The 144,179-nt window shown below is 42.9% G+C and overlaps 2 protein-coding genes across 4 annotated transcripts; one reads left to right on the top strand and one right to left on the bottom strand.

Moving 5' to 3' along the window:
• Window positions 1-55,054: 55,054 nt before the first annotated feature.
• ercc6 (excision repair cross-complementation group 6) lies at window positions 55,055-112,780 on the bottom strand. Of its 3 annotated transcripts, XM_070865745.1 has the most exons (21): window positions 112,671-112,780; window positions 108,882-109,322; window positions 106,150-106,270; window positions 103,521-103,626; window positions 99,698-100,403; window positions 86,392-86,526; window positions 85,303-85,461; window positions 84,380-84,515; window positions 77,913-78,083; window positions 73,885-74,061; window positions 72,394-72,510; window positions 68,041-68,136; window positions 67,367-67,585; window positions 66,677-66,787; window positions 66,385-66,504; window positions 65,512-65,606; window positions 63,817-63,962; window positions 62,039-62,821; window positions 61,347-61,548; window positions 58,615-58,693; window positions 55,055-55,886 (listed from the first exon to the last, which is right to left on the bottom strand). In XM_070865745.1, the coding sequence occupies exons 2-21, from the start codon at window positions 109,310-109,312 to the stop codon at window positions 55,470-55,472; spliced, it is 4,527 nt and encodes a 1,508-aa protein (XP_070721846.1). In that variant the 5' UTR covers window positions 109,313-109,322; window positions 112,671-112,780; the 3' UTR covers window positions 55,055-55,469. The 3 variants fall into 3 exon arrangements, with proteins under 3 accessions (XP_070721846.1, XP_070721847.1, XP_070721845.1); XM_070865746.1 differs by lacking the exon at window positions 66,385-66,504; XM_070865744.1 differs by lacking the exon at window positions 112,671-112,780 and having other exon boundaries at window positions 108,882-109,339.
• Window positions 112,781-124,780: 12,000 nt separating this feature from the next.
• Window positions 124,781-125,627, top strand: LOC139235184 (general transcription factor II-I repeat domain-containing protein 2B-like). Its single transcript, XM_070866404.1, is given in 2 exon segments — window positions 124,781-124,977; window positions 125,069-125,627. Coding segments are annotated over 2 exon segments (678 nt in total). The 3' UTR covers window positions 125,550-125,627.
• Window positions 125,628-144,179: the final 18,552 nt, after the last annotated feature.

Below are 144,179 nucleotides of genomic sequence, written 5' to 3'. Positions count from 1 at the left end.
TTGGGATTGACAGTGCTCGAGAATGGTAGGTCTCTACCCAGTGCCAATGTACGGTCGAGCTCTACAGAATGGGCATAGTTCACATCAGTGACCCTGCGTTTCCTTTCGATTTGCAATATCACTTGTCCTCGGCCGCACAAATCCGGCATGCCATTGTCAACCTCCACTTGCAGCCAAGAGCCTAAGTCGTGGAATTAATGGATGAACTGTGTGAGGGGGTCAACTTTGCACTGCCGTTTCTGTTGCCACTCAAAACCGGTTGGCACCATCCAGTTCCCTCAGATACTGTGGAGATACTTTTATTCCCATTCAGTGGGCTTTAGTTCAAGGCTTGGCTCTCGAAATAAACAATATCCGCCTACTACAATAATTCAGCAAGGCTCATCCTAGACTGGCTAATCAGCTAGATATGGGCTACAGGAATGGTTGCGAAAGTCAATCACGTTTAAATAGTTATGTCAGAAAGACGGTTCCACAAACATTGCTTGCCAGTTCGTCAGCTACTTTGAAAGCATTTACATGCTGTTCCGCCTCAAACTCAGTGCAGATTGTTTCGTAGGACTGCAGCGCTTCAAGAAGGCGGCTCACCGCCACCCTCTCAAGGGGCAATTAGGGATGGGCAATAAATGCTGGTCTTGCCAGTGACACCCGCATCCCATGAATGAATGCAAAAATAGGAAGAGGAGGAGGCCATTCAGCCCCTCGAGCCTGTTCAAGTCATTACATAGAAACATAAACATAGAAACATAGAAAATAGGTGCAGGAGTAGGCCATTCAGCCCTTCTAGCCTGCACCGCCATTCAATGAGTTCATGGCTGAACATGCAACTTCAGTATCCCCTTCCTGCTTTCTCGCCATACCCCTTGATCCCCCTAGTAGTAAGGACTTCATCTAACTCCCTTTTGAATATATTTAGTGAATTGTCCTCAACTACTTTCTGTGGTAGAGAATTCCACAGGTTCACCACTCTCTGGGTGAAGAAGTTTCTCCTCATCTCGGTCCTAAATGGCTTACCCCTTATCCTTAGACTGTGACCCCTGGTTCTGGACTTCCCCAACATTGGGAACATTCTTCCTGCATCTAACCTGTCTAAACCCATCAGAATTTTAAACGTGAAGTCCCCTCTCATTCTTCTGAACTCCAGTGAATACAAGCCCAGTTGATCCAGTCTTTCTTGACAGGTCAGTCCCACCATCCCGGGAATCAGTCTGGTGAATCTTCGCTGCACTCCCTCAATAGCAAGAATGTCCTTCCTCAAGTTAGGAGACCAAAACTGTACACAATACTCCAGGTGTGGCCTCACCAAGGCCCTGTACAACTGTAGCAACACCTCCCTGCCCCTGTACTCAAATCCCCTTGCTATGAAGGCCAACATGCCATTTGCTTTCTTAACCGCCTGCTGTACCTGCAAGCCAACCTTCAATGACTGATGTATCATGACACCCAGGTTTCGTTGCACCTCCCCTTTTCCTAATCTGTCACCATTCAGATAATAGTCTGTCTCTCTGTTTTTACCACCAAAGTGGATAACCTCACATTTATCCACATTATACTTCATCTGCCATGCATTTGCCCACTCACCTAACCTATCCAAGTCACTCTGCAGCCTCATAGCATCCTCCTCGCAGCTCACACTGCCACCCAACTTAGTGTCATCCGCAAATTTGGAGATACTATATTTAATCCCCTCGTCTAAATCATTAATGTACAATGTAAACAGCTGGGGCCCCAGCACAGAACCTTGCGGTACCCCACTAGTCACTGCCTGCCATTCTGAAAAGTACCCATTTACTCCTACTCTTTGCTTCCTGTCTGACAACCATTGAATTAGATTATGGCGGATTTGTAACTTAACTCCACCTAACCGTCATGGTTCCGTAACCCCATTCATACCCTTGCCTAACCAACATTTATCAATCTCAGTTTTGAAATTTAACTTGTTATTAAGTTTTAATATTGACGCTTTATGACGGTGACCACAAGACATAAATAAAGGATACTGGGATGTGTTGATCTGGTAGTTGAATTCTGTTCTATATATATACTCTTGAAAGTCTAAATTCGTGAACTGGTGCTCCCCCGGTTTGAGGAACTCAAAGGCAAGCCTAAAGCCCCTAGTGGTGAAATTCTGTCCAAGTTTGGTATGGGCTTCCACTCACAGAGCTTGCACTGATATACCTACAACAAAATTACTATTCTCCAAGTCTTTTTCCTCATTTGCAAAACTTTCCAATAATTATAATGCCAGAACAGTAAAGTTTTTGAGGTGACCAGGGAAAAGGTTTGTTTGCGGGGGAGGGGATAAGGTTCTGGATGTGTACAGTACCTGCTATTCACTCGGAAAAGCCCGGGCTGAATCAGCACCTTGGCTGCCTGACAGAATGCTAAGTGATTCGCAATGACATCACCTGTCTTTTAAAGATGTCTGGAGAAAATAAGACGGTACAACGTGGCCGATTTGACATTGTTAAAGTAGCTTTAACAATCCATGCAACAAAAATACTTCAAATATTTAAACGGCCGGAGCTATGTATGAAGTTCAGACAGTGCTTCTCGTTTACACTGTAACTAAAGTTCCAGATCACAACACCATTTCAACGAAGAATCGGCTACAGGTACGTTAAACGCGAACCACTTTGGGTTGGTGTGGCTTCGGATTTTATCTGGTGAGTTTGTGCCTATAGTGTCGGTGTTTGAGGTAGATTTGTGTTGGAATAAAGCAATGTTAAACAAAATCACGTGTGTCCAAGAATGGCCATAGGAGCTGAAATCTCAATCTCGGAAAATGCATTCCCTGTAGAAAGAGACTTTGGATCCAGTTATAAATCCCTTCTTTCCCACAAAAGTTCTGTATACACTTCCAGGTTGAACTCATTTCCACCTAAAGTGAAAATGAGTCCATAATTATGGAAAGGCACTTCCAATTGGGATATTTTAAGCAACTTGAAACATGCACCTTATGATACAATCAATGTAATGCAGAATACAATGTTGGATTTCAATAATAATTGTCAAATGTCTATACGACACTCTTCTGGGCAATTGAAGATAGTCAAGTTTATTGAAAGACATTACTGCAGGCTAAATCTTTCATGGATCTGATATCATCAATTTTTTAGTTTAGTGCAGTTGAAATCCATTATTACTATTCATTTTATTTGTTTAAAGTGCTAAGATCCTAACTGGTTTTGTAGACTTCACAAACTTAAAGCACACTGACTGCTCCTGTAATAGTAATGTGAGCTAAATGGAAGCTTTATGTCCAGCATGTCTGATATATTCTTGTGCATTAATGTGTGTTTTCTCGGAGCTGTGTCACTGCACAGAGAACTGCACTTGTGTCTGTGATTTTCATCCACGTTTAGGGTTTCAGTGATGGAATACAGGCTGAATGCACAAGAAAGTTAACATTTCTCTTATGGCGTTGTAGTACAGTGTAGAGACCTTGGTTGAAGATGTCCTGCTCTAAAGTGGAAATAGGACTCTACATTAGTGTATTGAAAGAATGACTTGCATTTATATAGTGCCTATCATGACCTCAGGACGTACCAAAGAAGTACTTTTGAAGTGAAGTCACTTTTGTAATGTAGGAAATGAGGCAGCCAATTTGCATGCAGCAAGCTCCCACAAACAGCAACGTGATAATGGCCAAGTAATCTGTATTTTTTGTTGTGCTGATTGAGGGATAAATATTGGCCTGGACTCCAGGGGAGAACTCCCCTGCTCCTTTTCGAATAATGCCATGGGATTTTTTACGTCCACCTGAGAGAGCAGATGGAATCTTGGTTTAACGTCTCATTCAAAAGATGGCACCTCCGACAGTGCAGCGCTCCCTCAGCACTGCATTGGAGTGTCAGCTTAGATTTGTGTGCTCAAGTCTCTGGAGTGGGACTTGAACTCACAACCTTCTGACTCAGAGGCGAGAGTGCTGGCTACTGACACATTGCCTTATCATATTTCACAAAAATGTCCTAAAGTTCTTCACGGACAACAAACTATTTTGAATGCAGTCAGAGTTGTCGTGTAGCTAAACATGGTAGTTATGTTGTGCACAGCAAGATCCCACAGACAGCATTGAGCTGAGTGACCAGTTAATCTGCTTTTTCTTTTTGACGTGTTGCTCAAGAGGAGGAATGCTGATCAGGAAACTGGGAGATTTCCTTCAATTTAATGTTGGGAGCATTTTTAATGATCCCCTGAACCGGCTTGCTTCAGCATCTTATCCTAAGCATGGCACATCCAATGATGCAGCAGTCCCTTAGATTATGTGCTCAATTCCTGTGGGATTTGAAGGTGAAAATGCTGATACATACTGGAATATGGGGTGCAGTTATACTATAACTTTCATGTCAATACATAACAATTATTGATGCCTATCGATGCCAAAATAGCTGTACAACTCAGGAGTCAGGTCCGAATTTGATTTTGAGTATTAAACCAGGGAGTCCAAGATCCCCTCAATCAGGCCATCTCACATCAATTTGCACCAGGTACAGTATAACTCCAGTCCAGAGAGAAATCACATTTCAAAAGCACTGAAGCAATCCTGTGAATCACCTACGCCCTTTGTAAATTATAAAATGCTTTTTGATGGTTTTACTGTTAATAGAAAGCAAACATTCCTATCTGTGCTGTCCTAACATCTGGGGAATAGGGAGTGGGGCTATGAGCAAATGTCCAATCACATGTGTGCAAAGCTCCTTTGCAACGGGCCTAATGTGATGTATAATTGCATCTTGCATTCCACAGATACTGTGTGACCAATCATAGGCAGTCCCTCGAAATCGAGGAAGACTTGCTTCCACTCTAAAAGTGAGTTCTTAGATGACAGTTCAATACGGGAATTACAGTTTCTGTCACAGGTGGGACAGAGAATCATTGAAGGAGAAGGTGGGTGGGGAGTCTGGTTTGCCGCACGCTCCTTCCGCTGCCTGCGTTTGCTTTCTGCATGCTCTTGGCCACGAGACTCGAGGTGCTCAACGCCCTCCCGGATGCTCTTCCTCCACTTAGGGCGGTCTTTGGCCAGGGGCTCCCAGATGTCCGTGGCTGCACTGTAACTGCAACCTAACAGTTCAAGCAAATCATTTGAACAGTTCTAATTGGGGTTTTGAGCTTAATATATTACATTCAGGGTTCCTTCCAATAGTTTCGTTTTGTGCTCATGGCAAAAAGAAAGCAGCTTCCAAAACAGACAGTTTCCTGTGCTCTGAAATCTGCATCTGTGCAAGTGTTGTGGGAATAGAATGCCATGGAGTTAAAAAATAGTTTATCATCATGGTATTGAACCCTGATGATCACATGGGATGCCTATTATGTGATCTTGTCTTCTTCAAAGGGTGTAAAATCCCACACCATTAGACCAATGTGTACAGGCAAATTTATTTTCAGATAGAGTGATACACAGAAACTCTAAGATACAGCAAGGCAGAGAGAAAATAATAAATATTGGATTAAAATGCTCTTTTTAGAATACGCTTTGTGTATACATCTTGCTAAGTGACAGGATGTTTGGATGAAACAATCTTTCATACAGCTTCACAATTTGTAATGTTGTACATGGTTGAAACTTCCAGTCCCTCATAGAGTTAAAGATCACCAGCAAACCCACATGTGGGAGAGTTTCACTCCTGTTCAGATGCCCCATATTGCCTTTACTTATGTGAGTTACTCTAATGTACATGTTGTGGATGGGTGCAGCAGTGAAGGTAGATCCAACAAGCTTGGGGCTGCGCCCATAAGGACTGCAAGGCCATTCATGGCTGTTATGACATCATGGACCGTCAGCCAAATGTTTGGGTGAAGGGACATGGCCAGAAGTAATCTGAATTTAAGCTACAAGTCATGCTACTGGATTCAAGCTTAGAATGGCATGTTGAACATTTAAATGGTGAGGGGATGAAATGATAATTCATCCATTTCAAGTAATGGAAGAATTCCTCCAACTAACTAACTTATTTACATTGGGAACTGCAGAGAGAAGTGCCTTATTTATACATGTTTATGTGTCAGCGGCAAGTGTAGGACAGGATGAAGCTAAAGGGAAGTGACTACAAATGGAAAAATGTGCAGCAGGTAATTAGCGGCTAATTGCTGAAAATGTTTGCTTTCATAGGCAGGTCTCAGTGCTGCTTAACATTGCAGTGCATCAAACCACACACATTCTTGCAAGGCCCTCAGAAAACTAAGCCAAGTTCACACAGAAGGAGTGTATGTTATCTTGAGCAAAACAAATACATTTTATGTAACTTATTTTCCATTAAGGGGCGCCTCTCAGCTAGGCATGGACGCCACTGATAATCATGGTCAAAACCATCTGTTGCCATGTCATCTTAAAGCAGGTTGACTGGGAGGTTTCACAGATTGAGGTTGGGTGATCTGAGTTATGGGTATTTTTGATGGTAATGTTGTGTTGGATTTACTAACATGCCACGAAATGGAGAGAAGACATTACGTACAGAAAATAATATTAAAATCAACAATAATGCATTGTCAGAGGATATAAATGGGCAGAGAAGGCCTTGGCCTCATTCTTGATCTAACCAAGCTATCTTCAATTTAGTAATATAGCACAATTACTCATCCATTAGTGCTTAATTAATTATGAATATGACTAATCAAATCACTGTCTTTGAAAGATGAATTTATTCATGTCCATCTTTTGTTTTATGATTTAAAGCTTTGTTCCAGTCCTTGGCGACTAAGAACTTAATGTCAATAGAGCCTATCAGAAGTATGTGCTGTATCTATGAAGAGTGAAATGTTTTAAACCATTTGATTCAAAGAAATTAGTCTGTGTTGCGAGTTAGTTGAACCAAATCATGAACGTGGAATGGAGAACTGAGATTCAAAGAAGAGGAGGGAAGAATGTACTTTTGTATGCAGAACTGAATTAAATCTGGCTTCCTTGGCTTACATTCCCAGATTCCAATTTATCACAAAAAGCTAAATCCCAGAAGGACAGATAGACATGAACAAAATTGCAATTAGAAATGACAGATCAAGAAATGGTAAAGATATTCAGGATTTCATCAAAAGGATATTATTGCTCAATAATAAATTTGCATGTGATCTTTAACCGGAATGTGTTAGGTAGAAAATACTTCAAAAGATAATTTATTAATTTAATTAACAGTAAGGCATATTCGACTCGTTTCAACTAAATTGATACTGGGATAATAACTGTATAATGACTGTACATTGTTCTTCACTGAAACTGTAGAAAGAATTTCTCTTAACTAATTTATTAGTCAGTAATATGGACATAGGTTGTAATGCACAGATTTCTGTTGAGGCTTTTCTCATCTTAGTTTCATCATAAAAATTTAATGACAAGGCTGGACTAGTGCACATCTGTAGTGAGATCTCACTCGGTGCCTCCCATTTACTCTTTCTGAAATAGAAGTTACTTTTAAAAAAGATAAAACTGACCTCTTTTTTCTTCTTTTATTTTCTCCTTATTTCTCTCTGGCTGTGCACTTTTTCATTTTATGGCTTTGTTCCAATGATAACTCATATTAGGTCAGTTCATTGATAAAGTCACATCCACATTATCTTCACTGTTGTAACAATACAGCAGCAATGCTGTTTCACATTGTGCTACTACAGTGCACATTCTAGAATGTATATCAGCATAAGTAAGTAGGAATAGAATAGAGAGTTGCTCATTTTGCAATGGTTAATTCATTGTAATGGTTGCTAAAAAGGAAGGTTACTTTGCATAACACAATCAAATCAAGAGCTTCAGCAACGCTTTCTATTTCAGTTAGTCCCTTACAATGGATAAGGGACAGCTGTGGTTCAGTGGATAGCATTCTCTGTCTCTGAGTTAAAAGGTTGTAGGTTTAAGTCCCACTCTCGGGACTTGAGCACATAAATCTAAGCTGACACTCCAGTGCAGTGCTGAGGGAGTGCTGCATTGTTGGAGGTGCTGTCTTTTGCATGAGACATTAAACCGAGGCCCTGTCTGCTCTCTCAGGTGGACGTAAAAGGTCCCATGGCATTATTTCGAAGAAGAGCAGGGAAGTTATCCCTGGTGTTCTGGCCAATATTTATCTCTCAATCAACATCACTAAAAACAGATGATCACATTGCTCTTTGTGGGAGCTTGCTGTGCGCTAATTGGCTGCCGTGTTTCCCAAATTTAAATAGTGACTGCAGTTCAAAAGTACTTCATTGGCTGTAAAGCGCTTTGAGACGTCTGGTGGTCGTGAAAGGCGTTATATAAATGCAAGTCTTTCTTTAATAATTTCCTGCAATACTGCTTCAGTCAGAAGAATTAACATGTCTAGTCTCCTTAAGAACTAGCAAGGTACTGAGTGCTTCCATGGTAACTCATACTCATACTCATGGCTCATCAGTAACTCATACCCATGTACCCTATTGATGCAGTAAAAGTCATTTTACGCAGCTTAAGTTCTAATTTGCAGCATGGATAGGGTCAAAGTTTTCTGGGGGGAGAATTCCCGTGTGGTGAGCTGTTCCATTGTTATGCCACTTAGAAAGGAGTTGTGCCTGCCAGTGGTTGGGAGAGATTCCTTGGACAACTCACTTACATACTCATTGAAGTCGTGATTGGTGTCAATCCAGCATAAAACAAGTTTAAGCTGCTGCAGTGTATGGAAACTGCGGTACAGCCTTGAAATAGACAGTTCAGCCTCCACGCCACAGCTGCAGACTGGGAACTTTAGAGCTTCTCCTCGGTGCAATCTGGGGACAACCAGGTAAGAAAGGAGTGGTGTTAGCCCACTCACTTGACTGTCAGATAACTTCACTACTTGTCTCGTGAATCTTTTTATCATACTTTTCAAGTATGTCTACAGCAAGATAGAACATAATAACATAAGAATATAAGAAATAGGAGCAGGGAAGTGGACCTAAGTCCATGATTGGATCAGCCATGATCGTGTTAAATGGTGGATCAGGCTCAAGCCATACGGCCACTCGAGCCTGCTCCACCATTTAACATGATCATGGCTGATCCAATCATGGACTTAGGTCCACTTCCCTGCCCATTCCCTACAACCCCTTATTCCCTTATCGGTTAAGAAGCTCTTTATCTCTGTCTTAAATTTATTCAATGTCCCAGCTTCCACAGCTTTCTGAGGCAGCGAATTCCACAGAAATTCCTCCTCATCTCAGTTTTAAATGTGCAGCCCCTTATTCTAAGATTATCCCCACTAGTTCTAGTCCCCCATATCAGTGGAAACATCCTCTCTGCATCCACCTTGTCAAGCCCCCTCATAACCATATACGTTTCAATTAGATCACCTCTCATTCTTCTGACGATCACCTCTCATTTTTCTGAATTTCAATGAGTAGAGGCCCAACCTACTCAACCTTTCCTCATAAGTCAACCCCCTCATCTTAACAAGGGAGCAGGGCATGCTACAGAAGAAGACTGTCGCAACTTTCTGTCTCAGACCTCCTTGTGGAAATTGAATTAAAGAAGATCAGAACTCTGGGCATCCATGCCAGCAAATCCGCTCGGAATGTCACTCATGCCACCTGAAGGGAAGTGGCATTAGCGTCCAGTGCCAACTTTCTCCCCTCAGACCTGTCAACCAGTGCCACAGTTCAGTGACCTCATTAGGCAAGGACACACTCCCTTTTCTTCCTTGGCCACCCTGGAGACCAGCACACGCTTCACCCTCTAAAAGGAACACTTGTTAGACAACTAGACCCCAGGTCAGCAGCGCATACCACAGCCCCATCCTTCCTCCTGAGATGACCAAAGCTGTGGTGTCAGCAGGATGCCCGGAAGTAAGCTGCCATCAGAGAAGAGTCACCTCAGTGCCGTGACTCTGTAAGTGGTTTTGACTTGATGGTTTCGAATCACTCCCCTTACAACAGTTCTAGACACCGGAATTATAGTGGTGAACAGAAACACACAATTAAAGCCAGATCTTTCGGTCTCAACCATCACAATGCTTTTATTCAAGTTAAAGCATACACCGGCACCCAATGAAACACACCCTGGTTGTGTAAAACAAACAAACACAATGCAACACACAATCTTGACCCATCTGAACAGGCCCCTAACACAAAATACCCACGTCTAAAACACCCCTGCTCGGATTCAAAAGTTCACCACCGAATCTGTCCAACAGAATTGTGCGTACGCTTATGATCCTTGCAAAAAAACCTCTCCACTAAAACCCCTAAGGCTTGGCTGGGACATACGAGACCCTTTCACACTATGTAGTGGTCTTAACGCTGCGTGGGCTGGGATAAATGCTCACCAATTACCCCTCTGGCTTACTCGCTGCTTCTCCCGATGAGGCGTATCTTCTGGTTCTGTGCCAACCTGTGGTATTCAAGTCCAGTCTCAAGGTCAGCTTCCCAGTCAAAATAGCGAGGCTCTCTTTGCTCGTAGATGGAGTTTCTTCTCTCTGTCCCAGATGGAGTGCTCAGTCCTTGTGCATTGAACGAAGCAAGCAGGTGTGGAAAAGGGGAGAGAGAGTGAGATGGCTGCAAACTGCCATCTCTTATACCTGCAGAATGCTTCTTCTCGCACCAAAAGTTCAACTGTCCTTTTGTCCGAGGCAGTACAACTGAAAAAGCAAAATCAATGTCCTCGGCCTGTTCCTTTGTTACTGGCTGTTTTCTCAATAAGGCTCCGACAAGTCTTGTGTGATCGAATAGCTTCCCTTTGTGTCCTGAGCACCGACCAATCTGCTTGATCTCTCACTGATTGCATGACAAAGGGCCTGTCCATCAACCATTCCTGCCATTTCAGCCATTGATTCATTCCTGTCCACTTGCTATGTATTCCTGTGGAACATGTTTGGACCTGTCCCAGGTCAGGCTGCTCTGCTCCTCTGTAGTAACAGAAAATGTTTCCAAGCAATGTCCAAAACTTAAGTCCAAAAGTATGATTTTGCCGAATTCTTACATCCTAGGTACCAGGAGCCAACCACCCCGTATGATCCTGACCCTCAGGCTGCATCTAGGAGAAGCACTAAAGTAGGCACGTGTAGCATAATGTTAAAAAATAATTGGTTGGCTTGAATTCATTGTATTACTCGAGGGAGTGCATCGAAGGTTCACCAGACTGACTCCTAGGATGGGGGGATTGTGCTACGAGGAGAGATTGAATAGACTAGGACTATAATATCTAGAGTTTAGAAGAATGAGAGGTGATCTCATTGAAACATACAAAATTGTTGCAGGGCTTGACAGGGTAGATGCAGGGAGGATGTTTACCTTGGCTGGGGAGTCTAGAACCAGAGGTCACAGTCTCAGAATAAGGGGGTAGCCATTTTGGACTGAGATGAGGAGAAATATCTTCACTCAGAGGGTGGTGAATCTTTGGAATTCTCTACCCCAGAGGGCTGGGGATGCTCAGTCATTGAGTATATTCAGGACAGAGGTCGATTAATTTTTGAATATTAAAGGAATCAAGGGATATGGGTATAATGCAGGAAAGTGGAGTTGAGGTAGTAGATCAGCCATGATCTTATTGAATGGCGGAGCAGTCTCAAGTGGACAAATGGCCTAATTCTTATATACTTATGTATTGAAAGCACAGGTGCACCGAAAAAGGGTGCACTTCTTTGTTGCTGATTTATTACTCAGGTGATGGTTATTGGCATACGTATTTGGGGCAAAGACGGCTGATATGTTGTCATGTTGTAGGTGGTGGATGGGGCTGACATTAGTGAACCAGTTAGGTTTTTCTGACAACTCGCTAGTTTTATGGTCACCATTACTGATATTAGCTTTTTTAAATTCAAAATTTATTTAATTAACTGAATATACACCGAGAATGCACTGAAAATATCAAGGAAATTCAGACCCTTTGACTCTATGTTAGGTGGTTTTCTTTTTTGCTGACGTACATCCGGGTGAGCGATGTCAGTGCTGACACCAAAGGTAGTAAACATTTCCAACTCAAATTTAACATAGTCTTAATATAGAGTAAAGCTTCTTCTGGTCTGTTCTCAACCTAGGAAGAACAACCAATGCCCCACCAGTCTGAATTTTTCACTTCACAAAACAGCCACTTTCTGTGAGACAGAGACATTTTAGTGTCTCTTTGTGCTGAATTATTAGTTGCTTTGGGCTTTGGACCCATGCCTACCAGGAACTGGGTTCCAAATGCTCAAACCCAATTCATGTACAATCCTTACACTCATGAGAGATACTTATCACATCAAACTGAGCAGAGTTTGACCCCAGGTTCTAGAGATGAAAGAATCGTATGCTAGCCCACAACATGATCCACTTCCATGACTGTTATTTTAGCAATATGTTTGGTACAGCGGGGAATGAGCAAAAGCAAATGTTTATGTTTGAAATCAATTTATCTTAAATAATAGTTTCAAATTCTGTGTGGACTGCAGTGGCATCTTTCCACAATCAGACAGCTAGATCTTGCATCCTTCATTTCTCTTCTGATTATATATCTTTGGTCACAGAGAACATTATTCAACTTCAATGGAAAACAACAAGGAAGAGAGCTAAGAGTCTCCTAGAAATTACATAATGCCTCACCAATTCCAGAATCAAGTCTTCTACAAAGACAACTCTGATGGAAGGATTTGGGGCAAGGAGGCCTCTTTCCTCTAGAAATAAACATAAGAACGTAAGAAATAGAAGCAGGAGTAGGCTATTTGGCACCTCGAGCCAGCTCCGCCATTCAATAAGATCATGACTGATCTGATCTAGGCCTCAACTCCACTTCCCCGTCTGCTCCCCATAATCCTCGACTCCCTTATCGCTCAAAATTCTGGCTATCTCCGCCTTAAATATATTCAATTACTTCAGCCTCCACAGCTCTCCGGGACAAAGGATTTCACAGATTTACAACCCTCTGAGAAGAAATTCCTCCTCATCTCAGTTTTAAATGGGCAACCCCTTATTCTGAAACTATGCCCCTAGTTCTAGATTCCCCCATAAGTTCTCTCTGCATCTACTTGTCGAGCCCCCTCATTATCTTACATGTTTCAATAAGATCACCTCTCATTCTTCTGAACTCCAATGAGTACAGCCCAGCCAGCTCAGCCATTCTTCATCTCAGGTATCAACCTAGTGAGCCATCTCTGAACTCCTCCAATGCAAGTATATCTCTCCTTAAATAAGAAAACCAAAACTGTACACAGTATTCTGGGTGTGGCCTCACCAATACCCTATACAGTTGTAGCAGGACTCCTCTGCTTTTATACTCCATCCCCTTTGCAATAAAGGCTGACATTCCATTTACCTTCCTGATTACCTGCTGTTCCTGCATACTAACTTTTTGTGTTTCATGCACAAGGACCCCCAAGTCTCTCAAATCATGAATCTGACTTGGCAGCACTTGTTGGGAAAAGTGTTTTTAAACTTCCTTACTTGTGATTGAGGGACATGTGTATTACACAAAGATGGATGAACAAATCAGTACAAACACACTAGTCATGATCCCGAATTAGATCCCAATGCTTCCACACATACCAAAACCTCAAAAATACAGATTGTTGTCCAAAGCAAGAAGGAAGGATGGATTTTTACAACCCAGATATTTCTATGAAGAGGAGAAAGGGAAGACTAATAGGCAAACAGACATTCCCATTTCCAATAATTTTTCTAAATAAAATAGCTGGAACATTACACTTTTAGCTCTCAAAGGGCATAGCAGCAAATCTTTCTGAACCTCCTTGAAGGCTCCACAAGGTATGAGTTCCAATACGTTAAATATTGTATGAACTTCTGAAGAAAGCTTTGGAAAACCCAATGTACATTTCAGCTCTCGCTCCCAATCGGCTCTACTAGGTACTTTGGGAGACTTATTTATCTCATCTGTCAGTGCAGATTTATAATGGATGATAAACACATCTTGTAAATGACAACAAAGTTTAAGAAATCAAGTATTAGCCAAGAAAGCATTTATAAGCTGCATCATAAATAACTCAATAGATTGCGACCATTATCTAATTTTCTAAAAAGTACTTGGCTTTCTTTAGTGAGTACGATGTCAAAGCTATGGTTATTCGATACAGGATAGCACAGCACAAGAACTTTGGTAGTACTGCCAGACTTTTGACAAAAGGAAAACTTGCTCTCCACTATGCGTACATTTCTATTTATTCCCAATTGCTTCAAAAGACCCCATCCTCTCCTCATTTTCTTATTTTTGCCCTTCCCCCACCCTTTTAGATTATATTTCCTTTCTGCAGAAGACAGATTTCTCCATAATTATATCCAATATACAGTAATAATTTACATTTACATTTCAGTAATTGTATTTTTAGTTTATTCATTTCTCATGGGATTTACAACAATTAGTGAAGCCACCCTATTGATCAAGAGCTCTTAAAATTTGACTGATTTTTCTGCATATTGTAATCATTGCTTAAAATAAGGGAAGAAGGGAGGTTTTGCTCCTAATATTGATGCAAATTTATGTTAATGTTACAGTCTGGCTCTTTTGGGGCACATAAGTATTTTAGTGCCCTGGAATCCCATAGAGGGATAGTTGCATAGTAATATAAAGTTTGGATAAGAAAACACCATTCAGTCTATCAATCCTGCTCCATCCAGAGACAATGCATGATTGTTCTATTATGGTCTCCCCACACACCACCTGTTCACCCCTTCCTTTAAGCAACACAATGCTTCTTTCATGATCTCTGGAAAAGAAAATGGTGTCTACAGGGGAGAAATTGGAGTCGTTTGCACCTTCCATTAGCGACCCCTGGGGGCACTAATAGGGCACAAACGATTTTTCACCGGGGCGCGGCACTGCTAACGACACCCACTAAATTGCGTGGGAGATTAGCGGCGGCAGTGACCGGTAGCACCCCGCTCCGCTGCACCGCCGATGACAATGTCATCACCGCGCGCAGCGACCTGTTTTCGCCACCGGAGCGAAAATTCTGGAACGCCCCCTAAAGCTGCACTGAACGATGATAGTGACAGCTTCAGGGGGCATGTAAATGGCGGCCCGCCACTCGAGGGGTGCTTGTCAAAGGGGAGATGGCGTGTGCGTATATAAAAAATTGTTTCCTTGAACATGGGGTCCGTGCCACGATCTGGCAGCCCGGCACTCTGCTTGAGTGCCGGGCTGATGGAATGGCACCCCGCTCCCCGGTGTCCAGGTAGGGCCCCGCAGAGCCTGCAGCTTGCCCCCCCTTTAATGAAGGGGAGGGTCCCTTCTATGTTGCAGCACTGTGCTCCCCAGTGCATAGCGCTGCGCCTGCTCCCTCAGCTTTCTTCCCCTTCGTGCCCCAGAGAGCAAGGGGAGTGCGTTTTTTTGCGCAACACTTGCTCTCGGGGGCGGTAACCCCAATGTCACGAGTGGGGTGTGATTTCCGCGCCTGCCACAGAAACTCCCACTCTACGGATGTTGCCGCCTCAAAACGAGGCACTATGCAATTTCTCCCCTATATCTCAATAAATCTATACCCTCATACTGGACAGACAGGAATCCATGTCCCTTTTGGAGATTTCGATTGACCCTGAATAAGTTCCCTTCTCTGGGAGTCTGGTCCATGTGCCCACATTCCTGTGGAGGGAGAAAAGGAATTTTTTCTCATTTATAACCTTGCTCGAGGCTTGTGAAATGTATTCTTGTGTCCTGCAGTCCCATGCTCATTGTAACTATTTAAAAAAACTTGCTAACTTCAACCTTATCCTTCATTATTCATTATTTCATAATTTTAAGCATCTGTATGATATCTGTCATCAGCCTTCTTGTCTCTAATGAAAATATGTTTAGCCTATAAGCCTTTTGTGCATAGGTTTCCCCATTCCCCCAGCCCCCTTGGTTACAATCATTCTGGTCACTCCTCTCTATTTTTTTAAACACATCTATCAACATTAGAGAGGTGCAATGCAGGCAAGCAGGATGGCCATAGCTTGAGGAGTAGCCCAAATATTCCCATTACTCACTCCTATCCCCCAGCCTGATTTAATAAGGAACAACTTGGAAATATATCGCCATTCCTTCATCATTGAAGGGTCAGAATTCTGGAACTCCCTCCCTAACAGCACTTCACCACATGGTAAAGCAGTACCTTCACCACACGGACTGCAGCGGTTCAAGAAGGCGGCTCACCACCACCTTCTCATCGCCAATTAGAGATGGGCAATAAATGCTAGATTTTCCAGTGATGCCCTCATCCCATAAACGATTAAGAAAAAACACAACTAGGCTGCTCACAAAGATTTATATTTATACACTTTTTGTCTTTCTTTATACACATTGCAACAATGGCCCATTATAAGCTCCAACTTTGGAATCCTTGAGGTGTTATGCACTTTCATTGACACTCTCAAAGGTTATTATGGATTAAAACTTCTGCAATAGAATGGAATAAAGCCCAGAGTACTGTGTTATTCAAACAGGAAAATGTTTTATTACTGATTTACTTGAATTAAATGAAAATATTCCAGCAATTCAATCAAAGCCAATGAGCTCGACTCTTGTGGGACCTCAGCAAATTCTTAAGCAGCAGTTAATGAAAACAGCCTTAGTCTCTCTCTTTGTACTCAAATTCTAGGCCCTCAGCCCAGCAGACTGATGTCTGAAATGTGTAACGAATGTCAAGAAAATCCGCTTGACTCCCCAGTCCAAGAGAACTACAGAAATTGCGTTGGATTTCATTGTAGCAGAAACATACTATCAAGGCAAGAAGCTCATAACTAGCCTTGCCCACCTTAGTAGTTGCTATGTACTTGGCAGTAGTCGCATCCCATGAAAGATTGTTGGCTACCTCTATCTCCATACTTTGGTGATTGATCAAGCAAGGCACCCACCAGGAGTATAGTAGGCTACAGGAGCAGTAGTAAAGAATGTTCCCTAAAATTCTTTCATTGGTAAACTAGGACTCTATCCTGGCTAGTTCTCCCTGAAAACCAGGAATGTCGACATGCCTGAAAACAGGATGGCTATCCCTGCAATAGGAAAGGTGTTTGGAGATTAGAAAGCTGTTATATATATACACTCCAAAATCCACTGTCGCTACAAACCAGTCCCAAAAAATTCTTGCAGCAAATTAACCAGCATTTGATGCTCAGTGATAAGGTATGAATAGTCAGATGAATCACTTTACACTGTGGAAAAAGTCAGGCTAAATCAAACCATACTTTAGATGCATCAGTGGTAGCGAGACCATGTCTCTAAGAGTCAATTACTGTCCAATGCTTCACCGTTGCACTAACAATTGATGTGTACCTACATGCATTGAGTGTCTATTGGATATACTGACACATTGGTGTGGTTCCAAGATCAATCCCAATAACACAAAAGTGCTTGGAATGAACTAAGCTAGCATTACATCACTTCCATTAATGCTTGCCATTTCATATGATTGTTATGGTATAAATTTATGCTTCATAAATTTGGACTGAAAATATCATAGCAATCAAATCAATTGTTTCCCATCTACCCTATTCACTTAATCTGAGTTGAAATTCTTGCCCATGAACAATGAGTTATTTATACTTTCAAAGGGACTTTCGGTCTCAGAGATGCAACACATTTGTGTGCCTACCAAACGTCAGATTGTAGCTCAGCCATTGAATGAGTCAGGCTAAATCAAACCTTACTTTAGTTGCATCAATGGTACAGGGACAACGTGCTCCATGGAGTCAATAACTGTCAAATGCATCACTGTTGCATTAACGATTGATGTGTACCTACATGCATTGTGTGTCTATCTGGATATATTGACACAGAAAAATGTTCCAATTACAGAGGGAATGCCACCATTACGGTAGATAAAAAGACTTCAACTGGGGTCTGTATAACATCAAAAGGATCAAAGATGAATGTTGCTCTATGGGCAATGACAGTGTTCTGGATCTTGTTAAAAAGCCAAATGTGGTCTTCCACACATTTAGGCAACATTTTCATTGGACTCTATTGCAATATAAGCACTTCAAGGACATATTATTGGAATGGACTCACTGTTGTCTATGTCCGTTAAAGAATTTGAAAAGGCAAATGTTCTCACAGATCAACTGAAAATTAGACTCTCAAACTGGCTTCTGACAAGTCAGAAGTATAATGCAATTATCTGGTTTTATAAGACAAAATAATGAGTATGTTCAGTCAAACGGTTATGTGGAATATGTCCCAACTGAAATTGGTTGATTGCATCCTGAAATGTAATCAGGTAATAATTAAACAGTCAACAAGCAAGATGAATGGGTGTTCGACAAAAGCAATACAAATCTCATGGGCTACTTTTAAGCATGTTCAGTTTTGGAACATTTGGAAGGTAATATGTGGAGTTGCATTCATATTTTTTAAGGAACTGGAGTGTGACAAGAGAGTCCCACCTTCAGCTAGAACCCCCTTCAAACATCAAGAACTAGTCACGAAGTCCCATTTCCTGAAGAGATACTAAATTGTACATACAGCTCATTGCATTTGCAAGAGATTGAACAAAAGGGTCAGGGAAGATTGTTCATCACAAGTATTAGAATTTGCAATTTTTCCACCACAGGGTTTTTGCCCAACCCTTGCAAATCTTGTAGCTCTATGGAGATGTAGGTTTGCATGTCAGATTCTAATAAAAGTTTCAAAACATGAATTATGATATTCCTTGCATCAGGAGTGCAAGGCTATTTTCAAGCACTTTTTTTCTATTTGCTAATAGAATAGAATCTACCACTCAGAAACAGACTGTTCGGCCGAAGCAGTACATGCCAGAGTTTGTGCTCCACTTTAGTATGCTTAGGGTTAAAAAGATTGGCATTTATGTGGAGAAGGAGAGATAGAAATGACCACGGAGATACCTCAGGATGCCCAAACTCTTTGTGACCAGTAACTTAACTTCTCACATTTGGAGTTAATGCTAGGTGGAATAATTCACTATATATGAGGAAAATCACCAGTTGAAGAATAGTCTTGCTCCTATGGTAAACAGTTATATATTTCAGGTACTATATCACATCAGATTGGGGATTACAATAAAACTGATTTAAAGTTGATCTTTCATGATATCTACCTTTCAAAGCATCCAGTCATACAGGTTGGGCAGTACATGGAACTTGACTTTGATAGAGTAACGATAATGGAAGCATTGGCTGCAATAAAACAAAATTAACGATTATTTCTAGCACTTACTTTATTGAATCTCTTCTCTATAACATTTGCACCATTCATTAAAGTAATTACACCATGTTTTACAATCTATAACAATTACATTTTATTTTAAATTTATTTTATGTTATTTTCTGCTTGTTTCCTATGGTCCTATCCCATCAGAGGCTGCTCGTATCATACTTAACATTCCTAATTATGACCTGGTAGAATCCAAAGATGCCAATTGTGTCCCATTTTGTCATTTGTAAACTGGATTTTGACAGTATCAGCAGCAAAACCAATAAGTCATTTTCTTCTTTGAGTTCTGACCATTTCAAATCATTTAATTAATTTTATGGGCACAGACTAAAAGCTTGGTGCGTGCTTATTCTAAAATTCCTCTGTGGCCTCTCCACTTCTGCAAAGTTATCACAATTTGGACGATCATCCCCAAAAAAGTCAAAAGGATATAGGGCCCAGATTTGTCCAGGAGTTGCTCCGTTTTTTTTGGAGCAACTTGATTTTTTTGGAGTATCTTAAAAATTGCAATTCTGCACATTTAATTTGCACCAGTGTAAGTGAGTTAGTTAGGATTTTTAAAAGTTTTTTTTTTCAAAAGGGGGCGTTACCAGCCACCTACGCCTGTTTTGGCCATTTAAGCTAGTTTGGACAGCTAATAGTTGCTCCAAAGTAACTTAGGCCAGCGTATGTGGTCACTTGTGGCCTGCACAGAAAACCCTTGCGGAGAGTTAAGAAATCAGTGCAGGTAAGTACATTTAAAGCACCAAGCACTAAACAAAGCACAAAAATAAACATTCAATAACAAATAAAAAATACAAGGAAGCTAAGAGGACCTGCACCTAGCACCAAGACTTACAAAGCACTAAACAAAGCACAAAAAGTAATAAGCAATTAATTAACAAATAAAAAATAGAAGGAACCCTGCACCTAAAACACCAAGACCAAAGTAATAAGCAATCAATCAATAACAAATAAAAAATAGAAGTCCTACCAAATCATAGCCTGCTACGTAGATACAATTTGCACTTTCATGGGCAATTTAATCTACAATTGCAATAAAATCTAGCAGATTTGCCCTCAATCATGTACATGCCAGCATGCTGATAAAACAGCTTAATGGCCAACCCTCACGGACTTTGCAATATGTCAACATAATTTCAATTTTACTTACAAATACAGATATTCTGGTAGCTAATCTGTCCGCCGATGAGGGAGCCCATTCGGCCATGGATAGGGGCGGCATGCTTCGGGCCACACAGCCTGCAGAGCACACTCACAGAATCTGGGGGTGAGGAGCTGCTGCGCATGCACGCACACTCTGGTGCGCATGTGCAGAAGTCCCGACACTTTTCAGTGCCGGGACCTGGCTCCATCCCCCAAATCCAGTTGCTACGCTGCGCCACAATCGAGGAGAGGCTGGGGAGTGGCCAAATTGGGCCTGAAGATTTTTGGCACCCTAATCATTCTACAAAAGCCGTGCACCTCTGGTAAGTGCACCAGAAATCTGTACTGACAAATTTGGACCCTTTCAGAGAAACCTACCTCAAAAAGTGTCTGTATAGAGCAAGTTTCTGTCTAAATCATTACAGTACCAAAAAGAAAGAAAAGATTTGCGTTGGAGATTAACTGTATACAAATACCAATCCAACTCAGTAGCAGGAATGTAATGTATTTGCTTCATGGGTTCTTTGCTTAAGAATTGATAGCAACACATTTTTATTAAGTACTAGTTGGTTTATTAGCAAAGGTTTAACATTCACACTACAAATTACCAGTTCATCCACTGGGCTCACAACCACCTGTCTTGTCATGAATCCCCTAAACCCAACTGGCTGGGGTTTTATTGAGTCTTGTGAACATGACGTGACTGGCTAAGCCACTCCCAACTCAACAGCTCTACAACTAATTTTTGTAAAACTTTTAAATCAAGTGCCCCTTTTTTAAGGGCAGCAAAACCCACAAATTAATAATTAAACATTAAGGGAACCTTGTCAAATTTAATTAAATTAAAATGTTGTTCCCTGTTGAAATGATGCATTCCAGTCCTCCAGTTCCCGTGTTACTTTAACCTCCCTGTTTGCAGTCTCATCTGTGTTAGGAACACAATAACTGGTGACGAGTATACGAATCCAATGCAAAGATGCAGCAAACTGTGGGCAACGGAGGGTGAGGACTGGGAAGCTTATGTCAAATGGCTAGACCAGTACGTTGTAGCCAACGAGCTGGACGGAGAAGGAAGCGCTGCAAAAAGGAGAGCGATCCTCCTGACGGTTTGCGGGCCACTGACCTACATCCTCATGAAGAATATTCTGGCTCTGGTGAAACCCACAGATAAGTCATATGAGGAGCTGTGTACACTGGTTCGGGAGCATCTTAACCCGAGGGAGAGTGTGCTGATGACGAGGTATCAGTTCTACACGTGCCAGCGATCTGAAGGTCAGGAAGTGGCGAGCTACGTCACCGAGCTAAGGAGACTTGCAGGACAATGTGAGTTTGATGGCTACCTGGAGAAAATGCTCAGAGACTTTTTTGTACTGGGCATTGGCCACGAGACCATCCTACGAAAACTTTTGACTGTAGAGACATCGACCCTCAGTCAGGCCATTGCGATAGCACAGGCGTTTATGTCCACCAGTGATAACACCAAATAAATCTCTCAGCACACAAGTGCTAGCAATGTTCATAAATTAATTGGAATTGTGTTTGCGAGCAGAAATGTACAGGGCAGAAACCACGAGTCTGCAACTGCCAGCAGGCCTCAGGTGACCCAGATGACTCAGAGTCCGCAACAAAAATAAATTCAAGGCAATTCACACCTTGTTGGCATTGTGGAGGCTTCCATTCAGCCTATTCATGCCGCTTCAAAGGGTATGTTTACAAGAGCTGTGGAACAATGAGGCACCTCCAACGAGATTGCAGATGAGCTGCAAGCTCTGCAAAACCTGCTAACCACCACGTGACAGAGGAAGATCGGTCCATGGTGGATCAAAGCAATTTCGAGCCTCAGAGAGAAAAGACAGATGCTGAAGTACATGGGGTGCACACATTTTCGATGAAATGTCCACCTATAATGCTAAATGTAAAATTGAATAGCTTACCCGTAGCCATGGAACTGGACACTGGCGCTAGCCAATCCATCATGAGTAAAAAGATTTTTGAGAGACTATGGTGCAACAAGGCATTCAGACCAGCCCTGAGCCCCATCCACACAAAACTGAGAACGTACACCAAAGAGCTCATCACTGTCCTGGGCAGCGCCATGGTCAAGGTCACCTACGAGGGCACGGTGCATGAACTGCCACTCTGGATAGTTCCGGGCGATGGCCCCACACTGCTTGGAAGGAGCTGGCTGGGCAAAATCCGCTGGAACTGGGATGACTTCCGAGCGCTATCACATGTCGATGAGGCCTCATGTCTTTTCCGGGGTGAAGGTGCGGAGCCACTTGGACCCCGAGGCACCACCCATTCACCACAAGGCACGAGCAGTACCTCACATGGTGAATCAAGCTGGACAAGCTGCAACGCGAGGGCATCATCTCCCCAGTGGAATTCAACGAGTGGGCCAGCCCGATTGTTCCAGTACTCAAAAGTGATGGCACGGTTAGGATTTTCGGCGATTATAAAGTAACTATTAATCGTTTCTCGCTACAGGACCAATACCCGCTACCTAAGGCAGATGACCTATTTGCGACGCTGGCAGGAGGCAAGATGTTCAACAAGCTCGACCTGACTTCGGCCTACATGACGCAGGAGCTGGAGGAGTCTTCGAAGGGTCTCACCTGCATCAACAAGCACAAGGGACTGTTCATCTACAACAGATGCGCATTTGGAATTCGGTCGGCTGCAGCGATCTTCCAGAGAAACATGGCGAGCCTACTCAAGTCGATACCATGCACAGTGGTTTTTCAGGACGACATATTGGTCACGGGTTGGGACACCGCTGAGTACCTACAAAACCTGGAGGAGGTCCTCCAGCGACTGGATCGCGTAGGGCTGCAGCTGAAGAGGTTGAAATGCGTCTTCATGGCAACAGAAGTGGAGTTTTTGAGGAGAAAGATTGCGGCGGATGTCATTCGGCCCACAGACGCCAAGACAGATGCTATCAGGAATGTGCCCTGGCCACAGAACGTCACGGAGCTACGATCGTTCCTGGGACTCCTTAACTATTTTGGTAACTTCCTACCATGGTTAAGCACCCTCTTAGAGCCCCTACATGTGTTATTGCGCAAAGGTGAGAACTGGGTGTGGGGAAAAAAACAAGTAATTGCTTTTGAGAAAGCCAGAAACATTTCATGCTCCAACAAGCTGCTTGTATTGTATAACCCATGTAAAAAACTTGTGCTAGCATGTGACACGTCGTCGTACGGAGTCGGGTGTGTATTATAACAAGCCATCGTTGCGGGGAAGTTGCAATCTGTCGCCTATGCCTCCAGGAGCTTGTTTAAGGCCAAGAGGGCCTATAGCATGATTGAGAAAGAGGCATTAGCGTGTGTGTTTGGGGTAAAGAAAATGCATCAGTACCTGTTTGGCCTCAAATTTGAGCTGGAAATCAATCACAAGTCCCTCATATCGCTGTTTGCTGAAAACAAGGGGATAAATACTAATGCCTCAGCCTGCATACAAAGGTGGGCACTCGCGTTGTCAACGTATAACTATACAATCCGCCACAGGCACCGAGAACTGTGCGGATTCTCTCAGTCGGCTACCATTGCCCACCATGGGGGTGGAAATGGCGCAGCCTGCAAACTTGTTGATGGTGATGCAGCCCGCAGACTTGTTGATGGTCATGGAAACGTTTGAAAATGATAAATCACCTGTCACGGCCCGCCAGATTAGGACTTGGACTAGCAAGATCCTCTGCTGTCCCTAGTAAAAAAACTGTGTACTGCATGGGAGCTGGGCCAGCATCCCCGTTGAAATGCAAGAGCTAATCAAGCTGTTTCAGCGGCGAAAGGACGAGCTGTCCATTCAAGCAGGCTGCTTGTTGTGGGGTAACCGCGTAGTGCTACCCAAAAAGGGCAGGGAGATGTTCATCTCGGATCTCCACAGCGCACACCCAGGTATAGTAATGATGAAAGCGATAGCTAGATCCCACGTGTGGTGACCCGGTATGGACTCTGACTTAGAGTCCTGTGTATGGCAATGCAGCGTGTGTGCTCAGTTGAACAACATGCCCAGAGAGGCACCACTAAGTTTGTGGTCCTGGCCCTACAGACCATGGTCGAGGATCCATGTCGACTATGCGGGCCTGTTTCTCGGTAAAATTTTTCTGGTGGTGGTGGATGCTTTTTCAAAATGGATTGAATGCGAAATAATGTCGGGAAGCATCGCCACCGCCACTATTGAAAGCCTGAGGGCCATGTTTGCCACCCATGACCTGCCTGACATACTGGTCAGTGACAACGGGCCATGTTTCACCAGTGCCGAATTTAAAGAATTCATAACCCGCAATGGGATCAAATATATCACCTCGGCCCCGTTTAAACCAGCCTCCAATGGGCAGGCAGAGCGGGCAGTACAAACCATCAAACAGAGCCTTAAACGAGTCCAGAAGGCTCACTCCAAACCTGCTTGTCCCGAGTACTGCTCAGCTACCGCACAAGACCCCACTCGCTCACATGGGTGCCCCCAGCTGAGCTACTCATGAAAAGGACATTTAAAACCAGACTCTCGCTGGTTCACCCCAACCTGCATGATCAGGTAGAGAGCAGGCGGCAACAACAAAATGTAAACGATGGTCACGCCACTGTGTCACGGGAAATTGATCTGAATGACCCTATGTATGTGCTAAAGTGGATCACAGGCACGGTGATAGCTAAAGAAGGGATTAGCGTGTTTGTAGTCAAACTAGACAATGGACAAATTTGCAGAAAGCACCTGGACCAAACGAGGCTGCGGTTCACAGACTGCCCTGAACAACCCACAGCAGAAACCACCTTTTTTGAGCCCACAACACACACTCAAAGGATCAACGACACCACCCCAGACCAGGAAATCAAACCCATCACGCCCAGCAAGGTCAAGTTCACCCAGCAGCCCTGCAGGGCCAACAACATGCCAGCCCAGCGAGGGCACAGCCAACATACCAGAACAGACATTTTTACTGAGGCGGTCCACCAGGGAAAGAAAGGCTCCCGACCGCCTCACCTTGTAAATAGTTTTCACTTTGACTTTGGGAGGGAGTGATGTTGTGTATCTGTAAAGCATGCACTCCCATGTTCCGCCACCAGGGAGTGCATCCCTTGAAGTCCCAAGGGATCCCAGCATCCCTTGGGAGCACTGTATATAAGCCGGCCCCTAAGGCCTGTTCCTCACTCTGGAGTGGCTTAATAAAGACTGAGGTCACTGTTACTTTAACCTCCCTGTGTGCAGCCTCATCTGTGTTAGGAATACAACACCCACCTCTCACGGAAGGACACGAGCATACCAGTGGACACCACAACAGCTCTACAAACCTGTGAGCATACTCACATGTGCATACATTACACTATATAATGGAGTAAATGCAACAGTCACACTGGGGAAGGATGATAAGTTCTACGGATAAATTAAAATGAATAGATTTGAATAATATGTAAGATACAGCAAGAGACTAGGTACAATAAAACCAATGAAGATAGAATCAGTTCACAAGCGGTTAAAGTACCTCTTAAGAACATAATTCTTACACAGTTGGACAAGCATCAAGACTTTTGGATGAAACAGTCTTTCTTAGAACTTGACAATGCAATGTTGCACATGGACAGTACAAATTTCTAATCCATGGATTTGGGTCTCTAGCCAAAAGTAATTCTTCTGTCTTTAAAGGCCTCTGAAGTCTGAGTTGTATAGTCGTGCCTGATCAAAGGCATAATTACGTTAACTATTGGATAAGATGCTGATGGGCCAATGTTTCTACTGCATCATCCCAGTCTCACACACCTGCTAATGCTTTGGAAACATATCATTTGATAAGCACCAAGAATAAAACCTCTATATCCTGTCTAATATTCAGAACCAACAACCTGGCCTGAGTTCTCCAGACAATTTGTCTCCAAGCTTCTATTTCAACTCTAAATTTTTTAGAACTGTTTAATAAAATACCGGAATTCCCCACTTTCATCATAGAGTTCAATCATGTGTTTTCTGCTCAACCCTCTCTGTTCCTGCTGGTTTGTTCAACTTACACTGGAGCATTGTCATTCTTTCTGACCTAACTTTTCAGCCTGTGTTTAGACATTGTTCTGTGCCAAATGTAGCTTAGCCTTTTAATACATTATAGTTGTAGTGGCTTATCTTAGAAACATAGAAACATAGAAAAGACGTTTGTCTTCACTAATCTTTTTCTCAGTGTAATAAATGTTTGTTAACTGTTAATCCATAATCCGGAACCGGCAGGAACATAGCCGTTCTGGATTCTGGGCTTTTCCGGACTTTCGATCATCTTTCTGATGTCATGAATCCGGAAACACCCGAGCCCAAGTTCGGATATTTCCAGATTTCGGAAAGTCAGAAAGACGGGGGGCAGGGGTGGCCAGCGAGGAGGTGTTCGGGCCAGCCAGCCCTGTGGAGGAGGTCGTCGGGTGGGCCGGCGAGGAGGCTCCGAAGTGAGGGTAGCAGCGAGGTGAGTGGCGGTGAGGTGAGGCCTGAGGTCTGCAGCGTCGGCGAGTCCAGATTCTAGAACATTTTACAGATTCCAGATGACGCTGCCACCGATCGTCCCAGAGTCCGGATTCCGGAACTCCGGATTTTCGATGCTGCACCTGTAATTCATGTTTCTACTTTATTTATCTTTACGTCATTGCATCAGAAGGATGATAGTTTACATCTAATCATGGAGGTAAAATCTATACAGTCAAAGGATGGAAGCTTCAACCTATTTGTGCAGTCCTTTCCAAAACCAAAGCTGGTTTTGCTTCTGGCAATTGCCAGTGTCACCAGATCACAAGATAGGAAGACCGTTGAGCCCATCTTAGTTCATCCATGTAGAAATATTCTATAGTTTACCATGGCATCCATATGTTGCCTAAATGATTCCAGGTTTATATAAGAACATAACACACAAGAATCAGGAGCAGGAGTAGATCCTACGACCCCTTGAGCCTGCTCCACCATTCTATATGATCATGCCTGATCTTCGACCTCAATCCTACTTTCTCACCCATTCTCCATATCCCTTGATTCCCCTAGAGTCCAAAAATCTATTGATCGCAGCCTTGAATATACTCAACGATTCAGCACCACAGTCCTTTGAGGTAAAGAATTCCCAAGATTCACAACCCTCTGAGAGAAGAAATTCTTCCTCACCTAGTTTGTTGCCTCTACTACTCTACTCAGAAGTCTATTTCATGTGTTGATCACATTTTGTATGAAGATTTTCCTGATATCAATCTTAAATTTGCCTTTTACTAGTTTGAAGCTGTGCCCTCTTGCCTTACTGCCACAGCTTAGCTTGAACTTCTGTTTTGAATTTGCCTATTCGACACCTTTTACTATTTGGTATACCTCTGTAAGGATGTGTTTTGGGCAACAACAACTAGCACTACTATTTCTGCAAAGTTGCCTTTATGGTGCATATTGGTTCAGACAATGAAATACCTCTTGATCCCAGTATGGCAGACAGATCTATTTCTACATTAGTCTAGCTAGTAAAGTTCTAGAAATATTGAAAGAGATACCATAAGAACATATGAGAGAGAAAAGGCAAGTCAGCCCAACTATCTCACCTTATCATCCTGATTCAGGTACAGGACCTGCTCAGTTAATTTTCACTTCTATCTTACCTTAATGCCAAGTTGCTATTCTTTAACTCAGGAATAAGTCCACTTATTATTGAATTCTTCAGCAAAATTCACCCTGTTAGATGAATCCAGGTCGCTGATTGGAGCGTGGGCAAGTACAGCAGGAGTGGCGCGGTTGGGGCGCAGGAGCGGCGAGTGATCATGGAGCGATATGATTGGAGCCCAGGAGAGGCATGAGTTTGGGGCCCAGAAGAGGCGAGGGCCCAGGGGCAGCATGGGCCAGCCCACACTACGATATGTGTGCGCACTAGGTCCATGCAGCAGAGCTGGTCTCCAGTCGTCTTGGGTAATCCTCGCCACTGGACCAAGACCTAGCTCTGTCAAGCCTGTGTGGTGGCTGGTGTACAATGGCCACCACATGTTAAAAAAATCCACGCACAGGCATCTTCCACCCTTCAACATGCAGTTCAGGATATGGAGTATTAGGTCCTTCATTGAAACACCTGTGAACTCATCCCTTTTTGGCATGGAAGCAAGTCATCCTCGATATGAGGGACCACCTATGATGATGATGTTGTTAGGTGGCAGTTGAATCCATAGATTAACAACTATAAGTTTCTTGAGTTATGGTTCGTTCAAAGTTTCCTTAGCTTTCAATTTTGCTCCATAGTTATCTTCTCCTGATTCAACACGTAGACCTTTTCTACATCCTCCCTTGATTCGCTCAATAATTTTATAAGTTTATATCATGTTTACCTGCCCCTCTTTCTGTCCTTTTTTGAAATAAGAATAGATTTACCTCCCTTAGTCTTTTTTTTATAGTTTATTAGTTTAGGACCCAGTGCCACTGTTACCATTCTTTGACTCCATCTGCGTGATCTGATGAGTCTTCTCCATAGTCTGTCTCTTAATGTCTAGCTCCATATCCAACACAATGGGGTTTCAGTTACCGTGCTCACCGTTGTTTATGTGGAAATTGGACAGCAACTTTCGACGATCGCATATGTGCAATTAAACATGAAACATGAAAATGCCCTGCTCTCCAAAAGCTGCACAATAACTGTATCTCACCGAGGGACTCACCATTCGAATAAATTGAATGCCTTGAAGTCACTGTACTTCATATATGCGAAATAAACTCACCAGAAAAAGTTGGGGCTTGTCCATTCCAATGTAAGAACCCGTTTAATTACTGCCAAACATCTTCTCTGGCATTGAAAATTAACAAGTGTCTCATTCCTTCAGATATTTATTATTGTTGGAGTTTTGAAAAAAGAAAAAAGAAAATATATTGTTTTTAACTTTATCTTTCTCTTGACTCCCTTATCCAATTCTGCTTAAAATCGTGAGCAGGGCAAGATGTTGGAAAATGTCCTCATCTTGTTACTGCTGAACTGAATAAGTGGCTTAAACTCCATTCACTTTGGGGAGAGAGGCGCAGTCAACACCACTTGGCTAGTCCCTTCACTATGATTCAATAGAATTACATAGGATTACATAGGATATACAGCACAGAAACAGGCCATTTGGCCCAATCAGTCCATGTCAGCATTTATGCTCCACTCGAGCCTCCTCCCGTCTTTCCTCATCTAAATCTACCCTCTGTTCCTTTCTCCCTCATGTCCTTGTCTAGCCTCCCCTTAAATGCATCTATACTATTCGCATCAACCACTCCCTGTGGTAACGAGTTCCACATTCTCACCACTCTTTGCGTAAAGTAGTTTCTTCTGAATTCCCTGTTGAATTTCTTGGTGACTATCTTATATTGTTGGCCTCTAGTTATGCTCTTCCACACAAATGGAGACATTCTCTCTGTATCCACTCTATCAAAACCTTTCATAATTTTAAAGACTTGTTTATCCTTTCCTGATATGTATACTCTTGCATTACAGCCACCTCCATGTCTGATTGAGACTTGCCTACTGCCTATGATCCATTACTGCCAACTGAAGAAAGGATACTGGGTCATGGCTGCAGTATCACTCCGATCTTTCCCAACACCTATATGAAGGTCACAGTCAATGTGAATAATAATTCTCAGGAGTCAGTTCAAAGTTCTTTGTTCCTTGTTGAGGAATAAAAATATAAAATGATATTTATAAGTTGTCTGTGCTCCTCAAGATACTATCTCGAAGTAAGTCAGGAGAGTAAGAGATAAATAATTTAAATGAATTAGAACAGATATGAAGAACTCCTACACTCAAAGAATACTAAATATTCCAAACAATCTGCCAGGCAAGGTAATAGAGACAAAAACATTAGAGACATTGAAAATGCAGTTGGATGCTATAACGGGAGAGGTAGAGTACCAGAGAGATAAGCTTGGATGAGCCTAATAGTTTCTCTTATCCTTGGCATTTTTTAAGTCCTTTGTGCCTCACAAGAGCCTTCAGATGGGATATATGTCTACCTATAATTAGCGAGCTGGTGACAGCCAGACCATAGACCATCACCAAACTGTCTATACAATTGATATGAGCTAATGAATTCTTTGTGACAAATATTTTTGGTTCACACCCAAAGTTTACTGGGACACTCTAGGGTAGACCTTGAGCAATATGGCCGGTACTGCATCATCTGCCAGTTATATGCCTGCCGGATATTAAACTGAATGGAATTGGATATCTGGCGGGGCGTATAACAGGCTGCCGATGGGAAACTGCCCATTTTGTGATACCGCCCAATACAAATTTCCAAGCCTAATAGTTCTGAGAAATAAAGCATCAGCCGGGTGGTTCAACCATACAGTCTATGTTGAATGTGTTCCCTTTGCCAGAGGGATGATCGGAACTTTATAATTAGCAAGTGTGTCCCTGGGTTATGGGAGAAATATCAGCCGCCATTCCCATTTCTGAATCATGTCTAGAAACCACTGCGGGAAAGTGTATGTGCGGACATCAAGTGAGAACGCAATGGCTTGGATTTTGCGGTCAATGGTGAACATAAGAACATAAGAAATAGGAGCAGAAGTCGGCCATTTGGCACCTAGAGCCTACCCCGCCATTCAATACGATCATGGTTGATCTGATCATGGACTCAGCTCCACTTTCCTGCCCGCTTCCCATAATCCTTGACTCCCTTATCGTTCAAAAATCTGCCTATCTCCACCTGAAATATATTCCATGATCCAGCCTCCACAGCTCTTTGGGGTAGAGAATTCCAAAGATTCATGACCCTCTGAGAGAAGAAATTCCTTCTCATTTCCATTTTAAATGGGCAACCCCTTATTCTGAACCTAGTTCTAGATTCCCCCACAAGGGGAAACATCCTCTCTGCATCTACCCTGTCAAGCCCCTTCAAAATCTTATAGGTTTCAATAAGATCACCTCTCATTCTTCTAAACTCCAATGAGTATAGGCCCAACCTGCTCAACCTTTCTTCATAAGACAGCCCCTTCATCTCAGGAATCAATCTCTTAAACCTTCTCTGAACTGTCTCCAGTGCAAGTATATCCCTCCTTAAATAAGGAGACCAAAATTGTAAGTAGTACTCCAAGTGTGGTCTCACCAACACCCTGTATAGTTGTAGCAAGACTTCCCTACTTTTATACTCTATCTCCCTTGCAAAAAAGGCCAACATTTCATTTGCCTTCCTAATTACTTTCTGTACCTACATACTAACTTTTTGTGTTTCATGTAGAAGGACCCACTGACACCTCTGTATTGCAGCATTTTGTAATCTCTCCCCATTTAAATAATAATTTACTTTTTTATTTTTCTTACCAAAGCGAAGGAATGGCACCCACCATTTATTATTGTTACAGCTGCCCACAGACTTTTAGTGGGATTTTCTGTGGCAAATTATGGTAATTAGAGATCCATTTCAGCATGGTGCTCTCTACAGTGTTCTGGAACCTTTGTGAACAGGGAAAGCAATAGTGTGTCTCTTCAACCAATCAGATTGAGGAATCCTTATTGAGACATGCAAAGTCTGAACCAGGAAGTGTCAGTTAGAATATTTAATTCAATGTAAAATCATGTACAGAAAGTAAAATAAAAAGAGGAAATTAAAGATGGGACTAACGAGAGAGAGATAAAAGAGACAGAAAGAAAAACATTTTAAAAGTTACATTTTTAATTTGTTTTAAATCTTGAGCAATAATTAAACTTTGTGACTATTTGCATTGTGTTTTTTCTGTCCTTCTGTGACTGCATTCTCTGGACTCCTCTGGAAAGATAAATAAAATCTGAAGGAATGAGACTGCACACTTGTAAAAGTAAACTATCAGTGCCAGAGAGTTTCTTCGGCAGTAATTAAAAATTCACTTAGCCTGGAATGGACGAGCTTGAATTTTTTCTGACGTGTTTCATGGGTAACCAGTGGATAAGATCTGCAATTTTATCCCCTTCTTGTGGTTCAATGCTGAATCTCTCGGCCTGATACTAGTGTAGTGAAGCTTATGGAGGAGCAGAGTGACTCAGAGTGCAACTTCCTGATTTCCACATTTAACTGCGCATCTGCGGATTCCGGGAGTTGGTTTGCTCCATATTAATGGTGTCTGCTGATAGTCTCAATGTTATTTCTTCCACAAAATCGGGGTGATTAGATCTCAGCCAACATTCCCTCTAAGCTGTGTGGCCACGCAACTCGCCGCCGGTCCCATGCAGGATTTGCAATGTTAAATTTCACGCCTGCAGAAAACTGTGAATGGGCCACGCAGCCCCTGAAAGGGGCCCTGCACCCAAAACAAAATTAGGTGCAATATTGGTCTCAGCTTTGGTGGTCCTCATGGAATGATAACCTACTACACTCACTCTCCAGACTTATGCATCAAGAATCACCACTCAGTTGAGGTACCAGAGATGACTGGCAGCTATAATACCTCTAGACTTGACTATTCCAATGCACTCCTGGCCGGCCTCTCTAGTTCTACCCATCATAGACTTGAGGTCATCCAAAACTCTGCTGCCCGTGTCCTAACTCGCACCAAGTCCCACTCATCCATCACCCCTGTGCTCGCCGATCTACATTGGCTCCCAGATAAGCAACGCCTCGATTTTAAAATTCTCATCCTTGTTTTCAAATCTCTCCATGGCCTCGCCCCTCCCTATCTCTGTAATCAGCCCTATAATTCCCCCTAGACCTCTGCACTGCACCTATTCTGCCTTTTGAATATCCTTGATAATTAAATCCTATTTAAATGCTCCACCATTGGTGGCCATGCCTTCAACTGCCTAAGTTCGAAGCTCTGGAATCCCCTCCCTAAATCTCTCAGCTTCTCCATTTCTCGCTCCACCTTTAAGACACTCCTTAAAATCTAGCTTTTCAACCAAGCTTTTGGTCATCTCTCCTAACATCTATATAGTTCGGTGTCAATTTTCTTTTTGAGAACACTCTTGTGAAGCGCCTTGGGACATTTCATTACATTAAAGGTGCTATAGAAATATACGTTGTTGTTGCTATTGTATTCCTTTCAGGAGTGGAGGAAGGGAGAAAATTGGTAGAAACCAAAAGAGAGGATGAGCTAGTGTCATGTACGAGAGCATCTGCTACATTGCTTGGGATATTCTGTATCCATTTAGTTTCATGGACAAGGGAGTAAAGGGTTATGGGGACCGGGCAGGGAAGTGAAGCTGTGTCCATGATCACATCAGCCATGATCTTATTAAATGGCGGAGCAGGCTCGAGGGGCCATATAGCCTACTCCTGTTCCTATTTCTTATGTTCTTATGACTACGCATAAGGTTCCCCAAGAACATTTTACTCAATACATGTAGTGAAAAGAAACAATGGTTCAGGGTTCTCCTATTTTGAATGGACACCTGCCAATAATGGACACTGGAATCCATTGTTTCATACTGATATAAAAACAGGAGATTGGAGTTAATGACTGTCCAAATACCATCTCAATCCAACAGACTTGATCCACTACACACTAGCTAATCTCAGTTGCTGCAGCAATGCTACTGGTCTCAGTGCCCCTGGACTGGGGAGAGAAAAATAGCTCCTGTGATCCTAGATGGATAATTGCACATGAGCACTGGACAAGGTTCGACAGTGAGATATCTGCACACCCTGGTAAAGTAGCCTACTGATACACAGCAGCATGAAGATAAGGGTGAGGTGTAAGAAGGCTTCCAGCATGCACAGTAAAAGCCAACGCCTTCAGGTAGAAAGATGAAGAAAGTTGAATTAAATAAAGTCACAATGGATTATTTTCAAAGATTATCCGATTATCGTATACTTTGCCTCTTTGTGCTGATTATGAGGCGATATGATTTAAGAATTAGCTGCACTATATTTTCACAGGAAAAGTGGCACCAAAGTGGCATCATCACACTTTGGCATAGTATCTAGTCATACTATAAAGAGAGATGGATCTTAATAGCAGGCATGAATCCCAAAGGGAATTGTCTCTGAAAGGATGCAGCTCTCATTCCTCACATCATAAACCATGCAGTACTTCAATTTTGTGATTTATCGTTTACCCTTTCACCAGATTTACAGAGTTAAAAGGTTTATATCCGATCAGTTTAAAAAAACAAGGACCAAAGAAGATTTTGATGACCGATTAATTCCCTGTCAAATTATTCATCTATTCTAGTCAAGTCCTAGAGCAATGCTTCACATAAAACATAAAAACATAGAAAATAGGAGCAGTAGTAGGCCATTCATCCCTTTGAGTCTGCACCGCCATTCAATATGATCATGGCTAATCCTCTGTCTCAAGACCATATTCCTGCTTTTCCCCCCCAAGAATCGATTCATAATCTTGTCACCATTGTAGAGTTTAATGTTAGTCCCTCCTTAGTTGCCAGATGTTCCTTACCTCTTGGACAAGGTAAAGGAGGCTATATTTCACCTAACCAGTATTGGCGATTATCAGAAACTGATTTAGTTACAATGGGCCCAAGTTTCGAGCCGCGCCTAGAAGGGCGCAGTCCCGACCTGGACGCCCGTTTTTCGCGCCACAAATTGCGCCTAAAAAAAACCTCCAGATTCTCCACCTCCCTGCAGGTCCTCTGGCCCTCGGCGCAGCGCAGCACGAGCTGTAGGGGGCGGAGCCAGGTCCCTGCGCTGAAAACAGTGCCGGGACCTCTGCACATGCGCACTACAGTGGGCGCGCAAGTGCAGTAGCTCCAGGCGCACGAAACTGTGTGGGAGGGGCCCGAAGCACGCAGCCCCTAGCCCTGGCCAAATTGCCTCACTGGGGCTGCGTGAATAAGGCTCCTCCCACGGCCAGCTCCTGCTTCCTCCCGACCCGACCCGACCCGACTCCGGCTTCGCCCCCTTCCCGCCCCCCCGCCCCCGGACCGGACCCGATTCCCGCTTCCCCGCCCCCCCCCCGCCGCCCCCGGACTGGACCCGACTCCAGCTTCCCCCCCCCCCCGCCTCCGGACTCGACCCGACTCCCGTTTCCTCCCCCGTCCCCCGCCCCCGGACTGGACCCGACTCCCGCTTCCCCCCCCGTCCCCCGCCCCCGGACCGGACCCGACTCCCGCTTCCCCCACCCCCCCCCGCCCCTGGACCCAACCCGACTCCCACTTCCCCCCCCCCCGCGCCCGGACCCGACCCGACCCGACTCCCGCTTCCCCCACCCCGCGCCCGGACCCGACCCGAACCGACTCCCGCTTCACCCCCCCCCCTGCCCCCGGACCCGACCCGACCCGACTCCCGCTTCCCCCCCTCTCCCCCGCGCCCCCGGCTGGATCCGACCTGACCTCCCTCCCCCCGACCTGACCTCCCTCTCCCTCCCTCCCCCTGACCCGAACCGAACCGACCTCCCTCCCTCCCACCACCCCCCGACCCGACCCAACGCCACCTACCTGTAAATCTGGTGCTGGGGACGGGCCCTGCCCAAAGTCTCGGGCCCGGCCCGTTCAGCCTCCCTCCCCCTTCTCCTTTCCCCCCCCATCTCCTCCCCCCCATCTCCTTTCTCCCCCCATCTCCTTTCCCCCATCTCATTTCCCCCCCATCTCCTTTCTCCCCATCTCCTTCCCCCATCTCCTTTCTCCCCATCTCCTTTCCCCCCCCTTCTCCTTCCCCCCCATCTCCTTTCTCCCCTTCTCCCCCCCTCCCCCTTCCTCCCCCTTCTCCCCCTTCCCTCCCTCTGCTCCTCCCCTCTCTCCCCCTCCCCTCGCTGTCAGAAACACATACACTGACAGACAGAGAATGAGAGACACACACAGACAGACAGAGAGATAGAGACACTGACAAAGACACACGGGGGGGGGGGGGGGGGGGGGGGGAGGGCATCCCAGCACGCTGTTAGAGGGCTCCCGGTGCTGCAGTCGGTAAGTAGAAAATATTTTATTTATTGATTTTTAAAAAAAAATTATTTCTTACCAATTTTTTTTGATTGATTTATTGGTTGATTTATTGATGTATTTATCATTTATTATTGATGATGACTCTTTATTTGTAAAACTGAAGTGTTTAATGTTTGTAAACTTCCCTTTAAACCCCCCTCCCCCATTCCCTACGCCTGATTTGTAACCTATGCCTGATTTTCTAAAGTGTAGACAAGGTTTTTTCGAGCGTACAAAAATCTTCACTTACTCCATTCTAAGTTAGTTTGGAGTAAGTTTTCACTGACGAAACTTTGAAAACAGGCGTAAGTGGCCGGACATGCCCCCTTTTGAAAAAAAAATTCTGTTCCAAAGTGAAACTGTTCTACTGACTAGAACTGGAGCAAACTAAATGACAAGAATTCCGATTTCTAAGATACTCCGTTCTACACCAGTTGCTCCTAAAAATCAGGAGCAAATCATGTGGAAACTTGGGGCCAATAATCTTATATCAGAAAAACGTTCTCTAATCTAAATCATCACCTCTGCCATAAATTGTTGGAATTCTCTACCCAGAGGGCTGTGGATGCTCAGTCATTGAGCACATTCAAGACTGAGATCGATAGATTTTGGATAGTAAGGGAATCAAGGGATATGGGGATAGTGCAGGAAAGTGGAGTTGAGCTGGAAGATCAGTCACGGTCTTATTAAATGGTGGGGCAGGCTCGACAGGCTTATGGCCAATTCTTGCTCCTATTTCTTATGTTCTTAAGACTGTCACAAACCTAGAACTAGTCTTCTCATCAAGTTTGGAAAGAGTGTAATTCGACAAGGTTTTAGCCTTTGGAAACAATTGTATATTTCCTAATGAAGCAAGCTCGCTCTGGATCTTCATTAAGGAACTGTGGATTCATACAAATCAACTATATTTACAGTTGTGGTATTGGTTAAGTCTTCACCAGATCCCTCAAGTTCCAAGAGCATCTGCTAGTCCAGCTCATATGCAATCTTTGATGTAGCCAGATTTGACAATAAATTCTCAGATTCATGGAGATTAGATGTTTTTTCTTAAGCTTTTACGCAACTCCAGAATTTAGTTTTTGTTCATTTCCCTCCCAAGCGGTTAATATTGTTAAATGTGTGATTGAAATATGCCTTAACATCACAAATACTTCAGTTACTGAATACTTGAGTGAAAATGAACCAATACAGCATATCTCAGAGCACACTCAAGACACAAAATCCTGCTATGTGCTTCTTCAGAGAACGCTGACAAAGGAAATCTAACCAGACCTCAATCAACCATCTGGGTCCAATCCACTGGTCAGAGTTCCCAAGTGCTACTTAAAAGGGCTATGACTTAAAAGGGCTACATTGTTCTTCATTGCTTCAACTGTCAGATGACATGTACAAAACCAGGAAATGAGAATAATTTTATAAAGCTAAGAAAATCACAAGTTAAATAGAAACTGAGGCATATAATCATACCGATGGTGTCAACAGACTAGCACAGTGAGCACTAACTTGATTTAAAGCATTCAATAAGGAAGTGGACAGCTTCTTAATTTAACACCAATAATGACTTGCATTTATATAGCACCTTTAATGTAGAAAGCATCCTATAATTCAACAGAAAGTTAAAGGAATACTTGTTTGTTGCTAAGGCAATATGGATATTTAAAAGAACCAATTGGATCTTAAATTGACCAAAGATTGATAAGGCAATCTGACCATGCTAGAAGGTACTTACTTTCTTCGAACATCGGTGAGACTCAGCAGTTTAAGCTAACAATTTCTATTCTCAGATTCACATTTCTGAAGCTGCCTCAAATGATTTAGAACATTAGCTAGGCCTTTCTACATCCTTAGAAGACTATTTGAACAGATTCCTACCCAATCAAAGGTTCAGCAGATAGCTGCTTATCTGCTCAGCAGATCCCACGCACTCAGGAGGTGTAAATATCATAGGTTAAATCAATGATGTTGAAAGCTCCAATAATACTTTGCAGTTTGGGAGTAGCTTCATCAGATATGCTTCTGTTAACAAGACCATAATTGCTGGATTGGCTATCTATATGAAACTTGGAAATGCTCAAAGTCAGGTTCTAAAACTTTTCACAAACATTACTGTAGCATTTTGTTCCTGACACATCTTGTTTTATCCAATTAGTAGTTACAAGAAACATACCAAACATATACAACATCGTATTAAAAGGTAATTTGTTACTATAATTGTAAGATTATTATATAGAAACTTATCACATCTCTCTGGACATCCTAATACATTTTATATGCAATGGATTACTTTCTGAGATGTTGTCATGCAAATAAGCGTGGCAGACAATTGGAGCATAGCAGCTCCCACAAGCAGCAAATGGGCCGAATGGCCCGATTTTTTTGTGGTGCTATTTGTTAAGGGTTGGAAAGTTGGCCAGGGCATCGAGAGAACTCCCTGCTTGTCTTCCAATCTTTCATGACCTACTTGAACCATTTGCTCAGGCAGTTGAGGCTTCAGTTCAATGTATCATCTGAAGGGCAGCAGTGTTTCACTGAAGCATAAGTCAATGGAGATATACTATGAATATAGGAGCTTGTACATTGTTTTGCATTTAATGCAATGATAAGCCGTTATGTCCAGTCCTCCTTGTAATTACCTCTGCCTATTATTTTCCCTGGAAAGTAATCATTTTGGTTCATGAAATCCACCCAAAAGTGTCCAAGTAGAAGATCAAGGTGCCCTTGGTGCAATCTCCAACACAACTCCAATACTACGTTCTATTCAGTCAACATCCACATCTTGCATAGGCCATGTTGTTAATTGACATCGCCAACCTGCAATATTATTGTTGTAGAAGGAAATGTTATCTCTGATCGAGATGCTTTGTTGACATTCTGTCAGGAACTGACTCTCTGATTCCCTTGAGTTTGTAGTGTGGCCCTGGATTGTATTGATCATCGCACAAGTCAGCGTTAAAACATAAGGTTATACATCATCATGCCTTTTTTAATAGGTGTGAAGCCTATATACTTCTGAACTATCATTCCTCACTGAAGTGTTGGGCTGTGCTTATAGATGCTAATATTAAATCAAATCTTATGATGAGAGATTGTGTAGAATGGGCCTATACTCTGGAGTTTAGAAGAATGAAAGGTGATCTCATAGAAACATACAAGATTCTGAAGGGGATTGACAGGGTAGATGCTGAGAGGTTGTTTCCCCCTGACTGGAGAGTCTAGAATGAGGGGGCATAGTCTCAGGATAAGGGATTGGCCATTTAAGACTGAGATGAAGAGGATTTTTTTCACTCAGAGAGTTGTGAATCTTTGGAATTCTCTGCCCCAGAGGGCTGTGGATGCTGAGTCTCTAAATATATTCAAGGCTGAGATCGATAGATTTTTGAAGTCTAGGGGAATCAAGGGATATGGAGATCGGGCAGGAAATTGCAGTTGAGGCCGATGATCAGGGACTGCATGGCCTACTCCTGCTCCTATTTCTTATGTTCTTATATGTTCTTAAATCATGATCCCCCTCATACTTAGTGGAGAATAGTTAAGCATTTCATAAATTCAAGATAAGCAAAACCATAAACTTAGGTGACGGCCTTATGCACTTAACAGAAGAGACTGCAATAAAAATAATTGAAAGCAGTCTTAGTTTTAAAAGCTCTGTATAGTTGCACGGTTAACATGTTTTCGCTTAAACTGAGTAGCAAGCACAACGCATATGTAAGTGTATGCGAGTTAAGTTGCTCAAATATAAGGCAGCACTGGGTGCAGAAGTAAGTGATTATCTCAAGTACTGGGAACCGTCGGTGGAAATTCAGCACCCTCACTCCACTATTTCCAATAAATCTCCGCCAGCTATATATTTCCGGATATCTAGGTAAAACAACACAATCCAACAGTTTCTTTGTACTGTGCCTGTGCATATTTTGGTAATTATCTATGAGTAACTGGCAAGCGAATTCGTTCCCTACGGAAGTATGCGTTGATAAAGTGGCAATTCTGCAGGTGTAATACGGAAATGTAGTATTGTATTCATCAATACATTGTAGTTACCGATTATTTAATTTCCACAAGTCCAGTAAAAATAATTTTGATACACATTTTTTATAACAGCGAAATTCAGAATTGGTATATCATTTATTCGGGCTGTACCCTATCATACTGCAGCAAAAGACAAGGGTCAGACATAATGTTTAATTACCAGGTTTCTCTTTACAAAGCTATATTTGCCAATATTTCTTTGGGAAAATATAAGTAAACTACCAATATTTATATATATATACATTCTTTCCGAGACTGAGTCGGTAACTTTATCTCGATTGCGAATTGTGAGAAAAAATATCTCTGTTCTCTAACTTGTTCTTTATTTTTTTTAATTGTCTCCCTTAAAAAAAAATCCAATTTAGGGCTGAAGCCAAATACCTGACTCTTACACACACTCCTTGGACCGAACCACTAACAGTGTTTAACTTCCTTTGTTTAACAGCTAATAAATACCTTATGCGAATTGAATCGCAACTGGCCCAATTTTACAGCAGAGATGGTTTGCCAGTAATATCAACATAATTAATATTAAGTTACACACTGTATGTTAATTAACGTTATAAAGTATTAATTTATCATGACAAATGTGACAACGAAGTAAACGCAATACATACTCAGCCATTTCATTGTGCACAGATAATTATACAATTAAATTGTGGGTGTATTGGGTATATTCAGCTAATTAATAGTGCAATATCTTGGAAAATAATGTTACTTCACTTTGGCATAAAGGGAAACAAACTTACATTTATATAGTGTTTCAGGGTGTCCTAAAGTACGGCACAGCCACTGAATGGAATTTGAGGTGTCGTCACTGTAGTTAATATTAAGTATGCAAAAATTACATTAAAAAAACAATATAATCTCGTCACATCAATATCATCCCCAGTCAAAAGAACTTCCCCCAATTAAGCCAACTTTATGTATTAGTTCAAAGGCTGCTGTACTGCAGACACACACACATCATGGTGCCAGAATGGTTAAAGGGGATCAATGGCATCCACAGCTGACAGCGACCATGTCATCGTACTGCTTAAGAACGACGTTTTCCTCATCATCAAAATAGAGAAGGTTTATGGAATGTAATGTGTCTGGGACACAGCACGGCGTCACCACCTCTGTGGAAAGTTTCAGTGCATTGACTATGGACTGTACGGCGGCGTGATTGGTGGCTCTGAAGCCTTGCCCCAAGGGGAATGGGCAGGAGCCTTTGCAGTGATAGGCGCTGTAGCCCCTCGGGGAGATGATCCAAGTGGACCAGCCGATCTGCTCGAAGTCCACGTAGAGAGGGTGTTTCTGGCAGGGCAGGAGGCGGCCAGCTCTAAGGACAGGAAGAGATCGGATTCTTCTGCTTTGGGCCAGCAGGCCTGATGAAAGAATGGCATTTTCACCTGGTAATGCTGAAACAGCCGAATCCTTCTGCTTTGGCAATGTGTTGTCTTCTAAACAAATAAGAACCATTGGCTTTATTACAACACCTCGAAATCACATACAATACTAGGAGTACCAGAGACCAGTTATGAGTCAGTATATATCTAGACAATGGTTAATCTTAACAACTCTCGTTGTTAAACGTGTTTTTATTCATTCATGGGATATGGGCGTCCTGGCAAGGCAATATTTATTGCCCATCCCTAATTGCCCTTGACAAGGTGGTGGTGAGCCACCTTCTTGAACTGCTGCAGTCTGTGTGGTGAAAGAAAAACTTGCATTCATATAGCGCCTTTCACAGCCACCCGATGTTCCAAACGCTTTACAGCCAATGAAGTACTGTTGCACCTTTAGCACTGTTGTAATGTAGGAAGTGCAGCAGCCAATTTGCGTGCGCGCATCAAGCTCCGACAAACAGCAATGTGATAATGACCAGATAATCTATTTTTCTTATGTTGATTGAGGGATAAATATTGGCCAGGACACCAGGAATAACTCCCCTGCTTTTCTTCAAAATAGTGCCATGGGATCTTTTATGTGCACCTGAGAGAGCAGACGGAGCCTCGGTGTAATGTCTCATCTGAAAGATGGCACCTCCAACACTGCAGCACTGGGAGTGTCAGCCGAGATTTTTGTGCTCAAGTCTCTGAAGTCTCCTGACTCAGAGGTGACGACGGTAGAACCTCTGAACCACAGGTACTCACACAGTGGCATCACAGTGGTACTCTAAGCTGTGCTGTTGAGGAGTTTGCGGATTTTGACCCAGGGACGATATATTTTCCAAATCAGGATGCTGTGTGACTTGGAGGGGAACTTGCTATTTTAAATGTAAATAGCTGATAACTACAAAATAATGTGATTATATCACAGCTAAATATTTGTTTTAAATTTCAACGTAATTTTGCCAACAGAAACTTCAATGCTGGCAGTGGTCGGGGTGTTAAAAATAATTGAACTGGGGCATTTAAAGTTGGTCAACAAGAACTTAGCAAACTCCTGGATAAATTGCCACTTGCTTTAATCGAGAATGTTTTAATCACAGAAGCAACGGATTAGCAATCCACAAATGTGCCATACTCAGCACCACACCATGTCTGCCTTCACCTGTTACAATACGCGCCGTGGGATTCTCAAGGGCCCCTCGCCTTCTGTCATCGGTGAAGAGCACCAGGAACGGCTGAGAATCGTTCTGATGGTCGCGACTCTTCCCAAATCTGACAGGGCCCAATTCCAGGGAGTTTCCGGACAGGATGCTGGTGGCGATCATGAATCCATGGTTCGAGCTGCTATTTCTGACCCACTTCCATACCTGGTAAAAGTTAGAGACCAGCTTTGTTTGTCAGTACCAATTATTGATCTCCCCTCCTCCCTGCACTGTGCGACAAAAAACATGCTTCCCAGTCTAAATCCTCAGTGCAAAGATTGGGCCTTCTAACTACAGACAAGTTGGGATTCTACAAGGCCAGCTGCGAATACTGCACAGAAAAGGCGCAGCGCCAATTGAGCCAAATTATCTCAAACATGTTCTTGTAAACGCATTGATTGGTGTTAAAAATGAGACAGATAAAATTGAGCGGAGGGAGAATAATAAATTATTGGATTAAAAAAATGTTAACCTTTCGTACTCAGTGACTCAAATAGGATAATAATTGCACATATAACAATGTATTAATAGGCTAGATGAGGCTGGATCAATGTTTGCAGGAGACATGCGGTCCCCTGGTTATCAGGGAAGAATGAATTCTGTGGTGTGTGGCGATTTCATTAATATTTCGACACCAACTTGTGTTTACAGTGAAAGCTAGTCATAACATAAGTCCTACACGCTGCTGATCCCAGTGCACAGCACTTACAGTCTGAGTGACAGTGAATACTTCCCATCCTTCGGTGTACAGAGGGATAGTTTTGGATGAAATCAGGCTGGCTCGAACTCCGCTGCCGTCCAGTAACTCGCACAGGTCGACCTGTCAATTGGAAATAAAAAGCTTGAACAAAAACGTCGGATGCGATCGAATTATAAAATCATCAAAAGGAAAAACAAACTAAAGTCAAAGACTGAAAGTGCTCACCCTGCACAGGTAAGGAGTGTGCTGAGAACGCTCTCTGAACTTAAAGAGTCTCAGCTCCGCTTTGAGGAGCTGCTCGCTCCTTCCAACTGAAGTGACATTGAAATAAAAGTAGGTCTGTCCACCATGAACTGAGAGAAAGGAAAGACGTGTTGTATCAGTGCATCTATTTGAGGTAGTCACTGTCCTTAGTCCGCTTTCAGATTATAATTAACGTGAAAACTGCCTTTAGTGTCACGCTGCATGCTGAAAGTACTGTGTCCAGATGCTTACAATTTAAAGGACTTGCAGATAAACATCCGCCAACACCTGACTAGTGGGCCCCACTGTGTGACCCCGCCATAATATACACAAGCCACTTACACAAATAAAATATAAACATCTCAAGTGACTGTTCTGTGCATTTTTCATAAGATGTGCTTTATTGACTAAGTTGACAATATGTCGCTTCACACTATTTTATTCACCCATATTTCCCTTTACCCTGGAATAAAAAGACCCCAAATAATTTTAAAGTCCTTTCCATAATCTAATTAACTCACTTTCTAAATCAGGAATTGTATTCTATATTAATGAAACTGACCTGAATTTGCTGTTGAGAAGTAGTCACTTGAACAATCATTGTGTGTTTTTAAAATATATATGTTTTACAAACCTTTATCCTCGAAACTTCGCACAATGTTTCCTCCCAACAGCCCGGGAGTTCTGGTGATGCCATTGACATCTGCGACCGCGTTGAAGAGATCCAGCATGTACTGGGGGGGTCTCCTGCGCGGACCAGCTTTCTGTGCGAATTCTCCCAGCTCAAACACCTCCTGGAGCCTGTGGATCGCCTCCGAAAGGACTTTCTCCTTGATCGCTTCCCTCTTCTTCTCCGCCGGGACCCCGAACGAGATAATGGAGAGCGGCGACAGCAAAGCGACCCAGCGCCAAACGAGGCGCGCTGCCATCCTGGCGGTTTGCCCTGGGCCGAGGTTATGGGGAATTGGGAGGTGAGCGCTGCACCCCAGCCTTTCCGAGATACATCACAGCGCACATCAGTGGCGAATGTGTCTTCACCCCAGATTACACCAGCAGCGACAGCAACCAGCTCCATATAAAGCGTCCGGATGCCGAAAGCAAGTAGCAGTGCGTTGTAAATCAAATTGTTCAGTATTTTGACGACATCGGAGAAATGAACAGAACATAAAGAACTCCGCCAGCTTTGAATAAACCCTGTCAATGGATTTATTATTGATTAAGTCAGGGACTGCGTGTGTGCCACAAACATCGCAACGGCATTGGGAATTCGTCCAGATTAGAATTTAATTTATTTAATCTTTAAAAAAAAGTTGTATTAACCAAGCACAACTCATTTCGCAAAATCCCAGCAGCCACTCTTTGTGTCTAAACAGGGACCTTTACTTCTGATATTTTCCTTGTACTGTTCAAATCAATCTCCCCTTTCGTTCAAGTCTTTAGCATTAATTAACGCCAAGACACACAGTTCTGTTGATTTAGGGCTGCCTTTTGTGAACTAAACACTCGACCTGATAAGAGGGTCATTCGGCCAGCTATTAATACAGACACTGATTTTCTTGTCCAACTTATTTAAAAACTCAGGCATCACATTTTTTAGCCTGCATTGGGGCAGACGTGAATTAAATAGGCTATTCGGAGCAAAGTTCCAGATTGCGTCCTGTTATATTATATGCCTCACTTTTCCTGCATATGTTCTTTTCAAAGTTTCAGAATAAATGCGCAGTATTTACAGAATCATTACACTATATAAAAGCAATATAAGGTTCCTTTGCAGGAGGAACTGTGTCGAATTGAATGCGTAATGAAAGGATTTATGTTCCTTTTGCAATTTGTTTACGACTTCCGTTTCTGTCGAGGAGAAATCATGCATTTTATCCTTGCTTCATTGCAGTGTCTTTTGTAACGTACGTTTTGTGTTGAGGTATTATTTTGCATTTGAAAAACAAAACCCACACACATATTACCTATCTTTGCACTGACCTTTGTAGCATTAATAGATGTTCAATATTGTGTTTGCAACAATCTTTCAAACTGCAGAAGTCTTACTGTAGCCAGGTCACATATTATAGGGTGCAATATATTGCAGTGGTGCAGCAGACTGTCACACTGAGGCTCTGTCACGAATTGTACAGGAGGAAAGTGATAAAAGGTAAATGGTTGGTTTAATTGTCAGCAGTTGTTAGAGACACTTGCCCTATTGGGATACACATGCCCTGGTTAATTTCTGTTCATCTCGTTTCCCAGGGAACCTGGTACCGTTATCTGTGAGCTGCCAGCCCAGTCTTGTAAGAGAAAGCAAACGAAAGAAGTGGATCATTGACGCAAATGAAAACCCGATGTTTGTCGCCTTTCTTTCCATCTGGCTTTAGAGGGGAAAAATCTGCAATTTCATGTCAGTTTGCCAATCTGTTTCCATTTCTAGTAATTGCATTGATCAGGAAGTAATTTACACCATTAAACTGAGCGAGCTCCTCATCAATATTTCTTGGTGATCAGATTTAAAGAATCGGCTGTACTAAAGTCCTGGATCACATTGAAATCAATTCATTTAATCATTATTCAAACAGATCTGGGTTTGGGCAGTGAATATATCCTGCTTGGGCAGAGAAAACAGTTCTAAATGTTATCCCGTCTTTACACAAATATGTTTAAACGCAGAAATTCACACGGTTGCACTTTCACAGTATCGTGGCTTATTGTGGCGGTAACTGGGAGACCAACAAAAAAGCTGAAAGGATAATGAGGGGTTAAAGTGAGGGATCTGTGACAAATTATGTCAACTCTTCCGCGAGGCATTTGGAGTTACACCTGGATTATTGCTGTCGAGGACAGGATCCCATCACCTGACACGATTGTAGGTAACATGTGGAGAGAAGCAGGAATGTGATGAGACCAACTTTATTTTTCTTTAAAATATATATATATATAATTTAGACTTATATCATTGTAACATTTCTCATATTCGAGGCAAAATCAAGACATCAGGGAGAATTCAAATATAGAGATGAAAAGGGAAAACATGCCAGATTAGAAAAAATATAGTTCCAAAACAGTAAATGTGAAGGTTTTTTGAACCACATATTTTAAAAATACAATCAGATACTGAGGGGAAAAGGTGCATTTTACAGATTAGCAAACAAAAGATTATCCAAACCTATCACGGTGTATTAACCCAACAGTATGACGAAGCTGGGACTTATTTTTAGGGACAAGAATGTTTAGTTGGTGTTTCTGAAGCTACACTGAGGACGCTGAACAAATCACTTGGATACTTGCTGATTGGGGAATGATTCGGACTACCCTTACAGTACTTTTTTGCGTTGCATTTATTAACTGTTTATTTTGCCTTAAATAGTTGAAACACAGGGTCGGTGTTAAAATGGAAATGTAAGGTTCTGGAGGTTACATATTTGTTACCCGTGTCCAGTTTCCTTTAAAGGTTATTTCCACTCAGCCGTGCTGCTGTTTGAGTTTTGCCGCGAGACAAAACGTGTATTTGCAAACTCTGCAGAACAGTATAAATTGTGATAGATTCCTAATCATGTCTATTCTTTCAGGTACGTTTTGTCAATTCTGTGTTAAAATCATCTGATTCAAAAGACGAAGTAAAGGAAATTTAATTTTGTGTCAAACTTTTCTTTCAGAACAGATTCATTAACTAAAGGGCCCATTATATGATTATAAAGCATTATTTAATGTGTGTGTGTGGTGTGGGGAGAGCAATAAAGGCCCATATTTTCATTAGTACGATCTCATGAGGCGAACCTAGAAGAGCCTCATAGGCGTGTTGTTGTTTTTCATTAGTACATAACAATTTCGCTGACGTGGTTATCTAATCCAATTCCTATTCTATCTCCTAGGTTTCGAGAAGCATTTAAAGGTTAGATCTGGGCGGTGTAATCAGTAAAATGTAATTGATAAGTAGAAGGTAGTTCAGCAAAATGTAATTACACAGATTGATATTAATGCTTCTATTTTGTTGCAGAACCCGGCAGATCATTTGGATTGTAAATGACTCACTGAGTCTCGAAATCAAGGTCGAGCTCTATTTCTGTATTGACTTTGTTGTGGTTTGATATGATGCAGACTGGAGAGCGACGATGTGCACTTTATGAACGTTCAATTCGATTTAGCTTTCTGATCCTATTCAGTACTTGGTCCTGCAATCGATCAATGGAAGGGGAACAAGGAACACTGCAATGTTCGAAATGAGTACATGCTTCTGGTGTTTTATTAAATAAAGTCTAGGTACTGTGACCAGCCTACATCCAATGCACTACTCTGGAACCCTGCCAATTAAAGCAAAATTTGTCATTGAAGGAGTAAGAACATTAACATTTAAGAAAGGGCTTAATGAAAGGTCATCAACCTGAAACGTTAACTCTGTTTCTCTCTCCACAGTTGCTGCCTGACCCGCTGAGTATTTCGACGTTGTCCACTTGCCCGATACAAGACTCCCAAAGCAAGCGCTCTACTCGGAACTCCTACACGGCAAGCGAGTCCCAGGTGGGCAGAGGAAACATTTCAGGGACACCCTCAAAGCCTCCTTGATAAAGTGCAACATTCCCACCAACACCTGGGAATCCTTGGCCAAAGACCACCCTGAGTGGAGGAAGAGCATCTGGGAGGGCGCTGAGACCCTCGAGTCTCGTCGCTGAGAGCATGCAGAAACCAAGCGCAGGCAGCGGAAGGAGCATGCGGCAACCCAGACTCCCCATCCAACCTTTCCTTCAACCACTGTCTGTCCCACCTGTGTCAGAGACTGTAATTTCCATATTGGACTGTAGTCACCTGAGAACTCACTTTTGGAGTGGAAGCAAGTCTTCTTCGATTTCGAGAGACTGCCTATAATGATGATGAGTATTTCCATCATTTTCTGTTTTTATTTAAGAGCCTTCTTTCTTGTTACACGGGATATGGAATCTGTTTTGTTCTGGGCTCACCAAAAACCTGCATAATTGCTTATCTCTTCCCTGATTGCTTACTCAGGCCGTGCCAGGTTATGCACTGCCGTGGTGATCCAGAGCTGAACTTCAAACTCCATACTCTGTCCATCGCCCATCAACATCGCTTGCCTCCAGCTCGATTTCAGCCCCGCCACCATTGAAAGCCTTATCCATGATTGTTACCTCCATACTAGATTTCTCCAATGTGCTCCTGTCATCCTCCCAAGACCTTCCAGAAAATAATTAAAAGAAATAAATGCAAGCTTTTTCTTCTTTCCAGAAACTCCAACTTGTCCAGGACTCAGCTATCTGCATCCTGACCTGTAGTGAATCCCACTCACCCATTATCCTACTCTTGCTGATCTAGACTGGCTCCTGAAAGCATTACATTGAAAATAATCATCTTCATATCCAAATTTCTCCATGGCCTCATCCTATTCTGTATCAGCCCAACACCCCTTCCCATGTCCTGTGACTTTTCTGCACCATTGCTAGTAGAACGTTCTGCTGGCTTGGTTCTACTCTCCTTTCTATTACCCTTCTCCCTATTCAAGGCTTCTTTATACTAGTCTAGATTTAGATTTCTCCAATATCCTTCTCACTGACCTCCCAATCTCCACATTCCATAATCTTCAACTGGTCAAAAACTCAGTAGGCTGTATTCCTGATCACACAAAGTCCTATTGATCTACATTGACTTCCAGTCCCAATAAATTCAACTTAAATCCTTGCCTTCAAATCCCCTCATTGCTTTGCTGCAAGCTCATCTCATATCTTCGCTCGCACTCTTTAGTCCTCTGGCTTTTTGTGCATTCTCGTAGAAAGAGTTCAACTGGTTCAGTCTTATTCTCTGGGATTCCACCTGTAAACTCCACTGCCTCACTTCACCATTAAAGACCTTCTCAAAATCAATCTTTTCAACCGGTATTTTGGTCATCCCTCCTAATCCCTCCCTCCATGGTTAGTGTTTGTTCCCTTATCTATTCCAATTTACTTTTCTCTCTCCCCATAAAGTGTTTTCTTTACGGGGAAAGAGAATAAAGGGACCTTGGAGTGCATGTCCACAGATCCCTGAAGGTAGCAAGCCAGGTAGATAAGACGGTTAAAGGCGGCATACGGAATATTTGCCTTTATTGGCCGAGGCATAGAATACAAGAGCAGAATGGTTATGCTTGAACTGTATAAAACACTAGTTAGGCCACAGCTAGATACTGCGTGCAGTTCTGGTCACCGCATTACAGGAAAGATGTGATTGCACTAGAGAGGATGCAGAGATTTAAGAGGATGTTCACTGGTCTGGAGAATTTTAGCTATGAGTTAAGATTGGATAGGCTGGGGTTTTCTTTTAAACAGAGGAGAACTTATTGAGGTGTATAAAAATCATGAGGGGCCTAGAAAGAATGGATAGGAAGGACCTATTTCCCTTAGTAGAGGGGTCAACAACCAGTGGGCAGAGATTTAAAGTAATGGAGGTTTAGAGGGGATTTGAGGGGAAATCTTTTCACCCAGAGGGTGGTGGGGGTCTGGAACTCACTGCCTGAAAATGTGGTAGAAGCAGAAACCCTCACCACTTAAAAAAAATACTTGGATAAGCACTTGAAGTGCCGTAACCTGCAGGGCTACGGACCAAGAGTTGGAAAGTGAGACTAGGCTGGCACAGACATGATGGGCCGAAATGGCCTCCTTTTGTGCTGTAAATTTCTATGATTCTATGAAGTGGGCTGGGATATTTTCTATGTTGAAGGCATTATACAAATACAACTTGTTTCTTCTGAAAGAATTTGTTGAGGATTCTTGAAAGTAAACTTCATGCTTCAAATTGTTTTATCCAACTTTAATATCCAGTTTTTGAGACAAATTAGCGGTTAAATCTATTCAACAAAAATGTTTTAATGTGGGCATTTTCCACTTATCTAGCAGTAGTCAAATGCCAGAGCCACATTTTACACTGTAACAACAATAACTTGTATTTAAATAGTGCCTTTAATGTAGTGAAATGTCCCACAGTATCAATATAGGAAAAATTAAAATTAGATTTCATTCCAAAATATTGTTCCTTTGAATTTGTCCAGAATTTTATTCATTCTATACTCTCTGGACAAACTTTATCCTGACACAGATGCTCTCCTTTCAAATATCTAGCCAGTAACAGGTGCTGTTCTGTATACTCATTAATACTAATGGAAATTATAATTATTAAATGTGCTTGGAAATTACTATGGAAGCATAAATGCATTGTTGTTGTGAAAATGTGTTTAAATACATTGAAATTTAATTAACACATAAAAGTGCAGTGATTTAATGAAATATGATTTGCAGGAGGGAAACTGAAATTCTGTATGTAGAATATTTAAATTTACAGAAATATCTTGATACTGTATTCTTAGTGGCAGCACAGAGCAATCGGTTAATAATCCAGTTAAAATGAAAGAAATTAAACCGTCTTGGCATTTCTGAACTAATCTCCTTTGCCACCTCATCAAAACCCCTCTTTGATCAAGTTTTCTCTCGCCCCTTCTCGTCTCCCCCTCCGTACTTCGGTATCCAGTCCCTTCTCTATATTTCTATTTACTTTTTTGATCTCTCCTCCTCCCCACCCCCCCCCCCCCCAACCCTCTCCCCATAAAACACCTTGGGGTATTTTCTACATTAAAAGCATTACATTAATGCATGTTGTCCAACTTCATATAGACAATTATTTCCAATTCAGACTATTGCAATGAAACCTTCCCCACAAACATTTGAAGGTTGGTGTCATGTGAATCTCCTCTTGCCAAAAATGATAGAAAACAATTTATTTCAGCAAAAAATGCATTTTTGAAATGCATTTTAATGTTTTGAAAAAATGCAATTAAAATGTGCAAAAAACAACCTCTTCATAGACATTTTACTACATTAATACCGACTGTGACAAATTCAGATATCAGCTTTCTGATTCATTTGGAGCTCTGTTCTGCTAGCTGCACAGCTTAGTTATTACATCAGGGAATTATTTTAACATAGAGGACACTGTAAAAAGTGCTCACCCTTTACAGCCACATTTTAAATCCAAAAGCAGCAAAATCAATGTCTCTGTTACTCTTCACTTGTTCAAAGATTTTGATTAAGAGCAAATGGACAAATTCAGCCACTTTTGGAATAAAACTAAAAGTAGTGGAACCAAGAGTTTACGAGTAACACATGACGAGATGACGGAATATTGGGGGGGGGGGGGGGGGGGGAGAGGGGGAAGATGGGTTAAACAGCTACATCACTATAGTCAATTCGAAAAGACCCTGAAGCTTAAAAGGTAACACAAATAAACAGTTAACAATCTCATCAGGAACAATGATCAAATGAGAACTGTTTCCTTGATTCTGGTGCAGTCTGTAATTGGGCACAACATACTATTCACCTGTCAAAAATGCTCAACGGAAATTCATATTGAAATGATTAGCTTGTTTTTGCAGAAACTTTACTGCAATACTAGAAAGTGTGTGTGTATTCATTGGACAGTGATTATTGTACTCTCAGTCACGAATAGTAGCAGTTGGAGCCGCAGTCAACATTCGTGGGGATGTTGAATGCAAGTGTGTGTAATTGGGAACCACATAGGTATTATTTCTCCTGCTGATAATTTAGTGAAAAAGTTGCTGCAAGTACAAAATGGGAGATTCCATTTTGCACTCTACATTTTTACCAGAATTACTGACAGGAGGAATTTCACCTTCCTCTCTCTCATGGATTAGCAACCTAGAATCACAAATATTTATGTAGGTATATTATTGGCGTAGGTCATGATTTGTGTTATTTAACTTTTCATTTTAAGACAAATAATACTAAAGCAAAGTCAAGTATGGAACTGTGGATTCAATTCGCTATGTAACAGCTTACACAGCACAGGAATAAAACACAACATTTGAAAGAACTTAAAGCAACAATTAAAATGTTGACAACACAAAGAGGAGTTTAAAGCTCAATGTAATGTGTGAGCTGCCAGAAGTCAGTGTTAAAATACCCTTAGCAGGCAGAACTAAATTCCGAAAGCAGCTTGGAAGAGATTGATGCACTGAATCACAAGTATAGGATGACGTTTCATCGTTGTCACTCAATACAAGTAGTAAAACACTTGTTCAAATTGTAATTTAAGTGACACGTTAAGTTCTGTTCAGCATTGAAACAGCAATTTATAAAGACAAATATTTTTAAGATCCACTCTATGGGCCCAAGTTTCGGGCCGCACCTAAAACGGCGAAGCCCAGACCTGGACACCCGTTTTTCGCGCTACAAAGTGCGCCTAAAAAAAAACTCACCTATTCTCCGGCTCCCTGCAGGTACTCTGGAGCTGGGCGCGGCGCAGCATGAGCTGTGGGGGACGGAGCCAGGTCCCTGCGCTGAAAACAGTGCCGGGACCTCTGCACATGCGCGCTACAGTGGGCGCGCATGTGCAGTAGCTCCAAGCGCCCGAAACTGTGAGAGGGGCCCGAAGCACGCAGCCCCTAGCCCTGGCTGAATGGCCTCACTGGGGCTGCGTGGATAAGGCTCACCTCCCACCCGACCGGACCCGGCCCGACTTGACTCCCGCTCCCCGGACCAGACCGGACTCCCCACCCCCCCCCCCCCCTGGCGACCCGACCTCCTCTTCCCCCCCGGCGACCCGACCTCCGCGACTCCCCCCCCGCGACCCGACCTCCACGACTATCCCCTTGCCCCCCTCAACCTCCGCGACTCTTTTCCTCCCCCCCAACCTCCGCGACTCTCTCCCCCCTCCCAACCTCCGCGACTCTCTTCCCCCCCCAACCTCCGCGACTCTCTTCCCCCCCCCCGACCTCCGCGACTCTCTTCCCCTCCCCCCCCCGACCTCCGCGTCTCTCTTCCCCCCCACCCCCGACCTCCGCGACTCTCTTCTCTCCCCCCCCCGGATGCCACCTACCTGTAAATCCAGCCCGAAGTCTTGGTCCCGGCCGTTCAGCCTCCTTCCCTGCCTCCCCTCTCCTCCTCCTCTCTCTCTCTCTATCTCCTCTCTCTCTTTCTTTCCTCTCTGTCTTTCCCCCTCTACTCCCCTCTCCCTTATTGATGATGGCTCTTTATTTGTAGAACTGAAGTGTTTAATGTTTGTAAACTTCCCTTTAAACCTCCCCCCCCCCATTCCCTATGCCTGATTTGTAACCTACGCCTGATTTTCTAAGTGCAGACAAGCTTTTCTGATCGTACAAAAATCTACACTTACTCCATTCTAAGTTAGTTTGGAGTATGTTTTCACTGCCTAAACTTTCAAAACGGGCGTAAGTGGCCGGACACGCCCCCTTTTGAAAAAAAAATCTGTTCCAAACTGAAACTGTTCTAACTGACTAGAACTGGAGCAAACTAAATGCCGAGAATTGCAATTTCTAAGATACTCCATTCTAAACCAGTTGCTCCAAAAAAAGAGCAACTCAGGCCGAAACTTGGCCCCAAAATGTGGAAAAAAAACATACCATTTTTGATGATACCGACTGGAGAAATTGAATTCAAGATCAAAATTTAATATTAGCTTTCATTCTTAATGTAAACCAGGTTTTGTATTTTAAATAAAACTTTTCTTACAAGAACTAAATGTAGTATATTCAGAACTAGCTTGCTCAGTGAGTAACGCTTCTGCCTGAATTAGGAGATTATGGATTCAAGCCCCACTACAGACCTATAGCATCTGCAGAACTTGCGTGGCAGCACCGTAGACGTGCTGTATTAGAGGCGTTGAGACATTAAACCAAGGCCCTATCTGCCCGCTCAAGTGGATGTAAAGGATCCCATGACACCATTCAAAGTGCAGGAAGTTCTCCCAATGTTGTAGCCGACATTCCTCCCTTCACCCACACCAGCAAAAACAAATGACCTGATCACTGATTCATCTGATGTGGGTGGACTCTTGCTTTTGCTTGCATTGGCTGTTGTGTTTGTCTACACAATAGTGAATGCACTTCAAAATTAATTCACTGACTGCAAACCACTTTCAAACTTCCTGAGGATGTGATAAGGTGCTACACAAATTTAAGTTCTTCCTTTTACTCCCAGTGTGGCTACTGAGATCTCAGAATAGTTTAATATTGGGGTATGCTTGTTTGAACCGTAAAGAAACAGCAAGCAGTATTAGTGGAGAGCACTTACAACACCAGGAGTAGAGGTGATGGAGTAATCGGAGGTGATTAATTAACACAAGACGCATATTGGCATGACATCTAAGTCTTAGTGTCTTAAATTGGATTTTTCTATAGCCTATAACCAAAACAAGTGTTATTTTTACTGGAAGGTCCTGTGATCCATGTTAAAATCTGTAATTTGAACATACGTTCTGATTACATTCATCCATTCCCCTAAAACAAATTAAATGTATGAAAATACATTTTAAACAAAAATGTACTTTTGGTTCATTTAGGATGTTTGTATACATCTAGTTCTTAATAATTACTTGCAATAGTATTACCAATCATTAATAGTAGTTATTATTTGAGCTGAGAGAGTTAAACACTCCCCAGATTAGCAAACAGGTCTGTTTCCAAAGAAATCAGGCGATCCAAAAGGTGAAGATTTTCATATATCTTGGGATCAAATTAAATATAGTAATTTTCAGGGAATGGAGGTAATTAAGTGGATTGAAATCACAGATTTAAACTTGACACACCAGTTTTAAAAGTCCTTTTTTCCATATGTGAGGTAGGTAGCAACATCTTCTCAACGTTATATCTCCAAGAAACTCAACACAAATTAAAGATCTTTCTTTCAACTCTACATCACTGACTAAAAAGTACACATTTCAAGTAATTTCTTCAGTATTACATTTTACCCCTACACAGGAGCAAATTGAAAGCAGTAATGTATCTTCAAGTTTTATTTTGTTAACCTTTTTAAAAAATTTCCCATGGATAATTGGGCCTTTACTAATAAAATTATTGCGTTACTTAGCAGCAATTAAATGTCAGTCACACCGCTGACATGATTAACAGCACCACCAGGAATGTTCACCGAAATTCTGGTTTCAGTCTCCAGATTCCGTCGCCAGATGCGCCTCTGTGGAAAGCACACAAGTTCCTGAGAAGTTCTCGAAAAACAACCGTCTGTGCAGTTGATAGCTTGGCCTGGAACTCTTGCAAGAGCTCTGCAGTGGTGGCCTGCCCGTCGGTCCGAGCCTGGAATGCAATGAAATTCCGCATTTCCACCAACAGGTCGTCGTGCTCGGTTGGAACGGGGGGCGGCCCCACCGTGGGCTCGGGGCTCTCGTCGCTTTCGAGCCTTTGGGAGAGAGTCAGATGGTTTCTTGCTCGCATTTTGGCCAGCAGCGAGGAAGAAGATGGAAGTACACGACTCGCCTCCTCTTCCGTTGCAGCACCACTGAAATGAGATCTGGCAACTTTGTCCTTTTCAACAACAGCGGCATCCTAGCCAGAAAAAGTAAAAGATCGTCTCGTTCAATTAATTCACGGCCTACTCATGGTCATTAAAGAACGATAATATGCCGAACAAAACTTAAGAGTTAAGAAAAGAATAACAAGTCAAACTTTCTCAACCCTTGAGGCAGCTATCACAAAAGTTAAGGAAATGAAATACATTTCTGATATAAAATATTAAGTTGATGCACAGCATTTATTTCTAGTAACTCAGTACTCAAGACATTATCCAAAAAATACTGTGTCAGTATTAGTAAAGGTAGAGCTCACGTTATGGTTAATATACTCCGATCACTCGGCCTCCAACATGCTTAGTGTACCAGCGACATCCAATGGCCTAACATTTAATGCTGTTAAACCTTTTCACTCCGCTGTATAACAGAGCAATGTGCAATATGGCCAGTTTAATCCAAATACACATTGAACCACCCTTATCCGGAACCACCTCTCGTCTGGCACCATTCCCGGCCACCGGGTAGCGATTGCGCAGAACTCTGACATGAACAAATTGAAGTCCTTCCTCGCTGCTGACTCCCGCAATCGCTGGCCTGACCCCGCAATCCACTCCCTCCTCCCCTCCACGATCTCTCTGCCGCACTCTCAGCCCCAAGCCAGCCAATCCAGATATCCCCTTGCTCAGTACCTGTACCATCCAATTTAATGTGGCCTTCCCTCTCCTGGCAAAATCCCTTATCCGGCACTGGTCAGGTCCCTAGGGTGCTGGATAATAGAGGTTCAACCTGTATCCTGTTTCTAATAGTTAAATCAGAAGTTAAATCAAAGCAACAGTACTTGGTGAAGGCGTGCTGGCTACTACAAGCTACTGACTTGCAGATATCCTGGCATGGTACTTGTCTGAACTAAGGTTAGATCAACTATCTTTTATTACATAAACTTACTAGCTGGAATTGCGAGCTCAAGTATCTGTTTATTCAATAGCCTCAGCGGGTTCCCACTTACTACTCAGTAGCATTGTTGAACACAGCAGGCCAGTTAACACACCAGACACCAGTTGTTCAACAAGCTTAGAGTCAAAGGACACAAATAGTTGCAGCATCAGTGTGACACAAATAACTACACACCCATTTTATCGGCCATTTAATGGAGCAACATTCTTTCTCAATACTTCATTGTAGGACAGGCACAGGCATTGAATTTCTGCATTTATACTCAATCGGAAATAAGAGTCCTCCGTCCCTGCAGCATGGAATTCATTCAAATTTAGCCTAGGGCTAAACCACCAGTGTTTTCCAAATAGGCATTTGAAGTTTGTTGGGTCCAATAACAACAATTGACATTTATATAATCACCTTTAACAAAAGAAAAATCCCAAGGCACGTCATAACAGGCATAAGGAAAACAGAGGCCAAGCCAAGAAGTAAACACAATGAAGTAAGTACTGGGTAATGCTTTTGAGGTGGAAGTGGTTTTGATTGTTGCTGTTTCGTGTGACAGGAATAGCTTATAGTGGGATGTCTAGTTTGGCTCTCCATTCCATGACCTCCTGAGATGCCGAGTGGATAAATGAGGTGCCTCCTGCAATAGATTTCAGTGGGTAGTTTGAGGTGACCTGTACCATGGTCTGGGACACATGGCCATAATCAATCCTTGGGCCGTCCCCCATCTTCCACTTGCGGGGCAGGTGGCTGCATCGTCTGTGTGTTGAGCGCTGTCCACTGTCTTCGACGGTGGTCGTAGCCAGGGACCTCTGCTGCTGGGTCAGTGAAGAGGCGTAGGTTCTTTATGTTGCGTGCTTCCCACGATTCCGCCCATCTGGATAGTGGGTCGATACCAGTTGCATGAATATAAGCTGCTGTTTCCCAGAATGGCTGGCTCGATTTTAAGCGTGGTTTTGATGATGGGTAGGACGTGAGGTTTCAAGTTCAACTCAGAATTGAACAGAACAAATGGACTAGAGTGTCAGTCACTTGGAGATTAATTTGGTTTCTTTAATAGCATAGTTAACAGCCAAAGTCTGAATGGAGCTGATTAACAATATTGTCAGTCTAGGGAGGGAAAGAGAGACACGTCTTCAGGATGGTTGATGTGCCTGAATAGTATTGCTAATATGGGGATAGTGGAATAACCTTTGTTCCTTTCCTCTGATCTTCAACAGAACCTTTAGGGCAAAGTAGAACAGTAGAAAAGCAAATAGCTGCTTGTAGAAGATTCTGACAATGTTCCTTTCACTTTTAATTTTTCTACCATAGTGTTTTTTTTAAAAACTCATTCACGGGATGAGAGTGTTGCTGACAAGGCTGGCACTTATTGCCCATCCCGAATTGCCCTCGAGAAGGTAGTGGTGGTGAGCCAACTTCGTGAACCGCTGCCGTTGTGAGGTGAAGGTATTCCCACACCGCTGTTAGATAGGGAGTTTTATTTGATTTTTTTTAACTGGACATAGTGATTTTTGTACTTGACTAATTTTACAGTATTATGGTTCCACAAATTTAATGGTATGTCTTACTATGAGTGCAATGTCTATATAAAATCCCGGAATACTTGGCTACAGCCATCAATATGCAGGCTGGCTACTCAAGTCCTAACAACAACCATCAATTGCACTGTGGGACAATGAATACTGGTTAAAGTGATTGTTATAAATTACTTGAATTTCACATTATCTCAATCCTCAATTAATTAACATCCTTGTAATAACTTGCAAGTATTCTATCATTCTTTATTATTAAGTGATTAGTCAAAATCATGTCAACTATACCTTGCATTTCTCTGGCGTGGATTTGGAAGAAGGGCTGCTGGTTGGAATCAGTGGGTTTTTCTTCTGACCAAATCTCAGCCTAGCACACGAGAAAATGGGACAAGATTTTGAACTTTCAACATACATTTTACAAAATGGTAGCCTGCATAATGCTCACATAGTATGTCACTATTAAGCTTTGAATCCATCATACTACGGTTTCAGTTTATAAGAACACTGTTTACACAGGCACGTTAAAACTATTTTAATCCCATAAATCCTCTCACCCGAATCAAATTGGTGCTGAAATTACATTACAAAGTAAATAAAATACAAGAGAAGGAAATATGTAAGCAAGAGGATCAGATGACTCAAATGTATGAGCAAAACTCAACCAGTTTATTATCCAAAGCTGACCACTCTTTTACAAAAATACATCATTGTTAAATCATAGGAATAATTTAAATTTGGATCTATTTCCCCAGGGTGACGTCAAGCAAACCCAAGAGCTGCACTGGAATTGTCTGACTTCAGGAGACTGTACTTTATTCCAGGAATATAGATGTCCAAAATGTAATTTTCCTCAGTCAGGTGGCTTCCCATCATCTTAAAGGTGGCTCTGAAGTTACGGCCCTCACTGCTTACTATGGAGCCACTCCAGGACATGGAAGGATGCTTCCCAGCGACGGCACCAGAGTGGCTTCACAGATCACGAGACCCGACTCAATGTGTTCAGTGCCACAATAAAATTGATTCCTCGACAAGTCTCATTTTCGCCATGAAGCTTGTTACAATTTTGGCTAGTTCCCAATTCATGCACCCTTGCTCAACACAAAAGTCAGTATGCATTGGCAAGTACGCACTCCCCATGAACCAAAACTTGAGCTCAAGAACAAAGTAATTTATGATAATGTACATAAGATTGAACAATAAATCCCTTTTCCTTTGGGTATGCACATAAATGACATGGACTGCACACCATTTCTTCGTGATCAGCAAAAATAAACATGCTAACAGGCCATATAAGCTCAGACTAAAAACTATAAATCAGGTTAACTTATGCAGAAGCAAAGGCAAAAGAGTTAGTTAGATATAGTACTTCACTTAACTTTATCCTATGTTCAAAAAATAATTTTCAATGTCTTTAGCAGTTCCATTCAGTAACTTTCAACTACAAGGCCTGTGTGAAAAGCTTCACACGAGAAGTAACATCACTGTGGCTACAAGAGGTCAGAAGCTGAGTATTCTGCAGCGGGCGACTCACCTCCTGACTCCCCAAAGCCTTTCCACCATCTACAAGGCACAAGTCAGGAGTGTGATAGAATACTCTCCACTTGCCTGGATGAGTGCAGCTCCAACAACACTCAAGAAGTGTGACACCATCTAGGACAAAGCAGCCCACTTGATTGGCACCCCACCCACCACCAAGCCTTCTTCGACAGCATCTCCCAACCCCGTGACCACTACCATCTAGAAGGACAAGGGCAGCAGGCACATGGGAACACCACCTGCAAGTTCCCCTCCAAGTTACACACCATCCTATCTTGGAAATATATCGCCTTTCCTTCATTGTCACTGGGTCAAAATCCTGGAACTCCCTTCCTAACAGCACTGTGGGAGCACCTTCACTCCACGGACTGCGGTAGTTCAAGAAAGCGGTCCACCACCACCTTCTCAAGGGCTATTAGGGATGGACAATAAATTCCAGCCTTGCCAGCGACACCCACATCCAATGAACAAATAAAAAAAAAGAATTCTTGATTAAGCCCCCAACCTGTAATAATGGCATAGCAAATAGGAAACAGAGGGAAATGGTCATCAATCTGGTTTCCTTTAGTCAAGACTGTCAATTAAAGTAGATTTCAATGGTATTAGTGCTGCCTCTCAGGTGTACAGCTCCAATCAAAATCAGCTTCAAAAACACCGATGGTGCTACTGGAACCAAATACCGATTCACATCTCTCTCTGCTTTGCACATTCAATGGATACATTACAGACTGGCCTAGAGATAACTCTCTAATCTGTGAGGCACATGTCCTGCATTCTACATGACAGTAAAAATGGTTTAGTTCCAATACTACACCCGAGACCAATTTTCCGAAAATAAAATACAACAAAATACATAATCACTGTAAAGTAATTGATCAATAGAGCTTTTCATGTAGACACACCTGGGTTGCATTCTGAAGCTAAAATTTATGAATTTGGATTTTGCATTGTGGCAGCATTGTAGTTATTATTTTAAAATAGTTCCTTGCAACACTGGTGAAAGAGCTGGTGGATAAGCAATGTTTCAGAGCTGGACTGCATCTATTGGAGGTTTTAATAAAATGCACTGTTTCTGCCATTTTACTATGTAGGACAAAATAAAAGATACTGTAGCTTACAAGTTAAGGTGGTATCAGTAAAAGTGGCCACGAAGCTGTTGGATTGTCAGAAAAAGCAAATGGGTTCACTCATGTCTTTTAGATAAGGAAATCTGCCGTCCTTACCTGATCAGGGCTGTGTGCGACTCTAGTCCCACACCAACTCTTAACTGCCCTCTGCAGTAGCCCAACGAGCTACGAGTTGTAACAAACTGCTTTCAAGAAGACGACACGCCACCATCGAACTAGGGATAGGCAATAAATACTGGCCTTGCCAGTGACGCCCACATCCCGAGAATATATTTAATAAAAATTAAAAACAAGTTAAACTAAAATAAAAGCGGCAGAATCTCCTGTGTAAGAATTACACTTTTGACAATGTCTTACTTTATACCAGCTGCTGCTCCTGACAGCGGACTGCCGCTCATCCTGGATGGCGCGCTAGAAGAGACACCCAGGCAACGCTGTCTTGAGGCCTTCAGTGCTTTCAAAGCATCCTGAGCGACTCGATTGGCTTCTGCTTCGACCAACACGTAATCAGGGTTGGATGACTCCATGATAACATCGTGCTTCATCACACTGTGGATTCCTTTATAAAGCAGAAAACATCACCCAATTAACAGCGTCATTTCCACAATGGCTACCAACTTTACTGCATTTTTTGCTGTGAATTAAACTGAAATGTGCATTGCTTAATTATGACTTGTTTAGCCTCCCGCTGTTATCAACTTCTAATACATGAAATTAAATGCTAAGATAAAAATAAAGATGGAAAAAAATAAAAGGTGCACTATGTTACAATACAAATCATCCAGCGTCAGATTCATACTAGTACACTAATTATTTTCTCTCCTGCTCAATTATATTTTATGAAATCTAACCACAGGTCTAAGGAGCATAATTACATATCTAACAACGAGCATACCCGAGCTACATTTGCAACATTTGATTCAATGCTATCATGCAATGGAAATCTTAGTCAGACATTTTATTTTTTATTAAAATACCAAAAATGATCTACAACATAAATGTAAATAACGATGTAAACACATACACGATAATTAAAAGACCAGCATTACCAGACTTTTTGAAGAGCTTTTCCAACACATAATCGTCACTCTGCCTACGGGTTTCCTTCTTCTGTTCTTCCTCGTGGTCCTTCCTTTTCTGCCTCTTTACCAAGTGCGGAATGCGCTCACCTTCAAAATAGGCATCTTTTTGACGCTTGTGTTTTCTGTGCTTGTGCTTATCTTTATGTCTGTCGACTGAAAGAGCCATGTCCTGCTCACCCTTGGTTACCTGATGTTTCATTTTAGACTGGTGCTTATGATGGAGTCCAGGACTCTTGCCGGTTTCAACCAAGACAGTGCCAGTTGTATTTTGCAATGTATCTGAATGCAGTGCAGAGTGTTTTCTGTCCTCCTCCGGTACAGTGTGTCCTAGTTTGTGGTCATGATCAGAGAGTCCAGCTTTATTGATGGATGTAGAGTGCAGCGAGGTGTTACATTCTGTATTATTAGAATTGATAGCTTTCTCACGCACAGAATCGGTGGACTGACCACTGCCCGAGTTAATATTCAAACCCTGATATTCTGTTTCCAAACGAGTTGGATGTTCAGTATCTTTCATTTCTACTTTTACCTGAGTAACACTGTCCTCTTTCCCTTCATTTTGTGAGCTAAGAGAGAGTCGTCCTGACTGACGTTTCTCCGAATTGCACCGGAAGGGCAAATCATGTGGCAACTTGAAACGCTTGGTGGAGTCTTTGTCTGATGGCGAGATATTTCTCTTCCATGGAGAAGCAGGGATGCTCCCAGTTTTCTTTCTGTGTGTGGTTGGCATATGAACGTCTGACCCCGTGCCTAAGCGAGAACAAACATATACACTGGCTGTTAATGAAGAGCATGCTAAATAAAATAATTGCATTATTTGAGATATGCACAGTTACAAGCCTATGTGACTACACTTTCAAAGTAATTCATTGGCTGTAAAATGATCTGGGACATCTGGAGACCATGAAACGCACAATGTAAATACAAATTCTTTCTTTCCGAGAAAACCTACGATAATCCTGCCAACAATCCTGCCATCCGAAACCTGCTGCTGGGGTCACCCCGTTTCCTTACCTATTGTTTGGCTCACTTCAGTTTCCCCCCCCAATCCCTTCCATCAAACACACCGCTTTGGCCCATCACCCATTCGCTCGTAGAGCAAATGAACAAGCCACAACTTGAGAGTCAACAACTCAACACTATCCACGCCAACCCTCAGTGGGTAGCACTCTCGTCTCTAAGTCAGGTGGTTATGGGTTCAAGTCCCACTCCAGAAAGTTGAGCACAAAATCTAGGCCGACACTCAAGTGCCTTGCTGAGGGAATGCTGCACTGTCGGAGATGCCGTCTTTCAGATAACACATTAAACCGAAGCTTCGTCTGCCCTCTCAGGTGGAAGTAAAAGATCCCATGGCACTATTTGGAGAAGAGCAGGGAAGTTCCATCCGATATCCTGACCAATATTTATCCCTCAATCAACACCTAAAAACAGATTATCTGGTCATTATGACATTGTTGTTTGTGAGGTATTGCAGTGCACAAATCGGCTGCTACACTTTCTACCTTGCAAGAGTGATTACACTTCAAAAGTATTTAATTGGCTATAAAGTGCTTTGGGATATCCTGAGGTTGTGAAAGCCTCTATAGAAATGTCTCTTTCTTTCTTTAACTCTGCATGGAGATTCACCAAGCACATTCTTCCCTTAAGAAGCAAGATGAGGGACAGCAAGTAATGAGAATTACAATCCTGGTATTCTATTTCACAAAGCATTTTATTCTATTTGTTAGCTTTAAATTGGATAATACCTGCAAAAATTGCACTTGTTTCTGTTCCCTGAGACCCATCTGGGCTGCTTAATGTGAAAAGCTCGCTAAGATCATTAGATTTGAAAAACCGTCTCTGCTTTGGGTCCTTCAGTACTCGATTAGTCAGGAACTGCTTGAAGATTTGCCTGTAATGAAGTGAGAATTATATAATTCATTTAAATAAACCACATATAAAAAGATTTACAACTCCCTCTAATTAATTTAGTAATAAAAAAGGAAAATTCAAATCACATGCCTCTTTAGTTATACTGCAGTTTTCTCAGGAACTATATTGCAATAGAACAAACTAACATATATTTTAAATGTGGTCATATAACCTTTCCACAACTCATCATGAACCTTACACTAGTGTGAATTTATTGCATTTTAAAATTGTTTCATCGCCCAATGCTAATATAACTCTCAGACAAGAATGTTTAAATACGTAGAATATTACTAAATAATTACACGCAGGAAGTTTCAATTTCCTATGGTGCTCATAAAAGGTAGCAATTTAGCATGGTCTCTTTTATAAACATTATGTTTTAAATCATATTGTAAGGGGGGAGGAGTCCCAGCAGGTGTTCATTTCTCCCATTATTTAGTGTGAGAACTACCAGTTCTACTAAGAAGTGTGGTGAAAAGAAGACAAACTGGTTAGTGGTGGGTTATGTGACAACAAACCATCGGTAATAGCACTATTGCTTTATATGGTCCAATGTCACTCAATGGTTTATTGTTCATTAATTTCATAAACTGAGCTCATCTGCCCCCAGCTTTAATTTTGGTATATTTTACATGAAGGGTAGCAACTGTAGAGTGCAAATAATGAAGGACTGTTGCGGAAATACTGGAAAAGTACAGCTGGCATCTGAAAGAGAAAGACAGGCTAATGTTTCAAGTGGGATCCTCAATCAGAACTTCTGGAGAAAGGGGATTGGCAGGTGCAGTGGGGAAAAGACATTGGCTTTTCACGTCTGGGACCTGGGTTCAAATAAAGCCGAGATTAATGGATGAAAATTTCCTCTTCCTGCTGTTTTTAAGGGTCATAAGTTAAATGTGTTAAACCGGACTTAATTTAGTTGCTAGTGAGCATGGGCCCACAGCACAAACCCATGCCTAATTTCAGCACTAATTGTCAATGTCACTCAGAAAGGCATTAGGATAGACAATATGGTCCATGAAAAACTGTCATACCGTCATAATAGGTGTTGCTCTTCTGAGGCAAATCGTTAACCTGAGACTGCTTGACACCAACAGAGAGTGCCTGAAAGGCATAGAGTTCCCATCCCCAGCTGTAACATCCCTCATCTTTTATGGTCGTTTTTAAGAGCCCCAGCTGAAATATTAATCTATCCCTCTCTTTCGGGAAGGGATTTACTTGCTGAGCATTTCCAGCGCAATCTTGTTTCCTTGCATTTGTGTTTGTCTTTTAGATCTCTACATGGATGAATGAAGAAAAATATAATTGTACTTATAACCAAAGAGTACTCTGGGGGGAGGGGGCGGGGAATTGAGTCAATGTCTTAGTGGTCAGCCAGTGTGAAATTAAAATGTCTTTGCTGGCTAAGCCATTAAAAATAAAACAAAATGGATTCTGGGGCAATTTGCAATTTCGACAAAATCAACTGACAATTTACAAAGTTTAACGTGACAGGACAAGTCACAAACAGATATTCCCAGCTGCGGACAGACCTGTGGTAGATCTTTTCTTCAATCGATCCGGCTGTCAGTAACCTGTAGACTGTAACTTGTTTCTTTTGGCCTATCCTCCAGGCACGCTCTCGGGCCTAACAGAACAAGCGTTTAGAAATTATCATCCAGCGAAGCACTTCACAATCAAATGGCAAGCGTGGAAGAGTGCACACACAATTCATTTCTTTAAACAGTTCTAGTTCCAAGTTCTACATTTTTATTGCTGAAATGATGAGCTTTTATTGCAGGGAAGCATTCTACAAGTAGGGCAAAGGTTTACAGTCACATTAGAGCTCAGTAAAAAAATTGTTATAGCCCCACCTGCACAAAGCAGTCATATTGCTCGAATTCCAGCAGTTTTTAATTAAGTTTTCTAAAAGCTTTATGCTCACTCTAATTGCTGACAGCTGAACAACCAAACTGCATACACCCAAGCAAATGTGAATTAGCCAAACTTGTAGGCAACATTTTATTCCAGAATACTCTTAACGGCAGCGCTAAGTGAGCTGTTTAGTGTCAGCATTGGGTCAGACATTTCAAAGCAACTTAGATCATTTCAATATGTACTGCTCTTTCCCAGGCATGAAATCCATCACATTCTCTGTCCCAACCAGCACACTAGCAAGAGGGTGGAACAATTGAAAACAGCAACACCACCAGAGGACATGAGGTAATAAAATGCACAGACCTGCAGATTTTAGTTATTGTTCTCAATGTAACACACTCAAGCTTGCACTTGTGAACACATAATTGCTTAATAACTGCCCTAAATGCACGTGCATGTTTGTGACATTATGTGGGCTACAGATGAGAGATGAAAGCCCAGCAACGATTCAGTGTCGTTTGCTTTGACACAAAGTGAAAAGGGCCCACCTGTATGTCAGTACTTGGGTTCCAGTCAGGGTCGTATATAATAACTCGGTTTGCTCCCGTCAAGTTAACTCCCAAGCCACCAACTCTAGTGGTAAGGAGGAAGACAAATATAGAGGAATTCTAAAATGTGAAAACAGATTTTTGTTTTTAAAATTGTCTTTCAATCAAAAAAGGCACAATTTTTCATCAAAAAAGCAAATGCAAAAGCTAGATGCCCTAACAAGCAGCAAGAACAAAAAACATTCATGCAGCATAGAAACAAGCATGTGTAACGTTTTTCTAAAGTTTCCACCTCATTATATCGAGCAATGAGTGGCTGTCTCGAAGCTATTGTAGTTGTTCCGTCCATTTTGAAATAAGTATAGCCTAGATTTCGTACAAACACCTCCAGGATGTCCAGCATCTAGTGTATAGAAGGAAAAAAAACAATGTGTGTTTATCTGGTTCATGGAAGTATATCTTTATGGAAGTAAAGCTAAAAACGAAGAGAGAGAGAGAGAGAGCAAGCGAGAGCAGAATCCAAATCCATTATTTGCAACAGGGATACAGATCTGACAGTATATTGTAATGACAGCAATACGGTACATGTACAAGATTTTTTTTAAATTCTTAAGTCGGCTTTCATTTTAAACCCAAATGAAATGACAAGAATCTGAATATTGATCAGTTAAATCCCAGTTGAAAATGTACCAAAACTCGTTTTAAGCAATATTACCTGGCATTCTGTCAACTCGCACTTCTATATGTGCAAGGTGTTTGGCTAAAATTCGAAATACAACTAAGCATTGTGTTAAAGAATCTATAAAAGGTACAGTTGATACACAAACACCGTACCAAAAGGTGGAGGAGAAAGGATCAACTCCAACTGTAAGTAATGTGAAACAAAGACAGAGGGATTGGATTTTAAAATAGAATCAAAACAGTAAGGGAAGTGAATTTGTTCTGCACTACATATCCTAGGATCTCGGTTTAACATGCTGACCTGTCGTGATTGAGAAAAAAGCAACACTCTGTGTCCTTGTTTGTACCACAGCTTGAGCAAAGCATCGACTACAATCATCTTTCCAGATCGCTTCCAAAACCCAAAGTGCTCTTCTTCAGTCAGCTGCTCATCGGGCACCCCCTTCAGGATCTTGGGGCCGCCCGAGAAGAGGTCGGGGTGATTACAGATCTTCCGGAGAGCTATCAGGCCAGAGAATACCTATGTTTGGGTGGGGGGGGGGGGGGGGGGGGGGGGATGAAGGGGAAAAGAGAGAGACTAATCAGCATCTGGATTGTTTGCTCCACTATCTAAACATTAATGTTTCTACGCAAGAACACAAGAACATCTGCGCAAGAGACCTCTGTACACAACATTGGACGGAGCGAGTGTGTTTGGACTACACATGTGTCCATTACTGATAATAAGCAGCTTTGACGTCACAGCACTGAATGGAATCCCTTAATTATTTATCAAACACTCGAAGCTCCATTTGTTACCCTCTGTAAGCACTCAGGGATTCATATTAAAGTTAAAGAAGAGCCTGTCATTACTTCGTCAGTAGACAAAAGAGGGCAGTTCACTACTCTTGCAGCGCTGTGCACCCCCCTCCCCCCCGACCCCACAAAGTAGGATCAAGTTCCCATGTTGAATGTATAGCAGCAGCAATACCAGACCTGCATTTCTCGGTTGAGAATCTGATAAACTTCCTTCGAATCTATAAAGGTTTGGTAGACTTCACGTTGTTCTTCTGTTAAGCGACAAAACAGCACCTACAAAAAAGGTTTCAGAGTCAGTTTTGCGTACAGTGTCCAGTATCACAACCCTGTAATTTGGGGTTAATGTTTTAGTACAAAAATCTCTGTGACATGCACCGATTATCTGTTAGCACGCAACTTTAATTTCTTCACGCAACCAATAAAATGCCACACTTGCATGGTGTAAAATGTAGTCTGGAAAAACGTTGTTCAATCCAAAACTTAATAGAACACTAATATTAGCAGCAAATTCATTGATTCAAGAATATTCAAAAGATGAGTAACACAAATTCAGAACTAAGTGCAGCAGTGAGAGCTCAATGCTCAATAAAAAAAGTAATCTGTATGACCAGTGTCTTTCAATTCAACCAGTGCTGCCCTGATCAAACGACAACTTAACGACAAACCGTTCAGATCACATTCCAACAATTAGAATGCCTCATTGACCATGTTAAACCAACAAGATTCACAAATAGAATGAATTCAGATCAATATGTAACTAAATGCAGTAAGACAAGGTATGAATTTTGCGTTAGGTTTGCGATAGATATTTCTATTTCTGTTTTGCTCAAGGTCTCTCCCACTCTTAAACGATTTATCTTCCCGAGACAGGACTTACTCAAGGAAATGCATACTGGAAATGGCTTTTTTGTTTCAATAGCTTCACATTTTTCCATTTTTCTGATTATGTATGAATAAATTGCTTATGTTCTATTTAATGGAGGGAACGGTAGCATAGTGGTTATGTTACTGGACTAATAACCCAGAGGTATGAGTTCAAATCCGATCACGGCAGCTGGGGAATTTAAATTCAGTTAATTAAACAAATCTGAAATAAATAACTAATGGTGACCATGAAACTACTAGATTGTGGTAAAAACCCATCTGATTCACTAATGCCCTTTAGGGAAGAAAATCTACCGTCCTTACCCGGTCTGGCCTATATGTGAATCCAGACCCACAGCAATGTGGTTGACTCTTAACTGCCCTCTGAAATTGTCCAGCGAGCCACTCCGTTGTACTAAACCTTTTCAAAGAACAGCGGTTCAAGGCGGTGGCTCATCACCACCACCTTCTCAAGGGAATTAGGGATGGGCAATAAATGCTGGCCTTGCCTGCAATGCCCACATCGCATGGACATTTAAAAAAAGTGAATAACCACACAATGGGTATGCAGGATAAACTCAATTAAGGTGTGGTGACTGAAATCTTAAAATAAGATCCAGAACATTGAGATGAGTGAACGTATCCTATTCGATGAAGAACTAACCATTCAAACAGCAGAAAGCAAACCCAAAAGCAAGCAACGGGACAAAGTCACGAGCTCCCTAATATTTCCACTGGATTATCAAGCCTCCCTTAAATCCACAATACAGTCACCACACTAGTAGACAGGTGTATGCTAAGCTCCCGAAATAGGTTCTGACATTAGACCAGGAAAGGACAGGAATGGGGAGGGGTGGGGGTGGGGGTCCAAACCAATGTTCTGATTAAGCTGCACGGCTGCCTGGAGGTCCCGCGCAGGCCTCTTGCTGGCTTTACAATTGAAAAATCGCACGTGCGGAAATTTGAATGGACCACGCAGCCCCTTAAAGGGGCCGTGTAACCCCCCCCCCCCCAAAAAATTTTAGAGGGAACATTGGTCCAAAATAACATTCTCTCATCATCATAGGCAGTCCCTCAAAGGAGGGGAAGACTTGCTTCCACTCTAAAAATGAGTTCTTGGGTGACTGTACAGTTCAATACGGGAATTACAGTCTCTGTCACAGGTGGGACAGATAGTGGTTGAAGGAAAGGGTGGGTGGGACTGGTTTGCCGCATGCTCCTTACGCTGCCTGCACTTGCTTTCTGCATGCTCTCAGCGACGGGACTCGAGGTGCTCAGCACCCTGTATAAACATTCTCTATAAAGCTCTGCAACTGGGTCCCGCATAGCCCAGGACCGGCTTTTTCAAGGTATAAGTTTTGCGGATGCACAAAAAACGTGAATGGGCCGCGCATATAAGGGGGAATATTAGTCAAATCCCAAGGACATTTTTCTTGGCTCAGTTGGGCAGTCTGGAATACTCTCCAACTGCACCATTCTCCATGATGTAAGGATCAAGATAGCACAAGGCACATCACAGGAATCAGCTGCATCAGCAAGCAGATGATCTAAAAGTCAATCCATTGGCCGATCAATAGGATATTAACTTGTAGACCCATAAAATAACGCTGTGGATCCACTGCAGAAGTAGTAAGAGCAATCCTTTTAATCACATGGCAAAGTATCTTCTGAAACCAAGACAAGCTTGGACTTGTTGACTCAGTTTACAACCCACGCACCTGCCAAGAGTCTTGCGGGACCACAGAATATTACCCACGAAGCTTTACAAACACAAAGCAAAGCTGGTGGAGTTGCAACTCTTGCGGCCAACTGCAGTTAGCAATATGGAGCAGAACAGATGTCCTCCCATTCATTCTTTAAAATATTAATGTTTAAGTTCTGCCTCAAGCCCTCTCCCAGGGCTAGGGCTTACCGGATAGCAAAAGTGACTAAAAGGTGCAGCCTTCCTTTGTCTCTAGAGGAAGTGGGGGGGGGGGGGGGGGAGAAAAGAGAGAAAAAAAGTGCTGTACTGCCATCAAATAAAAAGCAACCTGCACAGAGATTTTGGGATCTTCAATGCAGTGCATTCTTATGATGGTTTCAAAAAACATTACCAATCTCAAGGTAAAATTCCTGCTAACGCCAGTTATATAATTGGACCCCCTCCACCCCAATTCTTCCTAATCAATATATGCTTAAATCCTTTAACAAATTACTATAAGCATACAGGAAGCCAGTACTAGTATTATCCAAGTACAATTCAAGATTATTCATTTCCAATGATGGATGACAATTTAAAAAATAATTCTCGGGATGTGGGCATCACTGGTGAGGCCAGTATTTGTTGCCCATCCCTAATTGCCCCGAGAAGGTGGTGATACAACTAAGTGGCTTGCTAGGTCACTTCAGAGGAGAGTTAAGAGTCCAGCACTTTGGCAGGTCCTTCCATAATGGACATGAAATGAACCGGTGGGGTTTTATGACAAGCCAACAGTTTTGTGGTCACTTTGACTGATGCCAGCTTCTTAGAATTATTTTTAAAACTGAATTTAAATTGGGAAACTTCCATGGTTGTATTTGAACTCGTGTTCTCTGGATTATCAGTCCAGGCCTCTGGATTACTGGTCCAGTAACATAACAGGACTGCGCAGCACACGTCAGGAAATATTTATATCTTCTTATAAAGTGATGATGAATGTTACATCTACGGTATAACGCAACAGCATTAATGAATGAAATGCTGTGCATTATTGATGAATATTCCACTTTCTGATTAGTTCTGTCTTTAGCTTCTGTTTTTAAACTATTCATTAGTTGCTCTACGCAACTAACACCTTTGCTGGGATACATTATTGCCAACTCTTTCAAAATAAAATATTAAACTGCACTAATCTTAGTTTATGCGTGCTTGCAGTGCGTTTGATATTGAACTAGTAACTAGATTGATAATTATACTCAATTACAAGAAAAAGGCAATTAAAAATTCACAGGGCACAATTTTAAAAACATAATCGGCATCTGTGTTCGCAGATGTGAAGTGCTCTTATTTTTGGAGGACTGAAATCTTTGTTATTTTGCATTCATTTCCCCTGCTGGCCTCATGATAGTATTTCAATATTTAATGCAACTACTGTCACACCAAGCTCCGAGAGAGGACTGGTGAAGTTCTGGAGGTCATTCCTCCTAATGTAGTGTTCATCGTTTTTTTAAAGCAAACTAGCCATCACCTGGGACTCTTGTCCCATTGTGATCAACATCTCTCTTAAATTGGATTAGCTTTTAACTTTACAATTAAGATAGTGCAGCCCTTACTACTATATCCCGCGAAAGTGATGCAGAAAGAATCAACTTTTTCATTCTGCAATGCACAAACCTCAATAACTCAGTAGGCAATTGTACATAGAGTGTGGCAGTGAGTTTTAACAAATCAACAAGATCCTAGGCACATTCCCCAAACTGTGCTGTCAAACAATCTGAACCAATGCAATGATTGGCACAATAATTGGCCAGCACCCCCTGCTAAGGGCAGGAAATTTCCATTTCCGGACAAAACACCTTTTCTTTCGCGATAGGGTAGGAATGTAGTGCCCTCATTAAGCTACATTATGACAATACTTGGATAACTGAATGAGCGAGGGCCAGGCAGAAATTTACTTGAAGCTATAAAATTCCCATTATTTTACGCACCTGTTCACTCTTGTCTGGTAATGCCAGATTCATTTTGACGTCTGCTTTTATTCTTCGCAGCAAATATGGATTTATGGTGTCCCGTAAAACACAAGCACACTTATAGGCGGTTTGCACCTGCGAACATTTTAGAATAACTTTTAGAAGGATACACATGCAGGTACCAATAATAATAAATCAGCAGGGACACATTTACAAAGAGTAGTTAAAGCACATTGTGCTTTAAGAAAACCTAAATCACCACTTAAATAGGGTCCTTAGACACAATATATACAGTAAATTCATTTTAACACATTATGAAGACATTTTATAAGGCACAATAGCATTGCGTCAATGCTGCCTTGTGTGTGTTTATTTGTCCAAATTAAATTGAAAAATAATGCAGGTCAGCTAATTAATACTGCAATATTACTATTAACTACAATAATCTTCAAACAATACTGCGACTTCTAGTGGCAAGTGTGGCTTTTATGTTTAATTCTTAATGGTACCAGTGCTCCGTTATACTAATGGTTGGTCCTACGTATAATGGTTTGGACTCAACAATGGAATATAGTTCAGAGCTCTCAGGAGGACACGAAATGGAAGTTTTATTAGCTGTGCAAGTCTTACCCTCAGGGAAAAGGCCCTTTCATCAGGGTATGTTATCTTTGTGTCTAATCCTATATCAGCCCAAATGCCATTTATCACTAATCTGAGTGGTCTAAAGATCAAAAGGAAACCTGCAGGAGGCCTGCAAGATGCTACATAGCACAGAAAGATTAGTGCCCACTTGACGCTACCAAAGTAGGCTTAAGGAAGAGAAACGATCAGCACACAAACAGAAGGTTGTTTTTAGTTTAAGGAACATATGGCAAAGTAATGGATCAGTCATACAAAAAGGCAGGTATTAGTACACATGATTCAGACACCTACTCAATTAACTCAAGAGCATTAACCTAAACAATACCTCTATTACTCAAACAAAAACTAATACACCATACCAAAACAAAGATACAACATCAATCACTAAAATACTGACAAGGTTAAAAATAAAGCTGCACATTCTGAACAACAGCCGTCAGCATTTAAATATCTACTGTAATGGAAAGAAAATAGGTATTGTCAGCTTTTCAGGAGACTCTTTAGCAGACATTTAACCACTAATAGTGTCGTGGGACGCTAAAGGTTTACATTTACATTTAATAGTAGTATTTCCATCTCTATTTCTATCTTTCCCCCATTCTTTGTCAAGCCCAATTTTTGCTTTGTGTATATTTTTCCAGTTGTACTCTCCTGTGCAGCACCCAAAAGGTATGTGTGTGTTAATAACGTGCTTTCTTTCCATTAATATAGTAAAGATTAAACGTCTGGATGTTGGAAATCTGAAACAGAAAAGTTTGGAAATACACAGCAGGTTGTCCAGCATCCGGAATACCCAAAACATGAACCCTGATCTTACTCTTTTTATTCATTATATTGTATAGGAAGCACTATTTTCTCTCCTCGTACCTGAACAGGGGAGGCGTTTTGATAGCCTCCCATTGTGATTGGGACAGAAAACTGTTCCATAAAGACTTGCAACGTTCCAAGCTTTCCAGGAAAAACAAAGTCAAATAAGGACCAAAGTTCCTTTAGGTTATTCTGCATCGGTGAGCCAGACAGGATAATGCGATGTGGAGTGCGGAACTGCAAACAGAATGAAAAATAAATAAATTTATGAAATAACCATGTCTCTCCAAAATGCCCTCAAGCCTAGAAGACGTAAAAGAAACGGGAATGAGTATCCATATCCTACAATAACACTCAGAAAACCATCTAAACAACAACAAAAATACACATACTGCTCCCCCGAACACTGAAATTCAATGATTCTGTGTGTAAGGGTTATACATGGGACAGTTTTAATGTACTGGAATCCAACCTATAAACTTTTGTTAGGGTCTCAATAATGGACAATGTATCTGTACCCGATCAGGTGCGAGTTGTTCTATGAGCTGAATTGTGGAATTCTCTAACCCAGAGAGCTGTGGATGCTCAGTCGTTTAGTACATTTAAGACCGAGATCGATAGATTCCTGGGCACAAAGGGAATCAAGGGATATGGAGATCAGACAGGAAAGTTGAATTGCTGTAAAAGCTCAGCCACGATCTTTTTGGGCCGTAAATTGCGGCCTCTCCGGGTGCGCACGAAGTGCGGACGGACCCGGCGAGGTCTCGCAAAAGCCGGTTCTTGGGGCGTGATGCACATGTGCCGAGAACCGGCCTTTCCGATCGGTCAACATTTCTTTAGACAGATCCTACGCATCTCCGCAGGAAGGACATCCACACAGGAGAGATTGGGCTATTTGCCCAGCGAATGTCCTTCAAACTCTTACTGTTTAAAGAGTTTTAAAACATTAAATTTAATCATTCATTTTTATATTAAAAACCCTGTCCATTAAGGTAAATTTATTTTTAACCCTATTAAAACACATTAAAAAAAAATGTCAATTTTGTTTATCTAAAACATTTAATTACATTCCATTTCAATTAATTTTAAATGAGAGTTTTTTTTAATTTATCGTGCTGGGTTTCTTTTTTGAGGGGGTTTCTCATTGATAGTCATGGGACCTCGTACAAACAGAGCTCCCATTATCATCAATGAGAATACTAGTGATTGGTGGTCCAGGCCCACGTGATTCCAGCATATGCTTTATGTCCCTCAAAGACATGTTCCTGTGCACTGCGCAGCGAATGAAGGCCCCCGACCAGACTCCTACGTTCCTCCGGGACCACCAGGTATTTTTGTAGATTTTTTTTCGGGTCGGAGGCATTCGGCCCAATGAATCGTAGAGCAGGCTCCTGTTCCTATTTCTTATGTTAAGTGTAATCCTATAGTTAAAGCCAGTTCCTAAAGAGACGTGACTACCCGACACTTGGCTATTGCAGGTGATTTCCCCCCCCAAAGAAACCTGTCGTTGTTGGTTTGCTTTGTACTGCTGCTTCAAGCTCTCCATCAAATAATAAAATTTATAGCACTGCAGTAGAAAGATACCGTGACTGTACATTTTAATTTTTGCTACGCTTAGATAAGTAGTATGCATTAACAGCACTGAGTGCAAGATCATCGTGAAACTCACGTCAAATAAATCTCTTTAAATATTTATCTACATTAAAAGCTATTATGATTCAATAAAGCAATGCCAAAATTAAGTTCACAAAGATACTTTTAAGAGCGGTATCAGGAGGAATAGTTCAAATAATGGTATGTAATAAGATTTACCCATTTGCAGACAATGAATTAAAGAGGGGATCTCACCACTGTTTAAATATTAAACTGTGAAAAGTTGTGATTAGCTTTTCTTTCCCATCAATTTAATTTGTCTTTTTTATAAATATTTCTTTATGTGGGTAATTAGGTCTCATGAAAAGTCAAGGCACTACTGGTTGGAACAAGTTCCACTCCAGAAGACTTGAGCACAATAATCTAGGCTGACACACTAGTGCAGCACTGAGGGAGTGCTGCACTGTCAGGAGGTGCCGTCTTTTGGATGAGACGATGAACCGAGGCCCCATCTGCTCTCTCAGGTGGACGCAAAAGATCCCATGGCACGACGTCAAAGAAGAGCAGGGGAGTTATCCCCGGTGTCCTGCCCAATATATATTCCTCAATCAATATCACTAAAACAGATTATCTGGTCATTATCACATTGCCATTTGTGGGAGCTTGCTGTGCGTATTTCCTTCATTACAAGTGACCACACTTCAAAAGTACTTCATTGGCTGTAAAGCGCTTTGAGACAGCCAGTGGTCGTGAAAGGTGCTATATTAATGCAAGTCTTTCTTTCTTTGTTACGTCTGTGGCTGGTTCCTTTAATTGCTCTCCTTGAAATTGGTGGGTGTCAGCAGCAGTGATAAAAAGCTAAAATCCCTGGGAATCAGGACCCAAAGAGAGCAGGCTCATTTGGCCAAATGCCATTTTCCTATCCCCAAAAATTCCTATGTCCTTAACTACTATCAACCGTTACATGATAATTATATTCTTGAAACCTTCAATGTGTGGATGAAAAGATAAAAATTATTAGGAGTGCTTTACATATTCTATAAATTGCTACACGTTAGTGTGCATTGTATTGAAAAGTGGGCAAATGCATGGGATCAGTTTTAAAAAAAATGCAAATTGATCCCTAGGTAATTCTTTAATCGTATCTAAACTTAGAAAATAGGTGTAAAACTCAGCTGTGCAATATAGATGAATGAAAGTTTTTGAATACATCCAAGAGGAGTGTTATATGTAAAGATTTCCATTGCTAATAGTAGTTTAAACTCTGTTTTAAATAGAAAATATTGCATGTTGCTCAGATAGATTAAGTATAGCCAGCAATAATAACTTGAACAAACATAATTTTGTAAATTAAATATATCTAAAGTACAGGAAAGGATTTATTTTCAATAACTATATCAGTGCACACTACAGCCCCCTTTGAATTGCAAATGTAATGAATCAGGTCATGTGTACAACCAAAGCGGAGCTTTAAACCCCATCGTATTGATCACCAGGAGCGCTGGCTTTCGCCTTCATTAACATCGCCTGCGTCTGCCCTCATCTCACCACCACCAATGAAGCCCTTATTTACATGTTGATCACCTCCAGACTTGACTTCCTCAACGTCACTTCATCCTCCATAACTCTCAACTTGTCCAAAGCTCAATTGCCTGCCTCCTGTCAGACACCAATGGCCAGCAACAATGACCTATACTGGCACCCCAAAGACAAAATCTTTGTCCTCACATTCAAATCACTGCGCAACCTCTTCTAGCTTTATATCCCCTGCTGCACCCTTCAGTCCCCCGAATCTCATGTTCTGTGTATCCCCATCTCCCTTCACCCAATCATTGGTGGCAACAGGCTGCCTCAGCCCAACTCGCTGGAATTTCCTCTCTAAACTACCTCTGCACTCACTCCACATTTAAAAACTTCCTTAAAACCCGTCTTTTTGACTAAGCTTTCAATCAAGTCTCGTAATTCTCCCACGGTTCAGCATCCAATTCTTTTATTTATTTTAAGTCTTTGCAATGCACCTTCGGATGCTTTCTGCATTAAAAAAGTGCTGTATAAATCCAAGTTGTTGGTGGTTTAATATCGACTGAAGATTTTATTCTTATTCCTCCTCACACAACCAAGAGGTCAGGCAAGCATCTAGCTCCAAGCTTATTTCAAAATCATTTGGTAAAAGAAATAGACTTGAATTTATCTAGCGCCTTTCACGACTAATGGATGTCTCAAAGCGTTTTACAGCCAATGGAGTAGCTGGCCAATAGGAGGCATACATGTTTAGACACAGAACTGGCATTTGGGAGTCCTCTCTGTATAAGAACCAGCCGAAGTCTACCTCGTTTGATCAACCAGTCACTGTAATCAACATGATGTGGTCAATTCTTAATGGGCTCTGAAGTGGCTTAGCCAATCACTTGGGGATGAGCAACAAATCTGGTCTCACCCGTGCTGCCCATACCCCAACATCAAATGAAAAGAAGGAAAAAACATGTCTAGGATACCTGTTTACATGCAACAGTAATCGCAGCACTTGGGTTTCGGATTTTGTGCCCTTCATCTAGAATTACATAATGCCAGTTGTAGTGTGCAATAGACTCCTGCATAATCCGGATGTAGGAATAAGAGGTGATCAGAATACCATCACATGCTGCAATTTCTCGAATGAGCCTCTCCTGCAGGGATCAAAATACATAGTGTTGCAATTGCAATAGAATAAGATATATACATGTAATTCTCACTGTTTGTGTACCAAGACCTCCATCAGCAGATGTAAGACTCAAATCATCTCCCGCGATTTCAAATTAAGTGCTTGTAAAATATGTAACCTCTCCCAGTTTTTGCAATTAATAAGGGACGTCTGCAATTAGCCTAACGCGATGAACACAGTTCTGCTATCATTAAAAGACATTTTGTGAAAGTGCTGCTGTTATTATTGATGCTCTGGAGACCAATCCCTCCTAGAGGGCAAACAGTGGACTGTTAGAAAACAACAGCCATAAATCACACTGTCAGGTACCAGCAAAACAGGACTTAAACGCAGGCACATGAAGGCCATTCACAGCAAACAGAGCATAGGAGGTTCACAGTCATGAATTGCTGAACCTGTAATTAATTTAAACTTCCTTCAAGCAAAATTTTAAATAAACAATGTCTTGTGCTGACAAGGAAAAAAAATGAGTGAGGAAGCTCCATGTGAAAATAAAATAGAGACTAGTCTTTGTCAAACCTCAATAATGTACGCAGTAAATAAAACAATCCTTTTGTTCCGTTTTCTGCACTACTAAACCCTCTAAAGCTAAAGACAGTGTTTTTCCAATGGAAAATATACAAAGAGATTTATTTCCAGGATTACTTAGAAAGATATGATTAGTGCACTATTCTCAGCACATTACCTCCTTCTAGTTATTTATCATTAAAATCAATCTCATTGGCACATGATGAGCTGATCCACAGATACACATATACATGGATGGCGCTAGATCAGCAAAATATTGTGAACATTTCATGGGCAGAAGCAACTGCTTTCAAAGAATCATTATTTACAGAACTCGGATTTCTTCAGCTAAACTCATGCTACTAAAAGCTGTTTGAATTGCAGGTGTCCAACGAATCATAGCGGGTTTCTACATGTAGCCACTGTTGGGATCAACTTGAAAGTAGAAACACTTCCAAATAATGAAATGTTCATACAGTTTTTTTTTTAAAACAGGTGAAGATTTTGCTGCTTTTCTGCTGGGTCAAATAGTACTTAAATGCAAAATAATGGATAACTGTGATGGATTACAAGGCAATAATCTGATCAATGCGTTCAGATGACGTATTAAATCATCATCTGACTATATAAGTATTGATAAGGATTTGGAAAGTAGTGACCAGGACAATTAAAGGCCTTAGGGGACTAAGGTATGAAGAAAGGTTCAAATGACTGAACTTATTTTCACAGGGCAAAAGACGGAGGGAAGATGTGATGTAAGTTTGCAAAATATAAGATATGGATGAAGTTAAAGTAAACTTATCTTGAACAATCAGCACTGAACCACATGTCAGAAATACAAAATTTACCGGCTTGCAGCATGGTAATAGATCAGAAAAAACCTATCCCTCTCCACACAGGATAGTGAAACTCCCAGAGAAGGTAGTTGATTTGGGCTCAATTGCCATCTTTCATCACCAGTTATCAGACGTGGCCTAGTTGGTAGCACTCTCGCCTCAGTGTCAGAAAGTTGCGGGTTCAAGTCCCACTCCAGAGTGCGAGCACAAAAATCTAAGCTGACACTCCAGTGCAGTACAGATTGAGCGTCCGAAATCCGGAGTTCCGAAATTCGGAATGTTCCGGAATCCGGGCCGATCCTTGGCGGGGTCACGCAGAATCCGGAACACATTCCGGAATCTGGACACCTTGCCAAACTGATTATCGCCGCGAATCGAGCCCAGGGAAATTCCCAAAAACTCACAGAACACTCAAGAATCAAAAAACTCCGACCCATCTCTTCTTGCAGGTCTTCACACCTGCAGGCACCGCTGCTCCTGGGTCCGCAACGCAGGGCGTCTTCCCTCGGCCAGAACATGGGTGCACCAAAACTGCAAAGCACGCCGATCACAGCACCCCCACTCTTGCACACCGGAAAGGTGCTCCGAAATCCGAAAATACCCGAACCTCGGCTTGGGCGTTTCCGGATTCGTGATGTCAGAAAGACGTTCCAAAATCCGGAAATACCCGGAATCCGTAACGGCCTCGGTCCCAAGGTTTCGGATTTCGGACGCACCACCTGTACTGAGGTAATGTTGCACTGTTGGAAGCTGCTGTTTATCGCATGAGATATTAAACCGAGGCCCCGTCTGCTATCTCAGGTGGATATAAAAGATCCCACGGCATGGTTTCCAAAAAGAGCAGGGGAATTATCCCGTGTGCTGGCCAATAGTTATCCCTCAATCAATATCTGTCCATTATCACGTTGCTGTTTGTGGGAGCTTGCTGTGTGCAAACTGGCTGCTGCGTTTCCCACATCACAACAGTGACTGCACTACCAAAGCACTTCATTGGCTGTAAAGTGCTTTGGAACGTCCCAAGGTCATGAAAGGTGCTATATAAATGCAAGTCTTTTTTTAAAGAAAGGAGCTGGATCAATATCTGAGAAGCGAGATCGAGGGTTATAGACAACACTACTTGATTTTATTTTTCAAGGGTGGTCGGGAAGGAAATGAATGTTTCGTGAAGTATGGGATGAATAAGTGGTGTGAGAGAAAAGACCATGATAGAATATCAATCACAGGAACTCTGGATGAAGTGGGCTCGACAGGCTAAATGGCCCTTTCTTGCTCTGGATTTTTAAAACCATTCTCTGAGATACAATTACAGCCTCACAGCTCCTCCCATATATCCATTTAAACAAAATCTTGTGAAATTCTTAAGGGAGATCCTAGTTTTCTGTTGCCAAAAAAAATCTTGACAGTTGCTGACAGTAAGTCATAATAATTACTTGATTAAATTTCCCAAATTAAGAGGTAATTACCAGGAAATATGATGAACGTATATTACACAGAAATAATAATTATATATGGTCAGAAAATGATGGTGTAAAATAAATAACGGTCTATCTCACAAGGAAGATTAATTTAATATTCCACTGTTCGTAACCTGGTTAGATCAGAAGTACATGTCTGGATAAACCATTTTAAAATGTATTTTAAAGTTAGATTTTTGAGTAGTGATAATCAACACTTTGTGATGAAGTTACTGCAACCAGTAGCAATTGTGACATTAAGTAGTATTTATACAGTTATTTTTAATATGTGGACAAAGCACATTTATAACAGAATTATAATTCCCAGGGCTCCCCGATGGCTCTGTGATTCCCCGTTTGTATTGGATTAGCTGATTTACGAAAACAAAAGACTTGCATTTTTCATCATCATAGGCTGTCCCTCAGAATCGAGGAAGACTTGCTTCCACTCCCAAAGTGAGTTCTTTGATGGCTGAACAGTCCGATACGAGAGCCATAGACCCTGTTACAGGTGGACTGACATTCGTCGAGGGAAGGGATTGGTGGGGCTGGTTTGCTGCGCGCTCCTTCCGCTGCCTGCGCTTGGCCTCTTCACGCTCTTTGCGTTGAGACTCGAAGAGCTCAAAGCCCTCCCGGATGCACTTTCTCCACTTCGGGCGGTCTGTGGCCAGGGTCTCCCAGATGTCAGGTGTGATGTCGCACTTTACCAGGGAGACTTTGAGCATTTGTGCAGCACCTATCACAGCCACCAGCCGTCCCAATGAAGTACTTTTTGCAGTGGTCACTATTGTAATGTAAGAAGTGCAGCAACCAATTTTCACACAGCAAGCTCCCACAAACAGCAATGTGATAATGACCAGATAATCTGTTTTAAATGTTGATCGAGGACTAAATGTAGGCCGGGACATCGGGGATAACTCCCCTGCTCTTCGTCAAAATAATGCCATGGGATCTTTTACGTCCACCTGAGACAGCAGACAGGGCCTCAGCTTAACGTCTCATCCAAAAGACGGCACCTCTGACAGTGCAGCTCTCCCTCAGTACTGCACTGGAGTGTCAACCTCGATTTTTGTGCTCAAGTCTCTGGAGCAGGACTTGAACCCCCAATCTTCTAACTTCAGAGGCGAGAGTGCTGCCCATTGAGCCACAGCTGACACTTTAAAAGGGGCATTAGAATTAGCTGCAGTGACCCTAGGATAGCGAGGGGCAAACTGGCCACAGTTACCACCCCCACTGGAAATCCACATGCTGGCATTTGACGAGGACAAGATTGGAGTCGATTGTCCAGCTCTTCATGGTTACCAAGGCTCACCGCTGAGGAATGACTACTTGAGAGGATACCAGAGAGCAGCGGGTGCCCATGTCACTGTACCTCAGCAAAGAACAAACCTTCAGGAGAGCAGAGAGAAGAAAACGGGCTAGAAAAAAATAAATAAAGGGAAATAGTCCTTAACATTTATAAGGTATGGCTCAATTTTTTTAATGATTTCAGAAATTAGCTAAAGAACAATTCTCTACTGCAGCACAAGTTTTGACGAAAGGTCACTGACCTGATACGTCAACTCGGTTTCTCTCTCCACAGATGGTGCCTGACTTGCCGAATGTTTCTAGTATTTGCTGTTTTTATTTCAGATTTCCAACATTGGCAGTATTTTGCTTTTGTTTCTACATATAGTTTACTTCGTTCAGCTACGATTGGAATTACATTAAAAAAAATAAACTGCCGTGGAAATTGCAGTTCCTACCAACGATTACTCCAGGCGTTGAGTGATTGTCACATGCCTAGAACCCGTAGCAGCAACAATGGGACCGCCAACCCAACAGGTCAAGGAATTTAAAAGCTAATTCTGATGGTACTGCAGAAACGATCTTCCACCATTTTAAACTTTCGGACCGAGTGTGCAATTGATCACTGGACGCTACAAACCTTTTTTCGAATGATTGATCCAAATACTTGAAGACATCAATTAAAAAGCCGGCTTCTTAAAAACTATTTTCCACGATACCGGTGAGGTGCATTTAAAATAATGGATACAGCAAGGGGAAATTCAAGCAAATGCTTCTGATGACATTATAAAGGAAGACAAAACCTTTTTAATGTTAACGAAACAGGATTCCGAATGACAGCGTGTAATTACCTCTGCAGAAATTCACGCTATTTTATACGCCAGCTACAATTCTGTAAGCTGTGCAGCACTAATGTTCACGGCTGGTCGCATCAGCAATGAAACTGGCCAACACATGATTGATTTTAAAAGTGATTCGAAAGGTTGTTTAGGTCTTTTTAAAAGAACAAATAGACTTTGAAAGAGGCAAATCAAAATATTTTACTCAATAGGACTCGTGAGATGAGATCCAGCATACACACTTCTACATTTTAACCCTCTCCTAACTCAGCCCAAACTGCACCATGTTGCAGCTAATGATGGATTTTAATTGGTCTCGAACGAATGAATGGTTAAACATTCCGATAATGCAGCATATCTTTACATTGTGCAGCAAATAGGAAATACATCAGTCAAACATACTGTATCCCAAACCACTGCCAACTGGACACCAGCAAATAAACATACCAGGTCAACCAAGAATGTTCCTTGCTAACCCTTTTACTCCAAGTCATTTCAAGAATCCCATCACCTTTAGTTGGACCCTGACTGACAAAAAAAGAGCTAACCCATCGATAAGGTTGTTGGGTCAGAGTTATTGCATGCTGAGTGACTTGTAAGCTGTCAGATACAGACTTCCATATTTAACCAAACTACAGGAGTTTATTAACACTCCCTGTCCAACACAGCTATTAAAAAAAAATTAGACACTAAAACAATGAAAGTTGTGATAAACCAAATTAACTCTCAATGTACAAGAAACATTTTAAGGACACACCTTTGTGCTGTATTTGAATATTTTTTAGTCTCCAAATCCAAAGGCGAGTTATGCAATAAGACAATCATAAAGCTGTGGGTAGCACAACACATGATAAGTACGATATTTACTCAGTCCCGTGCTCACCACAAGACTGACAAGTTTACTCTGTTCTAAAATCGTCATCATTTATACAGTGTACCAGCACTAAATTCTTAGTGATCAAGTACTTTACAAAGAACTGCAATGAGTGTGTGCTGTGCAAAAGTAACAACACACCTTATAGATCACTTTATTATGAGCAGACTGACTTCGAACGTATATTAAAGTTTCCGGACTTCAATGATCCCTGAATAGGTTTGCACAATTTTGATCTTGAAGTAAATACATAAACAACCTGATTAATATCAGCATGTCTGGGGCCAGGATAAGATTATGCATTTCATAAATATGAATCAATTTCTATCATTTTGTACTAAACAGTTACCGCAATATACTTATCAAAATTGGGCAATGATTTCCCTACATTCATGAACATCCTCAAAGCATTTTGTTGCCTTGTATGAAACAATATCACCGTCCCAGCCTCCCAAAATACCAACCTTCCTGCTGGTGAAGGAACCTGTCTCATGAAGAACCGCCACTCTGAATGGCGGCCACCACGTGTGGAATTCTTTCACCCACTGGTGCATCACCGTGGCTGGGCAGACAATAACCACAGGTCCCAAGCCCTCGTATCTTAAATTTAGATGAAAGAAAATACAAGACATCAACTTTAATACGTTCATATTTCACTTAATTCAACACAACAACTTTAAAAAAAAAAATCAAATTGTCTCCTAAATGAAGGCACGCCTTATTTAGTTGATGTACATATCACTCGGCTCTGATATAGGCAAAGGTCGCTGCTCCGCAAAACACCCCCGGGATTATCCAGGGCACAGCTGAGTAGTGTCCTTACGTAAACCAACAGCTTGCAGAAGAAAAACAAAGAGGTGCAAGTCTGCGGGGGCAGTAAAGTACATCTGCATAATGCAGTCTTTTTAAGCAGTGACTGACAGCATCCAAACATATTCATTACTGTGTAAAAGCTGCGGACATGGTGTGCTGCCAAAAGGAGATTGTAATGCAAGATTTAATAAACTAAGCTAACTATTTATATACGCGATTTAAAATTCTGTTTCCACAAACTATTGATATTGAGGCATAAGTGAGTTTGCAAACAAACCCTATTGTGAAGGGTAACCTTATGCAACTTATCGACCCATGGCATCACATGTTTCTCTTCGGTAAAGTGAAGTTTCAATGTTTTGCCATTCATTAAATGTGTTACATGTTTAATTTCCCTTGCCCTTCAGCTCCTGCATCTCGTAAAAATTCCCTTTGATGGTTCTACTAAAAGAATTAAAGGAATATTGTAATTGAAATGTCATTAAAAATTCACGAGTCCCTCCTACAACAGCAATACAACTGATGAAATATTAATTGAGCTACACAGACTGACAGTCTGCAGAGGGGCACTTGCCTGTAATTCGAGCTGCGTGTTCTTATCTTGCTGTAGCTCAGGCCTGCCAAAAAGGCAATTATCTGGATGGTCTTGCCGAGCCCCATTTCGTCTCCCAGAATTCCCCCTGCCTGCTGGCAGTGCAATTCCCACAGCCACCTCACACCTGTCTGTTGATACCTGGGAGCAGTAAGACCAGATTTTGCTTTTACACAACATAATGGAAAGCATTCATAAATGAGTTAACTGCCGTGTAATCTCGAATTCAATTGAAAACCAGAAATAATAACATGCTGCAAGCCTGTCCTACCACAGCAATATTTAACCCATCGTGCAATTTTGATACAGGGAGACGAGGCAGTTCTTTACATAAAAAAAATGCTTGAAAGCGCAATTAATTTGACAAAACACATTACAGAGCAGTATTTTATAGTTTATTTAGTCAATATCTCAAAGTAAATGACGAATCCCGTAATGTTTTATGAATATATATTTCTTCGAACTATACATTTCTTAATAGATTTTAAAAGTGGGCATTGAATTTTTCAACTAATTCGTTAAATGCAGCATGATCCATTTCTATACCACTTAGAAATGGTTATTAATTGTTTCAGCGGTCAATAAAGTAACCGAGGAAAGTACAGAAGTTTGCATTGCTCTTTCTCACAGCCACACAAATGGATAGCATTGAAAACTGCCCTCCCCAAGATTGAAATGTATGCAGCAGATTGTCTCGCCACTTGACCAAGGCCAGTAGGAAGTAAATACATATGCAAACCAATTTGACTCAAATAAAATTCAAAGACACTGGCTCTGTTACTGCCAATGAGTAAACATGTAGTCCTCGCAAGTTTTAACAATTCATTTGTTTTGCATAACCCAATACATTCCCATTTTAGCTGAGAGCTCAGCCTGGTGGCGTCATCTACTTTTACACCTGCTGGTGCTTTTTACCGAGAGGTAGAGAACGATCCCATCATGTGAGGTGGGTTTCCCATTCTGGAAAATGAATACCACCCCCCCCCCCCCCCCCCCACCCTTCAGTTATATTAAGTATTGCCTCCAGGGATATGTAAATGTGGGAGCCATCCTTTTCCTGCCTTTACATACTTGTATAGCTTTCTCCAAAAGAAGCCTGGCACCTTGAAACCCTCATCAAACTCGGCATCACTTTCATCAGACGCAGCACCTTCTCCACTGGCTCTCCGCTCTTCCTTTTCCAGCAGACGCTTCCTTTTCCATTTCCTAGGTGATGACGAGTTAGGCTATGTTAATATAGAAAGAGCGTGGAATCGAACAGTATAGCAATGCCCCGTTTTCAGTCCATGGCATGACGCGTGCGGCTGAAACGGTCACGTGATAAACAATAAAAAAACAAGGCATTTTAAAATTAACAATACCATCCTTCATCCTCACCAGACTGTGAGTAATATGGCTCCTCCAAGGTTTCGTGGCCAGCTTTGCTTTACTGCCCAATATTTAGCCCTCAACTGACATAACAAAAGCAGATTATCTATTCATTACCACATTGCTGTTTATTGGGAGCTTGCTGTGCGCAAATTGGCTGCCACGTTTCCTACATTACAACAGTGGCTACACTTCAGAAGTACTTAATTGGCTGAAAGTGCTTCAGGACATCTTTTCTAACAGGAGGTTCACATCCACATGGACAGATCGCTGCTAACTCAGTCCTTTAGTAAACTAAGCCAATGGGCTAGATTTTCAGCTTATTGTTGCCTCTGTTTTCGCCCTGGAGGGGCGGCAATAAGCTCTTCCAGGCAGACGGCCAGCTTCCAGCGCCCTGCCGGGATTTTCAGGCCTAGTTTCGGCGGGGCACGGAGCATTACCGCCTGGAAGCGGCGAGCCGGTGTACAATGCCCCTGGTTGCGACACTGGCTCCATTTATGGCTCCCGCCCGATCCGTAGCGCCCCGCAGTGCGCCCTGCTGGGAACACCTGTGAAAGCGGGCGATCCGACCTATACCGACTGTAGTGAGCTAAGTCTTGTCGACCTCAGGTAAGTGTGATTGTTTCTTATTTTTTATTTGCGATTTATGTTGTGGGATCGTGGGCTATGTATAGGGAATGTTTTTGGTGTTTTTTTTCCCCTCCCCAGGCCTCTCTCAAGCGCTCCGTTTAGCTCGGGATTTTCACTTGCTCAGCCGGCCTAGCGCCCCGAGAGAGGTAACACCTCCCTTAACACTCCGCCCCACACTCAGGGCCCAGCTGCCGAATTTTGCTGACTGAGGTGCAAACTGTTCCTGGGTGCAAGCATCACTGCCATTACCTCCCCGAAATGAGCAAAGCTGAAAATCCACCCCATTGACTTTTATGTAAAGAAAAAATATTTCCACCATCAAAATATAGATAACTGTTGTGCACTTCTACACAGTTTCTACGACATCTCCATTGCTAGCTGCAGACTCCGTTTCAAAGCTCAGTGTCCTGGCAATTACAGATGATCTATTCTAAAGTTAATGCCTCATAAATAGGCTGCACACTGCTGCACAAAACAACAGTGCTATTTAACAGGTTTGCAATTTTTTTTTTTACTAATTACTTCAGGGCTTCCTTCTGAGTATCATGTCAGGAAATGTTTCTAATATCTGCAAGCGGGAAATGCTGAAAGACAAACCACCACAACATGCCGACATCTGAGAAGAAACGCTAGCACATCAACAAGTTGGGTTTATATAACCTTGCAAGGATTATAACAGCAATTTGTAGACTGCACTGAACAAACTGTTGTATACCGTGGCACCCCAAGGGGTGCTAATTTGCACGATTTTCCTAGAACAGATTCTGTTACTCACTGTTGGAGTTGGAGGCCCAAGATGATTTCTCACTGCAGAAGCTGAATAATACACTTGTAACAAGAGGAACATGGGAACAGGAGGAAGCCATTGGGCCCCTAAAATCTGTTCCGCCATTCAATGAGATCAGAGCTGATCTGCGACCTAACTCCATATACCTGCCTTTGGCCCATATCTCTTCAATACCTTTGGTTAACAAAAATCTATCAATCTGAGATTTAAAATTAACTATTGACCTAGCATCAATTGCCGTTTGCGGAAGAGTTCCAAACTTCTGCCACCTTTTGTGTAGAAGTGGTGTTTCGTAATTTCACTCCTGAAAAGTCTGGCTCTAATTTTTAGACTATGCCCCTGAGTCCTCGACTCCCAAACCTATAGAAAGTTTCCCTCTGTCTACCTAATTAAATCATTCCATAACCGTCTAAATTCTACAGAATATAACCCTAATTTATGTAATAATACAACCCTAATTTGTGTAATAAGAGGCAGATTTATCTTAACTTTACCTAAATTGTGCTCTGATTGAGAGGGGTGGGAGGAGTAAATAAGAGGTCGGCCATTTAGGACAGAGATGAGGAAAAATGTCTTCACTCAGATGGTGGTGAATCTTTGGAATTCTCTACCCCATAGGGCTGTGGAGGCTCAGTCTTTGAGTATATTCAAGACAGAGATCGATAGATTTTTGAATATTAAGGGAATCAAGAGATATGGGGACAATGCGGGGAAGTGGAGTTGAGGTAGAAGATCAGCCATGATCTCACTGAATGGCGGAGCAGGCTCGAGGGCCCAATGGCCTACTCCTGCTCCTATTTCTTAAGAAATAGGATAATTACTTTACACTGAATGACACTCCACCCTCCTACTTCACCATCTCCTTTTCATTAAAGATTTCTGCGTGACACTAGTTTTGTGGAGGAGGTCCACGATTTGATTTGCATTATACTATACCCATAAATGATGAGTTGAGGACCATGGAGCTTTTGTCAAAGTTTAACTTTTTACTTATTTTATCAGTCTGTACCCTCAATAAAACAAGAAAGCAATTATGATGGACGAGAAATAACACAGGAGAGACATTGCATGCCAGTGGCATGGAGACACAACGAATGCAGAGATAAATACACCAGAAGGAGAAAACTGACAGCCAGGAGGAGCGACTGACAGGCAAAATGCAAAGGTAAGCACACAAGGAACAGAGCTACCGTGAAGAAACAAAGAGCTCATGGCATCTTCAAACTCATTGGGGCAATGCTAATAAAAACACACACTGAACACATACAGCCACACTAGACTTTCAACACTAGTGCAAAAAAACAATAAAATGCAACAGCTACCATGTTGACTTATTTTGTTTTTAAAAAAGGGCACCCTTCTAGAACAAGGGATCACAGTCTCAGGATACGGGGTAGGAAATTTAGGACCGAGATGAGGAGAAATTTTTTCACTCAGAGGGTGGTGAACCTGTGGAGGCCAAGTCACTGAATATATTTAAGAAGGAGATAGGTAGATTTCTAGCCACAAAAGGCATCAAGGGGTATGGGGAAAAAGTGGGAATATGGTGTTGAGATAGAGGATCAGCCAGGATCATATTGAATGGCGGTGCAGACTCGAAAGGCCGAATGGCCGACTACTGTTCCTATTTTCTATGTTCCTATGAAACAGTGAACAGCAAGCTTAAAAGGCTGAATTCAGATTGGTAGAATGCAACATAGTGCGACAGTGTGAAAGGCTCAGATTAGCTATCTCAGCCCACCTAACCTGTGGAATGATTGCTATTCAAATTTATAAAAGTTTACCAAGCAATGTTCCCTGTAATTTTTTTTCCCCGGCTGCATGGCCACTTTTAACGGGCCATTCAAAATTTTGTGCATGCGCGGTTTTTTTATTTGAAAGCCGGCTCTCCGGCTGCACAGTTGCAGTAGCTTAAAGGGAACATTGATACCAAGAAGAGCTGGCACCTTAAGAGAAGTCGCAACATCAAATGTAAAACAATTAGAGGGATTCAGAAATTATTTAGGCCTAGATAAATAAAAATGGATAAATAGATGGATGGATGGATGATGGATGTAGAGCTTGTTATCTAATTTTGTATATAAACTAAAAATTATTGCTTTGTTTTTCTACAAAACTTGATCTCGGAGTTTATCTCCTGTTTAAGACTTGACAATTCGGAATACTCTGCCCCATGAAAATAAATGACTCAATTTTGCTCTCTTCCAGCTACAGTCTCCATCAGGCAATTCCAATCAAAGGGAATTCTTTAAGTTACCACAGACGCAGTCCAAAGGCTAAACAATGTTTAGTTGCAGATCATTTAAACAACTTGGAACTGCACAGAGTTTACTTCTCCTCATATCAGCTTACCTTTTTAATATGGAGATGAGGTTTCTGTCATATTTTATTTCTGGTTTGTGTCGGGTGGGCATCAGGGATAAGTGCCAATGTTCTCAATATAAAATCACCTAATTATGGCTGACGCTATGAATTTAGTTTATAAACAAAAATAATGCGAGGAAAAATCATGAATTGTGGAAACTTGAATCAAAAACAGAATACAAGAAAGATTTGAAAGACTTGCATTTATATAGCACCTTTCACGACCACCGGTCTCAAAGCGCTTTACAGCCAATGAAGAACTTTTGAAGTGTAGTCACTGTTGTAATGTGGGAAACAGCCAGCAAACCTGTCAGCAGCTGAAGAAGACATGCTAGTGCTTTGGGAAAAGGTTGGACAAGACCTTTATCAAACTGATGAAAGCAACAAGTGGAGAAAGCAGGTGAAAGTTATAACCTTAGTGGTACGAATATTACAAAGGGAGAGCTAATGGGTTTAACAGTCTGTAAACAGACTCCCTTAAAGAGCGAGAAAGAGATGCAAAATGCGGATTATATGCAAAGGTCCCTCAATCAGGTTGTGATAGATATTAGAAAGCCTAAAGGGTAATAAAACAATCCTAAAATGGGATGCGTATAGTGAACTGTGAATGAGAGAAAGGCTGAACAATGAGAAAGGTTTGAAGCTGCTAAAGGCAGAAAATGCTGCAAAAGAACATCAGAAAGGAGAAAATCGAATCTGAAATGGGCCTCCACCCACAGAATGGGAGCTGTGCCCATACGAGGGCTTTCATAACATAAGAATTAGGAGCAGGAGTCGGCCATATGGCCCCTCGAGCCCACTCCGCCATTCAATAAGATCAGGGCTGATCTTCGCCCTCAACTCCACTTTCCCGCCCGATCCCCACATCCCTTGATTCCCTCAGAGTCCAAAAATGTATCGATCTCAGCCTTGAATATACTCAACAATTCAGCATTTACAAACCTCTGGGGTATAGAATTCCAAAGATTCACAACCCACTGAGTGAAGAAATTTCTCCTCATCTCAATCCTCATGAGAGGGTGACAAGGGCAGACTTAAAACGGAGTAACAATGGAGCTTTCTGACTACAGTAGAAAGGAAGTGATGGAAAGAAAGTCCCTGGACACGTTCCTTAAGAAGAAAGGCATAAAAGGCATCTCCTTTGGGTTTTAAAAGGCATTTCTGACTCCAGCAATATTGCTCACTTGGACACAAAGGACCAAATAAGTCACCTACCAATTACTCAACAACCATTTGTCCTGTGCACTTGCTTTTACTACAGTACATCGACAAGAATAAGATTCTGCAAAGGTATATTGTAATAATTTCATCAAATTAGAGTGACCTCCATGGCTCCTGGAAGTAGAGTGCTTAATTCTTAACCTGATTACTTCCTGGCACAAATCCCAACCTTGAATATCTATCATTAGTGACAGAGACAATTAGATGCACTTCTGGGGTGAGAGGTGATAGTGGGTATTGTGAGATCTATCAAAAACGGGATGGGTTTTGAGCCTAATTGTGTTTTCCATTTCTTAAATGTCCTATTTTTGTAGAGCGAAAGTCTCACCCGCCCTCAGGATTGGGGGTTTGCTGTATTAGGAAAGGGAAACGAAGACTGACGAGGAGCAGTCTATAGATTCTATAGAAACTATAGAATCAAATCTTTTATCAAACATTTTCCCACTTAGCAACAGTCCTAGCAGTGTTAAGCAATCATCTTTGTGTAGACCCTATATGCACTAAAACAGCTGATCAGTCTCAGATGCCAGTCTTTAGTGCAACTACATGATCCAGAGGTACTCAAGGTACAGCATCTACATTCCGCACTGAAACTGTTCACAAATGGATTCTGGCACACTCTCAGCTGAAGAAAGAAAAATGGCTGTGAGCTACAGCAATGAAAAGACGAACACAAATAGGTAGGAAATAAATAAAGACTTGCATTTATATAGCGCCTTTCATGACCATTCAGATTTTTTGAAGCAAAATTGCACTCCATAGTACTGTGTAAATGAAGAAGCAAAACGAGCTTGTATTTTTGATACAAATGTTACAAAACACCTCTAGTCCTGGAAGACCAATAAGGGTAGACTTTAGAGCAGTGAAGATATTGTTTCATTTACATTTTCTGTTCCTTTTAGAGCATAATATTCTAACATTCATAAGCAGAAACTGCTGCACTATAAAAGGATAATAAGAACTGGAATTTGATTTAAGTATTACATTTGCTGGCTCCATACTGTGTTTTTAATATTGTTAGTGAGTCTAGGCAATTTCTCATCTATTTAAAACAACACAGCATCCTCAACTGACTTCTCTAATTCAGTATATTAGGATGTTCAATGCAATTGCGTCTCTATCTTACTTTTATGGCATATCTGAGTGGGTTTAATTGATGTGTCTTAACTTCATAATACACACATTTATTGGCGCTTACATCATCTAGCAAATTAAGATTGATAAAGCTAATTATACACTCGAGTAAGAAATTAAAGGTGCACACGGAGAGTTTAAGATAGCTTCCCTCGTCCAATTCCCAGTTCGGCCATTTTAACAATCATGCACCTTCACTATTTTCATGCCTTCGCAAGAACCTGCTGCGTAATTAGTCTGTGAGATAAAAAAAAAATAAACTTCAAACAAAAGCAATGTACATTTAAACAAAAAAACAGAAAGTTGAAAATGTGGATTGAATCAGTCGCTCAGGAAACTGCACAAGCTTAAAAGACCCAAAACTCATCCAACAACTTGTATTTATATAGCGCCTTTAACGTAGTGAAACATCCCAAGGCGCTTCACAGGAGAATTACGAGATAAAAATTTGCCACCTAGCCGCATAAGGAGAAATTAGGGCATGTGACCAAAAGCTTGGTCAAAGAGGTAGGTTTTAAGGAGCGACTTGAAGGAGGAAAGAGAGATAGAGGGGTGGGGAGGTTTAGTCAGAGCTTAAGGCCTAGGCAACAGAAGGCACAGCTACCAATGTTTGAGCGATTCTAATCAGGGATGGTGAAGAGGGCAGAATTAGAGGAGCGCAGATATCTCGGGGGCGGGGGGGGGTTGTTGCAGCAGATTACAGAGATAGGGAGAGGTGAGGCCATGGAGGGATTTGAAAGAGCATACCTGTCATAGTATATAACTAACATTTTTCTCCTGGGGCGAACAAATGGAGCAACTAGCTTCTTGTGACAGAAATTCAGCATCCCTCTGCACTTTTACACTTTCAACAGACTTTGAAGATTGTTTCAATCTGTTCTTGCAACTAAGTAATCAGCTGTGTTTTGCTTGAATCAATTCTACCCCATCTGGGTGATAAAAGTTAAGTGCACTTTGAAAGGAGAATGTTGTGGCATGTATGCATATTAATAGAATATATATCATGTAACGCCATATACAATGTTCCCTTTAATTTTTTTCGCGTGCATGGCCCCTTTAACTGGCTGCATGGCCCATTTGGATTTCCACACATGTGCACTTTTTCCATTTAAAATCCGGTGAGCTGGCTGCACGGGACCTCGAGACCGCTGTGCGGCCGCGCAGCTTAACAGGAACGTTGGCCCTATATGTGCAATGTGTACATGCACATCAATACCATATTATGTATATTAATGGCATTGCTGTTTGGCTTGTATCGGTATATGGGGAAAATGACACTTCCTGTTGCAGACAAATCATTCTATAGGCAAGAATAGCAAATGAGATTTGGGGATTTCAACGAGTATAGCCGCACCACATTCACCACATTAAATCTGGACCTCGTGTTGCATTCGTGAACAAAATCCATCTCTGTATCAAATGTAGCGCAGTGTCAGAAGAGAAAAATAACCTTGAACTTAATAATTCATGGAAATGGATAAAAAGAAATACATAAACAAATCAACTTTTGTGTGCACTTTTAATTCAATCTGTCACCATTCATTGTAAAGCTATTATTTAAAAAAAATATTGATATGTTTGTGGTAGAGCATCCCTCACTGCGTCCAATCCTGCCTGTTTCTGCACTGATCTAGGACCAGTTGCTGAGAGATACGAGGGGCTCATATCTCGCTGTATACAGTACTCTGAGAAACAAAATGGTGCCTATGGGAAACCAGGCACAACTTTAATTAACTTACTTATTATGTTTTCTTCTTAAAAGGCAAAGTTTCTCTTGTGTGTATGTAGAAAAGACATCTGCTTTAAATAAGAATTCTAGCAGAAATGAGAATGCAACTTCGACATCAATACCGCTTTTAACAGAGAAATTTTGCTCAGAATGACAAACTGTAGTTTTTGGTAACTATTTTTATAAATATAAGTCAATATTAATGATAATTATTGCCATGAGTTAACATTTATCCATAACAAAAGATGCATACGTGTACAATAAGTACACTGTGCACATGGAGCTGTGTGTGCTCCGCCACTAGAAGACACTGCAGCATAATATTAAATGCCTCCTTCCAATCTGTAGCCCTTCTACCACAGATGTCATCCAGATTTGATTTTTCCTCTTTTAAAAAAATAGACAGCTCTTATAGTTGTGATACCACTTGTAACCTAAAGAGGCAGCTGGACTGGGCAGCAATCCAAATGGCATTTTAACTACTAGCAGAAATGTGATGTTACATCAGCATGGGAATTACATTAATACGCCTACACATTAACTTTCAAAAATAGCCATTTCAAACAATTGATAGAAACCTTATAACACACAACAGACTTTAGGAGGTAGGGCTATCCCTCAGCAGAGAGGTCAATAACCAGGGGGCATAGATTTAAAGTAATTGGTAGAAGGATTAGAGGGGAGTTGACGAGAACTTTTTTCACCCAGAGGGTGGTGGGAGTCTGGAACTCACTGCCTGAAAGGTTGGTAGAGGCAGAAACCCACATCGCATTTAAAAATACTTGGATATGCACCTGAAGTGCCGTGACCTACAGGGATAAGGACCAAGAGCTGGAAAGTGGGATTAGGCTGGATTGCTCTTTTTTGGCTGGCGCGGCACAATGGCCTCCTTCCATGTTGTAAATTTCTATGATTCTAAACTGGGGACCGAGGGCCTTTGGAGTTGTCAGATGCCATCTTTGCAAGCACAGTCTGTCAAGAATTTGGTTTTCTGTTTCTTTAATCAACACAGTATAACTGTTTGTTCTCTACTATTGTACTAATAGCACTGATTTCCATTGGGTGCCTGACAGTAATTTGGAATGTGTTGCTATTGACGGAAGCTCTCTCTCACAGAACAGTCTGAAAAACATTTCTTTAGAACACAACTTCACAAACATTAGCTAATTTATATGGTGTTTAGTTTCTCGGAAAGTCCAAAACTTATTTTTTTCTCTTTCTCACAGTTATTAAAGACAGCAGCTTTTATTTAAAATGGATACTATGTTTTTATTTAATGTCCATTCTATGGTTGAAGTTAATTTAAAACCTGAAATTTAGTCGAGATTCAGTAGGCAGCTCTAAGTTTAAATATGTAGAATGTATACACAGTGATTGCAAAATAGTAAAAAGTACTCTTAATTCAAAGTTACTTCATTCAAATTGTCAGTTCTGGTTGAAATTGTGCAAGAAAAAAAGCATCCTGTGATGTTTTATTCAAATTGTTTAATTTGAACGACTAGATAATTTGGAACTTTTTTAGCAAAAAGATTTTCTCTGAATTAACAGGGGTAGACTCTATCATAATTAAACAGCTGTGGCTCAGTGGGTAGCACACTCACCTGAGTCAGAAGGTTGGTTGTGGGTTCAAGTCCCACTCCAGTGACTTGAGCACATAAATCTAGCTGGCACTCCAGTGCAGTGCTGAGGGAGCTCCGCTGCACTGTTGGAGGTGCCGCCTTTCAGATGAGGCGATAAACCGAGGCCCCGTCTGCTCTCTCAGGTGGAAGTAAAAGATCCCGTGGTACAGCTTCGAAAAACAGCAGGGGAGTTATCCCCGGTGTCCTGGTCAATACTTAACCCTCAATTGACACCAGTAAAAACAGATTATCTGGTCATTATCACATTGCTGTTTGTGGGAACTTGCTGTGTGCAAATTGGCTGCCGTGTTTCCTACATTACAACAGTGACTACACTCCAAAAGTACTTCATTGGCTGCAAAGCACTTTAAGTCATCCGGTGGTCATGAAAGGCGCTATATAAATTAGTCTTTTGTTGTTTTTAAAACTGAAACCCATTTCTAATCCATTCCATTCCTCTCCACTGTGTGCTCGTAACAGGATAAACAGCTTCTTAATTAGAATACATGAAAAGCGAAGCAAAGTGACAGCTAAAGCCTTGCACTTTACTCTGACGAACAGTATTTACCAACAGGCTTTCAACGTAGCTCCACTTTCTAAATGACATTAGGTTACAGTTGCAGTTTGGTTTTGCCCATTACATTGCTGAACTGCTAAAGCTACTTTGTATCATGGGCGCTGACGAGCTTGCCTCATTCTTTCACAGTGATAGTTTACAGCAGTGGTAAACAAAAAGGTGATCTCTTGCATCCCTTATTTTAATATATATGCCACGGATTTCAGGGAAACTGCATCATATTTTTGTAAAGTGTTACCAAAGTAAAGAGATTGTATCACAGCACATGTCATTCGCTTCAAAAAAACCTCAGGTAATTGTAGCCTTTGTCTTACAAATTTGCCAGAAGCTTCCGATATGAATGAGCAGCAGCTCATGCCAAGGGTGCCTGCCGCTGACAGGATAGGCGTTTAAGTGAACGTACATTTTACATTAAAAAGTATCCAAATCAATGGCTAAGAAATTCCTGTGGGGGTCTTCCCGCAGGCAACTGCCTACTCGCTGGAGAATTTTTACGAATCTACCTGGTGGTCTAGGAGGCGCCCTGGATTGCGTTGGAGAGACCTTTTCTTCCCGCGCTGCGAAGCGCACTCCCATCCGGAGGGTTCCCACGCAGAAGATGCAGTCATATGTGACTGCTCAGCCAATCAGGTAAGTATTTCACAGGTTCCCATTAATAGCACTGAGACTCGCGTAACTACGAGTTCTGTGCTATTAATGGGAACAAAACCAAACACGCAAATTAATAAAAAAATAAAAAACAGATCACATATTTAAAATTAATTGAAATTATAGTTATTATGTCTTATAAAAATAAAATATTTTCCCGAATTTAAAAAGTTTTTTTAAAAATTATGGTTAAAAATAAACACCGTAGTGAGGAGGGTTTTTAACAATAAAATGTGTGTTTATAATTTAATTTTATCGTGATTTTGTATGTTTTAAAATACTTGCGACTGTAAAAGTCGGCTATGCGCCTGCTTTTATCAGGCGCAAGATTTGTGAGGACATTTGCTGGGCAAGATACGCGTAAATCCCGCAATCTTGCCCAAGAAATGTCCTCGCTCCAGATTTGTCTACGATCTGTCAAGCTCCAACTTGACAGATTGGAAAAGCCAGTTTTCAGCGCATGCACATTGTGCGCTGAAAACCGACTTTTCCAATGCCTTCCCGGGTCTGTAGAAACTTCGTACAGGCCCGGGACATCAGAACCCCCATATCTCTAATATATTAAAAATCATATGTCTTAATGCAATTCCTGTCCACAATTCCTGTTGTCATGTTTTTGTCACACTTTTATTCTAAATTCCTATGTCCACAATTATAATGGAAACTGGCTATGTAAACCTGTCACACTGTAATTGCACACTCTCACCAGTGGCTGTGCTGTAGAGCCTCAGATTTGCATCTACCAACTCCTCAGCCTGTACTGCAGAGTAGAAATAATAATATAAAATCAAATATAGTATATTAAAATAAGGCAGAAAGTATGACTTTGAAATGGGGATTGAATCGCATCGACATATTCTGGTTCAATTATCTCCACCCTCTTTCTGTAAATCACCCAAAGACTACACTTAGTCTTCACTCCCTGTGTAGAACACAGAAGTTTGACTAGTGGTACCTGATAAATAATTGGAGAGGGAAATGGCTATAATTCAATCTCGGGTTTTGATAAAACTCAAACTTATGCTTTACTCTCTCACCACTATCTTACAGCTCCTTCCCACCGCAATATCAGTTCTTAATCCCCACTCCACTATAGGCACTGTTTACCTATTACACTATAATTTAATGAGAACATAAGCCTATTTTTGAATGGTTTTGGACACTGATCATTTCCTTGTCTCATAAAACCTATCTTTGCACATCACCAAGTGACAAAAATCTATTTATATGGACGCTCATGACATCATCAAGTCATCTCAAAGCACTTCACAATCCATGGATCACTTTCGAAGTAGTTACTGTTGTGTAGGCAAATGCAGCGGCTAATTGTACACAGAAAATCCCACATAATGCAAATGAGACAAATCTTCAGCAATTCTTTCATGATAAAATTGGCATTTCACATGAATAAGTAATGGCCACCAAAAAGGCCTTGAAATCCATGTCAAGTTAAAGCCTGATCCTAATAATATGGATTTACCTGCTGGGAATTATCATTACTTAATCAACAATAGACCAGTAGGGAACAGACACATTGCAAGCATCCCTTTCCGGCCAATTAGACCGGTAAAACAGCCAAAAACAATGGGCACATAGCTGAATAACTGACTCATAGAAATTTACTTCACAGAAGGAGGCTATTCGGCCCATCGTGTCTGTGTCGGCCGACAAAGAGCCATCCAGCCTAATCCCACTTTCCAGTCCTTGGTCCGTAGCCCTGTGGGTTACGGCACTTTAAGTGCATATCCAAGAATTTTAAAAATGTGATGAGGGTTTCTGCCTCTACCACCCTTTCAGACAGTGAGTTCCAGACCTCCACTACCCTCTGGGTGAAAAAAATTCTCCTCAAATCCTTCTACCAATTACTTTAAATCTATGCCCCCTGGTTGTTGACCCCTCTGCTAAGGGAAATAGGTCCTTCCTATCCTCATAATTTTATTCACCTCAATAAGATCACCCTTCAGCCTCCTCTGTTCCAAAGAAAACAACCCCAGCCTATCCAATCTTTCCTCATAGCTAAAATTCTCCAACATCCTCGTAAATCTCCTCTCTAGTGCAGTCACATCTTTCCTGTAATCTGAAGATGGACATATTTTCAATTAGGCTATCGGGTCTAAAAATTGAAAGTCTGTAACCTGTTTTATGGATTGGGAGGAGTTCTTTAGATTGAAATCACTTCCCCCAACTTGCTTCTCTATATTCCCATGTTTAATCATTCACTTCAGCCATTAAATCGACATTTAATTCTGAAATATAGTTGCTGGACTAGCCGTCTCCATTGTAAAGTAAATTCCATTCACCTTAATCTTTTCCTGTACAGCTCCTCATTTCCATCGTCCTTGTGCGCTTTTATTTTGCGCCTCGATTTATCATCTTCTGAGCTTGGCAAGAAATCTTCGTCCGAGCGTCTCAGTTTCTGCCTTTTCTGTTGCACTTTCTTAAACCTGCCATTATCCGACAACGTGTCGTCGTCATCATCATCGATCCCATCGGGGTCGAGCAGCTCCTCGTCAGGCACGTAGAGAGACTCTTCGCTGTCGGAGCCTTTGTCTTCTCGCTCTCTCGCTGGCCCTCGCAGGGAGGCCTTCTCTGCCGGGATTCCCGCTTTAAATTTAATCTCGAGAGCTTTGCTCTGCATTTTCTGCAAGTGCTTCTTCAGTTTCCGGTCTGTTCTCGACATGGTGCCATTTCGCTTGCGGCCACTTTGGGCATTTTGAGCTTTGCCGAGTGATGGCTCGGCTTTGGCTTGGTTGGTAACCGCTGCTTTCTTCTTCTTGGTTCCTCGAGTAAAAGACTTTCTCCGGATCGCAGACATCTTTGCCTGGTCGGCCAGATACTTCTCAAAGTCTGATGTATCATTCAGCATGATCTTGCGCGGTTCCCTTTTCGTTTCTTTCGGAGGTATTTTAGTGCCGAAAGGGGTCATCTGTCCCGTACGGATTAAATGCTCCCATTCTGTTTCCTGCACTGGCATCAACATACTTCCCAGTGATGAAGGACTTGGTTCTGTCAGGGAGACCAATAGGATACTATCAAATCCAACAAGAAGTCACCAGCTTTTAAAGTAACATTTCCTCCATAGTGCATATAGGAATGTAATTTTGTTTAACGTTAAAAAGGGGTCATGATGGGTCTGGATAGAGTAGATAGAGAGAAACTGTTCCCATTGGCAGAAGGGTCAAGAACCAGAGGACACAGATTTAAAGTGATTAGCAAAAGAACCAAAGGCAATGTCAGAATAAATTTTTTTATACAGCGAGTAGTTAAGATTTGGAATGCACTGCCTGAGAGGGTGGTGGAGGCAGACTCAATCTTATCTTTCAAAAGGGAGTTGGATAAGTATCTGAAAGAAAAAATATTGCAGGGCTATGGGGAAAGGGCAGGGGAGCGGGATTAGCTGAGAGTCGGCACAGGCTCAATGGGCCGAATGGCCTTCTTCAGTGCTGTAACCATTCTATGATTCCAAGGTATTAACTACAATTTCAAATAATGTGCACGAGGGATACATGCAACTATCCGTTTACAGGTGTACAAATTGCACACACTTCATGTGAGCATTTCACCCACAGATGTGAATGTATCGAATGCAAAGTCTTCCAGGTTGCATTCCCCAGTTTCATCTTTCACAGCCACTCCCAACCAGCAGCTCATCAATACATTGACATCTCTCAATAAAACTAAAATACAGAGTTGGAAATGGAGCATGTTTTCACTCTTTGCTTAGTGTGTCAGTAACAATACACCTTAGGTGCTAGTTGAAGGCCCTGTTCTAATGATAAAGGTATTTATGGAGCACCTTTAACATCCTAAGGCGTTTCACAGGAGTATTATGCGATAAAAATCTGACACCTCGCCACATGAGTAGAAATTAGTGCAGGTGGTCAAAGAGGTATCTTTTAAGGAGCATCTTGAAGGAGGAAAGAGAGGTAGAGAGGCGGAGAAGTTAAGGCAGGGTGTTCCAGAGCTTAGGGCCTAAGCAACAGAAGGCACGGCCACCAACAGTTGAGTGATTATCGTCAGGGATGCTCAGGAGGGCAGAATTAGAGGAGCGCAGACATCTCGGGGGGGGGGGTTGTGGGGCTGGAAGTGCAAAGATAGAGAGGGGCGAGGGCCATGGAGGGATTTGAAAATAAGGATGAGAATTTTGAAATCGAGGCGTTGCTTAACCGGAAGCCAATGTAGGTCAGCGAGCACAGGGGTGATGGATGAGCAGGACTTGGTGCGAGTTAGGACATGGGTAATCTCAGTCAGCACTCCCTACTAGACGAGGATAACAGTTGTATCCATGCCTACTTAAGATGGGCACTTATGGCTGAATTGCGACCAGTTTTGTGCTGTTAGTCAATATCAAGTCACCTACTGCAGTTATGGTGCAATCTCCAACACCTGTCATAAGAGGGGACCCCATGATGGACAATGGGTGCCCAAAATTTGGTCACGCATGCAAGGTACAGCAATGAAAACCAGTGCAGTACAGATAACAAAAAAATCATTATGCGGTTTTTGCATTGAGAAAAAATTGAATAGAAATGCGAGAATGTCACAGATAGGACAACAAAAAACATGACCGTAGATGTTAAAACTGACACTTGGTAAAAGAGTAAATAATGAAAAGCTCAAAAATGCATTGTTTAATTTTACAGAATGTGACATTCAATTGGAAACTAAAGTTCATTGAAGGATTTGATGCCATATTCAAGAAGTTTTGCTATTGAAAACTCAATGTGACTTGTTCCTCAAAACTTTTTCAGAAATGGCAAACTTAAACTATTGAAATACTGTAGATAGATACAAGAAGCAGGAGATCATTAGGTTGTCTCGCTTTCTGGGAAATCACGTGGCTCCAGAGAGTGGGAAATTTGACTTTGAATGCACGTTAGCTATCCCACATGCTGATGCACCATGCACTCACATGGGCGAGAGACTGGGAAGTTACATTATTTTAATTAGCCAAGAACGAAAACCACCAAGCAAAGCAACTTGTAAGCAATGGCAGCCAGATAGCATTTTAAACAGATTGTATTTTATAAAGAGGGGACCATGCAGACCGAGAGCTTGAGAGGTTAGTGTCAGACGAGCACCCAGAGGAAGGGGACAGCTTAGCACTAGCTCGAGATAGGGCCCTCAGTAGTGCTGTAATATTCACCCTTATACATGGGTCAGCTTGTATCTAACGACCCAGAATTTGCGACCAGCAGCAAAGAAAAGGCAATCGCTGCTGACACCGAAGTAAGCTGCCAGCAAAGATCTCGCAATCTCTGTGGTGAGAAGTTTGCCTTTTTTGACACACAAGTAATTTCAGTGCAATATAATAGGGACTCCCTAATGTGATCTAATTCAAATGTAGTGAAGTTACAGTAAACTTGTATAGGATCCTGGTCAAGCCGCACTTAGAGTACTGTACTGGTCTCTGTACTGTACTATAAAAAGGGCACAAGAAGCAATGGGGGGGGGGGGGGGGGGGGGAAAGCACCTTTCATGACCACCGGACGTCTCAAAGCGCTTTACAGACAATGAAGTACAAAAAGGATTTACAAGGATGGTACCAGAACTCGGAGATTACAGTTATCGAGAAAGATTGAACAGGTTGGGGCTTCTTTCTTTAGAAAGAGGAAGACTTGGATGAGACCTGATAGAGGTCTTTAAAATTATGAATGGGTTGGACAGGGTAAATGTGGAGTCGTTGAGCACATTCAACTCAGAGATCGATAGATTTCTGGATAATAAGGGAATCAAGGGAATAGTGCGGGAAAGTGGAGTTGAGGTAAAAGATTAGCCATGACTTTAATGAATGGCGGAGCAGGCTCGAAAGGCCTATTCCTGCTCCTATTTCTTATGTTATGAAATTTAGACAGTACCATCCAGCAACACAGCACACTTATCACGTACAAGAAAGTAAGCAATCAATCTTGATCATTAAAATAATCTGAAACCACAATTAGCTTTTGTCAGCTACAGTGCAGGCCCCAGTCAACTGCAAAGGGTTAAAGGTCAGATATGTAACGGGTTTCAATGTCAGCCACACAACTCATGGATCCATTTAATAAAGATCAAAAATTGATAGGTGAAAAACTTTACAATAGGGCAATTCAATATAAGCATCGAGACCGGTCTTCACTTTACCTTCATCGTAAGGTTCATATTCAGCTTCAAGCTTCTGAATGTCAGCACCGCTGAGCACTGCCTGCAAGCGTTTCTGTTTGGCCGTTATCTTCTTCAACTGCTTCTCCTTGGGAATGGGAACAAAAATAAACGTTAAATTAACCAGCAGGAAGAATAATATTCACAACTCCCTCCCTCCAAACATGGCTTTTCTTCAAAAACCTTGATTTGATGAAAACAGAGATACTAAACAGAGAACATATGGTGATTGGGCAAGCCTGCAGTAACTTTGGGGTTCATGCCCTAATCTCGATGGGGGGGGGGGGGGCGCATAAACGTATTGCTTGCTTAGATGCTCTGATCACTTGTAAGGTACACTGTTTTATTATCACTATTTAGACCATAAGAACGTAAGAAATAGGAGCAGGAGTAGGCCATTCGGCCCCTCGAGTCTGTTCGCCCGCCATTCAATAAGATCATGGCTGATCATCGACCTCAACACTTTCCCACCCGATCCCCATATCCCTTGATTCCCCTAGAGTCCACAAATCTATCTATCTCAGCTTTGAGCATACTATACGACTCAGCATCCACAGCCCTCTGGGGCAGAGAATTCCAAAGATTCACAACCCTCTGAGTAAAGAAATTCCTCCTCATCTCGGTCTTAAATGGCCGACCTCTTATTCTGAGACTGTGCTCCCTAGTTCTAGACACTTCAGGCAGGGGGAAACAACCTCTCAGCATCTACCCTGTCAATCCCCTTCAGAATCTTGTATGTTTCAATGAGATCACCTTTTATTCTTCTAAACTCCAGAGAGTATAGGCCCAATCTGCTCAATCTCTCCTGATAGGTCTTAAGCAATTTCATTTTCCGATTTCCCATCCTGTCATTTTCTTTTGCCTATTTAATCTTTCGAGCTTATATCTTTCTCTCTAGCTATTTCGATAGTCATCCTCTTTCAATTTTCACCTCTTTCGGTCAATCATTTTCAAATCTGGACCATTCATTTCTTTTTACAAAATTACTGAAATTCTGACCAAATTACATCTTCATTTTCTCAACTAATCCTCAACTTAGGCAACCCCTCATAAACTGAATAACTGAAGAATATTTGCTGATGGTTAAAAGTTTCTTAGTGGAGGTCAAGGGATTCTTTTGTTCTTGCCCTATGAGGTTTCTGTACCCCCACCCCGAGAATTTACTTCACTTCAGAAACTGTTCATTCTAATAGTGTATTATCCACAATTTAATTTAGAGTTCATATTCACTGATTTAAAAAAAATCAAATGGCAAAAATGCCATATGTAAAGGATAAGATCAGTAAACTAAAGAATTGCAATTCCACTTCCCGGACAAGAGTGCATCTAACCTTCACAGACAAATGACTGTTCATGTAGACAACTATGCCACAGCATAAAGTCCCCTTTTCCGGTTCAAGAAATGTTAAAGCCGTATTATGAGGCAATAAAGAAATGAAGGGCCCCTGATGAGATGGGACTCGTATTTTGGAAAATAAAGTTATCTTTATCTGCTGCTGCTAAAGGACAGTTCAACATGTCTGGTTCATTCAGTGGGTAGCACTCTCATCTTTGAGCTCATAACCTAAGTCGGCATTCCCAATGCAGTTCTGAAGGAGGATTGCATCACCATCACTACCCAAAACAGTTTAATTGGCCACTCATCCCATGATTTGCATAGAACCGCCATCACATTACCCTTCCTGATGTTCAAAAATAATTCACAGTATGAAGTACTTTGAGATATTTCGACATATTCTGGTGCTATATTAATGCCAGTATTAGTCAATTAAATGACGTGTAGCTTGAATGCTCAACTTCTAAACACTGGATTATGAAACCTACCTGCCTATCACTCAAATTCTGCTGTAAGACCATAAAGGTATACAGGTTGGACCTCTCTGGTCTGGCACCCTCGGGACCTGACCAGTGCCGGAACAGAGAATTTTCCGAAGCACGGGAGGTCATGCTGAGCCTAGGCTTACCGGTACCTGTGGACAGCACCCGGGTTCCTGAAGGCCTCTGGCATGCTCCGGCTCCGGGTGCGAAACTCGAGCCTCGCGCTCTCTGAACACCAAGAGTCGGTAAGCGCGGGAAACGGGGGCGCTACCCACACAAAGCGGCAGTTGCGCACTGATCACTGAGAGCCAGGAAGCGTAGGAAACCGATGCCGAACCACGGATGTTTCCAGGTTCAACCAGTAGTACCAAAAAAGCCTCCATTGTTCATCAAGCGCTTCTTCCACAAACGGTCGACAATTTTTTTCAGCCTGAACTCGACCTGACTTACTTAATCTTCCGAGGGCCTGTTCTGAAAAACTTATTCTGCTTCCCCCCAAAAGATGTCATGAATCTCAAGAATTTCTCTCAAACCTTGTGACTTGTATCAAGTTTCAGTGATGGGACAATATGTAGAGGGTCAGGGGCACCAAATGGGCACAACTGATTAGAGCGACACTGACAGAGATTTGGGAATTCATTAACCTTCTTAGTATTCCTAGGGATCAAAACAAGGGTGGGGTCAGGGATAAGACTTTTGAATAAAAATAATGTCATAACCAACATCTTTTCCAATCTCAAGAAGAAACTGAGATCCTCAAAGAATCATGACGGGAAGCAGAGAAGGACAGCACCTTGTTTTCTTTCTGTCTTTTCACGGACTCCAGCTTCCGGTTGACTTCTTTATTTGTAGCAGCATGAGGAGCCAACTGCTCAATGATCTTATTTGTATGTTTCAGACATGCCATCGTGGACCTAAATCAAAAGGGGAACACATGAATAACTCACGTATCACAAAACAGAAATGCTTTGCATCAGAAAAATGCCCATGATCTACTCTGCTCGACTGTGAGATGGATTCTGTCAGAACGGTAGTGAACAATGAAACCATGGAGAGCAATGTTCAAAGCCAGCAAATGAAGAGTTGAATAACAGAGTTGTCAACAATTAAGGGTGGGTGGACTTCAATTTATAATTGCAGTAAATTTGGCTTATGTTTAATACAGAATCCTTCAGCCTCATAAACTGAGATGTCGGCGCTCCTCAAATCTGCCCTCGAGCATTCCCAATTATAATCATTCAACCATCGGTGGCCGTGCCTTCAGCTGCCCAAGCCCCAAGCTCTGGAACTCGCTCCCTAAACCTCTCCGTCTCTTCTTCAAGACACTCCTCAAAACCTACCTCTTTGACCAAGCTTTTGGTTATCTGCCGTAATTTCTTATCTGCTTCGGTGTCAAATTTATTTTTTTGTCTTATAACACTCCTGTGAAGCACCTTGGATGTTTTACTACTTTAAAGGCGCTATATAAATACAAGTCTTTCTTTTTATAGAATCATAGAATGGTTACAGCACAGGAGGCGGCCATTCAGCCAGTCGAGCCCGTGCCGGCTCTTAGCAAGAGCACCTCAGCTAGTCCCACGCCCTCGTGCTTTCCCCGTAGTTCTGCAAATTCTGTTCCTTCGGGTACCTAACGAATTCCCTTTTGAAAGCCACGATTGAGTCTGTTTCAAGCCGTGCATTCCAGATCCTAACCACTCGCTGCGTAAAATGGTTTTTCCTCATGTCGCCTTTGGTTCTTCTGCCAATCACCTTAAATCTGTGTCCTCTGGTTCTCGACCCTTCGCCAATGGGAACAGTTTCTCTCTATCTACACCTCTCATGATTTTGAGCAGCAAATCTCCGCTCAACCTTCTCTGCTCTAAGGAGAACAACCCCAGCTTCTCCAGTCTATCCATGTAACTGAAATCCTGTATCCCTGGAACCATTCTCGTAAATCTTTTCTGCTCCCTCTCCGAAAGTGCAGTGCCCAGAATTGGACACAATACTCCAGTTGAGGCCGAACCAGTGTTTTTATAAAGGTTCATCATAACTTCCTTGCTTTTGCACTCTGTGCCTCTAAGGCCTGGATCCCATATGCTTTTTTAACTGCTTTCTCAACTTGCCCTGCCACCTTCAATGATTTGTGCATATATACCCCCAGGTCACTTTGTTCGTGCATCCCCTTTAGAATTGCACCCTTAAGTTTATATTGCCTCGCCTTGTTCTTTCTACCAAAATTTATCACTTCTCACTGTTCTGCGTTAAATTTAATCTGCCACTTATCCGCCAATTCCACCAGCCTGTCTATGTCTTCTTGAAGTCTATCACTAACCTCCTCACTGTTGACTATACTTCCAAGTTTTGTGTCATCTGCAAATTTTGAAATTATGCCCTGTACACCCAAGTCTAAGTCATTAATATATGTCAAAGAAAGCAGTGGCCTTGGACAGTAGGAAGGGAGGAGGTAAAAGGGCAGGTGTTGCATCTCCTGTGCTTGCATGGGAAGGTGCCGTGGGAAAGGGAGAGGGTGCTGGAGGTGAGTGAGCAGTGGACCAGGGTGTCACGGAGGGCAACACCTGCCCTTTTACCTCCTCCCTTCCCACTATCCAGGGCTCCGACACCTCCTTCCATGTGAAACAGCGATTTACTTGTTGTACTTCTTTCAATTTAGTATACTGTATTCACTGCTCACGATGTGGTCTCCTCTACATCGGGGAGACCAAACACAGATTGGGTGACAACTTTGCAGAACACCTCCGTTCAGTCAGTAAGTGTGACCCCGAGCTTCCGGTCGCCTGTCACTTAAATTCTCTGCTCCACTCCCACTCTGACCTCTCCGTCCTCGGCCTCCTGCACTGTTCCAATGAAGCTCAACGTAAGCTCGAGGAACAGCACCTCATCTTTTGTTAAGGCATTTTATAGCCTTCTGGACTCAACATCGAGTTCAGCAATTTCAAACCATAACCCCTACCCCAATTTTTTTTTGTTTTTTTTCTCTTTCCCACAGCAGCTGTTGATGACTCTGCCATCTCCATTACACCCTATCTAGACTCATCTTTGGTTTCTTAACTTGTCCCATTACCATCTCCTTTTGCCTTGCACCATCATCCCTTCTGTCTCTTAATCTCTCCTGCCGTCCACCCTATCAGACCTTCCCTTTTGTTCTTTCCTCCCCTCCCAACTTTCCCTGCCTCTGTGCTTGCTTAAAAATCTGTTGCATCTCTAACTTTTTCCAGTTCTGACAAAGGGTCATCGACCTGAAATGTTAACTCTATTTCTCTCTCCAGATACTGCCTGACCTGAGTATTTCCAGCGATCATCACTACTCTGTTTCCTCTTCGCCAATTTTGTAGCCATAATCTATAATCTATAACTAATAATCTATCCCTGTGAGCAAAAGATCATTTGTATTGTGGAATCAATAAATTAATACAAAGACTACTTTAATTTGAATAATGCATATAAGTGATAGCACACTTTATAAATCTTTATCAGAAACTGGAAATCCAATCATTTTATTCCAGCATCATTTAAAAACTTCAGTACCTCAGGTCATCTAAAACGGAATGGTAGTCTTTCTCTGCCTCTGCTCTTTTGGCTGCCTGACTGGCTTCATTAATAGCTCGGTCCACTTGCTGGAGAACTCCTTGCTCCAGAACATCTTGGTCATAGACATCTACTCCCAGCCCTCGCAGCTCCATTGCCTGGGCGCTCGGTTCCACTGCCTGGATCTGCAGCCGGTCGATCTGGAGCGCCTTCGGAGCGCTTCGCATGTCGGCAGGCGGGAGCACAGCGGAAGTGGACGGTCTGCTGTCAGAGGTGTCGGAGCCAGCAGACACACCCGGACAGTCGCCGGGGAATCCATTTTCTTGAAGAGTCTCTGGAGCAGACGATATGGAAACAGCTGCCAAATCTGCCGCACCTGGACTGCGACAATCTGCCGACACGTCAACCGAGGGAACTCCTTCTGCAGGCATTTTATGCAATCTGTTAATGGGAAACATAAGAGTGAATTGCATGGCATTGGCACAAGGTTTATAATAGTCAAATTGCATACAAGAACATCGGAGAGTACACGGCGGAACTAGACAGTGATCCATCTGGCCTGTCCGTGTCTAGGAAATATCAGCCCACTGTACCACTGTTACATCTTTGTAGGTTTCTCTCCGTGTACTTATCCAACTTGCTCTTGCAATTGCTGATACAATCAGTGTTCACTGCCTGCACTGGGCATCCGTTCCATAAATTCACCACCCTCTGAGCCAAGTAATTAAACTTAAACTAAATAAAAACAAAGTGCTGAACTGACGAAGGGTCATCGACCCGAAACGTTAACTCTGTTTTTCTCTCCACAGATGCTGCCTGACCCGCTGAGATTTCCAGCATTTTCTGTTTTTATTTCAGATTCCAGCATCCTTGGCATTTCTAAGTTTAACCTTTTGTGTAGCGTCTGTGGCTATGTTAAATAAATTTACATTTATTTTCTCCATGCTCTTTAGAATTTTTAATAGTTCTGTAAGATCTCCCCAAGCCTTCTCTTTTCCCGTGTAAACATTCCCAGCTCTTCAGCCTCTCCTCATAACTTAGGTGCCTAATCCTCAGTTGACAGACTTCTAGCAATAATCCCCAGCCACAAACTAAAGATATTTTTCAGCCTATTTTTGCATTTTGTAATCCATGCAGGCCCAGAAATCGCAGCCTCCCCTGGTCCGTACAGAGTGTACGGAGCCAGGCACACATGCGCTGAAAACCGGCTTTTCTGATCTGTCAAGCTCCAGCTATGAAGCGAAGACATTCGCAAAGGCAAGAATGCAGTATTTACCCATATCTTGCCCAGCAAATGTCCTGAAAACTCTTACGCCTGATAAAAACAGGCGCATAGCCGACTTTTACAAGTGTAAGAGTTTTAAAACAGAAAAACATAATAAAATAAAATAAAATTTAAAAAACATATTTTATTGTTTAAAAACCCTCCCCATTACAGTAAGTTTATTTTAAACCATAATTTAAAAAAAAACGGAAAAATATCTATTTTTTCTAAGACGTAAATAACTAATTTAAATTAACGTTAAATATGTGGTGTATTTTTTCTATTTTTTTTTAAATTAGTGTTTTGGGTGGGGGAGGTTTCTCAATCATAATAACCAGAACTCCAACTTACGGAGTTCCCATTATTATGAATGAGAAAATACTTTACCTTGCTTGGCTGCCCACAACCATGTGACTGCAGCTCCAGCCCTGCGCACGTCCTGATGTGGAGGCCTCAGGACCGGGATCTCTCGTGGGCGCAGCAGGTTCAGGTAAGTGCGCATCTTTTTTCCCTATTTTAGTCAATCACCCGCGGGAAGCAGCCGACTGGGATTTCCAGGCCAAGATTTTATAGAATTAAGCTATTAGGTATCTTTTGATCAAAACGCTAAGCATAACTGATTTAAAAGCTTTCAAGCATGAGGAGACAGTTTTCACATATATCCGCGAAGCAATATTAAAAAGCAAATGAATCCGATTGCCAGTTCACAACTCACAAGCTGTGACTGCACAAAACAGGTGAAAAAATATACCTCCTTAAAAATACCCTGTATTTCATTTGTGTTTATGAATAAAAGACTTGCATTTATGACTACCGGACGTCTCAAATGCTTTACAGCCAATGAAGTACTTTTGGAGTGTAGTCACTGTTATAATGTGGGAAACACAGCAGACAATTTGCACACAGCAAGCTCCCACAAACAGCAATGTGATAATGACCAAATAATCTGTTTTTTTTATAATGTTGATTGAGGGATAAATATTGGCCAGCACACCAGGGATAACTCCCATTCATCTTCAAAACAGTGCCATGGGATCTTTTACATCCACTTGAGCATGCAAAGGGGGCCTCGTTTAAAGTCTCATCCGAAAGACGGCACCTGACAATGCAGCACTCCCTCAGCACTGCACTGGAGTGTCAGCCTAGATGTTTTTGTGCTCAAGTCCAAAACATTTGGAACAGTTGTGGCACGTTACAGCAAATTTCCATGTTTACAGTGATCCAGACTGGAAAATACTATCCTAAATCTATTTCATTCAGTCGGATGAAAGGACATCGACCTGAAACATTACCTGTTTTTCCCTCCCCACAGATGCTGCCTGACCTGCTGAGTGTTTCCAGCATTTTCTGTCTTTTTATTATCCTAAATCTATTTTTTGGACATCCCGACGCATGGTAGTGAGCTATAGTGCGACAACATAACTAATATCTGGTCATGATCACATTGCCGTCTGCAGGAGGTTGCTGTACGCAGATTGGCTGCTGCGTTTCCCACATTACAAGAATGACTACACTCCAAAAAAAGTATTTCATTGACTGTAAAGCACTTTGGGACGTCCAGTGGTCGAGGAAAGCGCTTTATAAACGCAAGTCTTTCCTTCCTTTAGATCTGTGTACAGTTTCTGCCTATTTAAATGATGGCTTTGAAATCATGATTAGCAATTAATTCATTATATAAAACTGTTCATTATATAACTCTGTTTCTCTCTCCACAGATGCTGCCTGAACTGCTGAGTATTGTCTGTTTCTATTTCATTCATTATATAATGTTTACTAAAATAGCTTTATGAATGTCCCAAAGTTTATTAAAGGCTTATATTCACTGGAATTTAGAAGGATTAGAGGGGATCTCATCGAAACATATAAAATTCTGACGGGATTGGACAGGATAGTGCAGGAAAAATGTTCCCGATGTTGGGGAAGTCCAGCCCCAGGGATCACAATCTAAGGATAAGCCATTTAGAATTGTGAACCTATGGAATTCTCTACCACTGAAAGTTGTTGATGACAGTTCGTTAGATATATTCAAAAGGGAGTTAGATGTGGCCCTTACGGCTAAAGGGATCAAGGGGTATGGAGAGAAAGCAGGAATGGGGTACTGAAGGAATGATAAGCCATGATCATATTGAATGGTGGTGCAGGATCGAAGGGCCGAATGGCCAACTCCTGCACCTATTTTCTATGTTTCTATGAAACATTATATACATAATATATATATACGCATGTACATTATCTATGCCCCCAAACAGTTTATATACATAAGTAAAAAGGAAAAAATGTGCAAAGGCTGGAAATCTGAAATGAAAACACACAATGATGGTTCCTGGTTACCCCCATCGCATATCCGGGCCCAGGTTACCCCGGGTACTGTCCGGGCCCGGGCCCTGGTTACCCCCCGGACCCGGGCCGGCTGGTGTACCCGGGTTAATCGCTGTACCCGGGCCGGGCCCTGGTCACAGAGCCGCGCTCGGCCCCGGCCCGCACCGCCGGCCGCTCCCACACCCGGCCCCAACCCTCAGCCTCACCCGGGACAGGTGCTCCGTCCCCGCCGGGCTCACACAGCATTCCAGCCGGTCCGCAGCCTCCACACACACACACAAACACACACACAGGAGCTCCCAGCACCACACCTGCGGGGCTGGCCTCCCAACACAGCGCCACCCGCTGGAGGGAAGGGCAATACACAACGGCATCGGGCATTCCAACACAGCGCCTCCCGCTGGAGGGGAGGGCAATACACAGCGGGGCTGGCCTCCCAACACAGCGCCACCACCAGGCGGGGACGGCAATACACAGCGGCATCGGGCATTCCAACACAGCGCCACCCGCTGGAGGGGAGGGCAATAAACAGCGGGGCTGGCCTCCCAACACAGCGCCACCACCAGGCGGCGAGGGCAATATACAGCGGGGCTGGCCTCCCAACACAGCGCCACCTCCAGGCGGGGAGGGTAATATACAGCGGCATCGGGCCTCCCAGTACAGCGCCACCCACTGGAGGGGAGGGTAATATACAGCGGCACCTGCGGGGCTGGCCTCCAAATACAGCACCACCACCAGGAGGGGAGGACCTGAGCAGTAATCAAACGTTAACATTGTTTGGGAAGCTGTTAGGAAACCTAATAGTTGATTCAGATCTGTCCAGAATGTCACTCAATAGAGAGTAAAGAGACTATTCAATTGGATTTAAAAACATGATTTATTTTGATATCTGTCACTGATAAAAATGATCTCCACTTGTTCAAATGAGGTTTCAGCCTCCTTTACTCTTTGTGATCACAAAACTAATATTTCCTGCATGTTGATAGTTCTGAGTTTATGACAGGAGCAATTTAAAAAAAATAAGGCTCTGTCCCTAAATAGTGTCATTGAAGGATTGCCGCGAGTTGAAGGTTAATCTCCTGGTCACTGCCACGAACAACCGGGGAGAAAAATCATAGGGGGGGGGGGCATTAAAAATTTTTTATTTTCATGTTCTTTGAAGACTGTTGCTTACGCATTCTAAAAAACATTGGCAATGGAGAAAAAGGCTGTTTGACCGAGAGGCAAGAATCATCCGTTTGGATAACAAAGAGGTTATTCGCTTTCCAATTGGCATGGGCAGTCGAGGAGCCATGAGGGTAGACGTGTCATAGAATCATAGAATCCTGGACAATTATGACACAGAAGGAGGCGATTCGGCCTATCGTGTCCGTGTCAGTCGAAAAAGAGATACTGTGCCTAATCCCACCTTCCAGCACTAGGTCCCTAGCCCTGTAAATCACAGCTCTTTAAGTGCACATCCAAGTACTTTTTAAATGCAATGAGGGTTTCTGTCAGGGTGGAGAGTGGGGGCGGGGCGTTGGAGGCAGGAGGTCATGTGATGAAACCTCTGGGAATGTGTCCAACCCGAGTTAGCTTGACCCTAGGTCATTGACCTCCTGTGGCCAGGATTGGGCAGGTAACCAATTCCCAACCCGACACTCATTTCATTTTTCAGTATGTCACAAGGAAGTGCGCATCGCAACACAGCAATACACCACTCTTGTAGTTTTCTACTCCATTCCTGTGGAAGGCAGCTGAAATGTCTTCTCTCTACGATCGCTGCAGGGGTTCCCTGTGCACTGAGTTTGAGGAGCCTAGACTCTGTTCTTCAGGTCACAGCACAAACCTGCTCATAATCTAACATTAATCGGCAATAAAGTTATACTCTCCTTTCGTCAAGTATGGCTGCTGGGAAGTGGAAAAAATGGTGTAGTAGGTTGGAGTAATCTTCTGGGTTAAGGCTTATTACAAGGACAAGCTACAGGGTCAGTTCTTTTGGAATTGGCCTAAGCTATGCTTGATCCTAACATTGGGTATCCAAAATGTAAAGGAGCACTGTTCCATGGCACTGACATACTTCTCCTCGATAACAACAACAACTTGTATTTATATAGCACCTTTAACGTCGTAAAATGTCCCAAGGCGCTTCACAGCAGTGTTATAAGACAAAAACAAAAAGATTTGATGCCGAGCCACATAAGAAGAAATTAGGGCAGGTGACCAACAGTTTGATCAAAGAGGTAGGTTTTAAGGAGCATCTTAAAGGAGGAGAGAGAGGCACAGAGGTTTAGGGAGGAAGTTCCAGAGCTTAGTACCATTCGAATACTAATTCGAGAGATAAATGCAAAAAGTTGCCAAAAATTCAAATAAAAAAAAAGCGGCAATTGTTTATTACCTCTGTGGTACGTTTCCTCAGATCAGCTCTGCCAGTTTATTGGCCTTGGCACAATTCAGTCATAGTTGCGATGTTGATGATATGTCTGTACATAGCTATACACTCATCATCATCATCATCATAGACAGACCCTCGGGATCGAGGAAGACTTGCTTCCACTCTAAAAGTGAGTTCTCAGGTGACTGAACAGTCCAATACGGGAATTACAGCCTCTGTCACAGGTGGGACAGTCGGTGAGGGAAAGGGTGGGTGGGACTGGTTTGCCGCATGCTCCTTCCGCTGCCTGCGCTTGTTTTCTGCATGCTCTCGGCGATGAGACTCGAGGTGCTCAGCGCCCTCCCGGATGCACTTCCTCCACTTAGGGCGGTCTTGGGCCAGGGACTGCCAGGTGCCGGTGGGGATGTTGCACTTTATCAAGGAGGCTTTGAGGGTGTCCCTTGAAACGTTTCCTCTGCCCACCTGGGGCTCACTTGCCGTGTAGGAGTTCCGAGTCGAGCACTTGCTTTGGGAGTCTTGTGTCAGGCACGCGAACAATACAGTCTTCATCCATCTTGTGAGTATTAAGGCAGACGATGTACCCGCTGCTCCCAGCTGAAAGCAGTGCTTGCATCTCAGGAAATGGATGGAACATTAGCGGCTGCATGCCTGCGATTTTTGCAGCCGGTAATATTCCATCCATTTCCTGAGATGCAGTCCCGAGGAACGCTGCTTTCCACTGGGAGTGCTGGATCGCAAAACCCCCGAGATTGTCAAAACTTATCCTTGCTGCTGATGATGACGAGCTCTTTAATAATAATAATGAGCCCCCGAACGTAGTGGAAGCTAAGCTCCGCCCAAAGGACCACTGAGAGACCTGACGGTAATTTGAGCGGGACTTTCGGTCAAAAAGTCCTGGAGTGATCGCCCGGCAGCAAAAAAACAGCTTACGGCGTGAATGTGGGCGGCAGCTCCCAACCTCGGCGGCAAATGCGATGTCGATTGAGGGATAAATATTGGCCAGGACACCCGGGGAGAATTCCCCTGCTCTTCTTCGAAATAGTGCCACGGGATCTTTTACGGCCACCTGACGGCACCTCCGGCAGTGCAGCACTCCCTCAGCACTGCACCGGAGTGGCAGCCTGGAGTCTGTGCTCACGTTCCGAAATGGGACTTGAACCCACAACATTCTGACTCAGAGGTGAGAGTCAGAGGGTTGTGGGTGACTCAGAGCCACTGCTCACACACAATTATCTGTTTAATCTTTTGTTTTTAATCCTTTGTCACACTTGGTTGCCCTAGAATACGTTTCTCTCGGATTTTAATTGATCACGGAGTTGTGCATTCCTGATTCCTGCTCTTTGTCGTGAATTGTTGGGGCAGAAATTCAGGGCCGCCAGAAAGCTGGCGCACTTACCTTTTTCTTGAAGATTTTCCTGCCGGGATCGTTGAGGCAGCCTTTCCGTCGATTTTCGGGGCTTTGCCGTTTTTTGAAGTTGTCGGTCACAGTGGGGGCGGAAATGCTGCGGTAAGTCAGGCTGAGGGGCGGATCGAGTTTCCACCGCTGTCACTCAGCTCCCTCCTCCTCCTCCTCCTCGTCATCTGCATCTTCCTCCTCCTCATCATCAGCCACTCTCACCTCAGGTAGGTCTTCTACTACCAGCTGCTGCTGCCTCATGGTGGCTAAGTTATGCAGCATGCAGCACACAACAGTGAACTGACCAACAATCGCAGGGGAGTATAGCAAGTAGCCTCCGGAATGGTCCAGGCATCGCAAACGCTGCTTCAAGATACCGGTGGTTCTCCCTATATGCTACACGTCACAATGTGCGACATGTTGCATTCCCGGTCAGCTTCTGTCCGGGTTTGCGCGTAGGGGCGTCATGAGCCAGGTGGCGAGGCCGTACCCTTTGTCTCCCAGAAGCCAGCTCTGCCCTTCTGGCTGCTGCTGCTGAAACATGGCAGATATAGCGCTCTCGCGTAGGATGAACACATCATGGGTGTCTCGCATCAACTGACATGATGCGATGCATATCATCACACACGAGCTGCACATTAATGGAGTGGAATTCTGTTCCGGTACATCTCGGAACCTTCCATAGGTGCTTGCAAGGCGATGTGGGTACAATCAATGCAGCCCTGTACCTTTGGGAAGCCAGCAATCCTGGAGAAACCCACAGTGCTGTCACGCATTGCCTGGGCGGCCATGGGGAACTTTATGTCATCATTCCTCCGGGCATATAGTGCAGCAGTCACCTGCCGATTGCAGATATGTGTTGCATGTTGAGAAATGGCACACACATCTCCAGTTGTGGCCTGGAATGATCCAGATGCATAGAATGAAAGTGCAGCCGTAACCTTCACTTCAACTGACAAAGCAGTCCTCCTGATGCTTCTAGGTTGCAGGTCTGCTTTTACTAACGCACAGATCTCAGTTACAACTTCTTTGCCGAAACGCAGCCTTCTGACACAGTCTGCATCACTCAGGTGCAGGTATAACGCCTGTCTCGATATACCCAATGTGGATAAGGCCTCCTGCCCATCATTCTACGTTCTCCGAGGTTCCTCATACAATGACGTCGAATCAATCGTCTCATCCGCTGCACCATCCTGCAGAAGGCTTGCACGAGGTATGGCATTGTCAATATTACCCCCATAATTAAATTGTAGCTTTGCAAGAAGCTCAAAACAGTAGGACAAAGGACTTAAACCTTCTTTTCTCTCTCTCTCCCCAAGGTCGACGCCCTAGTACGGACCACACCCTGGTCTGCGCATGTGCAATGGGCTTGCTTAGAATGTGAAGCTAGGCATTCAATGAAGACATTTGGGGCAACGAAGTCTCATGCAATTCTTTAATTTTTGATTTTTTTTAAAGTACCACCCCAACACCGACCGAATATCTCCTCACTAGGCTCGAGGGTCAGCCGGCAGAATCGCTCCCTCGCCCGGACATAGGGGCTCGGCGTCCACCAATCCCCCACTCCCCGCCCCGGGCTTCTTTTGAAGTTGAGCCCCGAGCCCGTGTCCGGGCGAGGCAGCGATTCTGCCGGCCAACGCTCCAACCCTCGAGCCCGGTGAGGAGACGTTTGGTGGTAGTGTGGTACTTTGAAAAAAAAATCAAAAATTAAAGAATTGCATTAGACTTCCATTTTCTCCCTTTTGACTTTGAAAAAAAGATGCTTCATGGTGTATATTCTTGGTCTTCTTGACTCCCTCTAAAACTTTGCATAAAAACAATGGCGTCTTTCTGTGCCGATTTTTTAATGCGCGCTGGTTTTTCTTAAGTGCCCTGTAGGTTTTTTGGGAGTGGTTACATATGCTGTCCTAGGAAAAATGTAAGTTGGCCAAACTTGCATAAATGTGAAAAACTGGCGCAGACATCAGGTTATGCCTCCCATGACGCAAAAAAATACGAACCCCAAAAAATTGTAACTGAGTTACGCTGGCACAGAAATATTAGGGAAACTGGGAGATTTTAATTTACGGCAAAAAATTAGCAAAACATTTTTCTGGTTATTTGCACACCAGAAAAACGGTGCAAATAACCAAGGAAAATTGAGCCCATCAATAACCTGAACACAACGATGTCAATTGCAAGGTAACAATTTGCATTCTGCTGCCCTCTACTGTCACTTATTGAAACTTGCACCCTTCCCCACGATCAGGTTTATTCAGTGTGGCCGTATATCTGCAGATTGCAAACTGGACGTTTTGAAAAATTTGGATGAGATCATTCGGGGGAGAATATTGTATCCATTTTTTGTAGAAACTGATTGATTTCCAGTGCTCGTCCACTGTCATAATCAATAATCAGTTGTCTATTATCTTCATGCTGTCACCATTTGATCGAATGCTTCAATAGATACATTCAAAGAGAGGAAGTAGCCTTGTATGAATTAATCTGGTAATACAGAGACTTCAAGGAACAGGCTGTATCTCAATTTTGAAACATAGGCTGGATTTCCGGCTCTTCTCCGCTCCGATTTTGGCCCTGGAGCGGCGGTGACGGTGAGGCGTTCCAGCCGGGCGGCCAGCCTCCAGCGCTCTGCAGTGATCCTCGGGTCCGGTTTGCGGTGGAGCGGAACCCCACCGCCCAGAAGAGCTGCGCCCGGTGTGCAGCGCCCCTGGTTGTGACACCGACGCGAGTTGGACTTCAGCCCGCCCCAAAGCGCGCCCAGCACTGATTGCCTGGGAAATTGGGCGGTCCAACCGTCCCGACAGCGGGGAGGTGAGTAATGGATTGCTAAGGTAAGTGTGATTGCTTTTTCTTTTACATTTTTTTTGCGATTTGCACGGGCAATGTTTTGGGAATGTTTTTGTGTGTGTGTGTCTCCCCCCGCAGGCATTTCTGGGAGCGCTCCTGGCCCGGCTCTTTAGCTCGGGAGTTTCCCATGCTAGCGCCCAAGAGATGTGTACAACGCCTCCCTTAGCACTGCGCCCCCTGACTCAGGACCCAGCTGCCCAAACTTACCTACTGAGGCGCAAACTGTTCCCCGGAGCTAACATTCCCGCCCCGCCGCCATTATCGCCCCAAAAACATCAAAGCCAAAAATCCAGCCCAATGGGTTAACTGTTATTAAATGAAAAGTGGAAGTAAATGAATAGCGGATGCTGTACTGGACAACACGGAGTTGATTCCGTGGAGGATATACAGAGCGGTTGGTAAGTCGGCTGTGATTTTTAAAAATGATTCTACATTCTTTGGTGGCATTCACTAAGTTCTCTTTTTCTTTTTCACAACTTAAAAATATTCAACAAGAACACCATAAAGACTCAGTGGGTAACGGCAAGACACAGCGCAAAACTGAGCTATACAGAGAAAGAAAGACTTGCATTTATATAGCCTCTTTCATGACCTCAGGACATCCCAAAGTGTTTACAGGCAAGGAAGTACTTTTGAAGTGTAGTCACTGTTGTAACGTAGGAAACACGGCAGCCAATTTGCGCACAGCAAGCTTCCACAAACAGCAATGTGATAATGACCTGATAATCTGTTTTAATGATGTTGATTGAAAGATAAATATTGACCAGGATACCGGGGAATACTCCCCTTCTTCGATATAATGCCACGGGATCTTTTATGTCCACCTGAGAGGGCAGGTGGGGCCTCGGTTTAACGTCTCATCTGAAAGACGGCACCTCCGACAGTGCGGCACTCCCTCAGCACTACACTGGAGAGTCAGCCTAGATTTTTGTGCTCAGTTCTACTGGAGTGGGACTACGAACCCACGACCTTCTGACTTGGAGGTGAGAGTGCTGCCCACTGAGCCACAGTTGACACCTTTCAATGAAGTTAATGTATATTATAATAAAAGTTTGAAAGATTGGTAGGATATAAATAATCCCATTCATCCTCAGGACATCACAAAGCTATTAAGAACCATTGAATTACTTTTGCAGTGTGGTTGCTATAGTTATGTCGGCAAATGCGGTAGCCAGTTGTGCACAATCAGATCCCACAAACAGCAACTGGAATGTGATCAGTTAAACTGTTGTGATATTGGTTTGTAATCAACACACAAGCCAGCTTCCATAGATATCTTAATAGATTGATTGGCACCCCATCCACCGCCTTAAACATCCCCTCCCTCCACCACCAGCTCAACATGGCTGCAGTGTCTACAAGATGCACTGCCTCAACTCACCAAGCGCTCAACGTGCTACTTCGACAGCACCTCCCCAAACCCGCAACCTCTACCACCTAGAAAGACAAGGGCAGCAGGTGCAAGGAACACCACCATCTCCAAGTTCGCTTCCAACTCACACCCCATCCTGACCTGGAAATATATCGGCCGTTCCTTCATCGTCGCTGGGTCAAAGTCCTGGAACTGGAACTCAATTATGATGATAGATTGAGTAGACTGGGTCTTTACTCGTTGGAGTTCAGAAGGATGAGGGGTGATCTTATAGAAACATTCGAAATAATGAAAGGGATAGACAAGATAGAGGCAGAGAGGTTGTTTCCACTGGTCGGGGAGACTAGAACTAGGGGGCACAGCCTCAAAATACAGGGGAGCCAATTTAAAACCGAGTTGAGAAGGAATTTCTTCTCCCAGAGGGTTGTGAATCTGTGGAATTCTCTGCCCAGGGAAGCAGTTGAGGCTAGCTCATTGAATGTATTCAAATCACATATAGATAAATTTTTAACCAATAAGGGAATTAAGAGTTATGGGGAGCGGGTGGGTAAGTGGAGCTGAGTCCACGGCCAGATCAGCCATGATCTTTTTGAATGGCGGAGCAGGCTTGAGGGGCTAGATGGCCTACTCCTGTTCCTAATTCTTAGGTTCTTATGTTCTTATGTAACTCCCTCCCTAACAGCACTGTGGGAGCACCTTCACCACACGGACTACAGCGGTTCAAGAAGGCGGCTCACCACCACCTTCTCAAGGGCAATTAGGGATGGGCAATAAATGCTGGCCTTGCCAGCGACGCCCACATCCCGTGAATGAATAAATAAATCAAAAGGTTAGCACACCAAACTGCTTTACTGTCATGTATCCCACATGGCTACTGTTGGTGCTATCACAAGGTGTGCCACCAGAGGGCACAGCAGTGGGAGACTTGTAGGTTACCTGTACAGGTGTGCCTGGCCCAGTATAAAAGGCAGGCCACCAGGTGTGATCCTCACCCTGGAGTTATCAATAAAGGACTAAGGTCACTACAGTTCAAGTACAACACATTGCCTCGTGGAGTCATTATCAGAGCATCTAAGGATGCAACATTTACCTCATTCCGAGTGAGGTTTTCCTTTAGTAATTCTGGGTCCTCCAGCTCTTGGGATAATTCATGTGAGCGTGATGCAATCAGACACAGACTGTGTGAGAAGTAATAAAATTGGGTTATGAAATATATAAATCGGGCTATGGAATGTAATTAAATTAGTCATTGAAATGTCATAAAATTAGGCTATAAAATAAAATAACATTGAGCTTTGAGACGTAATGGAAACTGGGTAGTGAAATGTATTAAAATCAGGCTATAAAATAAGGTCGGCCTGAGAAGATTAATACAATCTCGTAGCAGAGAGATGAGAAAATTATCGTGAAATAAAACCAGATTGCCAGTTTGTGAATAACATGGACCAGATTTGGAAATTAGAAAATAACCTATAAACTTGACAACAAAAATCAAAGTTATCTTATTTCTCAGCAATTGAATATTATTTACAGCCAGATAAAATTGTAGTGGTCATGTCATGTGGCTCAGTGGGTTCAAGTCCCTCTCTAGGAACTTGAGCACATAAATATAGGCTGACACTCCAGTGCAGTGCTGAGGGAGTGCTGCACTGTCAGAGTTGCTGCCTTTCAGATGAGACGTTAAACCGAGGCCTTGTCTGCTCTCTCAGGTGGGCGTAAAAGATTCCATGGCAATATCTCGAAGAAGAACAGAGGAGTTATTCCCCCGTGACCTGGTCAATATTTATCCCTCAATCAACATAACAAAAAAATACAGATTATCTGGTCTTTATCACCAGATTTGGAAATTAGAAAATAACCTATAAACTTGACAACAAAAATCAAAGTTGTCTTATTTCTCAGCAATTGAATATTATTTACAGCCAGATAAAATTGTAGTGGTCATGTCAAGTGGCTCAGTGGGTAGCACCCTCGCCTCTGAGTCAAAAGGTTGTGGGAGCTTGCTGTGCGCAAGTTGGCTGCCGCGTTTCCCACATTACACCAGTGAGTACGCTCCAAAAGTACTTCATTGGCTGTAAAGCGCTTTGAGACGCCTGGTGGTCAATAGGCGCTATATAAATGCAAGCCTTTCTGTCTTATTATCCTTTATTCTTTCATGTGGATGCCATCTCCCTCCTACCTCCCAAAGCAACCACACACGACTTCACTCCCTCTAATCCCCCTCTCTCTGTCTCCTCTTCTGTGCATATAATGATGACCCCTAACCTCCTGAATCAGGGGAAATGAGTGTTGCCACACCATTGCTAAGGACGGTGACACTTTAAGGCAGAAGGTCAGCGAGATTTAACGCTAACGCCCATTTCAGATCGCTCGCGGTAATGCCCATTTTATAAAATGTAAACTAGGGGGTTTGAAAATGGGCGACAATTCGGCATTCTGAAAACCCATATTTGCCACCCATGCCAGAAATAACGCCCATTTTTGGGTGATCTACACAAAAGTGGAAAATCTAGCTCTATGTCCCCTAGTTTTAGTTTCCCCTATGAGTGGAACTATCCTCTCAGCATCCACCTTATCGAGCCCCCTCATTATCTTATAAGTTTCAATAATATCACCCCTTATTCTTCTGAACTCCAATGTGTAGGGGCCCAGCCTATTGAACCTATCCTCATAAGTCAACCCCCTCATCTCCAGAATCAACCTAGTGAACCTTCTTTCAACAGCCTCCAATGCAAGGGAGAGCGAGGAGGAGGAGCAGTGTCGAGTCGGGAGGCCTACAAAAGGCCCATCAGCAGCAGTCGGGGAGCGGGATAGTGAGGAGGAGCAGCGTCGAGTTGTGAGGCCTACAAAAGGCCCAGCCGGTGCAGCTGCAGCAGGGAGGTAAAAAAGAAGTAGAAACAAAATTGAAAGGTGACGTCACAGCCAAGGGGGTAAATGATTAGCTGGTGATTGGTAAGTAGCTTTTCCTTTTCTTTTCTTTATCAGTAAGTAACATTTAGCATTGTTGTTGCCAAATTAAGTTTATCTAGGGGTTAAGTCATGGTAGGAGAGCTCGGACACGTGTTATGCTCCTCCTGTACTATGTGGGAAGTCAGGGATGCTTCCGGTTTCCCTGACGACTAAGTGTGTGGGAAGTGTATCCGGTTGCAGCTCCTGACAGACCACATTGCGGCACTGGAGCTGTGGATGGATTCACTCTGGAGCATGCACGATGCTGAGAGTGACGTGAATAGCACATTTAGTGAATTGGTCTTACCGCAGGTAAAGGGTACACAGCCAGATAGGGAATGGGTGACTAACAGGAAGAGCAGTGCAAGGAAGGTAGTGCAGGGGTCCCCTGCGGTCATTCCCCTGCAAAACAGATACACCGGTTTGAGTACTGTTGGGGGGGGATGACTCACCAGGGGAGGGCAGCAGCAGCCAAGTTCATGGCACCGTGGGTGGCTCTGCTGCACAGGAGGGCAGGGAAAAGAGTGGGAGAGCTATAGTGATAGGGGATTCAATTGTAAGGGGAATAGATAGACGTTTCTGCGGCCGCAACCGAGACTCAAGGATTGTATGTTGTCTCCCTGGTGCAAGGGTCAAGGAGCGGGTGCAGGGCATTCTGAAAAGGGAGGGTGAACAGCCAGTTGTCGTGGTGCATGTAGATACCAACGATATAGGTAAAAAACGGGATGAGGTCCTACAAGACGAATTTAGGGAGCTAGGAGCTAAATTAAAAAGTAGGACCTCAAAAGTAGTAATCTCAGGATTGCTACCAGTGCCACGTGCTAGTCAGAGTAGGAATTGCAGGAGAGCTCAGATGAATAGAGGGTCGAGTCAACAAAATAGAGGCAAAAGGTGGTCGGGGTCTGCCCACTCACTTTTTAAAGGTCCGACCAGAAAAATACGCTTGAACTCTAATCAAAATTTGGAAATGAGCTCATCAAAGAAGAGAAAGGTAGATGCTGAATGACAAATGTTCAACAAAGAATGGACTTCTAAATACTGTTTTACCGATCCGGGTGGAAAAGCTGTGTGCTTAATTTGCAAAGTAAATGGCAGTGCTCATAGAATACAATGTGAATCGGTGTTTTGAGAGTAAACATACATCCAAATATAAAAACTTGTCTGCCGAAGAAAAAGCAGAAAATTACGAGAACGCGCTACGTGATTGCACGCACAATCGGCAAGAACAACAAACTGTTCACTGAAGGAAAATTTATTAAGGAATGTATGGTTGAATCTGCCGTGATTTTGTGCCGAGACAAGAATAAGAAGTTCGAGAACATTTCCTTATCGAGGTGAACTATGGTGAGATGTGTCAAGGATATCTCAAAACCTAGACATGCATAAGGTGACCAATTTCTCCTATTTTGCACTGGCACTCAATGAGAGTTGTGATATCAAAGACACAGCCCAGGTGTTGATTTTCATACGAGGTATCACCAAAACTGTTGAGATCAAGGAAGAATTAGCATCAATTCAGTCAATGAAAGATACGACAACAGGAAAAGATTTATTGGAAGCTGGAAATCAGCACATGTCAAAATTAGGAGTGGAGTGGAAAAAATGGCAAGTGTGGCCACTGATAGAAGGCCAAATCTGACAGATAAACATGTTGCATTACTGAAAGAATTCAAGACCAAGTAATAGAAACGAATCCAGAACAGAAAATTATTTTTCTACATTGCATTATTCATCAAGAGGCTCTTTATAAAAGAGTTTTAAAACTAAGCAATATCGTGGACACAGTTATGAAAGTGGTCAACTACATTTGAGCATGAGGATTAAGCCACAGACAATTTGTAATTCTGCTTGAGAAACCTGAATTCGAGCTCAATGATGTTCTGTATCATACCAACGTAGGATGGCTTAGTTTGGGTAAAACTTTGAAAAGAGTGTGGTCACTTAGAACCGAGATTGGTTTGTTTTTGAAAATGAAAGAAAATGATTTGTATTTTCCACAGTTGAACGAAGCAGATTGGCTTTCTAGTTTTGCATTCGCTGTTGATATCATGGGCCACATAAATGAACTGAATTTAAGACTGCAAGGGAAGGAGCTTTTTGCTCATGATTTGCATTGCAGTGTCAAGTCCTTTTGCCCCGTCAGATAGAAAGCAAACAGTTCAGCTTTTCCTACTTTGCAACAGATTACTGTTTGGGATGAAAAGCTGAAAAACTACACGTCGTCACTACTCTACTTGCAAGCTGAATTTTCTAACCGATTCCAGGATTTTAGAATGGTAGAAAATGACCTGTATTCTCGCCATTCACATTTGATGTTGACAACATTTCACACGGCTTCCAACTCGAGCTTATCGATCTGCAATGTGATGCATAGTCTTAGGATAAGGGGTAGGCCATTTAGGACTGAGATGAGGAGAAACTTCTTCACTCAGAGAGTTGTTAACCTGTGGAATTCCCTGCCGCAGAGAGTTGTTGATGCTAGTTCATTGGATATATTAAAGAGGGAGTTAGATATGGCTCTTACGACTAAAGAGATCAAGGGGTATGGAGAGAAAGCAGGAAAGGGGTATTGAGGGAATGATCAGCCATGATCTTATTGAATGGTGGTGCAGGCTCGAAGGGCCGAATGGCCTACTCCTGCACCTATTTTCTATGTTTCTATGATTCTAATACGTGGCTTGAGGAATGATGCAAGGGGGAGGGATTCAAATTCCTGGGACATTGGAACCGGTTCTGGGGGAGGTGGGACCAGTACAAACCGGATAGTCTGCACCTGGGCAGGACTGGAACCAATGTCCTAGGGGGACTGTTTGCTAGTGCTGTTGGGGAGGAGTAAACTAATATGACAGGGGGATAGGAACCTATGCAGGGAGACAGAGGGAAGTAGAATGGGAGCAGAAGCAAAAGATAGAAAGAAGAAAAGTAAAAGTGGAGGGCAGAGAAACCCAAGGCAAAAAACAAAAATGGCCACATTACAGCAAAATTCAAAAGGGGCAAAGTGTGTTCGAAAGACAAGCCTGAAGGCTCTCTGCCTCAATGCGAGGAGTATTCGGAATAAGGTGGACGAACTAACTGTGCAGATAGCAGTTAACGGGTATGGTGTAATTGGCATCATGGAGACATGGCTCCAGGGTGACCAAGGCTGTGAACTCAACATCCAGGGGTATTCAGCATTTAGGAAGGATAGACAGAAAGGAAAAGGAGGCGGGGTGGCGTTGCTGGTTAAAGAGCAAACAGTAGGACTAAGGTTGGGGACAGCATCAAACAAGAAATTAGGGATGCATGCAATAAAGGTACAGCAGTTATCATGGGTGACTTTAATCTACATATTAATTGGGCTAACCAAACTGGTATCAATGCAGTGGAGGAGGATTTCCTGGAGTGTATTAGGGATGGTTTTCTCGAACAATATGTCGAGGAACCAACCAGGGAGCTGGCCATCCTAGACTGGGTGATGTGTAATGAGAAAGGACTAATTAGCAATCTTGTTGTGCGAGACCCCTTGGGGAAGAGTGACCATAACATGGTAGAATTCTTTATTAAGATGGAGAGTGACACAGTTGATTCAGAAACTAGGGTCCTGAACTTAAGGAAAGGTAACTTCGATAGTTTGAGGCGTGAATTGGCTAGAATAGACTGGCGAATGATACTTAAAGGGTTGATGGTGGATAGGCAATGGCAAACATTTAAAGATCACATGGATGAACTTCAGCAATTGTCTGGAGTAAAAATAAAACGGGGAAGGTGGCTCAACTGTGGCTAACAAGTGAAATTAAGGATAGTGTTAAATCCAAGGAAGAGGCATATAAATTGGCCAGAAAAAGCAACAAACCTGAGGACTGGGAGAAATTTAGAATTCAGCAGAGGAGGACAAAGGGTTTAATTAAGAGGGGGAAAACAGAGTACGAGAAGAAGCTTGCCGGGAACATAAAAACTGACTGCAAAAGCTTCTATAGATATGTGAAGAGAAAAAGATTAATGAAGACAAACGTAGGTCCCTTGCAATCGGATTCAGGTGAATTTATAATGGGGAACAAAGAAATGTCAGATCAATTGAACAAATACTTTGGTTCTGTCTTCACGAAGGAAGACACAAATAACCTTCCGGAAGTACTAGGAGATCGAGGGTCTAGTGAGAAGGAGGAACTGAAGGATATCCTTATTAGGTGGGAAAATTGTGTTAGGGAAATTGATGGGATTGAAGGCCGATAAATTACTGGGGCCTGATAGTCTGCATCCCAGAGTACTTAAGGAAGTGGCCCTAGAAATAGTGGATGCATTGGTGATCATTTTCCAACAGTCTATCGACTCGATCAGTTCCTATGGACTGGAGGGTAGCTAATGTAACACCACTTTTTAAAAAGGGAGGGAGAGAGAAAGCGGTTAGCCTGACATCAGTGGTGGGGAAAATGTTGGAATCAATTATTAAGGATGAAATAGCAGCGCATTTGGAAAGTAGTGACAGGATCGGTCCAGGTCCGCATGAATTTATGAAAGTGAAATCATGCTTGACAAATCTTCTGGAATTTTTTGAGGATATAACTAGTAGAGTGGACAAGGGAGAACCAGTGGATGTGGTGTATTTTCAATTTGAAAAGGCTTTTGACAAGGTCCCACACAAGAGATTGTTGTGCAAAATCAAAGCACATGGTATTGGGGGTAATATACTGACGTGGATAGAGAACTGGTTGGCAGACAGGAAGCAGAAAGTCGGGATAAACAGGTCCTTTTTAGAATGGTAGGCAGTGACTAGTGGAGTGCCAGCTCTGTATAATATACATCAATGATTTGGATGAAGGAATTGAATGTAATATCTCCAAGTTTGCAGATGACACTAAACTGGGTGGCGGTGTGAGTTGTGAGGAGGATGTTAAGAGGCTGCAGGGTGACTTGGACAGATTAGGTGAGTGGGCAAATGCATGGCAGATGCAATATAATGTGGATAAATGTGAGGTTATCCACTTTGGGGGCAAAAACGCAAAGACAGAATATTATCTGAATGGTGGCAGATTAGGAAAAGGGGAGGTGCAACGAGTCCTGGGTGTCATGGTTCATCAGTCATTGAAAGTTGGCATACAGGTACAGCAAGCGATAAAGAAGGCAAATGGTATGTTGGCCTTCATAGCTAGGGGATTTGAGTATAGGAACAGGGAGGTCTTACTGCAGCTGTGCAGGGCCTTGGTGAGGCCTCACCTGGAATATTGTGTTCAGTTTTGGTCTCCTAATCTGAGGAAGGACATTCTTGCTATTGAGGGAGTGCAGCAAAGGTTCACCAGACTGATTCCAGGGATGGCTGGACTAACATATGAGGAGAGACTGGATCAACTGGGTCTTTATACATTGGAGTTTAGAAGGATGAGAGATGATCTCATTGAAACATACAAGATTCTGGCAGGACGGGACAGGTTAGATGCGGGTAGATTGTTCCCGATGTTGGGGAAGTCCAGAACCAGGGGACACAGTCTTAGGATAAGGGGTAGGCCATTTAGGACTGAGATGAGGAGAAACTTCTTCACTCAGAGAGTTGTTAACCTGTGGAATTCCCTGCTGCAGAGAGTTGTTGATGTCAGTTCATTGGATATATTCAAGAGGGAGTTAGATATGGCCCTTACAGCTGAGGGGATCAAAGGGTATGGAGAGAAAGCAAGAAAGGGGTACTGAGGGAATGATCAGCCATGATCTTATTGAATGGTGGTGCAGGCTCAAAGGGCCGAATGGCCTACACCTGCACCTATTTTCTATGTTTCTATCCTTTCTTATATGTGTGCGCACTAGGTCCGTGCAGAAGAGCAGGTCTCCAGTTGTCCTGGTTAACCCTTGCCACTGGATAAAGGCCTAGCTCTGTCGAGCCCGTGTGGTGGCTGATGTGCAACGGTCACCACACGTTAAAAAAATCCACGCACAGGGATCTTCCACCCCTGGAGTTCAGGACTGGAACATCGGGACCTTCATTGAAACATCTGTGAACTCATGTGGAAGCAAGTCATCTTCGTTCAAGGGACCCCCTACGATGATGATGATCGAGCAATAACACAAAGTGCTTGGCCATCAGGTTCCACAGTGAAAGTTACTAATTGCACCAAAAAAATTCAATCAAACCGCCTCTTAAAGTTCACCGTAGCAAATATTTTTTTAAAGAATAGATTTAAAGGTTCAAATAACAGTTATCGCCGTTCCTTCATCGTCGCTGGGTCAAAATCCTGGAACTCCCTAACAGCACTGTGGGAGCACCTTCACCACCACGGACTGCAGTGGTTGAAGAAGGCAGCTCACCTTCTCAAGGGCAATTAGGAATGGGCGATTAATGCTGGCCTTGCGAGCGACGCCCACATCCCATGATTGAATAAATAAATAAAAAGGTTAGCACACCGAGTGAGGTTTTTCTTTAGGATGTTCAAACACTTCAGGATTTAATGTGTCACTCAAGCTTCTCAAACCCAATTGCTGCGTTACAGTATATACTGACTGGAGCATACCCTGGTAATTATATGCTGATTATCACTCAATAAATCTGTACTGAGCGGTTCGCAGTTGTTAATTTTTCAGCAGTGTGGATGTCATTATGGCTCAATAATATGGAACACTTTGACTATCAGCCTCAGCACTGATAGTTGCGGGCAGTAAAAGGTAGCAGGTCCTAAAACATATTCAAACCACCCCAGCAAGCTCAAAATCTAAACTATTGGGAAAAAAAAACCCGAGTTATCCTGCAGTAACTCCTGGGGTGTAATGTCGTCCTGATAATGCAGGTTATAAACTGCCCAAGTCTTGTTGCCATAATTCATCATGTCATTTTAAACCTGTCTCAACAATAGCGACTTGTGATCAGTCAACTAATATTCTCTACGCAACCACCGCAGGTGCACATTATTTTCCATGAAATAATAATCTAATTTAAGCATTGGCTTCGGCGTATATTTAACAATAATTGTTCCATTATTATTATGTTTTTAAATTGCTAGTCTTCTCACTATGGCAAAATGCAGCGGGGAAAAATGTTGGGACAAAATATTGCACAAGCCAACACCCGTTTAAGATCTATCTTTTGGCACATGTGTACAGATTTCATTTCTACTCCTTGTTACGCCCGTCTTACTTCCTTTTGGACCTTAAGAAAGCAAGGAACAAGAAAATATAATTTCATCCATCAAGTCCATGCCTTGTACGGATCATACCCAGCCTAATCTGTCATAGACTCTAATCAATTTATATAGAATTTTGCCTCAGGAGATTAAATAAGTATTCCCACGTGTGAAAGGGAAATCAAGGAACACTCTTGAATATCAATCATCATATTTTCCATGTTCAACTCTGGTAGCCGTGGTCCACAAACATCATTCTCCCTCCCCCAACCGAAACCAGCCTCAGCAACTTGGACATATTTGATCCTTGCTATTTATAACTAAATTTGACAATTTTGTTCAGCTGCAATTTACTATGTTGCCGAGAGGAACTTGGTTCAAGGCAAGTGCTGCAAATAAAACACTTAAAAGAGGGTGGTCCAAAAAAAAGAAAGATTGCATTTCTATAGCTCCTTTCACGGCCACTGGACATCTCAAAGTACTTTGAAGTGTAGTCACTGTAGTATAGAAACATAGAAAATAGGCGCAGGACTATTCCTTCGAGCCTGCACCACCATTCAATAAGATCATGGCTGATCATTCCCTCAGTACCCCTTTCCTGCTTTCTCCCCATAGCCCTTGATCCCCTTAGCCATAAGGGCCATATCTAACTCCCTCTTGAATATATCCAATGAACTGGCATCAACAACTCCCTGCGGTAGGGAATTCCACAGGTTAACAACTCTCTGAGTGAAGAAGTTTCTCCTCATCTCAGTCCTAAATGGTTTACCCCTTATCCTTATACCACTGATCACTGCCACATTACAACAGTGACTACACTCCAAAAGTACTGAATTTGCTGTAAAGCGCTTTGAGATGTCCAGTGGTTGTGAAAGGCGTTATATAAATGCAAATCTTTTTAATGTGGGAAACGCGGCAGCAAATTTGCACAGCAAGCTCCCACAAACAATAATGTGATAATGACCAGATAATCTGTTTTAGTGATGCTGATTGAGGGATAAATATCGGCCAGGACACTCAGGATAACTCCCCTGCTCTTCTTCGAAATAGTGCCATGGAATCTTTTAAGTCCACCTGAGAGAGCAAACGGGGCCTCGGTGTAACGTCTCCTCTGAAAGACGGCACTTTTCAACAGTGCAGCACTCTCGCAGCACTGCACTGGGAGTGTCAGCCTAGATTTACGTGCTTAAATCTCTCTCTAGAGTGGGACTTGAACCCACAACTTTCTGACTCAGAGGCAAGGGTGCTACCACTTGGACCAGGTAAGTGGCCAAATCAAGCATGAGATGATTTAAAAAATTGTTGGAATAAGAATCAAATGTGACAAACACAAGTGCCTATTCCACATGCAATGATTTGTTTTTTTAATTAATCACAACCAATTTCAAAAGTAAAATTTTGCCTGTATTTACAGGTTGAACCGCCCTTATCCGGAACCCTCGGGACCTGGCCTGTTCTGGATAAGGGATTTTTCCAGACGAGGGGTGGTCACGTTAAATTGGATGGTACAGGTACTGAGCACGGGGATATCGGAGCTGGCTGGCTTGGGGCTGGGCGTGCGGCAGAGAGATCATTGGGGGGGAAGGGGGGGCGGTGTATCTCAGGGTCAGGGGCGGTGTATCGCAGGGTCAGGCCAGCGATTGCGGCAGTCGGCAGCGAGGAAGGACTTCATTTTGTTCAATTTGTTCATGTCGGAGTTCTGCGCATGCACCACCCAGTGGCTGGGAATGGTTCTGGATGAGGGGTGGTTCTGGATAAGGGAGTTTCAACCTACACTAGAAATGAGAGTTGACATTATTAGCGGTGAAATGCTTCACAGTTATGAGATTCTTATAGAATGATACAGTGAAGAAGGAGGCCCATCGTGTCTGTGCCGTCTCTTTGAAAGAGCTATCCAATTAGTCCCACTCTCCTGCTCTTTCCCCTTAGCCCTGCAATCTTTTTCCTTTTCAAGTTTAGGTATTTATCCAATTCCCCTTTGAAAATTACTATTAAATCTGGTTCCACCGCCCTTTCAGGCATTGCATTCCAGATCATAGCAATTCGCTGCGTAAAAACATTTCTCCTCATTTTCCCTGTGTTTTCTTTTGCCAATTATCTTAATTCTGTGACCTTTGATTAATGACCATCTTGCCGTTGGAAACTGTTTCTTCCCATCTACTCAATCAAAACCTTTCGTAATTGTGAATACCTCTATTAAATCTCCCTTTAATGTTCTCTGCTCTCAGTAGAGCAATCACAGCTTCTCTAGACCCTCCATATAACTGAAGACTCTCATATAATTCTAAAAAAATCCCTACTGTTCACTATTTCATCAGGGTTGGGAACCTCAATTAAAAGTAATTCAGTGATGGCAAGAAAAAAAATTCTGCTGTATTTTTAAAAATTTATTCATGGGATATGGGCGTCGCTGGCAAGGCCGGCATTTATTGCCCGTCCCTAATTGCCCTTCACAAGGTGGTGGTGAGCCACCTCCTTGAACCATAGTGGGAAGTTAAGCGTCAAACACATTGCTGTGGGTCTGGAGTCACATATAGGCCAGACCGGGTAAGGGCGGCAAATTTTCTTCCCTAAAGAACATTTACGACAATCCGGTAGTTTCATGGTCACCATTACTGATACTAGTTTTTTAATTCCTGATTTATTTAATTAACTGAATTTTAATTCTCTCAGCTGCTGTGGTGGGATTTGAACTCACGTCTACTGGATCATTATACCCGGCCTCTGGGTTACTGGTCCGGTAACATAACCACTTTGCTACCGTACCTGCAGTAATGCATAAAAATTATTTAACACAAAAGAAAATCTGGTGAATGTTATATTTAAAAGACTGAGTGTAAAGTCAATGGAATACATGTTTGCTATCCAACATTTAACTGTAATGTCTAAACTGGACCAAGAATTCCTGATTGTACCTTTCAATACCTCAGTATACCTCAAGTATATCAGAGTAATAGATCAGCGATATGGCTGAACATGCCCAAATTAATTTCACTTAGGATGTTTCACGATAGTCCGAGTCAGCAGACTCTCATTCCATCTCTCTGGATAGGTGAAAGGACAAAGCTGTCACAAGCATATGCGCATATTCTGCAGGTAATTCATCATCCCACCTTGCTCCTCTGAATGTTATCTTATTAGTTGCACCACCATTCAATTGATATTACATTGTTAACAGACTAAATCGTGTTTATTCCAAGATTAGGATTTGAAGATTAAGTTAAGCCAGTTGCATTTGGATGTGGGATTTGTCTCTCGCGCAGGTTTTCAGGAATCTGATGTTGGATTCTGATTTCAAGTTACCTTTCACTAAAAATTGGATTTTGAGCTCAGCATTGTGAATTTGGACTAGATTGTAATGCTGGTTTTCAATGATAGGAATTCAGATTTCGGCCTGTGATACTCCAGGGCAGTGCTGAGGGAGTGCTGCACTGTCGGAGGTGCCGTCTTTCAGATGAGACGTTAAACCGAGGTCCCGTCTGCCTTCACAGGTGGACGTAAAAGATCCCATGGCACTATTTCGATGAGCTGGGCAATTATCCCCGGTGTCCTGGCAAATATTTGTCCCTCAATCAACATCACTAAAACAGATTATCGGGTCATTATCACATTGCTGTTTGTAGGAGCTTGCTGTGTGCAAATTGGCTTCCGTGTTTCCCACATTACAACAGTGACTACACTCCAAAAGTACTTCACTGGCTATAAACGCTCTGAGGCGGGCCGGATGTCTCAAGGTGCTTTACAGCCAGTGAAGTATTTTTGGAGTGTAGTCACTGTTATAATGTGGCAGTGATCAGTGGTATACTCCCCTAATTACAAAAGTGCTTCATTGGCTGTAAAGCACTTTGAGACATCTGGTGGTCATGAAAGGTGTTATATAAATACAAGTCTTTCTTTTGGTGATTTGCAGATATAATGCAGTACAAGTGAGGACTAAAGGAGTCATGAAGCAGAACCTTTGACATGTTACAACAGAGTTTTTGATCCTCAGATCTGAAGAAGGGATCTTACAACCAGCAAAATACTTGTGATCTGCTCCATGCTTCACAATATCCTTAATAGAGGTACTTAGTAGAAGTACGCAGCACTGTATTTGATGAGGAGACTGGTGAACCAGCAACTCATTGGTAAATCTTTTTACAATATCATGAGCTACAACCTATGAATGTTCACCTCGGTGTTAGTTCTTGCAGGACGTGATGTGATCACAATGGGATGTGATGAAACTTTGCCAGTGGACAGTCCCGTTACAGCATCCTTGCATTCCAGCAGCTCCATTCAAACTAAAGGGATCACAGAATGAGTGCATACTCAGATTGCTCTAAATGGCGATAACTTAAATAATGATCACCACAGGTGCTCAGCATGTGTTTGATAAGCTCCCGATTGTGATGTATGCTACAGCAAGCGTCAATCCACAGGCTGGTGCCCTCCTTCGCGGTGTAGTGTATATGAACTTTAGCAAAGCTTTTTGAGAAGGACCCAAATGGTAGACTGGTCACAAAGGTTAAAGCCCATGGGATCCAGGGCAAAGTGGCAAGTTGGATCCAAAACTGGCTTAGAGGTAGGAAGCAAAGGGTAATGGTTGATGAATGTTTTTGTGACTGGAAGGATGTTTCCAGTGGGGTTCTGCAGGGCTCAGTACTGGGTCCCTTGCTTTTTGTGGTATATATCAACGATTTAGATTTGAATATAGGGAGTTTGATTAAGAAGTTTGCAGATGACACTAAAATTGGCTGTGTGGTTGATAATGAAGAGGAAAGCAGGAGGATATCAATCTACTATTTACAATATATATTAACAATTTAGACGAAGGAATTGAATGTAATATCTCCAAGTTTGCAGATGACACTAAGCTGGGTGGCAGTGTGAGCTGTGAGGAGGATGCTAAGAGGCTGCAGGGTGACTTGGACAGGTTAGGTGAGTGGGTAAATGCATGGCAGATGCAGTATAATGTGAATAAGTGTGAGGTTATCCACTTTGGTGGCAAAAACAGGAAGGCAAATTATCTGAATGGTGACAGATTAGTAAAAGGGGAGGTGCAACGAGACCTGGGTGTCATGGTACATCAGTCATTGAAAGCAGGCATGCAGGTACAGTAGGCAGTAAAGAAAGCAAATGGCATGTTGGCCTTCATAGCAAGAGGATTTGAGTATAGGAGCAGGGAGGTCTTACTGCAGTTGTACAGGGCCTTGGTGAGACCACACCTTAAGTATTGTGTGCAGTTTTGGTCTCCTAATCTGAGGAAGGACATATGAAGAAACATTGGATCGATTGGGCCTGTATTCACTGGAGTTCAGAAGAATGAGAGTGGATCTCATAGAAACATATAAAATTCTGACGGAATTGGACAGGTTAGGTGCAGTAAGAATGTTCCCGATGTTGGGGAAGTCCAGAACCAGGGGACACAGTCCAAGGATAAGCGGTAAACCACATAGAACCGAGATGAGGAGAAACATTTTCATCCAGAGAATTGTGAACGAGTGGAATCCTCTACCACAGAAAGTTGTTGAGTCCAGTTCGTTAGATATATTCAAAAGGGAGTTAGATGTGGCCCTTACGGCTAAAGGAATCAGGGGACATGGAGAGAAGGCAGGAGTGGGGTACTGAAGTTGCATGATCAGCCATGATCATATTGAATGGTGGTACAGGCTCAAAGGGCCGAATGGCCTACTCCTGAACCTATTTTCTATGTCTATTGATCAGGTGGGCAGAACAGTGGTAAATTGAATTTAATTCGGAGAAGTGTGAGATAATGCACTTGGGGAGGGCTAATAAGGAAAGGGTATACACATTAAACAGTAGGCCACTTAGAAGTGTAGATGAACAAAGGGACCTTGGGAGTGCTTGTCCACAGATCCCTGAAAGTAGCAGGCTAGGTGGATTAGTTGGTTAAGAAGCCATATGGAATGCTTGCCTTTACTGGCCGAGGCATAGAATACATGAGCAGGGAGGTTATGCTTAAATTGTATAATACTCTGGTTAAGCCACAGCTGGAATACTGCATGCAGTTCTGGTCGCCGTATTATAGGAAGGACGTGATTGCACTAGAGAGGATGCAAAGGAGATTTAATAGAATGCTGCCTGGAATGGACAATCTTCGCTATGAGTACAGATTAGATAGGCTGGGTTTGTTGAACAGAGGAGGCTGAGAGGAGACCTCATTGAAACATAGAAAATAGGTGCAGGAGTAGGCCATTCGGCCCTTCGAGCCTGCACCGCCATTCAACAAGATCATGGCTGATCACCCACCCCAGCACCTCCCCCGCACGCCCCCTCCACACCCCACCGACCCCCCCAGCCGCAAGGACCACATTCAACTCGCCCCGAACACATCCAATGAACTGGCATCAACACTCCGCGGCAGGGAACCCCACAGGCCAACAACTCCCCGAGTGAAGACGTCTCTCCCAATCCCAGCCCCAAACAGCCCACCCCCAATCCCAAGAGCATGCCCCCCCCCGGCTCCTGACCCACCCAACACCGGGAACACTCCCCCCGCACCCAACCCACTCCGTCCCGTCAGAATCCTTCCCAAATGCCGAACACCCCCGGATGTCGAGCCCCCAGCCCCGGCCACCCCGGAGCCACACCCCCCGCGACGCCAACCACACCACAACCACCACCCGCCATCTGCGCAGTCAACCCGTCCACCCCACTCTGAACACTCCCCGCACCGAGGCACAGAGCCCCCAGGCCCGCCCCTCCAACACACTTCGCCCCCCCCCCCAGACTTTCGCTGCAATGTGGCCCCTTCTGTCCCCCACCCTGGGTTTCTCCGTACCCCACTCTCCCTTCCATCCCCCGCCCCTGTCTCCCCTCCACTTCCCTCTGCCTCCCCGCACAGGCTCCCATCTTGGGGGCGATAACCTTCTGGGGCAGGGAATTTTAGCCCCCAGCGTGGAAGTCCTGCTCCCACCGCAAAATTGGCCTTACCCCCCCTCAATGGAAGCGGAGTGCAATTTCCCACACTCCACTTCCTTTGGGGGCATTACCGGGGCACGACTGGATGGTCCTGTGACAGTTTGAACTGGTGCTCTCCACTCTCTCTCCTGTGACAGTGGCAACTGGTGCTCTCCACTCTCTGTCCTGTGACAGTGGTAACTGGTGCTCTCCACTCTCTGTCCTGTGACAGTTTGAACTGGTGCTCTCCACTCTCTGTCCTGTGACAGTGGGAACTGGTGCTCTCCACTCTCTCTCCTGTGACAGTGGGAACTGGTGCTCTCCACTCTCTAACATGTGACAGTTTGAACTGGTGCTCTCCACTCTTCCATCCTGTGACAGTCTGAGGTATATAAAATTTTGAGGGGCCTGGATATAGTGGATAGCAAGGGACTATTTCCCTTGGTGGAGGGGTCAATTATGGGGGGCATAGTTTTAAGGTGGTTGGTGGAAGGTTCTTCAAACAGAGGGTTGTGGGGGTCTGGAACTCACTGCCTAGAAGGATGGTAGATACAGAAACCTTCACCACATTTAAAAGGTGCTTGGATGGGCACTTGAAGTGCCATAACCTGCAGGGATACGGACCTAGAGTTAGTAAGTGGAATTAGACTGGATAATCTCTTGTTGGCCGGCACAGATATGATGGTAAGTACTGCAGGGAATCGAATAGAGCCAGGGTGATCTCCTGGATAGGTCGGAGAAGAATTCGATCACCTCGATGGGTCGGAGAAGAATTTTCCCAGATTTTTTCCCCAATTGGCCTGGGTTTTTAATCTGTTTTTTTGCCTCTCCCAGGAGATCGCATGGCTCTGGTTGGGGTGGAGTGCAGAATGTTGTAGTGTAAGGGGTGTCGCAGTTGTGCGGGGTGGACTGGTTGGGCTGGGTGATCTTTACCTTTCCGCCATTGTTCATTGGTTTATATGTAACCTTCAGGGCTGCTGACTGAGGGCCGTGCGGCTCTTTGTTGGCCAGCACAGACAAGATGGGCCGAAATGGCCTCCTTCTGCACTGTAAATTTCTATGTTTCTATGTTTCAACTTCTGGCTCACCCACACTATCCAAGGCCATCAACACCTTCAATGTTCATGGAAGCTGGTGCCCTATGTCAATGTAATGTATTTGCTTATGAAAAAGGCAGGAGGCAACAGAGCAGAGTAGCACTGGGGTGATAGGAAGGGACAATATGTATGAATATAAAGGGGCTGCAGGAGGGGTCAAAACTAAAAATTATGGTTTAAAAACTAGTATTAAAACACTCTACCTAAACGCACGCAGCATTCGAAATAAAGTAAATGAGTTGACGGCACAAATCAGCACAAATGGGTATGATTTGGTGGCCATTACAGAAACGTGGTTGCAGGGTGGCCAAGACTGGGAATTGAACATACAGGGGTATCTGACAATTCGGAAAGATAGACAAGAAGGGAAAGGAGGTGGGGTAGCTCTGTTAATAAAGGATGATATCAGGGCAGTTGTGAGAGATGATATTGGCTCTAATGAACAAAATGTTGAACCATTGTGGGTGGAGATTAGAGATAGTAAGGGGAAAAAGTCACTGGTGGCCGTATTTTATATGCCCCCAAATAATAACTTCAAGGTGGGGCGGACAATAATCAAGGGAATAATGGAGGCATGTGAAAAAGGAACGGCAGTAATCATGGGTGATTTTAACCTACATATCGATTGGTCAAATCAAATCGCACGGGGTAGCCTTGAGGAGGAATTCATAGAATGCATACGGGATTGTTTCTTAGAACAGTATGTTATAGAATCTACAAGGGAGCAAGCTATCTTAGATCTGGTCCTGTGTAATGAGACAGGAATAATAAACGATCTCCTCGGAAAAGATCTTCTCAGAATGAGTGATCATAGTATGGTTGAATTTGTAATACAGATTGAGGGTGAGAAAGTAGTGTCACAAACGAGCGTACTATGCTTAAACAAAGGGGACTACAGTGGGATGAGGGCAGAGTTGGCTAAAGTAGACTGGAAACACAGACTAAACGGTGGCACAATTGAGGAACAGTGGAGGACTTTTAAGGAGCTCTTTCATAGTGCTCAACAAAAATATATTTCAGTGAAAAAGAAGGGCGGTAAGAGAAGGGATAACCAGCCGTGGATAACCAAGGAAATAAAGGAGAGTATCAAATTAAAAACCAATGCGTATAAGGTGGCCAAGGTTAGTGGGAAAATAGAAGATTGGGAACATTTTAAACGACAGCAAAGAATGACTAAGAACGCAATAAAGAAAGGAAAGATAGATTACGAAAGTAAACTTGCGCAAAACATAAAAACGGATAGTAAAAGCTTTTACCGTTATATAAAACGGAAAAGAGTGACTAAAGTAAATGTTGGTCCCTTAGAAGATGAGAAGGGGGATTTAATAATGGAAAATGTGGAAATGGCTGAGACCTTAAACCATTATTTTGCTTCGGTCTTCACAGTGGAAGACACAAAAACCATGCCAAAAATTGCTGGTCACAAAATGTGGGAAGGGAGGACCTTGAGATAATCACTATCACTAGGGGGGTAGTGCTGGACAGTCTAATGGGACTCAAGGTAGACAAATCCCCTGGTCCTGATGAAATGCATCCCAGGGTATTAAAAGAGATGGCGGAAGTTATAGCAGATGCATTCGTTATAATCTACCAAAATTCTCTGGACTCTGGGGAGGTACCAGCAGATTGGAAAGCAGCTAATGTAACGCCTCTGTTTAAAAAAGGGGGCAGACAAAAGGCAGGTAACTATAGGCCGGTTAGTTTAACATCTGTAGTGGGGAAAATGCTTAATGCTATCATTAAGGAAGAAATAGCGGGACATCTAGATAGGAATAGTGCAATCAAGCAGACGCTGGATTCATGAAGGGGAAATCATGTTTAACTAATTTACTGGAATTCTTTGAGGATATAACGAGCATGGTGGATAGAGGTGTACCGATGGATGTGGTGTATTTAGATTTCCAAAAGGCATTTGATAAGGTGCCACACAAAGGTTCACTGCAAAAGATAAAGGTACGTGGAGTCGGAGGAAATGTATTAGCATGGATCGAGAATTGGCTAGCTAACAGAAAGCAGAGAGTCAAGATAAATGGGTCCTTTTCGGGTTGGAAATCGGTGGTTAGTGGTGTGCCACAGGGATCGGTGCTGGGACCACAACTGTTTACAATATACATAGATGACCTGGAAGAGGGGACAGAGTGTAGTGTAACAAAATTTGCAGATGACACAAAGATTAGTGGGAAAGTGGGTTATGTAGAGGACACAGAGAGGCTGCAAAGAGATTTAGATAGGTTAAGCAAATGGGCTAAGGTTTGGCAGATGGAATACAATGTCGGAAAATGTGAGGTCAGCCACCTTGGAAGAAAAAACAGTAAAAGGGAATATTATTTGAATGGGGAGAAATTACAACATGCTGCGGTGCAGAGGGACCTAGGGGTCCTTGTGCATGAATCCCAAAAAGTTAGTTTGCAGGTGCAGCAGGTAATCAGGAAGGCGAATGGAATGTTGGCCTTCATTGCGAGAGGGATGGAGTACAAAAGCAAGGAGGTCCTGCTGCAACTGTACAGGGTATTGGTGAGGCCGCACCTGGAGTACTGCGTGCAGTTTTGGTCACCTTACTTAAGGAAGGATATACTAGCTTTGGAGGGGGTACAGAGACGATTCACTTGGCTGATTCCGGAGATGAGGGGTTTACCTTATGATGATAGATTGAGTAGACTGGGTCTTTACTCGTTGGAGTTCAGAAGGATGAGGGGTGATCTTATAGAAACATTTAAAATAATGAAAGTGATAGACAAGATAGAGGCAGAGAGGTTGTTTCCACTGGTCGGCGAGACTAGAACTAGGGGGCACAGCCTCAAAATACAGGGGAGCCAATTTAAAACTGAGTTGAGAAGGAATTTCTTCTCGCAGAGGGTTGTGAATCTGTGGAATTCTCTGCCCAAGGGAGCAGTTGAGGCTAGCTCATTGAATGTATTCAAATCACAGATAGATAGATTTTTAACCAATAAGGGAATTAAGGGTTATGGGGAGCGGGCGGGTAAGTGGAGCTGAGTCCACAGCCAGATCAGCCATGATCTTTTTGAATGGCGGAGCAGGCTCGAGGGGCTAGATGGCCTTCTCCTGTTCCTAATTCTTATGTTCTTATGTTCTTATGTTAAGAATTCATAGCAAAATCATCATCATCATCATCATAGGTAGTCCTTCGAAATCGAGGAAGACTTGCTTCCACTCCAAAAGTGAGTTCTCAGGTGACTGAACAGTCCAATGTTGGAATTACAGTCTCTGTCACAGGTGAGGCAAACAGTGGTTGAAGGAAAGGGTGGGTGGGGAGTCTGGTTTGCCGCATGCTTCTTCCGCTGTCTGCACTTGATTTCTGCATGCTCTCGGTGACAAGACTCGAGGTGCTCAGCGCCCTCTCGGATGCTCTTCCTCCACTTTGGGCAGTCTTGAGCCAGGGATTCCTAGGTGCCGGTAGGGATTTTATCAAGGAGGTTATGAGGGTGTCTGTTATGTATGTAAACATTGTAACTTTATAAGACTTGCCACCAGAGGGCGCAACTGTTGGAGGCCCATGGGTCACCTGCACACCTCTTGCAAGGGAGTATAAAAGGTTTTCTGCCAGGCTGCTTAGGCACTCTGGAGTTGTATTAAAGAGACTACGGTCACATCAGTTTAAGCTCACAGTACTCAGTTTTGTGGAGTTCTTCCATACTTAACAATTGGCGTGGAGTAACAGATTATGAACTTTCATGCGGTCATGGCTGCCATTGGTATTTTAGAGAGATTTGTAGAGGGTGATGATTGGGAAGCTTTCGTTGAGCATCTCGACCAGTACTTCGTTGCCAACGAGCTGGATGGTGATGATAAAGCGATCAAGAGCAGGGCAATTCTCCTCACTGTGTGTCGGTTCACAATATACGGCCTCATCAAGAATCTGCTAGCACCAGCGGAGAAGACATATACAGAGTTGTGTACGCTGGTTCGGAACCACCTCAAGCCGAAGGAGAGTGCTTAATAATGGCCAGGTATTGCTTCTACACGCATCACCGCTCCGAGGGCCAGGACGTGGCGAGTTATGTCGCCGACCTGAGATGCCTTGCGGGAACTTGTGAATTTGCTGGATTTTTGGGGGACATGCTGTGGGACTTTTTTGTGCTTGGCATCGGCCATGAGGTCATTCTCCGCAAGCTGCTCTCCGCCGAATCCCTCGACTGAGGAAGGCCATCACTATAGCCCAGGCATTCATATCCACGAGCGATAATACCAGACAGATATCTTCCCAGCATCGAAGCTCACCGGCAAGCACTGTGCATAAAATAACGTTGCTAGCAGGCAGAACTGCATTTGGCAGGGCTTACACCTCTACAGCTGCAAGACCTAGGATGACTCAGAGTCTGCCATCAGGTGTGAATGCAAATCCATTCGCGGGGGTAATCATCGAGCCCATCAATGTCGATTCAGGCACCGTGTGTGCATCGGCTGCAGAACAATGGGGCATCTCCAGCGAATGTGCAAACGTGCTGCGACTCACCACGTGGCAGAGTCGGCAGAGGATGATCGATCTGGCATGGTTCACGCAGAACAAATAAGAAAGGCAACTCAACCCGAGGAAGAAATGTATGAGGCACACAACTTTACCACCAAGAGCCTTCCTATCATGCTGAAAGTCAAAGTGAACGGTATTCCGGTATCAATGGAGTTGGACACGGGGGCGAGTCAGTCAATTATGAGCCAGAAGGCTTTTGAGAAATAGTGGGGCAACAAGGCACAAAGGCCCAAACCGAGCTCGATTCAGACAAAGCTGTGCACCTACACCAAAGAGCCCATACCAGTCATTGGCAGTGTGGCAGTGAAGGTATCGTACGGTGGAGCTGTGCATGATTTATCACTGTGCATTGTACCAGGCGATGGCCCAACGCTATTCAGCAGAAGCTGGCTGGGAAAGATTCGATGGAATTGGGACGACATCAAAGCACTATCTTCAGTGGACGATGCCTCGTGCGCCCAAGTGCTGAGCAGGTTTCCGTCGCTAGTAGAACCAGGCATCGGCAACTTCACATGCGCCAAAGTGCAGATCCATCTAGTCCCGATGCAAGGCCCATTCATCACAAGGCTCGAGCAGTTCCATATATGATAGGGAGAAAGTCGAGATTGAACTGGACAGACTTCAACAAGAGGGAATCATATTGCCAGTCGAGTTCAACGAGTGGGCCAGTCCGATTGTTCCGGTGTTGAAGGGCGATGGCACGGTCAGAATCTACGGAGACTACAAGGTAACAATCACCGAGTCACAGACCAGGCATGGAGAAGTATGCTGGTGCCCTCAGTCGGCTAATATTGCCCACTACCGGGGTGGAAATGGCGTAGCTTGCAGGCTTGCTTCTGGTCATGGATGCTTTTGAGAGTGAGAGGTCACCGTCACTGCTCGCCAGATCAGGACCTGGACCAGCCAGGACCCTGTGCTATCACTTGTAAAACGTTGTGTCCTCAATGGGAGCTGGTCGGCCATTCCCGGGGAGATGCAAGATGAAATTAAGCCGTTTCACTGACGCAAAGATGAAATGTCCATCCAGTCGGATTGTCTCTTATGGGGTAATTGCGTGGTTTTGCCAAAAAAGGGCAGGGAAACATTTATACGCGACCTACACAATACCCACCCAGGCATAGTCATGATGAAGGCTATAGTCAGGTCGCATGTTTGGTGGTCCGGCATTGAGTTGGACTTAGAGTCATGCGTACACCAGTGTAACAC

This window comes from Pristiophorus japonicus, chromosome 22 (genome assembly GCF_044704955.1).
Source record: "Pristiophorus japonicus isolate sPriJap1 chromosome 22, sPriJap1.hap1, whole genome shotgun sequence".
In the NCBI taxonomy this organism is placed as follows: domain Eukaryota; kingdom Metazoa; phylum Chordata; class Chondrichthyes; family Pristiophoridae; genus Pristiophorus; species Pristiophorus japonicus.
Note: the sequence above shows the minus strand (reverse complement) of the source record. Positions and strands in the feature narration are given on the sequence as shown.

What these genes read in the sequence shown, in the direction of transcription:
- ercc6 (XM_070865744.1), bottom strand. Translation starts at nt 109,339, where the DNA reads ATGTTTCCCATTAACAGATTGCATAAAATGCCTGCAGAAGGAGTTCCC. An exon ending in AAAACGCCTCCCCTGTTCAG is followed by an intron (nt 72,511 to 73,884) that starts GTACGAGGAGAG and finishes AAATGTTCGCAG; the next exon opens with GTGCAAACCGCCTATAAGTG. An exon ending in GGAGCAGCAGCTGGTATAAA is followed by an intron (nt 58,694 to 61,346) that starts GTAAGACATTGT and finishes CTCGTGTGCTAG; the next exon opens with GCTGAGATTTGGTCAGAAGA.